The sequence below is a fragment of the Rhineura floridana genome, chromosome 6 (assembly GCF_030035675.1).
Source record: "Rhineura floridana isolate rRhiFlo1 chromosome 6, rRhiFlo1.hap2, whole genome shotgun sequence".
Taxonomy (NCBI): Eukaryota; Metazoa; Chordata; class Lepidosauria; order Squamata; family Rhineuridae; genus Rhineura; species Rhineura floridana.
Window position 1 is genome coordinate 115088818 of NC_084485.1, and position 101362 is coordinate 115190179.

At 41.3% G+C, this 101362-nt stretch overlaps 2 protein-coding genes across 8 annotated transcripts; one reads left to right on the plus strand and one right to left on the minus strand.

Moving 5' to 3' along the window:
• Nucleotides 1-335: 335 nt before the first annotated feature.
• Nucleotides 336-26876, minus strand: MCOLN3 (mucolipin TRP cation channel 3). 3 transcript variants are annotated; one of them, XM_061633518.1, is made up of 14 exons: nucleotides 26677-26876; nucleotides 21559-21788; nucleotides 19357-19524; nucleotides 15577-15730; nucleotides 13966-14050; nucleotides 13791-13887; nucleotides 12295-12394; nucleotides 9469-9581; nucleotides 9228-9377; nucleotides 8263-8364; nucleotides 8048-8170; nucleotides 7138-7344; nucleotides 4084-4214; nucleotides 336-2454 (listed from the first exon to the last, which is right to left on the minus strand). In XM_061633518.1, the coding sequence occupies exons 2-14, from the start codon at nucleotides 21784-21786 to the stop codon at nucleotides 2448-2450; spliced, it is 1665 nt and encodes a 554-aa protein (XP_061489502.1). In that variant the 5' UTR covers nucleotides 21787-21788; nucleotides 26677-26876; the 3' UTR covers nucleotides 336-2447. The 3 variants fall into 3 exon arrangements, with proteins under 3 accessions (XP_061489502.1, XP_061489503.1, XP_061489501.1); XM_061633519.1 differs by lacking the exon at nucleotides 26677-26876 and adding an exon at nucleotides 26504-26663; XM_061633517.1 differs by lacking the exon at nucleotides 26677-26876 and adding an exon at nucleotides 26368-26485.
• Nucleotides 26877-31025: 4149 nt separating this feature from the next.
• Nucleotides 31026-94783, plus strand: DNAI3 (dynein axonemal intermediate chain 3). 5 transcript variants are annotated; one of them, XM_061633520.1, is made up of 24 exons: nucleotides 31026-31138; nucleotides 43377-43503; nucleotides 48580-48764; nucleotides 50168-50209; nucleotides 55425-55606; nucleotides 57715-57819; nucleotides 57906-58052; nucleotides 59208-59410; nucleotides 60145-60261; nucleotides 68661-68851; nucleotides 69988-70112; nucleotides 70235-70324; nucleotides 72735-72824; nucleotides 77131-77259; nucleotides 77980-78053; nucleotides 79289-79436; nucleotides 81633-81720; nucleotides 82858-82988; nucleotides 85261-85324; nucleotides 86388-86518; nucleotides 88531-88735; nucleotides 89733-89824; nucleotides 90721-90843; nucleotides 94307-94783. In XM_061633520.1, the coding sequence occupies exons 2-24, from the start codon at nucleotides 43472-43474 to the stop codon at nucleotides 94451-94453; spliced, it is 2841 nt and encodes a 946-aa protein (XP_061489504.1). In that variant the 5' UTR covers nucleotides 31026-31138; nucleotides 43377-43471; the 3' UTR covers nucleotides 94454-94783. The 5 variants fall into 5 exon arrangements, with proteins under 5 accessions (XP_061489504.1, XP_061489509.1, XP_061489505.1 ...); XM_061633522.1 differs by lacking the exon at nucleotides 31026-31138 and adding an exon at nucleotides 44645-44685 and having other exon boundaries at nucleotides 43482-43503; XM_061633525.1 differs by lacking the exon at nucleotides 72735-72824.
• The last annotated feature ends 6579 nt before the right edge of the window (nucleotides 94784-101362 follow it).

Here is a 101362-nt window from a genome sequence, read left to right on the forward strand (position 1 = left end):
CGGTGTTTGAACTGGGAAGACACATAATTGTGACTACATAATTCACCAGAATTGTGTTTTGTGTTGTTTCTTGCCTGAACCATACATACCACATGGTCCATCTTGCTCATTGTCTACTTATGGTAGATTGTAATCTGGTTGATAGGCATAAAAGAGTTTAGTGTAAAGTGGAACAATACAGTATGTTCTTTGCAATCATACAACCCTGCAGTTTTATGATTCCGTTTTCTTTTAACTGGGTACCTTTCTCTATGTCTGAACAAATTCAGGTACATCCATTTCACCCAAACCACAATGTTAAATCCTTTCCAAAATATAAGACAGTAATGATAATGCACTGGTTAAACAAAATTTTATTCTTAATGTCAATATTAATTAACTTTCAAGTTAAATATTTAACTATAGCATCCTATAAAATGTGAACAAACAACACATAGTTAATGTTTTTCAAAGTTTGTACACAGTACATAAAAAGTCTTGCTGCTCATTCAAAATTCAGTCATGATCGTTGCTTTTACATCTGAAATATTTAAAAGTCTAAAAATAGATTTCCTTTATTTTTCACATCTCCTTCCCAAGTAAATACAATATACCTAATAAGGCATCTATAAAAGTCAGGTTCCACATAAGGGTTTTGGACAACTGGTTAGCAATTCTAAGATCTAACACAAGTTGCAGCATAGTTTAAGAGTTATATTTAGAGTAATTCTATGTGCTGTCCACTCCAGTGTTATTGCAGACAGTCTGTACTTGTTTAATATAAAGGCTTGAGTAATACACTGATTTGCACATAACATTAAATTTGCAATGAAATGTGTTAGTTGCAATGAAGTGTAAAGTGTGTGTTTATTAGTGTTCACATCTCTTTGCAACTCATTTAGTGTTGTGATAATGATGTGAAAGACCAGAATGTCTCACTCTCTTCCAGTGTGTCAATCCTGTCCTTTTTGTCCATTTAATCAGAAGAGTGGCAAACAACATCAACCACTAAGACTTTATTTGAAACACACTGAACATCTGTGTAGCAAATGTTAGATTTTTTATACAGTTTGATCAACTAACAACCAAACTCCATATTTCAAAAGCATGGAAAATCCCATTTTCCACCTGTTTGTGTGGACACAGTGTGGACTGTGTGTGGACATACAGTCTCTATGTGAATCTGGCACTCAGCAGCAGACCCTCCAGAAGGACCCTTCCCTCCCCCCCTTAGCCTATTTAATAAATAAAACAAAACAATGCAGTACCAAAACATTTTCAAGCTACTGTTCCTGCTAAGTGATATTAATTCATCTGAATGTTTGAGAGGAACTGCTTCCTTCCTGTGAGTGGATCCCCAAGTCACATTGACAGGTGGGGCATGTATTAGCTTAAAGAAGGGATATGAAACCTTTGGCCCTCCAAATGTTGGACTACAACTGAAGGGCCATAGGTTCACCAGCCCTAGCACAAAAGGATGATTTCTATATTTGCATGCTCTCTTATTGAGTGTTTAATCTTCTACCTTACTCGGCCAATTTGCCATTCCTCACTGCCATTCATTTAGTACTTTCTGCCCAGCCAATTACTAAAGTAGTTTTCAGTTGCATTAAAAGTTATTGAAGTTTCTGAAATGGGAGAGTTTTTTCTATGCAAGAGATAACTCTCTCTGGACTGGAGAGTACCCAGGTGGTTCATCATGGTGTGATTGTTCTGCTCTGCTGTCTGAAACAATACACTTGAGATACCATATTTACATATGTGTTAAACAAAGTACTACTTTTTGCAAAACAACTACATGAGGAACCCCTGGGTCAGTCATGGCAGGGAAAGCCAATATGGTGCCCTCCCTTCAGTCCCAGCTAATATAGCCAATTATCAAGGATTATGAAAGCTGCAGTTCAGATTGGCTCTCCTTGGCCTAGGGTCTTTACATTCAACCCACCAGGCTACTGCTTAGATAATGCACTAAGATGTTGAATTTATATTGTACATATATATTGGGTACTTTTCTAAGAAGTTTTTATTTGGTAATTCTAGGTACCTATTTAAATACCAGACAGGTGGCAGCCAATTAGGTTTTCACAAATTTGAGGGTCTCTGTACCCTCACTTTCGCCCTGACCCATCACAGTATTATCTGTGCCACTGTTTCTACAAGTTATGTAGATGTATACAGAGAACTAGAAAAAGCAAAGCACTTTTGGAAAAAGAGTGCTTAATCATGAAGTGGACAGTTATCCACTTTTATAAACCAATATTCAGTAATGCTTCTAATCCAGACAATTTTGCTTTGACTTTTGCTGCAGTTCTAAATACACTAGGAGGTAATTAAAGTTGGCTTGTCTTGCAAGAATTTGGATGTTTTGTGCCTTGTATATTGGAATTTTCTCTTTGACCACTCAGTTAAGGATCTGTGATGAGAGTGCAGTTTCCACATGAATTCAAAAGTTCTTGCCAATATTTTCATTAAGACCTTAAGGGGGAGAAAAGGGTAGGCATATTATTATAGGACTAAAGAAAAATCGAGATTGGTTCCTTTTAACACAACTAGTGGAACAACTAAATCTGCATTCTGAAGCATAGTTACTTGGAAGTAAAATATCAGTGAACTTAATGCTTATTTCTAAGTAAACCTGCTTTAAGACTGTACTGCACATCTGATAATTTTGTTTATTTTAGAAATAAGCAGTTGATCTTAATCTGTTCAAAACATAACATTTTTGTTTTGAAGAAATGGTGCTTTTTGATTTGATGTGAAAGACATTTTATGTACTGCATTCTGAGAAAAAGATCACATTTCTAGTTTGTGCCAATATATTGCTGTGGCACATTGCTATAGCCCCACATTAGAAACCCCCTACTGTAATGGTCTGCATTTTTCTTACTAACACATTATTCCTTTGAGCTCCTCATGAGCATGCCTGATATTTGGGATCACCAATGTGGTGCCCTCCACCACCACCCATCTTTGCTACCTGCCAAAGCCCCCTGCCTATCCCGATTTATGTGTGTCTTTTTAAAAAAAAACTACATTTCCCTTAGACTGCTCTTCCATTTGTTTCCTTAGAATGGCTCTTGGCCATCATGGGCCCAGAGATATTCAAAGGAAAGGAATAGGACAGGATGGTTTGCTTTCTAGCATGCTGGAAGCCCCAAATGCCTTTGAAATGGGGTGGGGAGCCTGTGGCTCTCCAGATGTTGTTGGACTACAACTCCCATCGTCCCTGAAGTATACACTGACCATGTCCAACAACATCCAGAGGGCCACAAGTTCCCCAACCCTGCTTTTAAAAAAGGAAAAGTTAGAATAAAAGCATGACAGAGACTGGGAGGATTTCCCCCACAATTTGCCAGAGATGGGGCACCAGATCTAGCACAATTAATAGTAATCAAAGAATGTCAGAAAGGCCTGATAAAAAGGCACAGTAGAGAAAGGATTGGGTTATGGGTACCATATGCATTACTTGGAACCAGAAATGAGAGTGTGAGGCTGAAGCTGGTTCCTAGTTCCCAATTCCTTGTTCAACATAAAGCTGCTTGAATAAAGTAAGTAAAGTTTATATGTGGCCACAATTCATGCACTCACTCAAGTGGGAGACTGTTGCCTTCCAGATGTCCAGTGCTTAGTTTTTACTCATTACTCTCAAATGTGCTGCTTCCGTGTAAATCTGTGTGAATGTACATATGAAACAACTGGAGGTACGAATCTCTAAATAAACTCTGTGCCATCTGGAGTAGCCCAAAGCTAATTTTTGAATGTTAAGTCTGTCTGGGGACATTACATTTTATAGCATGTTATGCAAATACAGCACTTTATATTCAAAGAGAATAACGGTGCATCTTGAAGGGGACAGTCTACAGGAGGTGTATAATACAGGGTAACTCAAAATTTATGTTGGAGCGCCGCAACAGAGTAATACAAACTCCAGTTCTGTAATTAGGCTATTCATGTAACTGTGTGTCAAATTAGGAACTGGGAACTAGCAGCCAGCTTCAGCTTTGTATAATCTGCTATATTAGGGGCAGGGTGCACAAGCTACTAGCTCTACTCTCTGGAACAGTTGATGCAACTATCAGTATGGGCTTGCACTTAATCACTAACCTTTTACAACAGCAGAAGATTGTTGTGGGACCTTCATCTTCTAATCTGTATCTTCCGGAGTTTGGTAGATCTTTGCACTGTGCTATGAATGCACGAAGTTCTGTCTCTGGAAAGCCTTCTAGCTGGTAATGCTAAAAAGTTTTTTGCCAATAGCTTCAATGCACAGAATCTCAAACAAATTACTGTATGCAAATTAATAGAGGATTTCAAAAGTGTTGGGGACCAGGGTACTGTGGGTGGGAGTGCTGGCTGGAAAAACTGGGCTAGGAAAGAAGAGCAGAGTTGTTTTTTATTTTGTTTTAAATGTTTTTATACTGCCTGTCATGTAAACATTTCCAGGCACTGTACAAATATACCGTTTCTGCATATTGCTGTGGGAGGGATCTTGAAGGTATGCAGAAAAATCATATTCTCAGAAGTGATTCCCCCTACCTTCCCACAAAACTCCCCAAACAGACTGGTGATTGGCGCAGCACATACACAGTGTCTTAATACTGTCTCAAATACTGACAGGAGAGACCGATCTGCTAGCACAAATTCTCAGCTGCGGATTTCACAGTGCCTTTATAGGAAGGTACTGTTGAATACAGATGGATGCTGGAGGTGTAATGCTGCAAGTGCCTCACTGAGGCATACATGACTAATTATATTTTCTTTTTGGTTTGAAGTTATTGTCCACATTAATTCTGCATTGGAGAAATCCTTGATATTTGCAGATCTCCAATGTACTTTTTACATTATGGCTGTGGGCACACAAATCGCTTTCAAAGCAGCGACAATAGTTTTTCTGGCTGTGTTTTGAAGTGACTTTGCCCTCGGCAGGACTTACCTCCCTTCCCCACTGCTGATTTCAGATCTTTCTGGACTGCCCACAGCACAGTGTTGGGCAAACCACTGTCTCTGCCTGAGCTTACAGCAAAGCATTTCCATTGGCCACACCTGGAGGGCAACAGGTCAGTCTACCAATCAATTGTGAAATCTGTCTGAAGTTTAATTTTTAAAAATGCACTTGAGCTGCTCTGACCAGATTTTAGAGTTAAAGGGGGTGGAGTTTGACTAGTGTAGTGTGCCCCTGTTTTCAGAAAACAAAGGTGAAGATGCACTGGAACCGTCACAACAGTAAGTATGTTATAACCCTATATCTCTGTGGTCTGTGGACTAATCGCAGGACAACAAAAGTAGATTTTGCAAGCCCTTATGGTACCAAGAAACATATACTTTGAGCTGGAAGGCAGGGGTGTAGCCTTCTGGGTTTATAGACCCGTCACTTTTTTGGGAGCAGGGTCCCAGCCAGGTCCCTATGTACGAGCTAATTAGCATGAAAAGGGAGCATGTTAGTCACTGAGAAGAGTGTTTGTCCTTTCATGCTGATTGGAGCCAATCAGAATGAAAGGAGGAGAGTCAGCCACACTGAGAAGACTCTTCTCAGTAGTTAACACACAGCCTCCCTTTTCATGCTGATTGGCTCCTAGGAATGTCTGTTGCAGTGGAAGTGGACTCTCAAGGTGACAGCAAGGGAGATGAGGGAAAGTAGAAAAGAGGGTGTGGCTGTGCCGGGGTGTGGTGTGACTATCACAGAGGGACACTGCACTTCTGAATTTGCCACTACACTACTGCTGGAAGGACAAACATCCACAATCTATAATGTACTGGTTTGAGGACCTTACTGCTTAAGAACGTATTAAGAGCCTGCTGGATCAGGCCAGTGGCCCATCTAGTCCAGCATCCTGTTCTCACAGTGGCCAACCAGATGCCCATGGGAAGCCCACAAGTAGGATCCGAGTGCAGGAGCACTCTCCCCTCCTGCGGCTACTGGCAACTGGTTTTCAGAAGCATATTGCGTCTGACTGTGGTGGCAGAGCACAGCCATCATGGCTAGTAGCCACTGATAGACTCATCCTCCTTGAATTTGTCTAATCCTCTTTTATAGCCATCCAAGTTGGTGGCCATCACTGCCTCTTGTGGGAGCAGGTGTGCTGCATGAAAAAGTATTTTCTTTTATCTGTCCTGAATCTTCCAGTATTTAGCTTCATTGAAAGTCCATGAGTTCTAGTGTTATGAGAGAAGAAAAATTTTTCTCTATCCTCCTTTTCTGTGCCATGCATAGTTTTATACTCTTCTATCATGTCACCTCTCACTTGCTTTTCTCTAAACAAAAAAGCCCCAAATGTTGCAACCTTTCCTGATAGGGGAGTCGCTTCATCCCCTTGATCATGTTGGTTGCCCTTTTCTGAACCTTCTCCAAGTGCACAATATCCTTTTTGAGGTGAGGTGACCAGAACTGTAAACTGTACACAGTATTCCAAATGCAACCACACTATAGATTTACACAATGGCATTACAATATCAACAGGTTTATTTTCAATACTTTTCCTAGTGAAAGGTTTGAACACATTCACATACGTTTATTCACACATTTGAACATATTTCTTATAAATGTCAAATTCCTTTGGATATCTCTCAGGATATTTGCATGGCATATACTGACATACGTTTAAACTGACATGGATATATGTTGATTGTCATATTATGAATATGACCTGATTTTTTCTGTTTGTCTTTTTTCTTTTCTTTTTTTAAAACTTGCTATAGAAAAGTAACAGTTCCTCAGCTGCTAGAGTTGGTCTGAAGTGAAGCAGGTAGCCTGCCATTTACTTCCCTTCAACCTAGGGCCTAAAGGGGAAAGAACTGGGCTCCAAGAATGCCTGCAGTCAAGTGTGCATTCTCCAAGCCAGCTTCCTTCTCCAAGGTCCCCCTCATATTTTACAGGACTGTCAGGATGGGTGAGGATGAATTGGCATCAAAGTACATATTATCAGGTGTGTGTCTCTTAGCCCAACCCCCCCCCCCCGCGCCATAGGATCCGCTGCAACCCTTCTGCTGAAGTGAGAGCTTTTGAGTCAAGCAACAGAGCTACAACAGTCATCCCTAGATCTGGCCCCCTCTGAAGTCTGGCACCCCAATCCAATTAAGGGGAAGTGTTGAAACTCACAACTGGATAGGTGGAAAAACATTTTTAACATCAGTTCCCTACAAAGAAAACTTCATACATACCTTAACTGTTTCATAGGTATCTGTAATAAGGGCAATGAAAAGACTCAGAACCATGTAGATAAATAGGCTAATAAAAGAGTAGAGGTAGATCCGACTGAATAACCAAACCAAATAGCTCTTCTGCTGCATTTTTGCAAAAGTAGCAAACATGTCATCTCCATTTATCAAAGAGAAGAGACACTCAGAAACCATGTTCAAGGAACGGAACTTGAAGAGAAGGAAACAAAACAAAAGGTTTGTTATTTCAACAGATGTGAAATAAGCTTCAAGGTACATCGTATGTATTTTATTGGGGGGCCATTATCACACATGGTACAAGATCTGAGTATTAGCCCATTCACACAGTAATTCTGGCCATGTACAGACCATACACACATGAATCCCAAATAATCCTGGGAGGTGTAGCTCTATAAGGGGTAAACTACTGTTCCCAGGATTCTTTGTGGGAATCACGGTGCTTTAAATGTACGGTGTATATACAGCCAGTCGGCATATACATGAGCAAACATACTAACAGGCAAACTGAAGTCCCACTAAGAGGTAAAGTGGATATCATGGGCAGAATCCAACACCGTACGAACTTCAACTCATGCATTGGGACTCCACTCCACTCCTCCAATGGGACTCCAAAATCTATTCCCCCAGAGCAGATTTTAAGGGTGCAGCAAGAGCTGAAGAGGAGAGGACAGGGACATCTTCCACAAGCAGAGCTCCATTCTGCTTGTGCACGGACAGCACCAGAAATAACTGTGTTTTTGGCAAGCTGCCCTAAATAAAATCTCTATTCATTTTAAGAGTAAGAAGAGAGACCAGCCCCCATAAACATGCTGGTGGCATGCTCATCTCCCTCAATAAGTATGTTTTTATAAGAGAGAGCTCAGAATACTTAGATGCAGCTAGATTACAATACCTTTACATGATATGGACCCAGCACAATCCAGCCACAGAAACAATATCCCAGATAAATCATAGCAGCACAACAACAAAATCGAATCACATTGGGCAATGCCGCACGTAATGTCAAAATAAGAAGCTGCAAAAGAAACAAAATGCCTTCAGTACAGCTAGATAGTAACAGAAAACAAAATAAAAACCAACGGCATGAAGATCCTAGGTAATCCTTACATTGTACTTCTGAAAGAAGCCTAGGTAGCGAATCACTCCAAGCCACACAAGCATGGTGGATGTTCCCAAGAGGATACTACAGACATCGTAGCTTGTTAGACTCTGTATGAAACATAGAATTATGTCAAGTTATCAGCTGCTTTGTATAACTTGGGTAGATTGTAATATGAACCTGCCAAAAGTGAAACTGCATTAAGGTGGTGGCTGGAAGGATGCTAGAAAAAGTGATCTGGGGCATAACCTCCCCCCGCCAAATGTTTTTGAAGATCTTATTAAATTGCTATCTTTGTCAGAGATTTGTGGTCTGCATTCTTGGCAAAGTGCCCTTTCTATTCACTAAGGCAGGAGGCACCCCAGATGTACCAGTCAACTACTTTCTAGGGTGGCATCACCTTTGCTGCAAAAGCAGACAGTTATGGCCATCCTTTTCCTGAGGGGTATCACTATGACCCAAGTGATGATGGGCAAAGAGACTCAAGCTACATATGAGAGATGGGTAGGGCTGCTACTAGATGGAATAATTGGGGGGAGGGCTGATCATTCATTTAAATACACAACCAAAGATGCCCTTACACCTACATAGAGGTGCTTCCCACTTCATAGCATCGCCACCATGAATAGAGAGATAGCAATATCTCTTCTACACAGCAATCAAGCCTACCCAGTTGAGCTTTCTCCTCAAACACAGACTCAGTATCAGCCAGTGGGAAGATATTAAAGCTTAAGAACTCAGGGTCTTGTGAAGATGCAATTTAAAAATATTTAGGCTACAATCCTATACCTACTTACTAGGGAGTATGCCCCATTGAATTTAATGGGAGTTATTTCTGCGTAAACATGTATAGGATTGCATTGCCTACCTAGGATGCCAAAATACTAAAGACCAGTACAATTAGGAGTGCCAGAGCCGATGAAGAGGCCAGATTTGAAAAATTGTTAGTCTATTCAACATGCAAGCATCTTACCTTAGCCTGTATTTCCATCTTTAGCGTAGATCCAATTATGGTTAGAACATCACTAACTATGATCATGATATACCATCCATTGACAAATTCCATCTGGTCTGTGAAAGATACTTCTTTCTTATAATGATGTTGGAAAAAGGATACAAATTCCTGAGGGGGAATGGCAGAGAAAAGGAGACAGATTGTCACTGAGAAGTTGCAATGACACGTTATTGGGAAACATCAATAAAGTTAAACTCACCCTTTGTAGACGGATCCCTTTGATCACTGATCGTGTGCAGAGAACCAGTGATGCTAGGCATGTCAATATGACAAAGGCATCAAAGATCATCATGTAGTGGGTATTCTTCTGTACTGGAATAGAATAATAGCTAATTTTTGTTTTGTTTTTTACATGCGTATAAGCAATATTCATTTCCTCCTCCACTCCAAACTCATTCACACCAGCTATTTAGGCAAAATGGTATTTGTAAAGTAGCCCTTAGCCATGGTGCTAAGTGGGAAGAAGAAGCTTTTTTCCTAATGGGAGACTCGTCCACAATGGAGATGATATTTATATTCTTTAGTAAGTGCAGTTTGGTATAGCAATTATACTAGTCAAAGCTTTCAGTGAACCTGAGAGAACATGCTCATGAATCCTAAAACATTGCTGAAACATTGCTACACTGTCAATGCTGATATAGTTGTCAGGGTCAGGCATGGACTTCATTTAGCAGACTGCTGAGCCCAGAACTTGGTATTCTGACAAATATGACTGCCATGGCTTATGATCCTGCCTCAACTGTGGTTTGTGGATGCAAGGATGAAAGGCATGATCTTTGTGGTGGGTCCTATGAAACTGTCTCTTATTGGAGATATGTTTGTCTCCCCTCATTACCAGCTTTCTGGCATCTACTGAAGACTTATCTTTTCCAGTAGGCCTTTGGGGATAGGCAAGCCTTGTGAGTTGTGTCTGCTGCAGGATTTTGTATTTTGTTGGAAATCTGGATATTTTAATGATTTTATGAAAATGTATTTTTTATATTATTTGTACATTGTCTTGGGATGTTTCAGTATGAAGAGTGAAATAAAAATTAATAAATTACTATAAAAATCCTCTTGTCTCACACATAATTTCAATAATATAAACCATGTCATATGAAAAGATTGGAAGCAGGGCTTGCACCGGGCATGACTGGGCTGTTGGGCACCAGCCTGCCCCAGGCCCACAACACCATAGCCCAACGCACACACCCCGATACAAGCAGCAAGGGGCTAATAAGCCGACCCAGATGCTCCTATCTCTTGCGTCAGTGTGCATGATGTGTGCATGTAGCTTGCACACCTGTCATCAACCAAGATGGGGGCAGGGGCATCAACCCCTTAGGAAGGTTCCTGCCACCACCTTGGGCAATGGCAGACATACACACATAGTGTACACGGTGTGTATTCTCACGGGAGAAGTAGATGGAGCATATGGGTGGGCTTATTGAAGTCCATGCTGCCTGAATGAGGGAGAATGCATGGGAGCTTCCACTCTGCAATCCACAACAGTGTCGGGTTGCAGAATCCAATGCTGACACGGATCATGGAACAAGTGCCACCCTAAGGAGGGACCCTAGGCCAAAGCCCAACCTGGCTGCCCTCTGGCGCTGGTCCTGATTGGAAGCACAGAAATCTCAACCTCACCATTGGCTGCCGCAATTGGGGCTCTAGAATGTGGGTGAAAACATACACATAGCAGTCTGCACACGAAGCCTTTCCATTGCAAACATCAGCAATTAACTCTTGGATATCAGGAGTGGGGCCAGCAGCTCCACATGATCTTGGGAGCAGGGCTAGAGACATGGCCTCACAACTCTATTCAACACATCATTCCCTTTCATATGATGCATTTCTGAAAGGAACTTTTAAAAATATAAATACAGATGTATTCTTATATATATATGAGTTTTACCTCATGTAAAAACAGCAGCTGTACAATGCACACAGATCTGTAGGGTGTGTCATCTAGTGTGCAAATACAGCAAAACTCCTGAACATTCAGTCTCATAAAATATAACAATCTTTTCGGATATGATACTCTCACACACCGCTATTGCCATAATTTCCTTTTGAAAGCAAGGCTATTTCTGGTTTTAATATGGGAAAGATCTTGAGTATCAATTTCACCTTAGAGTGGTTTCCTACATGGTAATTGCTCTCTAGAGTCTGTTCCATACATTACTCTGCAATAAATCTGTGGTCCTAAGTAAGGACCAGAATCAAATCCCAGTCTTTTTGAACAGGTTACCTGTATCATAAGAACATGTTTGTCATATACGTGCATTACATCATGTTTGAGGAACCTCTAACCCTTTAGATGTTGCTGAACTACAACTCCCATCATTTCTGACCATTGGCTATGCTGGCTAGGGCTAATGGGAGCTGGAGTCCAATAATATCTGGAGGGCACAGGTCCCCCAACCTTCATTATACATTCATACACTGTTGTCCAAGACAGAAGGCCTGCCACCAGAACTGCCATGCATCAAACCATTCTAAAGAGACAGTGACCTAGATGTTATGCCCAGGTCCTGGGACCCATACCTGTCAAGGTGAAAGAGACCTGTAAAAAGAGGTGACACATTTCTTTGAGTGCCCTTCCCAGGGCCAAACTACACATGATGCTTAAGTGTAGGTTTTTTTAAAATGCAGGTTGCATCTGCTGAGGGGCAGGGGCTGATCCCTAATGCGATCAAAGGAGGCATGTAGTCCTTTACCCCTGCAGCAGCATCCTGAGGAAAATCCTTCTGAAGCTGGTACTTGGCTTTCGGAAGAAATCTCCCATTTGTGCCAATTGGTGATTTCCTCCCAATGCAAATACTAGCTTCAGAAGAGAGAAGTTTGAGATTTATATTCCCCCTCCATAACTTCTCTGATCTTATTAAGGATCATCTATTCCCTCTGCCCCCAGCTGATGGAATTTGCATTTTTAAACACCTCATCAGATGCAAAGAGGTATTTAACATCACGTGTAGTCTGATGTTCAGTAAAAATACTGAGAAAATATCAACACAAATGTCTTAAAGATGAAATTATTACTTACTTGAACCAGAAACATGCCAGTCTTTACATTCCTTGATGGCAATATCATTATCCAGGCTTATTTTAATTCTTCCACTATGTGCTTTGTTATCAAAGACTATCTGTGGGGACAGGGAGAAAAAGTAGTTATCTACTTATAGAGAAAACTATGAAGCCATATTTTATACTGACACACTAATGGATTTGACAAATATTCCCCTAGTGAGACAAACTGGATTTAAAAGTCTTACGATCCCTAACCATTTGATCAAAAGCAGTTAAACGAAAGCAAATATAAAAAGTTAGAGTGTAAAACAACTTTAAAACAGAGGTGACACAAGTGATGCTTTACAATGTTTCCTGTCATATCCAACATGCATTTCATCTTTTATTTCAAGCAAGTGTCTGGGGTAGCTAGCGTGGTGCCTGCCTGACGTTGTTGCTCTACAACTCCCATCAGCCACAGCCAGCGCTGCTGATGGTCAGGAGTGGTGGGAGTTGGACAGCATCTAGAAAGCAGCACCTTCAATATTCCTGCTCTTGCTGTAACAGTTGCAGTGTAACAGCTGAAATTATAACCTTGAAAAACAGGCCTGGAGCTGGCACCTGGAATCCTTGGGCAGATACCAGGGCCCTGCAGGACCCACCACTGATGGCTGCCCTGAGATCCCCTTTAAACGTTTTCCTCCTTGGTGCTCTAAGCAGGTAGGGTTGGAAGCTACTGTTTCCTACATCACCCTGGCAAAACACTAGGCTAGAGGCATTGTGGGAAATTAAAATAGTGGCTCGCTGCCTATTATTATTTTATTATTATTATTTGTCGCTTTGCTTGTTATCCAAAGGTCTCCAAGCAACTTATAACACATTAGCACTGATTGGAGTGCTGCTGCCCACCACTGCCAAGTAAGCCTGAACCCCACACATAAGAGGTGGCCCATCGGAGGGCATTCTGGCAAGAATGAAATATCTGAAGTCAAAATGGGGGGATTTCCCGTAGTCATGGGAAACGGCTTCAGTATTCTGCACAGCTCCTTGACTGTTTCGTTGGTTATTGTTACTTCGCCTGTGCCTCTTCCTCCATATTGAAATTGATTGAAAACGGAGGTCATGGAAGAAGAAATATGAATTTAGACTTCAGAAACAGGATAGCCTCGGAGCACAACTTGGAATGCTTGGGGGGACATAGCTTTATCCACCTTTACCTACTATGTTCCATAAACCTTTTTACTGTTTAACAAGTATTTGCAAATGGTGAACTGAACTACTGATGTTAAAAAACAACAACAACAGAAAGTATCCCTAGCACAGGACTTAGCATCTGGTGCCTCTTCAGACAGATTTAGCCGCCACCACCACCATCCAGTTGCCATCACAGGTACAACAGAAGTTCACTTTAATGAGATTTGATGGGCTCCTGGGTCCACCACCACCCCTGCTCAAAATTGTCCTTCAGAAAAAATAGTTTTTGATTGGGGCTGTATAGTAGCTGGGAACCTTTTAACTCAACTTTCTACTTACTGTCAGAGTGAAATCATAGCAATCTGGGAGTTCATGATGACGAACCGTCTGGAGATTGATAGCCTTCAATTTGAATGTGAGCTGCACAGTCACAAGTCTAGAAGAGAGTTTGAAATTTTATTTCACCATTACCAACAACTTGCAAGTACATCAGCACCTGAAAACTCCACCTCACCTATGGAAGTCTAGAGTGAAATTGAAAACGTTCTTCCTTAATGTCCTGTTTTCGAAGGGCAGCATTGGCTCCACATAAAAACATTCTGCGAAGAAAAGATAGACAAATGTTATGGGCAGTATTGAGCATTTCACAAGGTAAAGAAGAGCCTAGATCAATGGTGGGCAAGATCTGATCCTCAGTCATCCTAACACATTTTAAGGTGCGCAAGGAAAAGCAACCATGTTTTTATGTATTTTGTAAAGAATAGTTGTAATGTATTGCTACCTCGTGGGCATTATAGACAGGTAAAGGAACTCTTGTCAATGTACCCCTTGAGAGAATCTGTTAAAAAGCAAATTTGTTCCTTAGTTCCTAAATCAAAGGTTAAATACCATACAAGTACATATTTATACCTTACCAGTGAAGCCCACACTGCAGGGGTCACCATCTCTGAGCACACATACCCCAGTCACCACCCCTTTGGTCATGAGGTGAGGGTAGTTACCTTTTTCTCCTTTGAAAAATACCCAGAGCTAAAGGAGGAAGTTGGGGAAATGACACACTCTCTCACCTCCTCTTTCAGTTCCTTCAGTTTCAAAGTTCATATCAATTCTGTTAGACCTGACCTTACCCAGATCTCTTGGAAAAGAACTTCCTCTCTTCCTGTCCCCCAGCAGGGGGAGGAGGTTGATACAGGAGAAGGGAGAAAAGTCACCAGACAGAGCAGCACCTATAGTGCCTGTTCAAAACTCTGTATGTGCCCATGGGCCTCAAAAGGTTGGTGGCCCCTGCCTTACTGATAGCTAATGTCACCATCTGTGAGGGTGCTGAATAACTCCAGATTCATACCCCTACCCCATGACTGTCAGGAGAATGGAACAGCCCTTCAGAATAAAGAAATTATCAATTTCTGATCTAGGTGAAACATAGCAGCACTAACCAGTAAATGCATAAATATATATATACCTTTCACATCAGCCACAAGGCTATTACAATTTCTTGTATGGGAAATCAATATATTTCTTGTTTGTATTCATATAATTGCACATATACACACTAACTAAAATCATAGATACTTTCCCTGTCAATATGCTTTATAACCATAATACACAAGCCTTTAAAAACAAGTCTGCAGTCTCCAAACCCAATATTAATTCATGGAAGTTATGACTATACTATGACAGTACTCAGATTCCAGACGTGCCAGATAATACCAAGAGTTGGAAGCCATCCTACAGTGTGGATCATCAACTCCAGTTCAGACTACAAAACAATATCTGCATTGGATAGCTGACAGGATACTCCTGCACAATGCCATCTCTCTTTCTAAAAGGAACATGTCACTTCCTGTTGTGATGAAGCAGCAGATTCTGTCTTGCCTGCAGGCACACCCTTGAGCTACATGGTCACACAAACAAAAGGATTCCATAGTGCATGTGCTTAAATTTCTCCTCTTATAGGAAAGTATCTCCCTGGGCATGGGGTGCTGGATGGCACCTTATGTCTTGTAGGTGTCTATGCTGATATAACTGATTAAGGGGAATGGTTGATGTTGCATATGAGTGATGAAAGTAAACTTAGCGTTGTCTTGCTCTCTCTCACACACACACCAATATTTAGAAATGTTACCAGTTTCAATTTCTGGGTCAATATCAAAAGTATCATTTCCAGGGCAGATAGTTCCTCGCTTGTAGAAGTACTGGCATATTGCCATAGGTGTCTCTTCCGCTCCTCTCTTTTCATATGCATGATTTCCAACAGATATGGTGCGTAGCTGTAAATACTAAGCCCAAAGTGACAAATAGTTAATGAACCCATATGAACTTGTCTGTCGGTTAAGATAAAGTTCAAAGGCCCTGCTCTCCATCCTGTTGATATGCAAGATCAAATGGGCAGGTACGAGAGGCAGGACCTTCTCAGTGGCAGTGCCAAACTGGTGGAATGCCTTCCTTTTGGAGGTCTTTCTGGTCTCTCATTCTCTCTTGGTTTTTAGGTGCATGTATCGCTGGACTCTAGTCCATGAAAACGTATGGCATAATAAAATGTGTAAATCATTGAGGTGCCACAAGACTCTTTATTGGTTTTGTTGCAACAGACTAGTACGACTACCCCTGTGGACACTTTTATTTAAAAGACCTCCTTGTTTCAACAGGGTTTTAATGTACAATTTTAAATGAACATATTGTATGCTATTATCTGTGTGAGACTTTTGTAATTTTTGTAATTTTATTTATTGTCTTGTCTCTGGTTTTTATTAATTTTTAAAATTATTTTGAATGACTCCCAGAAAGGCATCATCATCACATACTGTCTAGAGGGCATCTGAGGGCAGGCATTCAGATCAATGATTAAATCTACCTAGATAAATTGAGAGTAGATTTCTGAACTATGTTTGGATTCATTGGGTTCAGTTAAATTTGTATGGACAAAGTCTTCAGATAAGAACGTTTCTATTTGCTTATTTCCCATAAGAGGGGAAGAACGGGCCATTAGGACGAGAACAGGCAGTTTCTTTAGCTTGCTAGGGATTTTTCACTGGAAGCTTCACAATACAAACCCAAATAGCTGAAAGCTGGCAGGATGTTTTCACAAAGGCCACATTCACACCATACATTCATTCCACTATTATTCCACTTGAAACAGTCATGGCTTCCCCCAAAGAATCCTGGGAAGTGTAGTTTTTGAAGGGTGGTGAGAGTTGTTAGGAGACTCCTATTCCCCTCACAAAGCTACAATTCCCTGAGTGGTTTAACAATCCCTCTGCCCTTGGAACTCTGGGAATTGTAGCTTTGTGAGAGAAATAGGCATCTCCTCACACCCTTCACAAACTACACTTTCCAGAATTCTTTGGGGGAAGCCATGACTGTTTCAAGTGGAAAAATAGTGGAATAAATGTACAATGTGAATGCAACCATGGTTGTTCTGTGCAGGAAATAGGGGCCTCCTAACAACTCCCAGCACCCTTCACAAGCTATCCTTCCCAGGATTCTTTGGGGAAAGCCATTACTGTGTAAAGTGGAATAATTGTGGAATAAATGTCTGGTGTGAATGTGGCCGAAGTGACAGCAATTGTTTGTTTATTTATTTATTTATTATTTTATTTATATTCTGCCCTTCCTCCCAGCAGGAGCTCAGGGTGGCAAACAGAAGCACCAAAAACACTTTAAAACATCACAAAAGTAGACCTTAAAATACATTAAAACAAAACAACAACAAAAGCTTTAAAAACATCTTTTAAAAAAGGGTTTAAAACATTGTTTAAAAAAAATTAACAAACCTAACACAGACGCAGACTGGGATAGGTCTCAACTTAAAAGGCTTGTTGAAAGAGGAAAGTCTTCAAAAGGCACCGAAAAGATAGCAGAGATGGCGCCTGCCTAATATTCAAGGGGAGGGAATTCCACAGGGTAAGTGCTGCCACACTAAAGGTCCGCTTCCTGTATTGTGCAGAATGAACCTCCTGATAAGATGGTATCTGCAGGAGGCGCTCACCTGCAGAGCGCAGTGATTGACTGGGTATATAAGGGATAAGACGGTCTTTCAGGTATCCTGGTCCCGAGCTGTATAGGGCTTTGTACACCAAAACTAGAGCCTTGAATTGTTCTTTGCCCTCACAAAAAAACATACTAAAGCAGGAACCAATTTGGGTCATGTAACAGACTGTATCTACAGAATGTTGATCTGTGGTATTCACCTATGGGAAAGCCTTTCTAGTATTCTGATTTGGAAATGAGTTGGGCAGGTGTGGATAGTGTTACCTGTTTGCTGTTGCCATGCTCAGATACCAAGGACAAACAACAGGGGTTGACCTGTCTGTAACTCTGCAGAATTACTGCAGAGCCGGCCCTACCATTAGGCAGGATGCAGGGCTCACCTCAGGTAACTGTCTTCAGGTGTCATGGAAGGGCAGATTAAGTATTTAATTAATAATTGTTGCCAAGGAGAAGAAGAGGCACTTGTGGGTTTTCTGCCTCATGTGCCAAAATAACTTTGCAGGCTCACTGCAGTTACTACACAACTTGACTGGGGGATGGGGAGGGGTGGGGACACCATTTGCCACTCCAGCTCAGGCAGCACAATCTCTTGGACCACATGGAAACAAAATGGGATACAAGAGAATTCTTATGTTCACACCAGTGTATCCTTCCCAGGAAAATGGTATCTAGACCAGAACTGAAGCATGGTCCACATGAATGTCTACCACATCTCAGTTCCCAAATGATGTGGTGAGAAAATGGTTTTAAAGCTACTATCAAAAAGTACGTATCATAGATTTTTGCTCAAGTGGACTTCTAAGCCAGGGGTGGGGCACTGGATCCAGCCAATGGGCTGGATTCTTAGCTCAACACAGGCCAAGTTTGACAGGTGGGTAGAGTCACCCACCTGACAATCATTATGACAATATCATTACAACAATGTCAGGTGACATTTGAAATCAAACTACCCATGCAAAACATTCTGCAAAGTGCAATCAGCTGATTGACAGCGCTTGATAAGCCCTATGCAAGGTGCTTTGCACAGTGCTTTCAAGGCACCATCAATCAGCTGATGGGTGGTGCCTTCAAAGCCCCTTTTGTCCAAGCCCCAATATTATCTATCCCACACTTGACATCATATACCTGACCTAAGCATTCTCATCTGAAGAGTGAACATTGGTAGAGTGGATCCGTGGGGACCTTCTTTTAGCCCCTAGAGCCATGCAACTCCTCTGGCCCCCTGTGTATTTACAGTGAACTTCTGCAGTGGACAGCTTTGTGTATCCATTGAGGTAGATTAGAGTTTGTACTCACCTGAGGAACCTCTGTGGATGGGCAAGGCTCCCTGCTGCAGGTATTTGCTGTGAAAAAGCAAACAACTAGAGGAGTCACACAGCTCCAGGGGGCATAACTAAAAGCTTTTCCCAACAGCACCTAAAGAGAGCTTTAGTGTTGAATACTTTTATTCTATAATTCTGTACAGAAAGTCTGAAGTCAGTCGGATGTTAGACTAGGAAGGGAGAGGCATGGATTCAAATTGCCACTTAGCCATATAGCTCACTATGTGACCTTGGGCCAGACACTCTCAACCTAGCCTACCTCACAGGGTTGTTGTGAGAATACAGTGGGAAGGAGGAGAACCTCATCTTGAGCTCCTTCAAGGAAAAGGTGGGATATAAGGTAATAAACCAATAAAACACAGAAAACAGATTTGTCCTGTAACCCATTTCTGTTCAAATAACATTCATACATGACTTTTTGAAGTAATAGCTTGGTTTTTAGAGCTAGATTTAAATTCTGTGGAAAATTGCATCTTTGTAAGATTTCTCCAATTGCTTTATTGTATTGTAAATTGTTTTGATATGCCTCATGGGAAGTGATTCATAAATGAAATAAATAATATAATCACACAAAATATAGTAATAAAACTTACCTGGTTTATTGCAAAAGAAATCTGATCATAGACATCCATTTGCGTATATACTGCATAGGTATCATCCATTCTGTCTGTATAGCCTTTCAGGAAGAGATGTTTAAAAGCCACTGTGTTTTCCTCTTTAAATGCCACCACCATTTGATTGCTTAAACCAAAAACTACCAGCTGAAAGTAACCACACACACAAAAGGAAATAAAGGACGGAACCAACAGTGTTTTTGTTTTTTAAGATTCCTGAGAATTTTAGCAGTTTAACTAAGCAGTTGCACATTTCTACACAAGTAATTTACCCTGTATGGACAGCTATGGCTAAGACCATTAGACACAGAAGTTCTGCATTGATATGAACCAGGATCAGCAGCAAGGGAATCCCTGTGTACCTAAGCACAAGGTGAGATAGCTCCAGAGAAACTAATGTTATCGTAAACTCTGTTGTTAAAAACAGGAAACAGCGGGCTAATACAGGTCAGTACATTGGTGCCATGAGGTTTCCATGGGCAGCAGTGAAAGGACCATTTGAAGAAAGAACAGAAAAACTTCCCACCAGCTTCCCTTTTGCCTGCCGTACAATGGCTGCACCCAAACTTTCCTTGGTAACTACAGATCAAAATCCTAGTCTTTTCACCATTCAGATACCAGATTACTGCAATGCACTTTATGTGATGTTTCCTTTGCAATTGATCCAGAAACTGCAATTAGTGCAGAATGCTGCAACATGACTGCTCACAGGAATGTCATCTTGTCAGCATATTACACCTGTGTTCAAAGATCTGCACTGGCTGCCAGTTTGTTACTGGTACAAGTTCAGTGTTTTACTCTTGGTATATAAAGCCCTGAATGGGTTGGGACCAGTTTGAGGGATTGTCCTTTTCAACCGCTTCAGTCTTCAGAACTGGCATTTTTTAAAGTGCCACATAATGTTTGTTGCACATTTACAAGGAGTCCATCTTTCAGTGTGGCAGCACACATGTTCTGGAGTTCCCTGCCAATCAACATTAGGCAGGAACCCTCACTATATTGTTTCAGATGTCTGTTGACAACGTTTTATTTCAGCAAATCTACCCAGGCATAAAATTTAGTTATGTATTTTTTAAAAAACTTTGTTGATTTTATCTGTTTTATTTATAATTTTATTACATATACCTCTTACATAGCAGCAGGGCTATATTCCTCTTGTTCTTGGAGCAGGAAAGAGTCCTGAAACAAGTTTGTAGGAAAGGAAGGACTGGTGGTATCCCTCCTATTTTACAATGTTGTGGTCAAAATAATCTATATTCATTAGCATGCTGTTAGTTACAAATAGCTTAAGCCTTGTGTTTATCACAGTATTTTTGTGTCTGCAATTATAAATTTACAAGGGTAGAATTCTGTATAGCAACCATGCTATTCTGTTTGGTCTTTCATATGATTGGGTGAATATATGAGTATGTTCCAAATTTATAGGGCATTGTTCACACTATGCCACTCCCTCCTTCCTATTAGCTATTGGACCTAAATGCAGGCAGTGAATTTACTGCAATGTTAACCTTCGTATCTCTCACACTCTTATTTGCACATAGAGCTCATGTTCTCCATAACCTTATCTAGAATCCACAAAGGTGAAGACAGTGTAATGGCTGTAAAACTGGATCCAAATATACGTCTGTTCCAGGGTCAGCCCAAAACATTTTGCCACCTGAGGCAAAGGACAAGATGGCACCCCCCTCCCCATTCCATGTGCATAAGCTGATTGGACTGGTGACTGAATCTTACTTCAACACTGGTGACAATATATAGCATCACACCTGAGGCAGCAAGCCAGATTTGGGGGCCCAACACAGGTTGTGTGACAACAAAAGGAAATGGCTGAGGGACTTAGGAGGGACAGCCAGGTGCTGCTGCCCACCCCCCACAACTGCCACCTAAGGTGGTCACCTCACTTTACCTAATGGTAAAGTGTCAGCACCTAATATGAGAGAAAATTATTTTTCTCCCAAACTTTCATGGTGTAGAACACTGAAGCCATTTTCCCTTTATTTCAAGGTTTGCAATTTTCCATTAGTATTCAAAGTAGTTCTGGAAGTGTATTTCTCAAATGAGGATTAAATCAGTGGTTGCCAGTTCAGTATCAACAACGCCTCTTGGAGTTATGTCAAAGCAACAAAATATAGTTGTTGATTTTTTTTAAAAAAAGACAACTATAACTCTCCCCCAGCTCACCTGGATGGTAACCATTGCTATTTTCAGAAGTTGTATCCCGAGCTTCCAAGGCTTCCTCCCCCTGGCCCAGAATTTTTCACAGGGGTTCATGAAGAAAAATTTAAGTTTCCTTCTCAGCTGATCTTCTAGAAGCAATTCCTGACACACTGAAGGACGCCGCTTGTAGCTGTAAACATTTTCATCATCATGAGGACTGCAGCCGCTTACAACCCCTTCAGGATTTTCCATGGCTGGAATGTACAACCCATTGATTAATCCAGAGAAACATTAGCAACCTTGGAATGATTAACAGAAAATATTATACTTGTGGTTATGAGCTTCTCTATCATATGAGCTGGTCTGGTCTCCATGCGGGAGGAGTGCCAGATTTCAGCCCAGAAATGTGAAATGGTCAGAGAAACCAAATACACACCCATCCCAAGTACCAGTCAATCCAAAGGATCAAGCTGTTAGGTCATCAACTAAGCACAGCAGAGAAGGATAAATTTGTTAAAAAGTAGAGAAAAATTAATTCACACACCGTTCACAGGCTTCACTCAAAGAAAGCACTATTTTTAGAGCCAAACGAAGCATTTTCTCATAAACACAATATTTTGTATGCTGTGTTTCCTGTTTTCTTACTAGAGTTTGGATAGGATCGAAGAGACATTTCTTAACCCGGATTTTAGGGGGGGGGAAACTATTCACATACACATAGACTTGCCTTGCATAGAAATTCTTATTTGGATTTGTGTTTCTTGAAACACATGTCATCAGGTCAGAATGTGCCCTATTTCTTACCCACATCCAACCAAGATATGGATTGACATTACATTAAATCGGCGTGGGGAATCTGGCTTCCATATATTATTGCACTTCAACTTCCATCACCCCCAGTCAACATAGCCAATGATCAGGGATGATAGGAATGTAGTCCATCAACATCTGGAGGACCACAGGTTCCCCATCCTTGCATTAAATGCAAACCTATACTGAGATACGCATCTGTAGAATGCCAATTCTTTAAAAGTAGGAAAACAGCCCATTGGGCACCCATTCAGAGCCAGTAACTACCCAAAGCAGCTTTTGTAGTCTAGCAACATATATAGGGCTACAGATTCCCTAACCTTGCACTAAAGGGAAGGAAGGTACTTGGAACCCTTGGTACATGTGTGGTACTTCAGGATGTGGAGCTATTTAGTCCTGTTCTGTATTTGTGGTCCCCAGAAAGCAGAGTACATTTGAAAATATGTCCTGTTTGCTTGCAACACAAATCTTATAGAAGTGCTTAGTGCCTGACAACATTCCTTCCAGTTCTCTTGCTCCTATCCCTTGCACAGGGTGCGTTAATTATTTAGCATTTTGCCTGCAGCAGTGACCAAAATATGCCAAGAGTCTATATATAGGTGCAGTGCATTAATTTAACATCAGGTGTAGTCCAGGCCTAACCTTGTATGCTTAGAAATAAGTTCAGTGGTGCTTTTCATGAAGCAGACATTGGATTGCAGCTTTTGGTGAGTAAGTAATACCACTATGGGACTTACTTCCAAGTAAACATACATTATAATCATGATACTTCTCACAACACACTCTCCTGATGTCTTTGGGTCATTCAGGCTGCAATTCTAAGCACACTTACCTGAGAATATGGTCCATTAACGTCAATAGGACTTTCTGAGTAGACATGCATAGGTTTTACTGTAACTATCACTATGGAAAACAAAAAAGACTCAGGGTAGTAGTCAATCACACTCCTAAGAGTAGATCCACTGAACGTAATGGATATGACTAACTTAACTTCATTAATTTCAATTGGTCTACTCTGAGTAGGCATTAGTTGACTACAACCTTCAGTTTTGGGAAGAAAAATGCCACATAAGTGAGAAAGCAGCAGCTAATCTATAAAGTAGTAACATTCATATTTTGCTAAGGCAGGGTCTATATCTACAAACAAATACACCAAAAGTCTGCACTAGTCAGAGGTTCTCAGTTTATCTCTCTAAAAGTATGTTAATACACAATCTGTACTTGAATAAAACCACAAGACTGGTTGTGCATCTGAGCAGTACTAGCCTACGCCAACTCTCTTGCCACACACACACGCCAGCTGATGGAAACAAGGGCACTGCAAGAGTGCCACATGCTACAACGTTCACATTTAAACAGGAACTGATGTTCTGTTCACTTTCATGGCTGGGAGCATGACAATATGTGCAGCACAGACATGGACACCAAGCATGTTTTTGTTGGCTTCGTCTTCACAATCCCAGCCTCTCTTATGTGCAAGGAAAGCCCACATTTTCTATTAGAACCTTGGGAAGAATGGTGAAGACCAGCAGGAGCTCTAATGTACATCCCACTCCATAGTTCAAGGTAGAATGAACTATGCAAAACTGGGGCTATCCCACAGCAGTTGCACACAAGAGTTGCTGTCCACTTACGTTGCTGTCCCCAGTTCTGTTCCAATATCTTAATTTTAAAGTGATAAGGGTTGCAAGCCATTCCTAAGGCAAGGATGGGGAATCTGTGGCCCTCCTGATCTTGTTAGACTCCAATTCCCATCAGCCCCAGTTAGCATGTTCTAGGATGATGGGAGTTGTAGTCCAACAACATTTGGAAGGGCACAGCTTTCCCATTGTGGGGGCAGACATTTTGGATGGACCATTTTTTTTCTGGTTCAGTAAGAGCACCTCCTTATAACTTTCTCTTGGTATTTATTGATTTATTTATGAGTATTTATACTCTCTCTACTAACAAGTTCTCATGACAGCTTATAAATGTATTTAAAATACATTAAAATAGACAATGGTACAAAGGTTACTACCAGTTGCCGGAAACCATAGGACGAGAGAGTCCTGTTCCACTCAGGTCCTGCTTGCAGCCTTCCCACAGGAATCTGGTGGGCCACTGTGAGAACAGGATGCTGGACTACTGGCCCATATGTTCTTCTTATGATTACTACAGTGAGGCAAAGGTGTATAACCCCCCCATTGCCAGTTTTCCCATGTCCCAACTGCCTCTCTGCAACTGAATCTGCTGGCCTGGAACTGACTATGGAAGCAGCAGGTATTAGTTCCTCACAGCCCAGGGTTTCTTCGTTGGATGTTGCATCCTTTATTGCCTTCATATCCTAAGCTTCTTCCATGGAACTCAAAGTAGCCTCACAACAACCCTGCAAGGCAGGTTAGCTTAAGAACTTATGACTTGTCCAAGGCTACTTGGTGAGCACCACTAACGGGACCAGACCTGAACTCTTGAGGTACAAATAATAGACAATTAGGTTTTTATAGCTTTTATTTTATTACTTTAAATGTACAGCGTACTAATTTTAATTGTTATATGATTGGAACGTGCTGTGGGACCATTTGGTGAAAGGCAGGCTATAAGTACAAATAATAAATATATAAATAATACTTGGATTTCTCACACTTAGACCCAATACTCTAGCCACTACACCACAGCCCATTACCTAAAGCCACAGGAAGCAAGTGAACTAGTCCATAGTTTCAGGGTTTTTTTAAAAAAAGGCCAAAGAAATAAATAGAGGGCTCTCGAGTTAATCTTGGGTCCTTAAATTTAGTCAGAAGAAAGCTTGGCAAAACTCTTGCCCATTCAACAACATAGACAAGTATTCTGTCTTCTCTACACACAACAGGTAAGTGTATAACAACATTCCAAATGCATCTTCTCAGAGATGTTTTGCTGTCTCGGCAATAATACAGTATGATCATATTTCAATTAGAAGCTTGCTGGAATGATAGCAATCAGGAAGCATCAGCGCTACCAACAACATGCACTCATTCCTAAAAATGGCTTTAGAGAAAGGACACATGTAATTAGCGTCACCTTCTCACTGAAACAGGCATGAGAACCAGATCTAAAGGACCATTTTGCTCTGTATTCATATAAAGTTTGTTGAGAGTGGGAAGGGAAAGATCATAATTTGAAGCAAGACTCATGGCTACGTAGCTCCAGAAGTTATTTCCAGGGCTGTTGCTTAACTGAAAAAATCCAAAGCTGCAATCCTATGGCCGCTTATCTGGGAATAAGGCTTGCTGGACGTAAGGGACCTAGGCTGTAATCCCAACCATCTCTATTCAGAAGTAAATCCCATTGAACTCAATAGAGTTTACTCCCAGCATCCCAGGTAAGAAATGTAAGGATTGCAGCCTAACTTCCTAGTAAACGTGCACAGGACTACACTGATGAATCAATTTCATTTTAATCAAGTGATTAAATATGAAAAAGTTTGCATATGACTAAAGCAATAGTTTCGAAGGGAAAAAAACCGAAAAAAGGCTGGGTATAAATTACATGAGTAAAGCAAATAATTTTTTTAAATGGCCAGTTATTAGGGGCATCCTTTTAGTAGATTAAAAGATTTCTTAATCTAATAAACTAACTGCTTAATTGGTTAAAGGTTGTAGCCCTATCTATTTCCAGTACCAGCTCTCAGCTCTGAAACTATGACAAAGCAGGCAGTGCTTCTGAGCATGCACAGAGTGTATTTTCCTGTACCGATGAGTTTGCTCCAACCCATTTGAGAATAAAAGCAGGGATCCCCAAGGCATCTAAGTAACGCTCCATTTGGACAAGTCAAACTGCTTTTGAAAGAGGTTATGTTAAAAACAGCCTTGTGAGGGTCCATTTGTCTCTTGCCCAGTTCCATAATTCAGCCACCCTGAAGAACGCACAAAACATCAGACTCCACAAAGGACGAAAAAATCCCCCCTCCTTCCCCGATTTCCATGACCTACGCGGGATCTTCCATCAGGAGACTATTTCCCTGCCTCTGAGGGCAGGAGGAGCGCATGCAAAGCCCGGACTGACCTTTCGAAGGATAACGAGAGAAGCAGTGCATTTCGGAGTCGGAGCCTCTTACGCTCTTTCTTTCCGTGAGCTCCCTCCCTGACGGGTTTTCTCCCCCAGCACAGCATCAGTTAACAAGCTTACTCTGGTGACTTACTCACGGCAACAGCCCCGCGCACCCACAGATGCTGCCTTCGGAACAACGCCAAGCGCCAGGGAGAGCGAGCGAGCAAGAGCCGGCCAGGGATGCCTTCTTTAGCATCGCTGCGAGGCGCAAAGAGACACCTGATCCCCGGGGTGAGGGCGATTCTCCGCAGCCAGCCCACTCACCTGCAGCACCTGGGGCAAGGAGTGCACATTGCCGAGAGGTGGCCGCCTCAGTGGGAGTCCGGTTTCATTCCTGTGGGTCTCATCCGCCCGGCGCCGCGGTGGGAGCGGGACGTCGTCGGGGAGAGTCAAGATTGGAGCGGTGGAGCTGCCAATACGCAGCTACGGCAGCGGCTGAGGAAGCGCCACGTGACTCCGGCAGCCTCAGCCTCAGCCTCCCCCTCTGGCAGACAATGTGATCAGAAACTAGACCCGTATTCCATCCAACCTTGTCTGCCGCAGTTCCCCGCCGCCGCCGCCAGTCCGGCTTTCTTCCTTCATCATCGTACAGGACCTAAAGAGGGCCACTTTTCCTTGCCATGTACTGCCTTCAAGTCGATTCCGACTTATGTGTATTTTATTGTGCTGCATTTACTGCAACTGATTTGTACGTCGCCTAGAGTGGCCATTGGCCAGATAGGCGACACATAAATTAAATTATTATTATTATTTTATTATTATTATGGCGACCCTATGAATAGGGTTTTCATGAGGCTGGGAGGCAGTGACTGGCCCAAGGTCACCCAGTGAGCTTCATGGCTAGGTGGGAATTCAAACCCTTGTCTCCCAGGTCGTAGTCCAACACCTTAACCACTACGCCATACTGGCTCTCACTTTTCGTTATCTGGTAATAAGAATAGTGTAGAGTATATTGCTGCCAGCAACAAACCTGACAGGTTCTCTGCTTCCTGGGGTGATGATAGACAATCCACTCCAAAACCTGAGCGAGCTACATCGACCACTCTCTTCCATTTGTTTTTTTGTCTCATCAGTTCCATGTTCTAACATTCCAGGGAGTGGCCCTCTTAGTCTGTTAGAGCAAACACAGAGAAAGTCTGGGGGTACTTTCAAGAGGAACATTTTATGGTCAGCCCAGTGATCCCACCTATATTTTGCAGCGGGCACTCCTAACCTGGTCCCAATGCTTACAGTTTCCCCCTCTATACTATAGTGCATGTGTATGCATAATAAATAGTATAGAATCGACCAACTGAGGATTTTATTTATTTATTTATTTAATTATTTTATAAGCTGCTCTTCCTCCCAAAAGAGCCCAGGGTGGCAAACATTAACAAAACTATTTAATGGCTACAAAAAGAATCACCTTCTAAAAACAGTTAAAAGCATTCTAAAACCCAGTTTCAGTTTAAAAACATACTAAAATCCAGTTACAGTTTCAAACATATTATTCCATCCAGTGATATCCAGGTTGCCAGGAACAGTCCCCTTCAACCATCAAATGCCTGGGTAAACAGGAATGTTTTCAGCTTCTTCCTGAAAGTCAATAGTGATGGAGACAGCTGCACCTCACTAGGGAGGGCATTCCACAAACAAGGAGCCATCACTTAAAAGGCCCTGTTATGGGTCAGCACCAACCAGGCAACGCGGGTGGCAGCACCACCAGCAAGGCCTCACCTGCCAATCATAGGATCTGAGATGTTTGATACTGGGGGAGGCAGTCTTTTATACACTTGGGTCCCAAACCATGTATATGCTTATACTAATATTTTGAATGGGGCCCCATAGCTCACTGGTGGCCAGTGCAACACTTTTGGGACCAGTGACACACTGTCCCATCAGGCTGCTCCAATTAGCAGCCTACCAGCTGCATTCTCCATTAGTTGTAATCTCTGGACCATCTTCAATGGCAGCCCCACATATAGTGCATTACAGTAGTTCGGATGAAAAGTCACCAGAACATGGACAACTGGTACAAGGCTATACTGGTCCAGGTAAAGCCATAGCTGGCTAATTAGCCTAAGATGGGCATAAGCACTCCTAGCCACAGAATCCACTTGGACTTTACTGACAAGTTGGAATCCAAGAGTGCTCCCAGACTATGAACATGTTCCTTCAGAGTACAACTTCTCCCAGATCAGGTTGTACACCTAATTCCCAGACATGGAACCTCCCAAGCACCTCACTTCTGTCTTATTAGGATTTGGCCTCAGTTTATTGGGTTGCATCCAGCCCCTCACTGCCTCCAGTCACCAGGACCTCCAATTCCCACCTCCTTTAGTTGTTCCAGAAGGACACCATGGTGAATGGTGTCCAAAGCCAATGAATGGTCAAGAAGAACCAACAGAGGTGCATTGCCCTGTGTCTCTCCCGATAAAGGTCATCAATAAGGGCCATCAAGGCTGTTTTGGCACTGAAACCAGACTGGATAATGCATCATACTTCTAATACAATGGCTTCTAGCTGAGGGAAGTTTATAAATTTTATGCTTTACTATCTATATCTACTGAACATAAGAACAATTTGTAAAATGCCCTTAATGTTTCAGCTTGATGTACTGATCATAAGGACCCCCTCAATTGGTCTTAAAACTCATGATGGAAGAAAGAAGGCAACATCTGTGGTATATATAGTGCCTAATAGATCAAGAACTGTGCCCAGAGGATAATAGGTAGTCAGTACAGATGCTGGAACAATGGTATCGTGTTCTCTGTGACCCGCCTGTGTGAGGTGGCAGGCCACTACTTCCTATAGCTATTTAACCACCTGTACCACATAAAAGCAGTTTAGCCTCAGGTTTATGGCTACATAAATCCCAGTTTTTAGATTATGACTGGATGGCATTACAGAATCACACTTTTCTCGTAAGATTCAGGCTGTGGAAAGCATATGTGGCCACCACTGCCACCTGAGCTTCCTGGCATGTCTGAAGATCCAGAAGCACTCCAAAGCAGCAAACCTGAGAAACTTGAAGTGGCCAAATATTGGATCTTGATCTACACACAAACATATAAATCATAAGAACTGCTGCTATCATTACATCAGTATTCAGTTTTAGTTAGCTCTCCCACATGTGGTGTCCCACCTTGGGCAGACTTACAATAAACTTATTTTCCTCTCATAATTAAGTAAATCGATCAGGAGTTGAAGGGGCTAGGGCAAGAGTTCCCCAGGGCAGAAGGTATGATTCCAAGAGGACTGAAACCTCCACACTTTGTAGTTAGGAAATTAACCACAGGATGGATGGGTACCCAAAATGCCTTATAATTCTTGCTCCCTACTCAGGAACCGTGAATTTGGTTAGAGTTATTGAATAGTGAAGTAAAGGCACTCTGTACATTCTATACCAGCATTAGAATTACTTTGTAATTAACCTATTTTTTCACTAATACTCAAAAAAAACCTTGCGGTTTAAGAAGATACCTATAGCCCACAGATATTTCTATCAAACTTTAAAAAGCAGGAAATTGGGCAGCTATAATGAATGCACCAGAGGAGCAGGAGACCTGACCTCCTCTCTGAGATATTGTACTGCCCTACAAATTTGTCAAAATGCAAACACGATTTGGGTTGGTCTTTCACAGTCTAATCCACTTCCTGGGTAGCTTGGAAGAATTTGGTATCATGTGCCTCTGAGCATGTGGTGAGTGGTGGCAACACCTGCCATCTCCAAAAATGGAAAATTATATTTTTGTATGTTTGTTGGTGTAGGCTCCTCTATCTCAAATATAAAAGCCTCAGGGAGGAGTAGTTCAGTTCTGTAGAGGATAAAAGGAGCGGCAAGTTGAAAAGCGACAATTGTATCCCTTGTGCTTCGTCCTCCCTCTCCCCCCCTCCCCCGTTCCAGGTGCAGGAAAGAGTGAATACTGCGTGCATGACATTTCCGAATCTTTAATGAAATATTTTCAAGTCACAAAGTTACAATTATAAGAAGCAATCTCTTGGTATGTGGAGTGGAGGGGAAGATACTAGTCTGAATAGTTTCCTTTGACTGCATCTCCACAGAATCAGATGCAGTCCAAATAACGCTCAAGTATAATTAAGCTATTAAAGTAATTAGACGGGCTTAAAAGAAACAGTCTTGCGGCTGCATAGTCAGCCATAGACGCAAAAGCAGAAGTTTTGATTCTGCTGCAAAAGAGGGAGACCTGGTGAGGGGTGAATAGTGGTGATCCAGCTAGCGTCCGAACTTTTTCCAAGGTTCAGCCACAGACGGCATCTTTTGTCTTTCAAAAGTAGTTAGGAAGAAAATATAAAAGCCTCAGGGAGGAGGAGTTCAGTTCTGTAGAGGATAAAAGGAGCGGCAAGTTGAAAAGCGACGTTTATTGCTTTCAATGCCCGCCTGAAATGGGCTCAAAGGAAACGAACCCCAAAGCCTGTACAAAAGGAAGACGACAATCCCCAAGATGCACTGCGCGCCCCTTTTCACCGACGGCTATGAGAGGGCTAGCGCAGTGCATCTTGGGACTTATAGTCCATTCGATGCTGTTTGTAGTACTTTTATCCAGAAGCGTCCAATGGCTCTTCTTTTCAGAAGGGGCGGGTTAAACCCACAGAATGCTCATTAGCTCTTGCAACTGCCAGTCTTCAATAGCTGTTGACCATAGCAACTGAACGACGCCTGCTTTAGAAAGACAGCATTCGAAAGCAGAGAGAGAAAGGGAGAGAGGGATACACTTCCAGGCAGGTAAGTAGCGGAGAGGGAGGGAAATAGTGCAACTGCGTGGGAGCCTAGTTGCGTTGGGGCGTCCTATGGAGTCAGTAACTAACTAGCTGGCTGGAAGCTTGCAGCCAGCGTGTCACCATGTCCGAATTATTTATCAGTGGTTTCCTCCCAAAGTCTTTCATTGCCAGTCCCCCCCCCCCGTGCCTTAAAAAGACATTTTAACTGTGCTGTCCATTCCTACATACAAATCTAGGGCTCATCCAAACGGAGCGGGATAATCCACGTTTTCCATATCCAGTTCGTCATCTGACAGTCCTCACTTTGCCTGTTTGTTCGCTCTTTCCCAATAAAAAAACCTACTTTTTTTGCACCCACACACGCAGCGAGAGGACCCGTACTTCTCGCTTTTCCCCAGCTCCGCCCATAACACTCCCCCATCAGCCAATTGGTCCACAAAAATATGACATATGCTCCTCTCCCCCTTTGCAACAAAGCACAACAAGGCGCATGCACTTGAACATACGAGCGCGAAAGTTTGAATTTCCTGATGGTTTGGTAGTAGTGGCTGTAATGGAGTTCCTTGTCGCTCACCACTCTGGAGCACTGCTGGCCAGGGTGTGTGTGTCTCCAGGTGCCCCTGACCATCCAGGGGGATTGTGGGCAGTGCAAGGGATCAGCGCTTGTAATGGCATGGCGAATCTCACCGTAACCCTTGGGCTCATTCACTGCAGGGTTCAGCCCCGGACCGTTCTGCGGCTGGGCAGCAGGAATGCTGCCCCTGAAGGAAGCAAACAGCCCCCCATGGGTGGCCACTCTTGGCTCGGGCAGGGAATGCTGGCAAACAGCCCCCCGTGCTGCTGTGTCAATCTGCGCTGAAGCGACCAGCACAGGCTTTGTGGTGTTCCCTCTGATAAAAGAAACATGCAAACCACTTATATGCCTATAATTCCTGTATTTTTGTTTGTTTGCATTTGCGATATTTCGCAAAACTAACTGTATGCTTTTCTACCTTTACGCATATTAATGTTTCTGGAGATACACATGATTGCAATTCCACTTATTCCTCCAGAACAGCAAGTAATGATGTGTCATGTCTAGGAAGGTAGACCACCAGTCTCTATGGTTGCAGGTGGCTGAGATGCTCTAGCAAACCACTTATATGCCAATAATTCCTTTGGGTTTTTTGCTTGTATTTGTGATATTTCGCAAAAGCGACTGTATGCTTTTCAGCTCAGCTGGGCTGCAGAGAACCTGCAGGCTGTGGTTGAAATCGACAAGACTCAAAGAGAGTAGCCTTGCAGGCAGGAAAGCGAAATTGACGAAGGGTGCATGAGTGTCTGTAATCCAAGAGGAAAGCCTCTATTTCTCTTCTTCCCCCCTCTCCCTCGACTCTGGATGCCTGGAAGCAAAGACCAATACCTACAAGAAGGGCATTTGATGCGGGGTGTGTGTGTGTGTGTGTGAGGGGTGGGAGGTGGAGGTTAGGCAAAGATAAATATTTTCTCCCTTGAAAAAGTTTGCAAACAACCACAATTGCAGATCTTACCCTGATCGGCTGCCCAGTTTGCAGGCTGGCTAAAAATTAACCGCTGTTGCTGCTTCTGTGCAAATGTGCTTTTTTGCATCTGTGCAGTAGAAGTTGCAGCCCCCCCCCATACCACACCATTGCTCTGATAGGTTCCTTTTTCCTGGGCTTTCCCCAGACATTTGCGCACATGAGCAACAGTGGAAATATGTGATTGGCTGAAAATGAGGGAAGGGATATGGGGAACCGCCCAAGAACCGCCCATCAAATGCCCACAGCTGTAAAGTCCTCGGTATTGCATCCGAGTGCCTGAAGGTACAGTGGATGATTCCCGGTTTAAAAAAGCAAATCACATGATTTGCGGTATTGCAGGAGCGGATTTAACAGCGCGAAAATGTGCAAAAGCACGCGGCGTCATATGGACGACTGAAAAATAATGAACACACAAAGCGATAATGTCACACATTTTACAGTCGTCTGGATGAGCCCCTAGACACTATTGCACCCATTTCATAGAAAGAGAACTAATGACTTCCATCTTGTCTGATGTTGAACAAGAGATTTGATATTGTAGAGTTGGAAAAGGTTCAGAAAAGAGTGACCAAAATTATCAAGGGGATGGAGCAATTTCCCTGTGGAGAAAGGGGGTGTTTTAGGGGCTTTTTAGTTTAGAGAAAAGGCAAGTTAGAGGTGACATGACATAAGTGCATGGCATGGAGATAGTGGATAGAGAAAAGTTTTTCTCCGTCTCTCATACTACTAGAACCCAGTAGGAACATCCAGTGAATCTGAACATTGGAAGATTCACGCAGTGCATAGTTAAATTATGGAATTCACTCCCATAAGAGACAGTGATGGCCACCAACTTGGATAGATTCAAAAGAGGATTAAACAAATTAATGGAGCATAGGTGTGGTGTAGTGGTTAGAGTGTTGGACTAGGACCTGGGAGACCAGGGTTCAAATCCCCACAGAGCCATGAAGCTCACTGGGTGACCTCGGGCCAGTCATGGCCTCTCAGCCTCAGAGGGGGCAATGGTAAACCCCCTCTGAATACCGCTTACCATGAAAACCCTTTTCATATGGTTACCATAAGTTGGGATCGACTTGAAGGCAGTCCATTTTCATTTTTTTTCAAGGCTATCAGTGGCTACTAGCCATGATGGTGGTGGTCTGAAGGAATACCAGTTTTTGGAAACTGCAGGAGGGGAGAGTGCTCTCATGCTCAGATCCTGTTCATGGGCTTCCTATAGGCATCTGGTTGGCCACTGTGAGAACAGGATGCTGGACTTCATGGGTCATTGGCCTGATCCAGCAGGCTGTTCATATGTGAGCACTCAACTAGCCCATAATGATTCTTATGGATTGGATTGGCATCTGTTTATGCGAACTCAGGGCTGACCTACACAATGCTGCTTCACTCTGGCTCAAGGAGGAAAAACATAGAATCATAGAACCATAGAATTGTAGAGTTGGAAGGGGCCTATAAGGCCATCGAGTCAACTCCTTGCTCAATACAGGAATCCAGCTTAAAGCATACCTGACAGGTGCCTGTTCAGCTGTCTCTTGAATGCCTCCAGTGTTGGGAAGCCCACCACCTCCCTAGATAATTGGTTCCATTGTCGTACCGCTCTAACAGTTAGGAAGTTTTTCCTGATGTTCAATTGAAATCTGGTTTCCTGCAGCTTGAGCCCATTATTCCATGTCCTGTACTCTGGGACGATTGAGAAGAGATCCTGACCCTCCTCTGTGTGACAACCTTTCATGTACTTGAAGAGTGCTATCATATCTCCCCTCAGTCTTCTCTTCTCAAGGCTAAACATACCCAGCTTTTCCAGTCTGTCCTCATAGGACTTTGTTTCCAGTCCCCTGATCATCCTTGTTGCCCTTCTTGGAACCTGTTCCAGTTTGTCTGTGTCCTTCTTAAAATATGGTGTCCAGAACTGGATGCAGTACTCAAGATGAGGCCTAATGAGTGCCGAATACAGGAGAACCAATACTTCACCCGATTGGGAAGGAGTTTCTTTATGTAGTATCAGAGACTAGTCATCCATCTAGCCAAGTCTTCTCCAGAGCTACTATCAAGAATGCTTTGTCTGGGAGAGGCTACTGCTCAGGGCTGGCTCTGGGGCCTTATTGGTGACAATGGCAGCATAGCCGCACAGGGAGTTTACCAGTATAAGACTAATTAATTCAGCATGTCTGCATCTGCAAGCCAAGTGACAATTTTCAGCACATGCGGCAGGGTAGGGGAATTACAGGGTCAGTGAGGTGATCTGCATGAGTAAGGTAGAGAATCTGTAGCCCCCCAGGAGTTGCTGGCCTATACCTTCCACTATCCCTGACCATTGTTCATGCTGCCTGGGGCTGATGGGAACTGGAGTCCAACAACATCTGGAGGGCACCAGGTTCCCCACCTGTTCCTCACATTCCCTGGGCAATGTTACTCAAAACAGCGCTCAATGTGTTTCTTCTCCCTACAGGATTTGCTTGGCAATGCGTGAAGATGCCATGCAGTCCTAAAGAAAACAGAAAACAGAAAAGAAAAAGAAAATAAATAAATTGCATGTTGTGGCTGCTGGATTGTTAATAGGCCAGAGGGCAGCTTGACAATTGTCCAAAATAATTGGTCGGTGTTTTCTCAGACAGAGCTAACGATTGGGAGATATCTGGAGATTTATCAAGTATTTGTTATGCATGTTACATATGCATATCGTGTGGAGATAAGAGACAGAGGACAAAGTTTTTAAAAAGATAGAACTAGAGAAACCAGAAAGGAAGAATATATGGGAAAAAAATCTGATATGCAGTTAAAAAAATAATATTATGTACCCCATACAGCATCTATAAAACATATCTCTTTAGTGTAGGCCACTTAAATTTATTGCTGGAGAAATCTGACAAAATGTACAAGCAGATTACTTCCACATGTGCAGTGGTAGTGGTCTGTTGCAGCAAAAACAACAAAGAAACTTGTGGCACCTTAATATGGACACATTGTGACAAAAACGTATGTGGATCACAGTCCATTTCATCAGACGCATCTTCCTGTCTGGTAGTAATATTCTACCAGTTTTAATACTGTAAATTGTTTAATTTGATTTTAATCTAGACTTTTGTATGTTTTTAATTATATGTGTGCTTTTATCTGGAAGCCGCTGTGAGTTCCAGTTTTGGAAAAAGGGTGGGGTAAAAATAATGATAATAAATAAATAAATAAATAAATAATATTCTCAGCTTGTTTTATGTTGCAAACACACAAAATAACACAGCAATCCAATACACTCTGGCCCCAGGGACATGGTAGAACCATCTGAGGCCCGCTGTAATGAATTTGCTAGGCACTTCTAGGATAAAATCTTTAGCATCCGCCAGGACTTAGACTCCAGTGTTATAGCAGGTGAATCAAACGAGGTATCCAGAGCACAGCCTTGTCCCAATTTCTTGGATGAATTTCAGTTGGTACAGCTTGAGCATGTTGACAAGGTACTTGGACAGGTTCATGCAACCACTTCTGTGCTGGATCCTTGCCCTTCTTGGCTAATAAAAGCTAGCAGGGATGGAACAGCCGGCTGGGCCAGGGAAGTGATTAATGCCTCTCTGCGAGAGGGGGTGGTCCCTGGCTGCCTGAAAGAGGCAGTAGTGAGACCACTCCTGAAGAGGTCCTCCCTGTACCCAGAAAATCTTAATAACTATAGGCTGGTAGCAAATGTTCCATTCCTGTGCAGGGTCCTGGAACGAGTGGTTGCAGGCCAGCTCCAGACACTCTTGGATGAGACCAATTATCTGGATCCATTTCAGTCGAGTTTCAGGCCTGGTTTTGGCATGGAAACAGCCTTGGTCGCCCTGTATGATGACCTTTGTCGGGAGAGAGACAGGGGGAGTGTGACTCTGTTGATTCTCCTTGATCTCTCACCAGCTTTCGATACCATCGACCATGGTATCCTCCTGGGGAGACTAGCTGAGTTGGGAGTGGGAGGTACTGCATTGCAGTGATTCCACTACTACTTGGCAGGTCGCCTCCAGAAGGTGGTGCTTGGGGAACATTACTCAGCACCCTGGACTCTCCAGTATGGGGTTCTGAGGGATCAGTTCTGTCCCCCATGCTGTTCAACATCTACATGAAACCATTGGGTGCGGTCATCCGGAGCTTTGGAGTGTGTTGCCATCAGTATGCTGATGACACACAGCTCTATTTCTCCTTTTCATCTTCTTCAGGTGAGGCTGTCAATGTGCTGAACCAGTGCCTGGCTGCGACAACGGACTGGATGAGGGCTAATAAACTGAGGTGGGTGGGTGGTTCTTCTGACCAGATGGTGGATGTCCAACCTGTCCTGGATGGGGTTGCACTCCCCCTGAAGGAGCAGGTTTGTACCTTGGGGGTACATCTCTGTTACTTGAGGCTCAAGTAGCCTCGGTGGCACGGAGTGCCTTCTACCAACTTCGGTTGGTGGCCCAACTACGTCCCTATCGGGACAGGGATAACTTGGCTTCAGTTGTCCATGCTCTGGTAACCTCCAAATTAGATTACTGCAATGCACTATATGTGGGGCTGCCTTTGAAGATGGTTCGGAAACTGCAGCTTGTGCAAAATGCAGTGGCCAGATTGGTAACAGGGACCAGATGGTGCAAACATATAAAACTGATTCTGGCCCGCTTGCATTGGCTGCCCGTATGTTTCCGAGCTCAATTCAAGGTGCTGGCTTTGACATATAAAGCCTTACATGGCTTGGGATGACAATACCTGATGGAACATCTCTCCCGATATGAACCCACCCGTACACTACGTTCAAGATCAATGGCCCTCTTCCGGGTGCCTACTCCAAGGGAAGCTCGGAGGGTGGCAACAAGGGAGAGGGCCTTCTCAGTGGTGGCCCCCAAATTATGGAATGATACCTTTGATGAGGTGCGTCTGGCGCCAACACTGTTATCTTTTTGGCACCAGGTCAAGACTTTCCTCTTCTCCCAGGCATTTTAGCATGTGTTTTAAATTGTTTTTATATTGTTTTAAATTTTAAAATTGTGTTTTAAATTGTTTTTATATTGTTTTAAATTTTAAAATTGTGTTTTAAATTGTTTTTAAAATATGTATTTTAAATTGTATATTTATTTTAATGTTTTTGATTACTGTAAACCGCCCAGAGAGCTTCGGCTATGGGGCAGTATACAAGTGCAAACAAAAAACAAACAAACAAACAGACAGACAGACAGACAGATAGATAGCCAAGGCCTGTAATCAGAGTGCTGCATCCTCTGGAGTTTAGTAGAGAGTTCTCTCTTTACTATAGACCATGGTTAGGGATCCTAGCTTTGCTTTTCAAATCATACAGGAATCCAGTCCATATGTTGCAAAATCTTGAATAAGAGTACTTATAAACAGCTAGCATCTGCTAAGGCAGCTGCACAAGAAGTTGTCTTTCCAGGGAGCTAGAGCCAACTGAAGCCTTATGCCAGCTAGCCAGACCTGAAGTACAGTAGGCTTTGCCTCCTTGGAGGAGCTGGCTGGTTGATGAAAGGGCCTTTGCATTACCTTGTAGTCTTTAGCTTTTGTGAGGCTACCTCACCTGCCTCAGCCTCTGAGTCAGAGGATGGTGCTCTCCTCCAGCCAGGAACATCCTGAATAAGTTACTGGTGATTCTACCCCTGAACTGGCAGTAATTCTGCCTTCAGGGGTAGGGAGAAGCAGGGGGGTGGGGGAATTGTGATTCTATTAGCTTGAACCTAATCCTTGGCTGCATGCTGCAAGGTCCCCAGATCAATAGTCATGGCACCCTAGAATCATAGAATAGTAAAGTTGGAAGGGGCCTATAAGGCCATCAAGTCAAACCCCCTGCTCAGTGCAGGAACCCAGCTTAAAGCATACCCAACAGGTGGCTGTCCAGCTCCTCTTGAATGCCTTTAGTGTTGGAGAGCCTACTACCTCCCTAGGTAATTGGTTCCATTGCTCTATCAGATAGGAAGTTTTTCCTGATGTTCAGCTGAAATCTGGTTTCCTGTAACTTGAGCCATTATCCTGTGTCCTGCACTCTGGAATGATGAAGAAGATATCCTGGCCCTCCTCTGTGTGACAACCTTTCAAGTACTTGAAGAGTGCTATCATATCTCCCCTCAGTCTTCTCTTCTTAAGGCTAAACATGCCTAGTTCTTTCAGCCTATCCTCATAGAGCTTTGTTTCCAGTCCCCTGATCATCCTTGTTGCCCTCCCCTGAACCTGTTCCAGTTTATCTGCATCCTTCTTAAAGTGCAGTGTCCAGAACTGGATGCAGTACTCAAGATGAGGCCTAATCAGTACCAAATAGAGGGGAACTAATATTTCACACGATTTGGAAACAATGCTTCTGTTAATGCAGCCTAATAGCATTTGCCTTTTTTGCAGCCACATTGCACTGTTGGCTTATATTCAGCTTGTGACCACAACAATTCCAAGATCCTTCTTGCATGTAGTATTGCTGAGCCAAGTATCTCCCATCTTATAACTGTGCATTTGGTTTATTTTTCTTAGGTGTAGAAGTTTGCACTTATCCTTGTTAATTTTCATTGTGTTGTTTTCAGCCCAGTGCTCCAGCCCATCAAGATCCCTTTGAATTTTGATTCTGTCTTACGAGGTATTGTCTATCTCTCCCAATTTTATATCATCTGCACATTTGATAACCATTTCCTTCACCTCTTCATCCAAGCCATTAATAAAAATGTTGAAGAGCACTGGGCCCGGATTGAGCCTTGCAGTACCCCGCTCGTTACCTCCCCCCAGTTTGAGAAGGATCCTTTGATAACCACCCTTTGAGTATGATTCTATAGCCCACTGTGGATCCACTTGATAGTTGTTCCATCCAGCCCACATTTGCTTAGCTTGCTAATCAGAATATCATGTGGCACTTTGTCAAAAGCTTTGCTGAAGTCAAGATATATTATGTTCACAGCATCCCCACAGTCTACCAGGGAGGTTACCCAATCAAAAAATGAGATAAGATGAGTCTGGCAGGATATGTTCTTCATAAATCCATGTTGGCTTCTAGTAATCACTGGTTTGTTTTCAAGGAACTTACAGATTGACCGTTTTATCAACTGCTCCAGAATTTTCCCAGGGATTAATGTCAGGCTGACTGGTCTGTAGTTCTCAGGTTCCTCCTTTTCGCCCTTTATGAAGATAGGGGTAACATTAGTCCTCCTCCAGTTATCTGGCACTTCACCCATCCTCCACAATTTTGCAAATAAAACAGACAGTGGTTCCGAGAGTTCTTCAGCCAGTTCATTCAATACTCTAGGATGCCGTTCATCGGGCTCTAGAGATTTGAACTCATTCAAAGAAATTAGGTATTCCTTGACCATATGTCTATCAATCTCAACCTGTAATCCTGCCCTTTCACGTTTCTCAGGAGGGTCTTTTGGGAGAAGACTGAGCCAAAGTAGCTGTATCACCATTGAGTAGCTGTATCACCATTTATTTTCTATATCTTTTACTTTGGATGTTCTTGAAGAAAGCTTTTTTGTTACTTTTAGCATCTCTTGCTAACCTCAGCTCATTCTCAGCTGTACCCTTCCTGACGCCATTCCGACAATTAGGTGAAACCTGTCTGTACTCTTCCTTTGTGGCCTGGTCTTCCTTCTACTTCCACATACAGGAAGATGACCTTTGTCTTTTGGACATCTCTAAGCTTTTTGTGAAGCCACATTGGCTTCTACTGCTGTCTTCCACCTTTTTTTCTTGTTGGAATTGTTTGCCATTGTGCTTTTAGAATTTCCTTTTTTAGAAACTCCGTTTTCTCACAAGTACTCAAATGTTAGATCATTTTAAAATTTGTTTTCTGAAAGAAGCATAGATCTTCAAGGATTGAGGTGTCATTTTTTAAATATAAAACCTTTATGTTTTACCTGTGTGTATTCTGATGATTCAGTTCTTTCGTACTGGAATAATTTACTTTCTTTAATGGGTACTGCACATAAACATGACATCTAAATAGTTCAATCTGGTCACCAATTAATCATCCTTTCTTCTTGGTGTAGACAGCATTCATGCCTTTGCTGATAACTAATTAACTTTTCTTCCCTTGAGCACCTAGCAACATGGTAGTTTAGTTTCATAACACTAAATATTTCAGTCCATTAGATAATCAGAAGAACATACTTCCCTGTTTTGTTGCTTTCTTGTCTTAGTTAATATAAAATACTGCACTTAAATACAGAGTTAACAGTCATCTGAAGTTTTGCTAATGCACTGTCAGTTTTAAACATTATTTTATGACTCTAGAATTATAGGTTAGCCATATACCCAACTACAGACAACCCACCTAAAACAGCAACAGCTAGCTATCTTTTGCTCCAATGAAAGTTTAATTGAAAGTATTTTAATTAACCCAAAAAGGTACTGGAAAAGACTGGGCAAGATAGAATTAATTTTTTGTCCCTAAAGACCAAACATTTACATAGGCATATAGGAAGCTACCTTATATGGAATCAAACTATTGGTCCATCTAGCTCAGTATTATCTACACTAACTGATAGCAACTCTGAAGACTTTCGGGCAGGGGGCTGTCTGTATGCAAGGCAGATGTTCTGCCACTGAGCTATGGCCCTTCCCCTAACTGTTGTCTACCTAAAGGTTGGAGGAGAAAACAACTGACCATTAGGAGGCTTGGACACAACCCACCAGGAATTTCTCCATCCTAAGTGTATTACATGACATTCTGTTGTGTTCTTCCACAACTCTTGTTTCAAAGAGTGCAGGAGAAATGGAAATGAAAGTGCTGTACCCCATTGTTGATGTAGAATAAAAAGAGAGTAGCAGGACCTTTTCAGAAACTGCAGCCTCTGATCTTGATGTCTTTCTCTAATCCTAGTTGTGTCATGTCTGTGGTTACTAAGTGAGGTAAATGATGTTCTTTTTATGCACAGAGGTGTTAAAATTACTTCACATCTTACAGAACTAACACTTAAAACAGGTTCTGATGACCTGAGGCTCACATATAGTCCTGGAGAAACTCGGTTTTGTGACCTCCACCAGGAGACAAAATGACTATGTCTGTATTTGGCAGTTTGGGGTGTAATTTGTACTATTATGCAGTTTTGTTCAGATGACACGTCCTGATTTGTGCTCCACTTCCAAGTCTGGCTTCTCAAAATTTAGAATCCCAAATAATATGCACCAAATTGACCAATTGAGCTTATTGGCAGGAGATTCAAGGCAGACAAAATGAAGAAATATTTGATAATGCATATAATTCATTTATGGCAAGGGTGGGGAACCTCAGCCTTGGGGTGGGGGGATGTGGCCCTATGGGCATTTCTATATTGCTCGTGGATCTCTCCCCAGGTTACACTCCCTCTCCCAAGGCCGCAACCAGTCAGTAGTTGTTGTCACTCAATCCCTCACTGGCTTTCAGTACTAATGGCCATGATATCCTCTGTGGGATGGGACCTGGGAGTTGGTAGCACTGTACTCCAGTGGTTCTGCTCCTACTTGAAGGACTTCACAGAGAATGGCTTTGAGTGACTTGTCTGCCAGCCACCTGGCATTTGTGCTGCGAGCTCCCTAGGAGTGCCATCTTGTCCATAATGTGTTTTAACATCTACTTGAAGTCATTGGGAGTATACATTAGGAGATTTGGAGCAAGATGACACCAGTGTGCTGATGACACTTAGCTCTGCCTCTCTTTAACATCTGAATAAAGTGAGGTTTAACAATCATTTCCTCTTGCTGAAGAACTTTGGGAATTAGAGCTCTGTGTAGGGAATAGGGGTTTCCCAACAACTCTTAGCACCATTAACAAACTACAGCTGTCAGGATTTTGGGGGGGAAGCCATGACTGTCTGAAGTGGTATGATACTGCTTTAAATATATCGTGCAGATGGGGCACAATCACAAGATAAGACAGTTTAAAAAGAAATATATATATTTTAGGGTTGCCAGGTCAGAAGCATCCCAAAACCTGAGATTTTAGGGGCGGGCCCAAGTGATGTCATGGAGCGGGCCTGAGTGATGTCACGGGGCGGGCCCAAATGATGACATTAAGCATGATACATTAAGCATCAACCACAGTTGCTTGGAGCGTACAATTAAAACAAAATCTGACTGGAAATTAAGCTAGACATCTTAGCTAAAAGATGGAGCCTGGGTAGGGAACATTTAATCTCGCCTACTTGCTTTCGGCAAGAAGGGTTTAAGTGCCTTCAGGCCAGGCCAGTCACCAGAAGGTCACTGTATGAAGAAAGGAGCCTAGTGTTGTGGAAATGTTAGATGGGAGCATTCAGGAGTAAAGATGGATGCCCCTGAAGGCTGCAATTCTAAACACACGTACTAAGGGACTAAGCCCCCATAGAACTCAACAGGACTTACTTCTGAGTAGATATAGCTGGGATTGTGCTGTTGGTAAAGCTTGACTTGGGATCCTCTGCAAAGACATCCATATCCAAGCAGGGTTGGCAATGCCCTGCCCTTATCTTTTAATGTGGCTTCTCCAAACTTCTTTACAGATTTGACCCTTCACTTCAGAAAGAGGTCTGAGAAATGAGTAAGAGTAAGAAGATTCTCTACCCTTTCTGTCTGCATAGATGCCCTCATCCTTCCCCTGCGCCCAGCAGAAGCTCTGGGCCAGGCAGGACGCAGTGGCATCTCATAGAGGACACCCTCCCCTTTCATGGGGTGTATGATTTGTCCTGGCCCAGAGCAGATGTTGCGGTGAGCACCCCCAATTACTTATTTTTCCTGTATGTCTTTTTCTGCTTTGATTTTGTATAGATGCTCCTTTCTGTGCCCTGCGCCCAGCAGAAGCTCTGGGCCAGGCGGGACGCAGTGGCATCTCGTAGAGGACACCCTCCCCTTTCCTGGGGTATATGATTTGTGCTGTCCCAGAGCAGAGTTCGGGGTGGGTACCCCCAGTTACTTATTTTTTTCTATGTGTTCTTGTCCATTTTGATTTTGCATAATGCACCCGTGCGTGCCCGGTGCCCAGCAGAAGCTTTGGGCCAGACGGGATGCACTGGCATCTCGTAGAGGACACCCTCCCCTTTCCTGGGGAATGTGATTTGTCCTGTCCCAGAGCAGAGTTTGTGGTGGGCACCCCCAGTTACTTATTTTTTATGATTTTATGACATCATTATGTATTTATGATAATATCAGAAGCCTGATTATTTTGATTGCATAAATGTATTGTTATTCTTGGCGGGGAGAGTCCCCCGATCACAGTGATATATCATACAGGGTACCCCAACATATATTTTGGGGTTCAGAGACATGTTAAGTTTGGTTTGAAGTTGCTGTAGTTGTCAACTCTTCTTTTTTAGTGTTTTGAACTTTCAAGCAAATAAGGAACTGGGAACTAGGAACCAACTTCAGCGTCGTATCAGTTAAATAGATTAAACAGTCGCGGGGGGCGGCTGACGTTTTGGTGTATATCTCGGGAACCAGACCACCTAGAAACTTATTTTTTTAAAAAAATTGAAGCAGAGAGTCTGGAGATTAAGGGGTGCTAGCCAGAGAGCCAGAAGGGCCCCCCAAAAACCGGAGACTCCAGCCAAAAACCAGAGACCTGGTAACTCTAATATATTTCCATCTTTCTGAAGATCTGGTTTATGGAAATTTATCTGACTTTAAACTTTATTTATTTGTTTGTTACAAAATCCCTACACCCTGCTGTTCCTCCAGACTGGAGCTCAGGGCATCTAAAGCTAGCCTGCCCAGGGTGGACTGATAAAGTGCTGTTGATACACCTGAAGAGTGGCCCACGTGGCAGTTAGTAATGTGATTTGCAATGTCCCACCTTTCTGCCTTTTTTGCCCTGTATTTCCTTGTTTCACTGTTATTACAAGTCCTGCTAAGCCAGAGCCAGGAAATCTTTTTCATCCCAGAGGCAGCATTCCCTTCTGGGCAACCTTCTGCGGGCCACAGGCCAGTGGTGGCCAGGGTCAGAGGCAAAAGTGGATGGAACAACTAATGTAACTGTTAACCCTTGTACGGTAGGCTAGTTTCTACACACACTCACACACCCCTCTCTGTCTTCCATTCAGACAAGCAAGAGGCATTATTAGAGCTCAAGGACACATTCCAGGTAAGCAAAAACACCTGGGGTGCAAAGCAGGGCCTGTGAAGAGTCAGACCTGTGGAGAGTTCCCCCACCTTGTGCTGAACAGTTCTCATAGCCAGAACATTGCTGTTTTTATTAATCTCTTATCTTAAAGTGTGTGTGTATTTATTGATAGAACTCTTTTGATCTAATAAAATTAATGAACGAATGATCCAATGTTAGGATGGCTCTGCAAAGAGCAAATGAGTAATTGAAACGCTAGTGGTAGGCAAGGAACAGGAAATGACCACCCAAGCAAGAGACTTTCTGTGTAGAATTATATGGGGCTTATTTCTGAATAAACAGATTTAGAATCTTGCCTGTGGGGCACTGAAACGTTTTATGGGGAATGTAGTATTATATTACTTAAATGTGGAGCCACAGTTTTAATTCTACTTCCATCAAGTTATGAAAGAGCAACACCTTACCAGCACTTTAACAGTGTCTTTCGTCCCTTTTCATTTCATACACTCCAGCATTATTAGTGGACTGTAGCAATCTGCCTATATTAATCAACTTCCCTCACTCATTCTTGATATCAAGCATTCTCTCCCAAGTTTTCAAAATTTTACAAGAACTCAAAAAGGAGGAATGAAGTTACATACAATAAATAAATAAATAAAAGCTTAGAGTGATCAGTTCGATAAGTAGCTGTTTTCAGGAACTTTCTGCCTTGGTTTGTAAATTGCTTTCCTAAAATTAGCTCTGTGATTAATTTCAGAAACGCCAGTGTTGACTCTCTTCATGTGACTCAAATGTTTGGATGACTTGGTTGAAAGAAATCATATGTTCCAATCTGTGGTTATTTCAGTTCCTTATGAAGAAGCGATTGCCAGTGTTCTCATAACCACCCTGATGTTCAGTTCAGGGCCACTGTGCATCCTTTGTGATTCTTTCAGACTCTGAAACTTGGGAAAGAAGTAAGCATATGCTTAAATCTCTCCCTGTGAGGTAAAGTTTAACACTTAACTTTGGTTGGATCATATCCCATAGTCTCCATCTCTTTTTTCATCCACTTGTTAAGATTCAGTTTCTTGAATTGCATTCGGATATTCACTGTGACAAATTAAAAAGAAAAAGAAAATGGTGACTCACTCGAATTATGAAGTCGCTATTTTGTTTCCTGTTATGTGGATCATTTCCACATGATGGTGCTGAAGTTATTTTTCCCCCTTTATCTTTTCCCCCTCATCTTGCCTTCAGATTCAGCTCCTTTAACAGAGCTGTGATTTTTGTCACTGGAGTTGTTTTATAGTGTTACGCGTGCCTCAGTACTCTGAGTGGTGAGTAGTTCCAGGGTGCTACAGGTTTGATTCCCTTTGAAAGAAAATCACAGGAGACTTATGGCATTTTATAATGTTTGTGTCTATTTACAATATTCAGGTTGTACACTGCTAAATGTAAACCTTAAACCAGGGGTAGCACTTATGGTGCCCTCCAGATGGTTTGCACTACAACTTCTATCAGTGCTAGACAGCATGGCCAGTGGTAAGGGATGATGGGAATTATAGTCCAAAACATCTGGAGGGTACCACACTGGCTATATCTTCCTTAAACTCTCCAAGAGATACCCAGAGTTTACTGCTCTAACATCAGATCTTTGAAGGAAACAGCTAGCACCCCAAAATGCATTTACAGAGCCCAAACTTAGCTCTTTGTTTCTTTCTGAATCTGCTTCAAAGCTTCCAGTCTGTTCTGTACACATACAACGATCTTAGCTGGAAGAGATCTCCCTCCTAATTCAAAACGTTCTCCAAAGGAGCCTGTATCAATAATAGGGATGGAAGGATCTGTCCATTTTGGTTCTCCCAGTTTCTCATTTTTCCAGTCTTGACTTCAATCTTAAACTTGATTCTCCACATTTCTGTAACAATTTGCTATATTTTTTTAAATCCTCATGAAAATTCTTCAACATTTTGGTGCAAGTTTCTTCTAACACACACTTTTTTGTATGCAGTTTTGATTAATATACATATTTTGCAAGCAATTTTTCCTGAGATAATGCATTTGTGTATGTTATTTTCACCTATCTATTTATTTTTATGCACACTTTCCTCTAATATATGAATTTTTGTGAACATACTTTGGTTGGAAAACTCCCATTGCAAAATTTGGATAAGTGCAAAATTTGAAGGATGACTATTTCAGTTCTCATATTGTTTGTGTGAACTTGATACATTTGGCTTTAAATGCGAACTGAATTGAATTTCTCCTTCGTCCCTAATCAAGAAGCAACCAGCCAACCCTTCAGTGCCCATGGTCGTATGTTGCCAATAGTTAACTTAGCAATAAGAAGATACTTGGCAAGCCTGACCAGGGCAAATCTCCTGCCCAACCAGTTTGACCAATTTAGCAGACCCTTGTCAAGGTCCCAATCTTACAATCACAAAATCTCTGAGTTGGAAGGGACCGTGGAGTCATCTAGTCCAACTTGGCTGCCTGTACAATTAGGGATGGGACATTTTTAGGAGTGCCAATGAAACAACATGTACCCTAATATATTTGCCCCAAGATCCCTTGCAAAGTCACAGAGGGACACTCAAATAATGCATAGCTATGCTCAGTCCAAGGAGCTGAGTATCTCAGCATTCTCTGTATGTTTGCAAGGACTTTAGGGATACAGGATCATGGATTGCACTGTGAAACTGCTTGGAGCAGCAAAATGACTTGGGCCCAACTGCAGCAAGTATCATTCTGCCCCAGGAGCACATAAGGCAGTCTTTGCCAACCTGGTACCCTTCAGCTGTTTCAAACTACAACCAATAGTACAGTGGCAAAGTCAGAAGTGCAGGGTCCCTACATGATAATCACACCATGCCCACACACAGCCACACCCATTTCTAGGATTATTCAATTTCTATTATTATACAATAAAATGAGCTATCAGTCTCTTACTTTGTTTGGAGTACTTTCCCTTAGTGATGCATTATAATGATTGATGCAGTTCTCCATGTGTTGCCTTTCAGCTAGATCTACTATTTTCTGTGCATGCACATGGGCAAATTTACTATGGTACTGTAAGGTATGGAACTTCGTTTGCTGATGTTCCCTTCTAGGCTGCCGTACCAAGACTCAGTGTAACTGCATTTGGGCAGAGCTTATGAGTTTCACTAGGAAACTTAAGCATGGAATGCCCTGATTCTAACCACACACACGCATGCATATTCATTTGCATTTCACCTTACCATGTACAACACACACATATACAGTATATGCATAATTAAAAGCTGAAACACTATCACACACACACACACTTTCTCTCCCCCTCCCCCAAACTTATTTTTTCTTTCTTTCCTCCTTCCCTACTATTCCTGGCTTTTGGCTGGAACAAAACCACACATCTTCCCCCTTCCCCCCTTTTTTTTGCTGCTGGGTTGAGAGTAAGATCCTTATAAACAAACTAACTGGCAGCCATGCAGCAGAGACAGAGAGAGAGAGAACCCCCTTCATCCTTTTTCACTTTTCCTCACTTGCTGTCTGTCATCATCTCCATACTCCTCAGTCCTTCCCATGTGCACCTTCTCCCACCACTACAGATATCCATAGGACCCAATGAGCATTAAAGGGAAGTGTGTTAGCTAGTGAGAAGAGTCTTCTCAGTGTCTGACTCACCTCTTTTCACTTTGATTGGCTCCAATCAGCAGGAAACTATGCTGGAGACATAGGGACCCTGCTGGAACCCCCCCCCCCAAAAACAAGAAGTCTAAGACCCCCTGGGATCCTGGATGACTACACACCTGACTACAACTTCAATTAGTGCCTATCAGCACAGGAGTGCCTGTCATGGATTATAACAAATTGGACTTAACTATCATGACATGAACGCATTTAAAAGCTATCTCTTGAATTCTCCCTCATTAACTGTCACCTTTTTTCCAGACAACAATCTTTTAAAATGGCTGAAAGCCCAGCATCCCCTGAATCCCCTTTATCTGGTGGCGGTTCAGCAAAGAAACCTAAAGCTAAAAGGTCACCAAAACCCAAAGGCTCACCCAAAGGCTCACCCAAAGGCTCACCCAAATCAACACCCAAATCAACACCCAAAGGGAAGCAAAAACCTGCTGGTGAGTACTGTATAATACCACAGAACTAAAGGAAGTAATTCCTCTTGAGTTTAGATGCCGAACAATAATATGTGTGAGTGACAGTACACCAACAATGTTTCTCTATGATGTTTTTATGTAATTAATCATTTTAAGATTTTCAGTAATTCTCTATAGCTCCCTACCCCCTTCTAAATCATGTTAAGACAGAATGCTGAAAAGATAGATCACTCATTGAAAAAAATGAATTCAACATGTAGTAGAATGAAATTGGCAAATTCAGTGGGTTAGATCCTGAAAATAATTAGCTGAAGGAATCTCACATGGAAGGAGATTTTTCCAAAACCACCAAAACCTCCTCCACCATCACCACCCAGTCCCCTGTACTTCCTGAAAAAGTTGGAGGATTGGACAAAATTGGGTGGAGGCACTTTGAGTTGGCCTGTGACTTTAGACAGTTCTTCTGCTGCACACACACAGTCCACCACGTTCCACCCCAAACCATTCCAGAGGTGCAGTGTTTTTTTGTAGGCACTGGAGGCTACAGTAGAGCAACAAGGGAAGTGACAAAAAAGTTCTCTTCCCCAAGCTTTATTCTGCTTGTGGTTCTCAGGATGCAATACCTTGTTGGGCATTATTAGGAAGAGGACTGCTGGTATTATGCTTTTATATAAATTGGCAGTTTGGCCCCATGAGGAATCATGTGTGAGCAATTCTTACTGGCCCGTTTGGAAAAAAAATATTGTCATAGCACTGGCTCTGGAAAGAGCAACCAAAATTATCAAAGTACAAATAACGAAAGGCTGAAGTGTTGGGGCTTTTTAATATGACTTTGGGGGACGCATGAGAGAGATTTGAAAAATTATGTTACCCCATCCCACTGTACTACAACTCACCCACTGAAATTGACTGATTGATGGAAGTAGTATTTCACATTTAATTTAGCAGTTATATTATGAAATTTGAGGCTGTGGGGTGTGGTGATGGCCTTTACTTTAGATGGCTTTAAAATGGGATTCAACAAATTCATGAACTTGAAGTATAATTCTTATCAGTGGCTACTAGTCCTGATAGTTACATGGAACCTCCAGGTTGAGTTGTTCTTCTTGTTCTTACACCTAAAATGTACTGCACACAGATTAAAAACAATCTACAAGTTTACAATCTAAAAGACATGATGCAAGAGGAAAAGGGGATGGGAAGGAAAAGGAAAACAAGCAAATTCAGATTGTATAATTCAGTATAACGTCTGAATACTAGATGCCAGAGCAAATAATGGCAGATAATGGTTAGTTATTTCATGCTTGGGCTGCAAAAGTGCCTGGCTGGGCACTGTTGAGCATGGTGGCTAAGATGGACCTTAGGTCTGATTCAGTGGTGCTCTTTTTATGTTCTTATGCTAAGACTACTTTATCTCATTTCAGCTAAAAAAGATGAGGAGCTTGATTTATCTATGGCAAGCATGGGTAAGTTCTACCTAGAAATTTTTTTTGAAGAATATACAGTATGCAGAATCATTAAGGCCATGAGGATAGCTGTGAAAGAAAAAAGACAAATTTCTGTTCGGTAGCTGCAATTTCTATTATTTAACTATGGGGCAAGTAAAACAAAATAGGCATGCATTCTGGAAGTTATAGAAAAGGGGAGCAGATGAATTACCTGGGATTCATAAATACTAAGTTATGGGATGGGGAAGAGAGAATACAGGGAATCTCATAAGTCATTTAGTATTCTGTATGCATGGTGTGGTGGTTAGAGTGTTGGACTAGGACCCATGAGACCCAGGTTCAAATCTTCACTTGGTTATGAAGCTCACTGGGTGACTTGGGCTAGTCACTGTATCTCAGCCTAACCTACCTCACAGGATTGTTGTGAGGATAAAATGGGGGGAGGGGAGAACCATATGTACCACCTTGCACTCCTTGGAGGTATGGTGGAGTATAAATGCAATAATAAATAAATATTTTGGCTTAATCCTTAAACTGGCCACATTAGCAGAAAATCAGAATTTGTGGGGAAGGGCCATAGCTCGTTGGTAGAACATCTGGTTTACATGTAGAAGGTCCCAGGTTCAATCCTTGGCAGAAACTTGTCTGAAAGCCAGGAGAGCTCCTGCCCAGGGCCAGCGCCAAAGCATCCACAGCACCCGCCCGCTCCACCTACTTCTCCTTCCTTTCTGTGAATGCCCTGTGCACTGTGCGTGCAGCTGCCATCAACCAAGATGGCAGCAGAGGCTTCTCTAAGGGGCTGATGCCCCTACCACCATCTTGATTGATGGCAGGCATGTGCATGCACACAGTGTAGTGCACATAAGTGTCATCCACTAAGATGGCAGTGGGGGTATCAGCCCCTTAGAGAAGCCTCCACTGCCATCTTGGTTGATGGCAGCAACCTGTGCACCCAGCACGCAGGGCATTCACAAACAGAGAGAAGAGGTAGGTGGAGTGGTCCTGCATAGTCGGGGGGGGCGGCTGGGAGCAGGGGACCCAGAGCAGGCTGGCGTCCAAGGGCCCAGTCATGCCTGGCACTGGCCCTGCTGCTGCCTATCAGTGTGGACAATACTAAGCTAGATGGACCAATGGTCTGGCTAACTATAAGGCAGTTTCCTATGTTCCTATGAGTAGCTGGCAATAGGTTTGTAGGTATGTTCTGCCTCAACCAAAAATATTTTCAAGTTACTTTCTCTTCATCTCTGGGAGTCCTGTTGCCAAAGTGCCATGCCAGGCATCTCTCATCCTTTTGTAGATGTTAATGAATAGCTGTAGTTGAGCAGGTGCAGTGAAGGACCAGAAATGACAGCGCTCAAGGGATAAATGTAGGATTTATTAAATGTAACATATTAAGTGAGAGACATTTGCTGAGGGATTTAGATTTCTGGATGAGAGGGATTTAAATAGGATTTATCATTTTCTCAGTTCTAAAAAAGAATTAAGCGAGTGAAGACTTTCCCAAAGCATGTGTACCTAAAGCTGACCAATATTCTCACATTTAGATTTCATTCAGCTTTATAAAAGCCGTAACTGCCCTTGTCATCTTTGCTAACATAAATGTCTGCCACCAATTTACAAAAAAGACAAGTTTGGTAACATATTAATCAACATATATTAACATATATTAATCAACAAGAGCATGGTCATGATCCCCCATCTAAATATGCCCAAATATGGAATGCATAAGGAAACTTTTAAATTGCTTTCAAAATTAATTCTGACTTTCATGTGATCCAATGCAGTAACTGGATTATCAGGATTTATATTTATTTGAAGTTGTCCTCTGTATTTTTGTCATTTCCTCTTATATATATATAGTTTCTTCCTGTTCTTTCCATGGAAGGGGAAGATGTGGAGGTTGTTTAATTTATAATTGTCCTGTCCATTTGATTTGCTGGGCCAGAAAATTGTTTTAAGATGCCTCTGAAATGTATAAATGTATTTTTCTCTTTCCTCTGTTATGAAGGCAGATGACAACAAAACCCTATTTCTGTTGTTATAAAAATGTAATAAAAATCATTTTTAAAAAGTCTGCCACCCTGAGCCATTGAACTTTTTCATCCATAATTTATCCACAATGAATGACCCATTCACTGCATTAGAGGAAGCCAATCTCATATTTGTTTTGCATATGATGAAAGCGGAAACCAGCATGCACAGGAGCTCTATGATGAACATTTAGTGCATGCATGATACTAGACTGGAGTGCTTGGCAATTTTAGAACCAATGTAACAGAGCAACATGTTCTACAGAACATCCCTCTAGCTGGAATCTTTCCCAAGTAAAATGTTACTTCTGCCTTGGACATTACATGTAAACAGTAAAAGAGGAAGCAACTCATGCCATGAGACATTTTGACATGCTTCTAGACCGTATGAATAAGGAGGATACGCCATGTGTGCATCTCACATATTTATCCCCACATCAAGAGTTCTCGTAAATTTTCTATATACTCTTCTGCATACATATGGAAAACCACTTTCAGTTTGCCATGGATCCCCTGATAATGGGCACAATCTCTCAAAAGGTTCTCCTACAAAATATCTACTAAAATGAATAGACATTTCACAGAGCTTAACAGAATAAACGGGGGCTGATTCTGAATTTGTTGTTATGTGCCTTCAAGTCGATCATGACTCATGGCGACCCTATGAATCAGTGACCTCCAATAGCATCTGTCACGAACCACCCTGTTCAGATCTTGTAAGTTCAGGTCTGTGGCTTCCTGTATGGAATCAGTCCATCTCTTGTTTGGCCTTCCTCTTTTTCTACTCCCTGCTGTTTTTCCCAGCATTATTGTCTTTTCTAGTGAATCATGTCTTCTCATTATGTGTCCAAAGTATGATAACCTCAGTTTCATCATTTTAGCTTCTAGTGACAGTTCTGGTTTAATTTGTTCTGACACCCAATTATTTGTCTTTTTCACAGTCCATGGTATGCGCAAAGCTCTCCTCCAGCACCACATTTCAAATGTTGATTTTTCTCTTATCCGCCTTTTTCACTGTCCAACTTTCACATCCACACATAGAGATCGGGAATACCATGGTCTGAATGGTCTTGACTTTGGTGTTCAGTGATACATCATTGCATTTGAGGACCTTTTCTAGTTCTCTCACAGCTGCCCTCCCAGTCCTAGCCTTCTTCTGATTTCTTGACTATTGTCTCCATTTTGGTTAATGAGTGTGCCGAGGTATTGATAATCCTTGACAAGTTCAATGTCCTCATTGTCAACTGTAAAGTTACATAAATCTTCTGTTACCATTACTTTAGTCTTTTTGACGTTCAGCTGTAGTCCTGCTTTTGTGCTTTCCTCTTTAACTTTCATCAGCATTCATTTCAAATAATTACTGGTTTCTGCTAAGAGTATGGTATCGTCTGCATATCTTAAATTATTGTTGTTTCTCCCTCCAATTTTCACACTTCATTCATCTTGGTCCAATCCTGCTTTCCATATGATATGTTCTGCGTACAGATTAAACAAACAGAGTGATAAAATACACCTCTGTGTCACACCCTTTCCGATGGGGAACCAATCGGTTTCTCCATATTCTGTCCTTACAGTAGCCTCTTGGCCAGAGTATAGGTTGCGCATCAGGAAAATCAGATGCTGTGCCACCCCCATTTCTTTTAAAGCATTCCATAGTTTTTCATGATCTACACAGTCAAAGGCTTTGTTGTAGTCTATAAAGCACAGGGTGATTTCTTCTGAAATTCCTCGCTCCGTTCCATTATCCAACGTATGTTTGCGATATGATCTCTGGTGCCTCTTCCCTTTCTAAATCCAGCTTGGACGTTTGGCATTTTTCGCTCCATATATGATAAGAGCCTCTGTTGTAGAATCTTGAGCATTACTTTACTTGCATGGGATATTAAGGCAATAGTTCGATAATTACTGCATTCCCTGGGATCCCCCTTTTATCAAGCAGCTCACAATAATAGAACAAATAATAATAATATAAACTCCGTCTAACAGCTTAGATCAGCAGCAGAAAAAACAGTGTGCAGGACCAAACCTCAAAATCAATAGCAAAAGTTAACATCACCTTGTGTATGAACCACAATGAAACAGTACTATTTTAACCAGGCAGTAGAGATGGGGCCAAATGCACACAGAGTAAGGAGTTATGCAAACTGGGCACCAGAATTGTGAAAGTCCCATCCCACATACCCAGCAACTATAGCTTTGACTGTGATGGTACAAATATAGGATTGGATCCAAAGTTTTCCATTAACAGGATGAACTTCTTTTCCATTAAACAGAGTGAATTTTTTTTTATCCAGTCTATAGTTTGAAAACTTAATTGTTGCCACTACTTGCCAGATTTCAGGTTGGGCCACATATATCCTTGGCTACCCATACCAGTTTACCACAAACTCCAGGAATTGTCATAAAAGAATTGTAGTTCAATCCCACTGAAGTCCATAATCTCTTTGCCTGACATATAGCTATCTGTCAAATAATTCCATCAGAACTAGGGGTGGGGTGGGGATTTAATTCAGTTCAATTCATATTTTCCAAAACAATTTATGAACTGAAACACAGCCATCCTTCCAAATTTACCCATTTCAGAAAAATGCATATGCTAGGGTAAAATGTGCATAAAATGCATATATTTGTGAAAGTAAAATACAAAAATGTGTTATATTCAAAAGGTGTATATTGGGCAAAATTGCATACAGAAATGTTTATATTGGGAGAAATTTACTAATGAATGGTCATGAAGACTTTTTTAAAAAATAAATTGCAAACTGATCTGAAAATGTGGAGACATGAACAAACTGGAAAAATGAGAAACAGAAACCAAAACTGACAAGATTCTAATCAGAGTATAGAGTTTTTCTGTTGCATGTGGCAAGAAGTGTTTCTTTTGATCGAGCCTTATTGAATCGCTTGTTATTCTTACTTTGCATTCTCAGTAGACTGGTTGTGACTTCGCTCTTGCTACCACTTGAAAGGGGTTTAATTTTAGGCAGCATACATCAAATATTGAAAGAGTATACGGCAAGAGAAGTAATGAGGTAATACTGTGGAAAAATATCTTGTTACTTAATTTTAGTAATAGGTGTAAGGATACTGAAAGACTCCAGTTACATCTGTTCAGAAAGGCACTGCAACATTTCAGACTGTGTGTGACAATTTGTACTTGAAATACTATGAGTCTTTTTTTTAATCGTTTTTTATTTTTTCAGGCCACCCAGAAATCTTTCCCTTGGTCCTCACTGAAAAAACTCAGGAAATATTTAATTGCCGCACTGATATAGATGTCACAGTTGAAAATCCTTACAAACTTGTGAACAAAGAGGACATCATTAATGATATGAAGACAAGAGCTGCAATTTCTGACTTCCACCCAATCAAAAAAATTGTCATAGTGAGTTGAGTTGCCCTTTTAGGGCATGTTGTGTACAGGGCTTGTGTTAGAACGTGGTGCACTGATCACTTAACTTTATTTCACTTGGGTTGCATGATATCAGGCTTTTAGTGGCATTTGAAGCCTTTCTGTTAAAAGTGCTGACAAGGATGAGGTATTTTATGTACTGCTGATGAGACAGTCTATCTCAATTACATGTGGGGAATTTTTTTCTGAGAGGAAAATGTTAGATTTTTTCTAAAATGGAAGCCATTGATTATAGATTATACTCTTCAAATTTCAAAGGCTAATTCATTCATTTATTTACAAAGGGCAACGTCTGAACATATTGTGCAAAATGTTTCCATCAGCTGGCCTGCATGTATCTTTATGGATATATTTGATCATAATTTTATTGATACAACTGTATGTGACATTTACTATCTAGCTTATGCATCCCTAATACCTCAGGGTCTTTGATTTGTTTTAATGTCTATTAATCATATTCTTATATCTAATTGTTGTTTTCCATTGATATGATAAGACCAGGTATTGTTGGTGTTTTTTGCAACAGTACTTACTGTCACCTCTTTTTTTGCTCCCTATGGCAACCATTTTGTGCTGGCACCCATGGCACTTTTATGTCATTTTTTCACCAAAACACTGGATAAGACTATGCACTTCTGTGCCTTCTTTGCTTTCCAGACAATTAAAAAAAAAATCAAAATCTTCTGTAGAGTTTTCCAAAGTAGGGCATTAGAGGCAGGGGGTCAGTGGGGTTTGGTGGTGAGGACAATCTGGGGAAAACTTCAGCTGCATGCCTGCCTTTCTGAAGTATCCCAACTCTGGTTGACAGTACACAGCAGGAGTTGCCAATGTGGTGCCTGCAGGCGCACATGTGCCAGGACTTTCCTGGTGCCAAGATCCTCTCCCCCACCTTTTCCTTCACTGAAATTACGCTAGAAAGAAGGATCCTTTTGTAGCCAAGAGAATATATTGTGGTGTGTGCTTGGTTTCAGGGTGTGTGTGGTGCCCACAACAGCTTCTCTGGTTTGCAAATGTGCCCAGGCCCCAAAAGCTTGGCCAGCCCCGTTATATGGTGTGGGATAAGCAGTTGTGTGACCTAAGGCAGTTCCAGATGACCTGTTTATTTAGTATGCATCCTGATTTGTTTGGAGAGAAGCTAGACAACATTGGTTAGTTAGCAAGCATTCATCCTGATTTGTTTGTGGGGAAGTTACAGGATGGTGTGTCAAGAAAGTATCAACCCACACTTTCCAGTGCAATTTTCCCATCACTTTCCAAATCACAAAAAGTCTCATCTTTGTGGGAAGCAGATGAATCAACTGTAATTGTGCAAGCTGAATCTGCCAGTTCATGACTGAATCCACCTCAGAAACAGGGACATGGTTGAATCCCCCTAAAAAATAGGAACAGTCTGGAAGTACCCCTAGAAAAAAGTCAGTTGGCCCTGGCATTTGGGGGAAGGGGGCAGAGAGTATTACAAGAAGAAGCTTAAGGGAGGTTGCTCCTCTGAAGCAGCCAGTGCTAGACAGAAAAACTGGACATCTGCACCGGTTGCCCATTCACTACCAAACTAAGTTCAAGGTCCTTATATTAATTTAAAAAGCCCTAAACAATTTAGGTCCAGGGTATCTTAGGGCTGCCTGTACTCTTATATCCCAGCTGGATCACTGAGATCATCTGCAGGAGCGGCTTTGATCGTCCCCCGAGTTGGCAAGGCAATTTTTCATCCACACAAAATCAAGTCTCAGTGTCGTCAGCCCAGTTCCCTGGAATGCTCTGCCAACAGAGATTCAGCAGGTGTCTTCTGTTTTAACTTTTAAGCACAGCTGAAAACCTTTCTCTTCTGCCATGCTTATACAGGCAATTAAAAAGATGTCTTTTTGTAATAGTTGATCTTTGTTTTTACTGTATTTTAATGGTTTTTACGGAATTTTTTTTTACTTGTAAATGTTTTTAAATAAAATAGTGGTATATAAATATAGTTATAAATAAATAAATAAAATGTAGGGGACAAATCCCTGGAAACATCCATATAAAAGAGATGTCAATTACAGCTGGATGCAGTTCTGCTTAAAACGACTCAATTGTTGGTATTCATACAGGATTATCCTGGGGAAGAACTTCTGATAGTGTTTGACAGAGAATTAAAATACGGGCAGATCTTTTATCTTATTGCGACTGAAGAGGCCAAGGAAAGCATTTTAAATGTAAGTCATTTTTCTGAATATTGCATTTACCTTTATTTGCATTGTATTTATTATATGTTCACCTTTACAAATATTTCCCCTGATAGCCTCCAGAGCCAGAGGAAGAGGAAGGGGAGGTTAAAGAGGGCGTCCAAGAAGAATATGTTTATAAGCCCCCTGTACGTAAACCTTGGGTCTCACTTGGAAGTGAAAAGGAAATTGAAGAAGAATCAGTTAAGGAATCAACAAGGAAGGTCAGAACTCCTTGGCATATAATTCAGTCCTGCTAACAGCATCTTATATGTCTACATTAAATATCAATATTGAAGATAATTATGTTTTTGAAGTAATAAAATGTGGGATCCTAGGTGAATTTCCTTTGGTTGCCCAGTCTTTGGCTGCAAATCTTTCAGATTTCAAAAGCTGGATAAGGAGTGGAATTAGAAAGCATCTAGCAAAATGAGCCCAATCCTTATAAAGTTTCTGATAGCCTTTGCCAAAGGGTGGGTTTTCATCAGAGAAAAATGAGGTGGTAACCCATGAAATGTTCCACAGAAGAGAGACTCCAGATATGTATGTTTGGTCAGAATACTGAAGACCCACCAACAAACTGGCCTCATAACAAACACATTCCAAGATAACTGAAATCAACCTATGTCCATTCCCATCCACCCTAGGCTCATCCATATTTATTTATTCATTTCCAACCCCATTCATCCCCCTTCTCCTTACTGATAATTTTAAACTTAATTTTAAACTGACTTTTTGAGTCAGCCTACATACCATTATGGGATGGATGTTTGTTTAAAATACAAAACCAATAAAGTACCACATTCAGTCGTTTGCACAGTTACCTGGGAGTATGCAGTATTAAATACAATGGGACTTAACTTCTGAGTATATGTGCATGGGATTGCTCTGTTACTTAAGCAAGTCAATGTCATGGTGGGAGGACTAGAAATACAATGCAGGAGATAGTTTTTCCCTCTTTTGCAGTTAAATTTATACATACTGCAAAAGTAAATGCATATTACAGAAGTGTGCAGATCACATCAAAAACAAACATTCCAAGATCCCTTGTTGGTATAAGGCTCATTTATCACATCACATATGATCTAAGAGTTCAATTGTTCTTGGAAAATGATGAGTATTTTTAAGTGAACTAGATTACATACAGGTGCCATTAGAGACCTTAAAGATCTATAATTATTTATTTTAAAAAATTTCCGGGTTGCCCTTGTTCCATAAACTCAAGACAATGCACTGTCAAAAATATACAATTAGATTATTTAAAAATAAATAAATAAAAATAAATAACCTAAAAGTACAGGTCACAACTATAATCAAGCCATATCACCTGGAACTGACCCTGTTCCAAGAAACTCTTCTATTTTTGGCTGAAATTGCAGATTAAATATAAGATTTCTCGGCAACACAAAGAATTTGGGGCTCGGATAAAATTTCACAACAGAAATGCTACGACTGATGCTAAGCATGGCTATGTGGAATGTACGACTTATCATGACAAGAACTTTACCATTCGGCAGCTTGAGAAAAATGTTGGTACACAGGTTGTTCCAATAGAAAATGAGACAGGAACTCAGACAAAATGGTAAGACTATAAAAATCAATTTTAAACAATTAAAAAAAGAAATTATGTTCCCATTAATTTAGGGCCGAATTATTTTCTGTCAATTGATTTGGGGGTAACCTGGAACCATGCACTTTCCACCATTTTAAATTTACTTTCAAAGCAGACCAGTGTGATACGCCTTTCTTCCCTGATGGGCCTCAAGGCAATGTATATAGGTGGCCTCTCTTCCAGTGACTGACCAGACTTAGACCTGCTTAGCTTTAGCAAGGTTGCCATATCATGCAACTTCAGACAATGCCCTGGGTTCATGCCCAGGCATGTCCATCATGTGTCTTCTGACTCTGTCCTGGAATGATGTACATCATACACTCCTTCCTAACAAAGTTAGACTTAAACCAACTTATTAGCAAATAACATTTTGTTTTGGGAAGCACCTAGAGACAATACTGGTGCTAAAAATGAGTTCTCCTCCCCTCCCCATACTGTTTAGTCCATCGGTGGTCCACCAAGCCTGATCCTTTTCTCTGCCACCACCTACAGATGTAGTCAGACTTACCTGTGTGTTTTCTCACCCCCACCAGTATCAGGTAATGTTGTGGAGTGGGAATATAGAAATGCTGGGGAATGACACACACAGATCTTACTACAGGAGGAACCACCATCTCATGTTTCACTAGCTGTGCCTCAGTGTTATGAATTCACTTCCTTTTTCCTCCCAAATATTTCTGAACAGTGTATTTCACTTGCCTTAGGACCTACCCCAAAAATGCAACGACACAATATTATCCACGAGAATTTTCAGATGAAGAAAGACAGAAATATTTGTCATCAGAAGATCTGAAAAACTTTATTGTCTCTGTGGCTATAAGGTGAAGTATCAAGCTCCATTAAAAGTTCTATATTGAGATGTAGGCAAGATTTTGTACAGTGATAAAATAGGATAAGATGTCTTAAGGCATATTCCAGGGGTTTCCAAAATGTGGTCCATGAGCTTCATTCAGGTAGTCCATGGTGTGTCTGTGTATTTGTGGTTGACGATGGGAGACAGCACATCCATCACATTGAATATTCATATTGATTTTTAATTGTATTTTTATTGCTTCTTTTATTTCTTATATTGTATGTTATTGTATTACAGTTTGAATTCTATATAAGAGTAAAATAAAATTCACTAATAGGCAAAAACCCTTGGGGTTTAAGAACGTAGCCAACAAATATTTCTATCAAACTTTAAAAAGTAGGGAAATTGGGCAGCTATAGTGAATGAACCAGGGGAGCAGGAGACCTGGCCTCCTCTCTGAGATATTGTACTGCCCTACAAATTTGTAAAAATGCAAACACGATTTGGGTTGGTCTTTCACAGTCCAATCCACTTCCTGGGTAGCTTGGAAGAATTTGGTGACATGTGCCTCTGAGCATATGGTGAGTGGTGGCAACACCTGCCATCTCCAAAGATGGAGAATTATATTTTTGTATGTTTCTTGGTGTTCTTCTTACTTTGCTTTTTTTCTGTTACTGTTCTTTCTACAGAGAATCTAACCTAGGAAATTATATTTATGTCATTATTAATCCTAGAAATCTGTGTCAAATTTATTTTTATTAATTTCAAAGTCTTTTTATTGGTCAATGTCATATGATGGTGAAGACAGCCTTTTGTGTTTCAAATTATAAGTTATGCTCTATTTCTATTTTGGGCGCATTAACATTTGAATCTGAAACTGCAGTTTGATGTAAAATCAGACTGATTACGGTATGTTGCTACTTAAGCAATGACTCTACCTGTTGGAAAAAACAAACTTGGCCTACACAAGGTACATGTTTTCAGCCTACTATGCTTAAACTACTCCACTTAAGGAAAGGTGGGCATGGTTAATGGAGTACACCTAGAATTTTCCTAGAATATATTTCACCTCCCACTGTTTTATCTTGTGCAAACTGAGACACTCCTCATGTCCATTGGAAACTATTCTGCAGAAAGGTCAGTGCCATTATTCCACAATGGTTTTTGGTGCATTTTTTTAGTGTTGCAAAGTGTTGCTGTACTTCACATATTCACAGTAACAGAAGCAAAAGAAAATGATTTACTATAGGAAACTTCACTAAAATTGCAAAGTAAATCAAACATATTTAAAGTGACTATCTGAACTATATCAACTATCTTTTTTAGGGTTTCACCTACATTTTTATTCTATAGCAGGCACATGTAGCTTCCCACCAGAATTTAAACCAAAGCTGTCCCTGGCCACATCCACACCAGATGTTTATTTCACTTTACACAATCATAGTTTCTCCCAAAGAATCCTGGAAAATGTAGTTAGTGAAGGATGCTGAGAGTTACTAGGAGATACTCTATTCCCCTCACAGAGCTACAATCAGAGCAGCTGACTGTTAAATCACTCTGGCCACTGGAGCTCTTAAGAGTCTCCTCTCAGCACCCTTCACAAACTACACTTCCCAGGATTCTTTGGGGGAAGCCATGACTGTCTAAAGTGAAATAAAGGTCTGGTGTGGGTGTGGCCCCCTGATTAGGCAAGCCCAGCAGCTGTGAGTCTGGCTTTTAGAATACTGACAGTTGGTTCTTACTGAGCATGTCTGACACTATCATTCAGTTCAATGCTAAATTTCTTAAATTAATTATAGATCAGCCAAGCATTTTTTTTAACTTTTAAACTGCAGAAGGTGAAGGTCAGAGTATGGGGCAAGGTCTGTAATAGGATTACAGGTACTCAGTGAAGTGGCTGATTTTTAATGAATTTCAACAAATTAGGAGAAGTCTGGCAGAAAAAAGTTCAAAAGGGGTCTGTTTTTACCCCTCTCTCTTGTTACATTTTGAATTCTCGATTCTCTCTTACTGTTTTGTGTATCACCATGAAAATTGAGAGGGTTGTTAAAACAAGCATTTCTGAGTTCAGGACTATAAGTTTTGTAAGGTTTTGTTTTGAAATGAGCTTATGGGAAGCATCAGAATTGCATGGGAGTATTTTCAATGTGACATTGCAGAAGGCGAAAAATCCATGTTGACTATAGTATACAGCCACTTTTGTGGCTGTATAACAGTACAGTACATAAAATACAATAAAAAATACCATTAAAATCATACAGCATCTAGCACAGCCCAATGCAATCACAACAGGCAGAAAAATCATGAAGTGATCCACCAAGACCCGCAGCAATTTTCAGGTGGTCCCTGGGGGGGGAAATGTGGGAAACACTGCTCAACTCAAGACAATGTAACTCTTCATGCATCTAGTTCACAAAAGCTTATGCCAAAATACATCTGTGTTAGTCTTTAAGGCCACATGACTCTCTGATACTTAGCTTGCAATTTTTTTAAAATGGTGTGGGTTGTTTAACAACACACACATACTAAAAACGGGTTTGAGATTTCTAGGACATTTTCTTCAGCTATATTTAAAGGTTGTAATAGCCTAATCCTGAAATTTGCTGACTCAGCAAGTGTGTGCTTAGATTTAGAACGTAAGAATCTGCTTTATACTGAGTCAGGCCATAGATCCAATAGCTCAGTCGAAGGCTCTTCGGGGTTTCAGACCTGCTCCCTTAAGATGCCAAGGATTTGCATGCATACACTGAGCTAACATCCTTTCCCCAAGTTGAGCTACCACTGAGCAACAGATGCTCCTCTAAAGATAAGATATACCAAAAGCCACTCCAGCATTAAATTATAGAACAAATTTTTGAACAAAATCTCCAACATTTGCATGAATGTTACAGGCAGATATGTTAGTGCAGCATTCTGGGGTGTTCTGTTATAAGTTTTGGGTTATATTTAAATCAAAAATCTCATTTGTCTTTTTTCTGATTGTCTTAAAATACAGATAGGTGACTAAAGGCTCAAGGGCCAAATTCCTGAAGATGTCCTTTTTCTCTCATCCTAAGCATGCACAGTCACACACAAACAAAGCTATGTGAACCACAGCTACTGTCTCCCAACCTGAGACACAGGCAAAGGGTCCTTTTAAAATTATCTTAGTGTGAACAACAACAGATGGCCTTGGCAGAGTTCTCCTTTTATGTACCTGTCCTGCTAATTTCCATGCATGAGCCAGGACACAGACATATGACATGCCTGGAGCAGCCCTGTAGGCAGCCTTCTTTGTTAGGTGGGGCTGCCACATTTCTAGTTGAGGCATTTGGGGAGGGGGAGGCATATAGTGGTGATCCTCCCCCACATTTCTCCTCCATGCAGAGACTGTGTTAACTTGCATGAGTGACGTTTAATCTGTTGAATTGTCTCACCCTTTTATGGTACGTCGCCCAGAGTGGCTGGACAACCAGCCAGATGGGCGACTAATAAATCTAATAAATAAATAAAATAAATAAATGAATAAAGAGATCCCAAAGAATGGCATACTCAAGAACTTGACTTTGCCTATAGCTACAGTCCTCTGTGGTCTGTCCCTGTGTTCTGATTCTTCATAAACTGAACTACTTTGGTAATGACAGTAAGCTCCTATGCTTGGCTTTGATGATGGATTAGGCATTTCCATTTTAGGTTCCACCCAAAAAACAAGCGTGTTTATTTTATTTCTGTCCTTCCCTAAAGTTGTAGTCTAAGTTTAGGGAAGGACAGAAATAAAATAAATACTTCAGAGTGTGTTTGTTAACTTCTCCTTGAGGGCTCCTCCTCCTAGTCTTGTTTCTGACCTTTAGATTTTCCTTTCTGTTGAACAATCAAGGGAAAACTTTTTAACTGGTTGCTATATAAAGCGATGGGAAATTAGTAGTGGAAAGCAACTGGATCTTTTTTTACTGGTTGCTAGGTTGATTTTACAGCCCAGAAATATTGAAAAGGCCTCATGCTGAGCTGCACTTAATAGGAAAATCAGAAATTAGGCCTGAGTTACAGTCTAGGTGGCCAGCCAGCCAGCTAGCTAACTGTAGTGTGCACAGCAGTGTTTCTATTCCTCTAGGGTTGTTTTCATCCTTTGCCATCAAGTACTCAAGAAAAAGAAGAAAAAATAGCCGCTATGATTGTGAGTATAGTGAGTGCTTTAAAAGAGTACAGGGTAACTTAGGGTAGATATTTTTTCAGATCACTTTAAATTGTCTCTTTAGTTCACCCTTTAGCAATAAGCATCCTGCTTCACTCATCAAAATAACTGCAGAATAAACAAACTCTTATTTCTTGCTGTAGATAAACATGTTTCTTTATTGTTGGCTGGGTAGAGAACACAAGTGAAACAGTAAGCGGAGCAAAGGAAAGTCCAAGGGGTGGAGTCTAACTCTAGTCCATAATACAAAGTTCTAATATTTAACTCTTCCAAGAGTCATGGGCTATATAGGCTGATTTCTCCCCAAGATCACTTAAGTAATTATAGGGTGATTGTTATGAAAAATCCACCCTCAGTCAGGGAAAGTCTTGAGTGAGCAGACTTTTGGGGGGCTTGGGGGACAGTGCACCCATTTGCCCCATCCTGGCTACAGCACTGGCCTAAAGGAAGGGCTCTGCTCAAGTTTCTGTTACTGTTCAGTGGGACAGAAGGGGCTAACAGTGCAATCCTATACTATACCCGAGGAGGTGCGCTTGGCGCCGACATTGTTATCCTTTCGGCGCCAAGTTAAAACCTTCCTCTTTTCCAAAGCATATTAATTTAAGTTAACTTAATTTTAAAATCTGCTGTGATTGATTTTAGATTGTTTTATTTTTATATGTTTTTGTTGTATTATACTATGTGATTTTATTTTTTTTTTACAATAATTTTTATTCAAATTTTCATAAAACATACAAAACAAAATCATAAAACATTCAAAGACAAAAAACAAAACAAAACAAAAATGATTAAACAAAAAAATAAAATGTTGACTTCCCATTTGTCGCAGATCAAATCAGTTATAGGTCTACAATATATAACAATCCTGTCTCTTAAATTATATTATAAAATCACTTTCCTCCAGTAGTTATCTTAATTAATCATCAAATCTCATAAACATTACTTTATTCTTTCCACAAAAAGTCAGAGAGGTTTCAATTCTTTAAGAAATATATCTATCAATTTTTCTCCAAATAAACATGTCGATTAATCCATCTCGTTAATAATAATAATCATCTTATTGTCATAACCATAGTCCAAATAAACATATCGATTAATCCATCTCATCAAAATCTGTTAGGTCCAATAATTTCAATAGCCATTATTCCATTATCCATATTAATTCCATCTTCCATCTTCAATAGTCCTGTTAAGTCCAGTAATTTCAGTGTCCAATCTTCCATTATCAGTATTCCATAATAATCTTGCTGTCATAGCCATAGTCATATAATAAGAGTCTGATGGGAATTTCCTCTATCCCAAATATTTTCTTGCCATCAATTCTGAATAAGTTGCTGAAATATTGTTGTAAAGTCATATCTGTGTTCTTCTTTTTTACAAAATGCACTGGCTCATCTCTTGAGAGTTTTTCCATTGTCACATGGCTGCAGTTAATTCCATAGATTTTCTCTATATCAAGCTCCATCACGTCATTCCAGTCCAGAAGATTATCCAAGCCATTGATAACTTTATCTCTAATATCTTCATTAATTTCTTCAGAGATAACATTAAATTCCAAACAGTAGATTTTATTTCTAATATCCATAAACTCCAGATCTTTTTCCAATTCCACATTTGTTCCAATCTCCAGGGCTTGTATCTTCCCTTTATTTTTTCTTTTCTCATCTCTGATCTCATTCTCCTCTCTCACAGGATCCCCTGTTTCTTTAAGCTCCTGCGTCATTTTGCTCAGTTCAATTTTCAGCTCCTTACTGCCCTGTCGCAGGGTTTGTTTCGTTATCTCAATCTCATCCATTATTTTCTGAAACATAATTACTTCCAGATTCTCAGCCACTTTCTTGATTGCCATTTTTAAAACCACGAAAACAAAACAAAACAAAAATAAAGAAGAACCACTTCTTATTTCAGCAACAATTGGGTTAATATTCCAGGCTTGATGACATCACAGTATAAACAGAGCAGCCTGCCTTATCTCTCTATGTTCAAGAATACAAAACAAATTTAGTTCCCAGCATCAAAACAGTTAGTGGCGTCGTGAAGAAGCAGATTCGTCAAATAAAATAGACCAAAAAGAGAATAGTCCCAGACAATATAATGTTCCTCGGAATAGAAATCCCTCTTCTGTTTATATCTTTAGAATGCACTTCCAGGACAGCTTTTTGCAATAGAAACAGAGATAAGCTGTTAATTTCGTGAATAACAGAGAAGAGTTATAGCTCACCCAGAAGTTCTTTAAAGCTGATTCATTTGACAAATCTCTTTTTGCTGCAACAATTTAAACCAAGTAAAAAAAATAATAGAAAGAAGGGTGCTTGCCTGTTAGTCCGTTTTCTCTTTGAAGAAAAGATAAACGTATCGCATTAATCAGATAGAGCTTGTTCGGAAGTCCGTCCGGCATTGCTGGCTGGACCTTTTCTCATAAATTAATGAAATCCAGTCCTCCTAACAAAAACAGGCTTTTGAGGTTGATCTCTACGTTTCTCCCTGCCCGGGAGAAATTTCATCAGTCAAAAAAAAAATGTTCTGACTGATTTATATCTGGATAAGCTTCTTCTGAGGCGGGAGCCCGTCTCAAAAGCAGGCAGAAGCGAAGTCACCCTTCCCGGAAGTCTATACTATGTGATTTTATTGTATTTCTTGTGTTCACCGCCCAGAGAGCTATTGCTAGTCGGGCGGTATAACAGTCTAATAAATAATTAAATAAAATAAAATTGTCTAGTCAGAAGTAAGTCTCATTGAGTTCAACGGAGCTCACTTCCAGGCAAATGAGTATAATGTTGTAGTCTCAAGAGCCTTTTGCTGGCAAGGGGGTGAATATGAGGACAGTCCCAATGTTGCTGACCCTCTACCCCTGTCCCAACTTAAATAAGGCCACAGTTAGTTGCTAACAAGAATTTTACAGCCCAGTCCTAAACCTATTGGAGTTAGAAGTATGTCTCACTGGGTTCAGTGGGACTTATTTCCTAGTGAATGGGAGCTGTGATGTGCTATTGTTTGTCAGCTGTTGAAACCTTTACCTGTGGGGGAGACGGGAAAGCTGTCAGTAATAGTCAAGATTCACTCAAGCCACATTAAATATATTAGGCCGTATCTAAGAAAAACATTTCAGAAACATTTGAACCATGCCACCTTAGACTCCTCCTGGGAGGAAGAGTAGGATATAAATTTAATAAATAAATAATATAAATAAATAAATAAACCAAGGTTTGCCAGTACTCAACCCTGTTTTCAGTGGCAAGCCTAGACTCTCAAACGTGAAGTATTAATGCAAAAGAGTGCCTGTGTGCCTGTGTAGAGTGTCATTCCTTCATTTCTGGATAATCAGACCCAGATCCCTCATTTGGGATAAGGAACATATGAAGCTGTCAGTGTATGACATTGGCCCATCTATCTCAATGTTGTCTACGCTAACTGGGAGTGTTTCTCCTGGGTTCCAGACTGGGTTCTCTGCCAGTCCTACCTGGAGATACAGGGGATTGAACCTGGGACCTTCTGCATGTAAAGCAGATGCTCTATCACTGAGCTAAGGCCCTTCCAGAGCTGAGGAAGTCTTAAGTCTCAGCGCCTTTTTTTTTAATTAGCAAGATTATGATAAGGCAGTAAGGTGAGCACTTACACATTGCACAAAAAGAGGACAAACGAGGATATTATTTATTTGTTTGTTTATTTATTTATTTAATTTATATCCCACCCTTTCTCCCAGTAGGAGGCCAGGGCAGCAAACAGGATGGAGAGCTGCATAAAATTTGCACATATATATATGCTAATGTATGAAGAATTGCTGTAATTTAAATAATGTCTCTTGCCACAGCAGGGAAGACTGACCAGCTGATCTATGTCCCTGCTCAGTCAGTTGTCCAGGTGCTAACTGTTGATGGGCAACTTGAGTCCCCTGCTCTCCATTTAGGGTTCTTTATCTTTAAACAGACTTGGACTGGACAGACCTACAAATACAGGATTGTCCTCAGTAAAGTAGGACACATGGCCACTCCATAAAGTGGTTCTCCATATTTTTAATCTCCATAATCTTAAACAGGACTGGGTATCATGTAGAAAACCCATTCTTCCCAAATGTATGCCTAAGATCTATGTAACAGATCTTGACTGAGTATCAAAAACAAAAGCCACAGCACATACTGATTTAGTGGTATGGCTTTTAAAATGAAAGGTGCATCCATTTAGAAATAATGTATTTATAGTACACTATGATTTAAGAAGCAGCATCTTTTTTTCAAAAAAAAATCTCCCATTCACAGAGTTGAACTAGCGCTGCAGCAAAATGAAATCATGAATGCCTTTTTTGACGACTGGAAAGCCCTTGCAGAAGATGAAGGTGGCTTTGCGGGCAAGTCAGATGTTTCCCTTAAGGAGTACCAGTCATTTACAGACCTGCATTATCTCAAGGACAGAACTGTTAGCTGCATTTGCTGGCACCCAACCATTTATGGTAAAGTTTACAGAATGTTCAAGTTTAAGGGTAGAGAAGTTTTGAGGGATGTCCTGAAACCTTTAAAGATTAGCCACGATGCCAATTCACTGGCCTTTCTCTTGAAAACCTATGTGTCATGAAAGGAAAATGTGATGACCAACATTTTTGTAATACTCTAGCTCAGGAGTAGCTGATGTGATGTCCGCCAGCTGCTGTTGGACTCCAATTGCCATCAGCCCCAGCCAGCATAGCCAATGTTCAGGGAAGATGGGTCCAACAACAGCTGGAGAGCACCACATTGACAATCCCTGTTCTAGCAGATTATATTAAATGGCCTGGATTACCTCACTCCTAGGCAAGTTGTAACAGAAATGAAAGTGAAATATGAGTGTTACTATTGCAGGGTCCTTCTGCTTCATTTCCATTATCTCTAAGGGACAAGCTACACCTTACGCTGCAAGCTACATTGCAGCAGCTATGTGTAACAAAGCTGTGATGGCTCATTCTGCCTTGATGGACCACTTTCCCTGTGAAGAAAGGCTAAAACATTTGGTGCTTTCAGATTAGAGAAAAGACAACTAAGTGGCAATATATGATAGAGGTTTATAAAATCATCTCACCCTCTAATAGCGAACTCATAAGTGCCTACATGATTTAGCCAAAACTGGCCCACCGAGAAATGAGGAAGATATCACCATCCTTGGAGAAATCCCCAAGGTTTGAAGAAGTACAAACACTCTTTGGGAAAACCAACCTAAGGGAACAAAGCAAAACAAAAAACCAGCCCAAACAGCTCACTGAGCATGCTCAGTGGACATAGAATGTGTTGTATTGTGGGGGGCGTGAACCTGGGAGGGGAAATGGGATGTAATATTCTGGAAGAGGGCAAGGATGCCTGGCTGGAACACACTGAGCTGGAGCACTCCACTCTTCAACATTTTGTTTCTGGTCCCACTTGGGGTCCCTCCAGGCATCCTTTTTATTGCACATTCACGATGATTTGTGTTCATTATGTTCTTGGGGTGGCCACATGCAATCCTACCTTCAATATTGTTTGTGCCTGCTAAAGTTTTGGGGTGGTCATACTGCTTCATTTCCGATCAGTGCATATCTTTCCCATTGTAAATAATGAAATGGCATTTGTCTTCAATCAGGGATTATTGCAGTGGCAGTAACAGAGCGACTCTCTTATGAGGACCGAGTGCAACAATCTGGTCGATTACTCTTGTGGAAAGCACCAATTCTATTTTGGAGTTTTGCAGACCCTATTCATCCCCAGGTAGCTAAAAGAGGACTTGGATGTTTCTGAGATGTTTAAAGAACAAAAGGAATCATTTCAGCATAAGACTATTCAGATCTGATATGTTCCTCTCTCCCCATCTGGATAATTATATTTTCTAGCTGATGCTGGAGTGCCCTGAAGACATCTACTGCTTTCAGTTCTCTCCAAGCAATCCCAACATCATTGCAGGAGGCTGTATGAATGGACAGGTTAGGATCTGCATATTCCTTTTTTTTAAAGAGCCAACATTCAGCTATGTGTTTACATTCACAACATACCTTTTTTATATCTACATTGTAGAATAAATTGTCTCCAGCAATTCTGTAGATGTTCAGGGGACCAGCAAGGGCTAAGGCCTAGGAACATATTCACTACAAGGTCTGGCCATTCTGTAGTCCACCTGAACCTTGAAATCAGGGGTCACCAACCTTTTGGGCCTGTGGGCACCTTTGCAAACTGGAGAAACTGTTGTGTCTGTTTTTACACGGACGCACACTCCAACCTGCTCTTTTGGCTACAATAGAATGCTTCTTTCAAGCATAATTTCAGCAGGGGAAGGGGATCCTGTGGGCACCAGGAAAGACCCCTGTGGGCATGTATGTCTCTGGGTGCCATGTTGGCACCTCCTGCTCAAAATAATAACTCTGGTAAATATAGCCTACATGAGTGCCTGGAGCCTCACCTAGGTGACTGCTGTGATCAGGTAGAATTACAGGACTCTCCCCAGAAGTGGCTAAAACAGCACCTATAGCAGCAGTATGTGACTTCTATGGAGGGTGAGCTAACTAATATTAAGCCTGACATTGGCTCCTTCTGTTGGATGCTCAGCCACAATGTCTCACCCTGTCTTAAGCTCTGCAAAGAGGCCTTGCTGCTTGTTGGCTCAGAAAAGGTTGGCCAGGCTTAGAAGGCCGTGGAGCCCAAGCCTCTCTGTGCCTCACTGATTAGGCTGGGTTCCGACTGGTTTCAGTTGCCACAGTCCTTCAGAACTTGAGCTCTCTATGGGTCTTGAGTTGATGACCTGAAGAGTAGCAGGCAATATTCAGACTGTCCACTGGCACCCATCTCTATTTAGATCCTAAACCTATGGACAGGGTGTGTTCTTAACTAATCACGAGTTTTGGAGCATAAATAGAAGTATTGGCTTCTCTAACCCATTGGTGCAAGGAGGCTTCCTTGACTAATATATGTTTTCACACAATATATATATTATCGTTAGACCCCTCACACCAGCCATGTAAGCCTCCTTGCACCAATGTGCCAGAGAAGGCAATACTTATTTGCTAGCTGGAGCGATGAGGAGGCTTGCCCTTATTAACCACAGGCTGCCCTGCCCTGCCCTGCCCACAAACTGACAGATTCTAGCATTCTCCTCCTCCTCCTTTTTGAAGATAGGGTGGGGTTGATCTGAGACATTCCTCGCATCCCTCTGAGCCTAGATGGGATACTTTATGCTTAGTCTAATACTTGTTCACTCCCATCATTTTCTTCCTCCCCAGTTGGGACAAAATGCTTGGCTCAATGACAGTAACAGTCCAAAGAAATGGAGCTACAATAGTTCATTTTGATTACTGCTATTTATACAGATGCTTCACAGCAGCCTTCCACAACCTAGCACCCCCCAGATGTTTTATTTATTTCTGTTTAACCAGGGTTCGAATCCCCACATAGCCATGAAGCCCACTGGGTGACCTTGGGCCAGTCACTGCCTCTCAGCCTCATGAAAACCCTATTCATAGGGTCGCCATAAGTCGGAATCGACTTGAAGGCAGTGCATTTACATTTTTATGAAAAGTATTTCTGTACCACCGTATCAAAAATATCAGGGCAGTGTATAACACCAAAACATAACACACCATTAAAAACAATACAACAATGCAACTTTGAATTTCAGCTCCCCTCAGCCCTAGATGGAATGGGTGTGCTGGCTGGGACTTATAGACATTTGAATCAGAAACATCTGGAGAGCACCAGGTTGGGAAGCCTGGTTTGTTGAGTTTCATAAGCAAAATAAGACTGGCTCCTGTTCCCAGGGAGCTTATAATCTAAATTTTGACAGTGGGGAAGAAAACATAAGAAGGGGCATTCCCTTGCCCCATGCTGGCACAGGTTAATTTGGTGATGCCTGTAGAATACATGTGAGGAACATCTGGCATTCCAGATGGTGCTGAACTACACTACAACTCCCATCATCCCTGGCCATTGCCTATGCTTCTTGGGGCTGATAGGAGTTGTAGTTCAGCAACATCTGGAGGGCTAAATGTTCTCCACACCTGCTCTAGAACCTCCAAACAGGTTGCTTCAGGGAGCACCGCCACCACTCATACAATCTTCAACTGTTACGTCACACCCTTGTTTGGGTAATTAAGGATTGGTTTTAAGAAATGTAAAGTACACCAGGAGCCCCAGGCTTTCATGTGGACTCCTCAGTACTGGAGACATATAAAAAATCCTTCCCTTTCTATTACAAGAAAACAGATTCCTCAACTGTGGCCTCAGCTAGCCCTCGTATATTCTGTACAAACTTATTTCACTCTCTGTCATGTGGTACATTAACACCTCAGTTAAAAAAGAATGATTTACCTCATAATGTGTTGGTTCCCCACCCCCTCATCCTAGGTTGTTCTGTGGGACATTTCAGAGTATGAAGAGAGGTTACAAAATGCAAAGTCAGGTACAGGAGGAAGCAAAAATACCACAGTTAATATGGTTAGTACTTTTTAAGATTCTACTTTAACATGTCCATGCAATGAAGTTTTCAGTATACTACTGCCAACTTAGAACTGCTTCACAGAAGACATTTTCTTCTACACATGAATGAAGCTGCAGTCTTTCCCCTCCCTTTTCTCTTCTATTAAGCAACAGTTACCCACCTGCCAGGAAGGTGTGTTATGGCTCTGCCTCACCTAGCAAGCCACCTCTGCAAAGCATGCAAAGCTATAGCCATCAGCGATGGCCAGTTTTGTGACAGCTAGAAAAAGTGATTGCCCATTTCATACATTACATTTGTTTTATGCATGCACTTCCTGGTGTAACTGAGTAAGTACTTCTCTGCCATGTGGAACAAAATAACTAGTGCAAATAGGCCCTGAGAATATACATATTACACATATATAGTTTTATGCAGAAATACTCAAAATCTGTCATGATTCTTTCAAGGGATCTAAAAGGGACCATTTCAGATTTAAAAAGAAACATGGTTTTGTGCTTCCCTGAACGACCCTGGATGAGCATGGGAGGAGATCAGAAGCTTCCACTTCCACTTTTCAAACCATTTAGACTGTGGCTTTGAAACAAGCTAGAATCTGAAACCACTGTTTCATCCTTGCTTATACTAATCAATGAAAGTTTTAAGAAACCACAGGTCCCCAAGTTAATGTGTAATAGGGAACTGTGGTATGTTCAAAAGGCCTGGTTTGCACATCACACTAAGCCAAGCCATGGCTTAGAACACACAAGCATGTGAGCTCCCAGAGAGGAGTTTGCAGACATGTTACTCCTCCTTGGTCCTTTTTGTTGCTGCACCATGCTAAGCCATGGTTTGGGTCTGTGTGTCATCTGAATCTAGGCTCATGGTTAAATTCTTTCCACACTCACCACAAGCTGTAACTTCTTGGTTACAGTTCATGGCTAGCTTAACTTTGAGCCCAGGTTCTGTTGACATTCTAACCCAAACTTTGGCTTAGCTCCATGCAGTGCAGCAGCAAAAAGGTTTGGCTTATCATGAGCAATAAGGCCAAAGTGAAAATTTCCAATCCCACAATCTCCGCATAAGAGAAAAGGAGGGAAGATGTGAACCAAAGGTTTGTGTAGGCTCGTTCACATAATGGGAAACCATGGTTTCCTGTTATGCCAAATTGGCTGAAGGATTCTTTCGAGGCAATACATTTTCAGTGCTAGCTGAACATTTTAATTCTCCTGGGCTTTTAATATCCAAAGAGTTTTTATAATGCAATTTTACTGCTGCTTTTATCTTGCTGTGTTTATGATTTTGCTGATGTATCTTCTTGCTTTTCGATGTTCTTTTAATTTTTGTAAATCACCCTGATAATTGTATATGTAAAGCACAAAAGTTAGCAAAACATGATAAACAAATGAATAATGAAAGGTAGTCTAACTATAGATAATTATTGGCTGACACTGAGAAACAAAGGGAGACCCAGACATTCACCAACACAACAGGTACAAGTCAGAGGGAACTGACTTTTTATTGACTATTTTATTAGATTGTGTTCAAGAATATGGGCTAGCTAGATAGGTCTGGTTGTACTACTGAATTTTTGGCAATTATTGACTTCCGGGAAGGGTGACTTAGCCTGTGCCTGCTTTTGAGACGGGCTCCTGCCTCAAAAGAAGCTTATTCAGATATATCAGTCAGTTTTTTCTTTTTTTTTTGACTGATTAAACTTCTCCCGGGTAGGGAGAAACGAAGAGATTAACCTCAAAGCCTATTTTTGTTGGGACGACCAGATCTCATTAATTTATGGGACGAGGTCCAGCCGACGAAGGTGGGACGGATTTTCAACAGCAAGCTCTATCTGTTAAAGCGAACGTTCATCTTATCTTCTAAGAGAGAACGCACTAACAGGCAAGCACCCTTCTTTCTATATTTTTCTTTTACTTGACTTAAATTGTTGCTGTTTAAAAGAGATTTGCCAGATTGATCGGTTTTTGACATCTCACTGGGGAGCCGTAACTTCTCTCTGCTACGCACTAATTAATAGCTTATCTCTGTTTTTGTTGCAAAAAGCTGTCCTGGATTTGCATTCTAAAGATACACACAGAAGAGGGATTTCTATTCCAGATTTTTATTTTGAAAAATATTATACTGTTTTGAGACTACTCTCTTTTTGGTCTATTTTATTTTGACGAATCTGTTTCTTGACGATTGCCATTAATTGTTTCGATCCTGGGAACTGCATTTTGTTTACTTAACTATTGGAGAGATAAGGCTGTCTGCTCTGTTTATACTGTGATGTCACCAAGTTTGGAGTATTAACCCAATTGTTGCTGAAATAAGAAGTGGTTTTCCTATATTTTTCTTTTAAAATGGCAATTAAGAAAGTGGCTGAGAATCTGGAAATAACTATGTTTCAGAAAATAATGGATGAGATTGAGATAACGAAAATTGAATTGAGTAAAATGAAGCAGGAGATTAAAGATATAAGGGTCCCTGTGAGAGAGGTGACCCTGGAAGGGGTCCCTGTGAGAGAGGAGACCCCGGAGATTGGAACAGGGGTCCCTGTGAGAGAGGAGACCCTGGAGACTGGAATAGGGGTCCCTGTGAGAGAGGAGATCCCGGAGATTGGAACAAACGTGGAACAGGAACAAGATTTGGAGTCTATGGACTTTAGAAATAAAATCTATTGTTTGGAACTCAATGTTATCTCTGAAGAAATTAATGAAGATTCTAGAGATAAAGTTATCAATGGCATGGATTATCTTCTGGACTGGAATGATGTGATGGAGCCCAATATAGAGAAAATCTATGGAATTAACTGCAGCCATGTGACAATGGAAAAACTTTTAAGAGATGACTCAGTGTATTTTGAAAAAAAGAACAGAGATATGATTTTACAGCAGTATTTCAGCAACTTATTCAGAATGGATGGCAAGAAAATATTTGGGATAGAGGTAATTCCCATCAGACTCTTACTATATGACTATGGCTTTGACAGCAAGATTATTATGGAATACTGATAATGGAAGATTGGATATTGAAATTACTGGACTTAACAAGACTACTGAAGATGGAAGATGGAAAATGGAACTAATAGAGATAATAGAACAATGGCTACTGAAATTACTGAACCTAACAGATTCTGATGTGATGGATTAATTGAAATGTTTATTTTGACTATGGTTATGACAATAAGATTATCATAATTAGTAATGAGATGGATTAATCGATATGCTTATCTGGAAAAAAAAAATTGATAGATATATTTCTTAAAGAATTGAAACCTCTCTTTGACTTTTTGTGGAAAGAATAAAGTAATGTTTATGAGATTTGATGATTAAGTAAGATAACTACTGGAGGAAAGTGATTTTATAATATGACTTAAGAGACAGGATTGCTATATATTATAGACTTATAACTGATTTGATCTTTGACAAATGGGAAGTCAATATTTTACTCTTTATTTTTTATTTTTGTTTTTTTTTCTTTTTTTCTTTTTGTTTAACTATTTTTGATTTTGTTTTTTGTCTTTGAATGTTTTATGATTTTGTCTTGTATGTTTTATGAAAATCTGAATAAAAATTATTGAAAAAAAAAAATTTTTGGCAATTATTTTGTCCTGGATGTGCCCAGAGAGATTCACTATAAAATGGAAAGTGGGTACCAAAAGCATCCGCCATAAGGAAAACATTAAAAAAAACAGAAAGATCTGGGTCTGGTAAAAGTTGCAAATGAAGGGAAATATATGGAAATTAGTTGGTACTTATTTATATGTGTTCCTGTAAAGCAGACATGGGACACCTTTGGCCCTCTGGATGCTGCTGAACTACAGCTCTCATAATCCCTGGCCCTTGGCCATGCTTGCTGAGGCGGATGGGAGTTGTAGTTCAGCAATATCTGAAGGGCCAAAGGTTCCCACACCTGCTGTAAAGTGTAAGAGCTGTACTTGCCTTTTTTTTTACTGTGCACATACACCAGACTTCTTTGGTCTTTGTGAGCTTCAGGAAAGTTTAGTTTAGTGTAGTTTATAGTTTATTTATATACCACTTTTTGGCCAAAAGGCCCCCAAAGTGGTGAACAACATATTAAAATATATTACAAAAAAAGAGAAAGAAATTACATAAGAAATAACCAGTAAAAAATATACAGAAAAAATACAAGCAACAAGAACAATGCAACAAGAACAACAACAAGAACATTCAACAAAAACAATGTTTTCTTTGTAATTTGTAAATATAGAAAGGGCTCTACATTTACAAAATAGAGTGTACTGCTGATTTTTCAAAGTGATAACTACTTTGTTCTTAAAGACTAAAGGATCATGTTCAATTTTAGCCAAGTTTTATGCTGGAGCAACAAATTGGGAAGGAGCCACACTTGGTGAGATATTGTGCAGTCTCTTCCATTGAATATGGCCATAAATCGGTAATAACAGATATACAGTGGTTGCCAGAGCTTTTGGAGGTAAGAGTCAATTATTAGTATTTCATATTTGTACACAAGTGCAAAAAATATAAATAATGTCTTACCTGTTACATGTGTTTTACTATCTGAGGCCAATACAGGAACAATGATCTGCACCACACTAAACAAACAATGCATATTAAGCTGAATCTTAATTATCCATGTGATTTTAGATGGCCACTTCACATGAGACTTAATTCTGAGTAGACCTGGTTAGAATTGTGTTGTTAACATGTTACATGCTCCTTTTTTCTCCCTAGCAGTGCAAGCCTATACGTGCTGTGGCTACTCAGAAGTAAGTCCCATTACATTAAGTGGGCGTACTCCCAGGTAGGCAGCATAAAACTCCTTAGCTAGAAAGAATTCATCACTGAAGTTTTGCAAGCAAAATCAAAAGAAACTTTGCTTGAAATCTCCCATTGTACCCCACAAAACATGAGGGGTCAGGCGTGGTCTTTGCATTAACAGGACATTGTAGGTGCAGACACTGTGGAACATGTGGTACTCTAAATGTTGTTGTACCCTTAATTCCTGTCAGCCACAGCCAGCATGTCCCCATGGTCAGGTACAATGGGAGTTGTAGTCCAACATCTGGAGAACCACACATTCCCCATCCCTGCTGTAGAGCATGCCTACATCAGAGTGCTTCTCTATTTGTAAGTGTTGCATTTTATGTTCTTGCTCCTAACACTAAATGTTGTTTCATTTGCTCTTTCTAAGGTCAACAGAATGGGCACTGTTTTTGAAAACAGAGCTGGAGTTTGTGTACAGCTTGTCACCTGCTCACCAGACTGGTAGTATTTTTTAAAAGGTTATTGTGCAAAGCCCAGTTTAGATGTCACAATCTCTTGATTCTTAAACCATGGTTTATCAGGCCAGGAATGAGCTGTGTGCCTGCATGCTCTCCATGCCCCTCCCTTTCATTCCTTCCCTTATGTGCCTTGCTTTGGCAATAATATCCTGATTTCCTAAATCACAGTTTTCTGTGATGTCATAACCAGGAAACTGTGGTTCAAGAGCTCCTTTCAAATAGAGTGTGACATCTCCAAAAGGACTGTGACATCTGAACCACAATTACAGTCTTCACTGTTTCTTCAGGGTTCCTCCATTCTTTTTCTTTCTATTGTTTCATGTACTAACTACTTATTCAAATCCAAATGGGGTGAGAGATGGTTATCCTGATGCCCTGAGCTACCAATTAAGCTGTTCAAAAATGCTACCTTGCAAGGTGAGCTATATGGAGCCTTGCACCACCTTTTAAAAATAAGTAGCTTATTTTAGCCTGAGCATTTGCACATAAATATTCTCCAACAACTCCACTGCAAGTCAGTTCACACATTCCCTGGAATGTCTGGATGTGAGTCGTCTTATTCAGAATTTTGGCAAGGGAGACGATAGCAGGGAAGCTTCTCCCTTCCACCAGCATTTAGAACAGACAACTAAACAGAAAAGGTTTCAGAAACAGACTGACATCACCTTGTCCCGCATGCTCAAGATTAGAATTTGAGACGCACACATAGCCCCAAGACAACCAAAGCCTGCCTTTCATGTATAGCATACCATCGGGCTGGATAGACCTTCTGTTTTTACTGCCTGCCTGAAACTGCTGAAACAAGAGGATTATCCAGTACCTCACAGGCTGTATTTGGCTTGAAGAATGGATCACAAGTTGTTCAGGGCTTGATGAGAGTAAGAGTTGATTCCCCACACCCCTTACAGTAGATTTAGGATTTTTCCTTGTTTTCTTCTTTGAGGAATAAATGGCACAGTTCACATACACCATGACTGTGTTTTATGAAACATGTTTCTTACAGACATCCTATAGGCCCATCTTTATTCCCCAGGCTCTTTATTTGTAGCGTTTTTTAATTGATATGACCGTAGGACACCATGAGGGACGGATTATATTTTCCTGTTGCATCTTCTCATCTTATTAGGAATGTTTAGACACAGCCAAATCTATCTTGCTGAAGGGGGTTGTAGCAGGCTAGCCATAGAACCTAACTATTCTATCATTGTTCCTCCATAGCACAATTTATTTTTGGGATCTTCGAGCCCACAGGCCTACTATCCAGCCTTCGAATGAGAAAAAAAAGGAGGAAAAGATTGTTGCAGTTCCACCTGATGTGCCTGTTACCTTCAAACACCTGGATCTCTCCTGGAGGCCTCTCATTAAGGTATGGTACTGTGAATTTAGGAGAGCCATCAAGTGTATTGATGATGATGATGACATTACTACAGCATAATTCTTAGTTTTATTTTTAATATCGCCAATGTACCTTTCATTTCCTCAAGGCAGTGAGGCTTCTCTCTGAATTATCAGTATTTCAGAAAAGAATGAATTAAAATTGTGTGTATAAATTATTCCACTCAAAAGAACCAGGAACGGAGCTCAAAGCTGAGCCCCAGCTGTCACATGTGCTGGAGACCCTGCTTGCACCTAAGAAATTACTGCCATCAACTCCAACAGCAGTGCCTATTTTGGCACTTGTCTCCCTTATCCTGAGGTTTTGGCATTGAAATGCCAGCCTGTATTTTTTCGCCATTTAATCTGAATTTACTCATTCTGGGCAAAATTCAGTAAGTCAAAAAAGGAAAAAACCTGTTACCAATGACCTGTTTGCAATATGACCCTCCACCCACCCAAAAATCTTTGTTCATCTTCTTATCACTGCCACTTGAGAGATAACCTTTCCCTTCAGTCTGACACACAGTTATGTACAACTGCAGCTGTTTCATTAACAGAATAAAGATCTACTTGGCCATCTGTTTTATTATCCAAGATCAACACCACAAATAGTGTCACTGTACAGAAGGGATGGGGCCAGTAACATATGCCTCTTCTTTCTGCCACTCTGCTGAAAGACCTTGATCTCTCTTTGCTGACCATATAGTTTTCAGGTGTTCAGGTGTTCCTGAGATGAAGATATAGGAACAGCAATGCTGCTAAATGTATTAGCCACTGCTGCCATCTTTTGGAAATGAGACAACAAAAATAGGAGTATTGATGGTGATGTATTTCCAGAACTTTTTAGTATCTAAAGTATCCTACATAAACAACCTTGTGAGACAGATAATTATTCTTTCTATTGTTACCACCTTGGAACTGAAGCTGTTAGAGGGACAAGGGCTTCTCTTGGTATTAAACTGAAGCTGAGCATGGAGCCACTTGTCCTGTCCATCTTTTCCAACGGTGGCAAGAATGGGAAAGCAATGTGGGCTTCCTCTTACCTATGGATCGTATCCAGTGTTAGTCTTACTGAGAGCAGACCTATTGAAATCACACATTTAATTGGGTCTACTCTGAGTAAAATTTAGTTGGATACAACTTAGAACAATATTAGCCTATTTCATGCAGAATTAAAAGAATAAGTCACTGTGAAGCATACCACCACTAATCTTAGATAATCCAGTAGCATCTACTGGAGGAGCAGAGAGTTTTTGTCTTCACGTTATTTTAAAACATATCTTAACAAGTAAGTAATTAAGAATAAATCAAATATGGGCACTAAAACAACAGCAGCAGCAATAGTCAAGTGAATATTATGGACATGATCTATCCAAAGGCAAGCACCTTTAATTTTAGTGGGAGATTTAATTAAGCACATGCACATGCTTCCAGCTGAAATGCACAAGGTTTAAAAGCATACAGCTTCAGCTCGATTCAGCTTCAGCTGCATGGCATCCTCTATTTGCAATCCAAATAATGGTCACATTGGTATGTAATGCCAAGCTATGGCTCATAGCACCATGTGGCAGAGCCAGGACAAACCCAAACAAAGCATTGATCTTGCATCTTCTTCCTCTGTCTTCCTCCACATGTGGCTGCAAGCAGGACTTTGGCAAAGTTAGCTTCACTTTTACTGATTCCCAAAATTAGGGGTTACTGATACCAGGGATCCTTGTTTAAAACAAAGCCTTGATTATGTTTGTAACATTAACACAGGATTCAGTAAAAGTGAAACTAAACTCTGCTGAAATCCTCCTCTCAGCCATGTAAGCAGAGGAGAGGGGAAGGTGAACCAGACACTTCGCTCAAGCTCAATCAGGTTTGTTCATATAGCACCAAACCATGCAAATGCAGCCAACATATTTTTAGGAGGTCTGAGTCACACAGACTCCACCAACTGGTGCTGTCCAGACATTTTGGTCTATAACTTTCACAGCCCCACAGGACTGATGGGAGCTGTAGTCCGAATCATCTGGAGGCACCAGGTTGGTGAAGGCTGGTGTAGCATAAATAACACTTCTGGCCTCATGTTTCAATACCATGAAATGTGTAAACTGCCTGTCTGGTCACACCTGAAAGTGATGTCACCACATAGTCCAAGTTTTTCATGAATTATATGGCCAAATGTTCTTTGTTTAAACAGGTAAACCTGCCCAAGACAGATACAGGTGCAGAGTACAGTCCAACAAAACTTAGCTTCAGAGAAGAGCATTATCATACCAAAATTCAAGGTAATAATATTTTTTACATAATATAAGATGGCACCTCCCCTTCCTGGTATGACACAGTCCACACTGTTCAGTGCTACCTCCAATCCTCTGGAGATGGGGGTTGGGGGTGTACAGTGGGTTGCCTGGGGACAGGCATTCTACTTGCATACCCCTGGATACAACCTTAAATCTATATAAATGTGTGTGCTCACTCATTAAGCCTACTCTCAGAGGGGAGAGAGCACATTCATTAAATGCCCTACAAGCTTCCTGTGGGGCACATCTACACACTATAACCCAAACTGGTGTAATTGCCATGGACTTCTTTCATGTGAAATGCTGGAAAAGATAATAATTGAAAGAGCTAGGAGTTTCTAATAGAGAATTGTCAGCAGGCTCACTATGCTCCTTGTATCTAATTAGTAAATTGCAGGACAATTAAAATTCTGGAATGAGGATTTTCCATAGGTTGCCATGAGGCTTTCACCTCTCCCGGCCCCATGTAAGCTTAAAGATAGTGGATGAAAGTCATTCATTAATGAGAACAATTGCTGTACTTGGGAGACTTTGGATGCAAAATACATGCTAAATGGTAGTAGAGTGAGTAGCAGGAATGTGGACGCTTCCTGTTTGCACAGCACAGGACAAAATGGAAAGTTGATTAGCCAAAAAACAGAGGAGGGGAGACCCCATATATAACTAACAAAAATATGAAGTTGCAGGAACTCAGGTGACAATGAAATGATATAAAATATTATTATTTGAGCATAAACAAGTTTGTAAAGCTATGCAAATATATATGTGCAGAATACAAATTGATCCAATTTAATTTTGAAAAAGCATGAAACGAGATATAATCCTGGAGATCTCATCAATTATTATCTGAATTATTTGGAGAAGTTATTTGTTTCTTATATATTATGTATTCTACACTTATGTACTCACACATCTGTACATGTATAGTTGCTTAAGTTCAAATTGTCACTGTTCAAAGTTCATGTTGTCACTGAATTTATTAAAGGCCAACACATACAATTAAAAAAGGTCTTTTCCCATCCCCACTTGTTAAACTACTTTAATGTTTAAGCAAAGATACTTAGTTTATATAGGTTCTGTGTGTACTATTTGTATAGTAATTGTATCCAAATCCTTTTAAAGACAAAACACAACCCCAAATCAAACCAGAGGCACCTATAGAAAAGCTGCCATATAGCCAGATACAGAGCACGTCAATGAAACCTCTTAAGCTGCTAGAAAATATCACCACCAACTTTTTTGTTGGGACTGAAGTAAGTGTACAATTTTTGAGTGTACAATTATATTTTACAACAGGAGCAATAAGAGATAGTAAATATATGTGAACTTATACTTGCAAATTGAGAAACTGTCAGTCTGATGTCTGAATGCTGCCACTGCATGTGTGAAATGTCATATCATGTCTCTTCTCTATGCCAGTAATGTTACTTGAGCATCTAAGGTGATCGGGGTTGTTTTGAGCTTATACAATGACACCAGGTTAGAGCATTCAAATCCCAAAATGTAGGTAAGCACAGAGAAAAGGCATAACAAATACAGACAATTTAGCAAAGACACCAAAAAGTAACAATAATTCTAACTTCTCTAATTGGGTCTGCAATGTTGGAAGTTTGTTGAGCTAGATGGACCTTTGAAAATTACTATAAATCGACATCCACTTACATCTGGATCATAACTATAATAGACAGAAGTCCCCCATGTCTCTCTGTCTCATATACACACACACACACACACACACACATGCAGAGATACACACACAGAGAGACACAGACACACACACAGAGGGAAGCATAACTTTTCAAAAAGGACACTTTTGTAAGCAGAATTTTGTTTTGGTAATCAGCCAGTAAGATCTGGGTCCTAGAGTCGCTTACAGATTTGGGAGCCTATGTAGATGTTAGTGTTAAAGTCAGCTCTTCAGGTGTTTTGCTAAAGGTAAATGAGGTAGGAAAATAATAAAATATCAGGACAGATATTTTTCTTTTAGCTGTCACTTGGATGGGCACTTAATCGGTGACTTCATCAGGACTGTGCTGTGTTGGAAAAGACAAGAGGTGTCAGATTGCCCCTTGGGGGCACTTTTTCTTTTTTCTGGGATCTGACAAATGTAGCATGTTGTCACAGCAAACTTGGGGTCAATTTATAAATTATAGATATTATATATCACGACGATACCAGCAGGAGTTTCTCCGTCACATGAACACTTGGACTCTAAATTATAAACTAACCAAACCTAACTGGGGCACCAGTTGCACAGTAGAAATCATAGTGCACATTCTTTATGTGAGCTTTCACATTTAAAGCCCTTCTGTTTTTCCACATCAGCATCCCATCCTCCAGGTTCAAAGGCCCTTCTAACAATAAAATTGCCTAGCAGAAACGTGTCTAAGCTAGGGCAGTCCCTATACTCTCATGATCGTAATACAAAGAATTAGTATGGAATAATATGTACACATTAACAAATGGATGTGTCAGCTCTTTCTCTCTCTCTCTCTGTCTCTCTCTCCTTCCCTTCAAAACCCACCTCTTCCACAAATCTTTTGGCCCTGTGCATGCTTAACTGAAAGTAAGCCTCATTGAGCTCAATGGATCAAACTTCCAAGTAAATATGCCTAGGATTGTGCTGTAAGTGAAGCTAAAGTTTAGGTAATGTCAGTTGCATTCATCCCTCACTACCCTTTTCTCTACCTCCCCACTGCAGTTAGACTCTGGATTTAATGGTCTTATGCAGGCTTCTATCTTTAGATGTATTCCTTCAAAATGTGGTAGGTGAGCCCTGTTGCATTTGGGGGCCTTCCAGCCTATTCTGCTGAGTGGGACCCTAGACTTCTGCCCCAAAAGCCTGCCCTGATGGCTGTATAGACCACTCCCCAGCCTATGTTTAGAGTAGACTGTAAGCATTTGGGGACTGGACCTCTTTGCTCATGTTGCTTTAGATGTGCTCATGTAAAGCACTATAAACAGTAAAATGATGCAAAAGTAAGGTTTAGAGAATTTGACTTTGCAAAAGCAGAATTAAAAAAGCCATCGGTTTAAAAAGTCTATGAGTTGTTGAGGATCTATATCCCAAGTGAAAAGACATTTGTAACTGGAGTGGGAAGGTAGAGTTTCATTCGGTCTACAAAACAAAGCTGATGGTTTTATGCCTTATTCTGAATTGGCAGTTCTGCTCAGTATCGCCTTTCCCCTATTTTGAAACAGAACAGAGGAATATATAAACACTTTCTTCGTCTAGCTTTGTCTCTCAGTCCATAACATAGTGTCTGTGCCAAACATTCATTGGCTAAACTTTTTAAAAAATCAGATCATAAAATATATTTTTAAAAGTGCCTTTTAAACCATTCATTCTTTTTCTGCAATGTTGTAGCTTACAGCCCAAGTGGATCTAAATATGGACATAATGCTGGAAAATACTTACATTTTGCAAGCACTTTTATACATTTCAAAAGAAATCAAAGCTCAGCTAAAAAACCTGTGACTGATATTTCACCTAATCTCCTGCTGTTCATTTTTATGGCATTATAGGATGGCGAAGTTCTTTATACAGACTGGAAGATGGAAAGAGATGGTGACTCAGGAAGACTGCTTAGTATGTTTTAATTTTATGTGCATGGACAGGAATTGCTGTGAGCCTTGGGTAGAGTTTTTTTTAATACCCAAAGAGAAACACAGTTCAGTAAAAACACAACAGGTTCTTGAACCAGTGTTAAATATTACTTGACTGAACTGAGCTTACAAAGATAGCAAGTATGGAGTTAGAGATGTGTGAGTGATGAAGAAAGGAAGAAAGAGAGATGAATAATGCCTGGAACACTATTAGCAATTAAACAGTGTTAAAATCCTTATGACCCCCACTGAAAGTTACGAAGAGCTGGTGAAAAATATGGGCAAATAGGGATTCAGTAGCATAAGCCTGGTTTGCACAACATGGTAAGACAAACTGTGGCTTACCAGGACTGTGTGAATGTGCAGGCTCCCAAACCAAAGCTCACAGGGAATTTGCTCCCTCTGTCTTTTTTACTCCCTTACTACATTGAGCTAAGCCAGGGTTTGGCTTAGCATGTTGTCCAAACCTGGGGTCATGGTTAAGCCCTCTCCTCCTCACCAACTAGAAGCTGTAGTCAAAGGTTATTACTCTAAATGCATGCTCAGTTGTATTCTGATTGTCCTGTGGGGCTCAGACTAGAACGGATTAGTAATGCATCTTTCAACAATTAGATATAGGTAAATATTAAAATGAACTAGAGGTATACTAGATTCAGTGGCATTCTGAGGGGGTAGCCAAGGGGGTCTGAGTCCTGGACCTTTTGTGCTGGCAGGACCCAGATTTTCTGCCTCTCCCCCCCTTTTAAATAACTTTTTAAAAAACTTTGCTAAATGTAGTGCTGGCAAGACCCCAGCCACCCACCACCTTAATTTGCTCACATTTATAAATCCATAATTTATGCAAATCTGATTACCTACGAGTTCCCCTGACTAGTCTGTTCTTTCCCTTTTCTGGGTGAGAGGGAAGGGCTTGTCTTCATCCTGAACCTCTCTAAAAGCCTTGGAGTAGGAACTTACCGACTAGTTGAATGTCTTGCAAGAACCAGATAAAATATGAAAGACAAATGTATGCACATACAAAACAGAGTACCTCTCTTTCTCATAAGGTCAGAAGCCATCCGACACATATACCATCCACGATGGACTTGTCCATACCGTACAGAGGTCTCCATTTTTCAAAGACATAATTCTCACAGTTGGAGGCTGGAATTTTGCAATATGGAAAGAAGGTGTCATGGTATGTTCCTCTGGAATTGGAAGTCCTAAGGAAAGAAGTCACAAATACATTCCAAATAAAGCACAAGATTATTCAAAGAGGTGTAAGGAACAGGTAGGAACATGTTTTCAGCTGCAAGAACAGCTCTTCATTAGGGGACCACTGATGTGTTTAACTATTTCTCTTCATATTCTTCAATAGAAGCTTCCTCCAGAAATTTATATGGCTCCTTTGAGTGAATATAATGGAAGATTTTTAAACAAGTCAGCATTCTCTGATCAAGACCTGTTATAGCTTGATACATTTTGGATATTTTTGCAGCAAAACCTTTTTTCTTGCACCTGTTTGAATCATGTTGTCTTCCTATGATACAAGGCATGCTAAAGGAAATAAGAGAGTTGATGCAATATATGGTACCTAAAGGGAGCATAAAGGGGGATAATCTGCTGCTGTTTAAATGATCTGAGTTTTTAAAAGAATTGTTTCCCTGCCACAGCTAATTTTTTTGTGAATAGTGTTTTACTGAGATTTCTAGTAATTGTAACAACAAACCAGTAAAACAACAAAGTACAATAAACATGTCACTCTGTATAAAATAGAGAAAGAATACATTCAGCAACAGAAGCTTTATAGCCATGGCTAAAAAAATTTAAATCGATCATGATGTTTAGGAGAAAGTTGAATAGCAATTTTGTCAACAATGTGACTTCTCCCTGAGCTAAACTGGTTAGCTTATTGTTCTCCCTCTACTGTCATAGGCAGTATGCACTGTTGCACTGAAGTCCTTGTGGGCTTTTCATAGGCATGGGATTGGCCATGGTTTGAACAGGAAGTTTGACTAGATCCGTCTTTGGCCTGATCCAGCAGTGCTTTTCTTATGCTTATTCTGGGAAAACTGGAGAAGGGGAACTAGAATGAGTTCTGCAAAGCTATCTCTAACTAACCTTTTAGAGGTCTTTGAGAGTGTCAGGTATGTGGATAGGGATGATCCAGTGCAAACTTGGCCTCTCAAAAAGCTTTTGATGCAGTCCCTCCTCAAAGACTCTTGAGTACACTTGGCAGTCAATGGGATGAGGGGACAGATCCTCATATGGACTAGTAAGTGGTTAAAGAAAAAGAGGGCTTCCAGATGATTTTGATTGTGGGATGGATGTTCCTCCTGCAAGCAAGTTTTTCATAGCCCACATGAGATTATTAGCATCAAAATGGCCAGGTCTAATTCCCCTCCCCCATTTAATCTGAATGTATCGTTTCTGTGGGAAATCGAAGAAGTAAAACAGCAACAACCTGGATTCCACTGTAAGTTTCTGTTAAATCTTCCTAAATTCTACAATGGAGGTAAGGTACTCAGATACTGCAAAATTCTAAAAATTACTCAGAGCAGAATTGTAACTGGTTGCTCAATGTAAGTTGTTTCAACATAATGATTAAAACGTAATTTTGTCAGTGTAATGATTAGAAGTCAATTGAGGGAGCAATCCAAATCCAAGATCCGCTGACATGAGGAGGGCTTGGAATAGGTGGATCTCAGGCTGAGCCCGCTGAAGTCCCCCATATCCCATTCAGCCAGAAATACACCAATATAAAGCCCTCCATCCCAGCTTAGCTGAGGCCAGGGTAAGTCTTGAAAAAAGGGCAAGGGTGACAGGGCAAGGGCGACGTACCCCTATTCCAAACTCCTTTCACCTCAGGCACCAGAGCTAGAAACCCAGCAGAAGTTACACTGGCAAAAAGGCTTGTTTTCCCTCTGCCAGGCTTGGCCAGCGCAGCCAGCAGTAGCCCTCTCCTGAAAGGAGTTTGGAATAGGTGTAACTTACTTTGGCTTAATTTAGGCCATCATAAAATATGCTGCCTTCCTCTTTTTTAGATTGCCCTATAAAGGTTTAATGTAAAAAAGTTTTCCTCCATTTTAGTGAGATGGGAAAATGGCAAGAGTTCTCAACAGACAGGAAGATGGGTGTTAAATTAAGAATTTTCTTTTGATATTTATTGATGCATCTATTTCACTTTTGGCTTTTGTGTTTTCAATGAAGAGTGGACCACTCCTTGAGTCAAGCTGTGCAGCAAAGAGATATACTGTTGGACACTGGTCCTTATCAAGACCAGGTGTTTTCTTCATTGGAAGAGAAGATGGGAATATTGATATTTGGGACCTATTGGAGAAAACACATGAAGCGTCTCAGACCCAAAATGTCTGTATTGCACTGATTACTTGCATCAAACCCTGGATTTACTCTTGTATGTCAGTGTACTGTATTCTTATTTTCTTTCTTTGAATGTAACTTTGCAATGAGTCCACCAGGTTGCAAGACAATGTAAAAAAAAGATCAAGGCAACTCAGATAAAAATATCAACGTGTGTGAAATGTATAGATAGTTATAAGATGGGAAGGGAAGGGAAAGTGGCAGCCAGCAGCCAAATTTAGCACAAAACTCAAGTCTCCTGGTCTAAGCATTGCTCTCTTTCTTCAACACCTAAAAGTGGTATAGATATTTCAAAATAGGTCTTGAGCTAACAACACATTACTCACAGATACATGCAACAGAGCCCTGACTGATGCCATAAAATAATAAATAAATGAAAGGCTGCTTCAGGAGCCATTCCAAGCAGGTGTTCTAGGACACATCCTTTCCTGAAACCCCATGGTGGGGAGTGGGGAAAAGAAGACGTGTGAGAGCAATTTAGAGTGGCAAAGTGGCAGGCATAGAAAGGGAGGAGCACTGCCCCTCCCCCATTTATTAGCCCTCAATTCCTCCCTCCTCAAGTGGATTTCTACTTTTTAAAAGAGGGCTCAGTTGCACAGATTTATATGGCATGTAAGTAGCTCTACGGTCACATGTTTACGAGTTAGCCCTCCTGATATTAGATATAACTCATTCAGACATAACCTTTTATTATAATATTTACTTACAATCTGTATGCACAATGAATATTTGCTCTTGCCTTGGTTGTCTAGTGCCTAACAGAACAAATAGGCTAATGGTATTTGGGATTCCAGTTTAATAAGTTTTGGGAAGGAGCAAAACAGGACACACAGAACGACAGCAATAGAGAAAATGCTACTCCATGGGTTTACCTGGTTTTTGTAACTGGCAGGTTTTTGGTACCACAAGACTGAGAAGAACATGCAAGAATGAGCCCCCAAATTTGTGGCCCATTTGCTGTCTGCCACAAATACCGAACCCAAAAATTCTGTTTTTACTATTCCTTCTGCATATTCTACCTTCTCTTACAGCAAAGCAACACTTCTTAGCAGTATCTGATGACTTTGGCACTCTGCATGTTTTAGAAGTTTCATGGACATTAAGCCACCCTTCCAGCAATGAGGTTCGTAACCTGTACCAGAAGCCGGGGAAATGGGGGAGGCATGAAGAGGGTTTTCCATAGGGTTGTAATAACAGAGTGACAGGTTGTAGTTGGTTTGGCCATCTGGTGGCATCCTGTTGTCTGGCAAATAACGGTGGATGCAGCATTGATTTAGACAAGGGACACCAGATAGGATTGCCACATATTAGTGCAAACACAGTTGTGCATTTGGGTAGCAACCATATCGGACAATCAGCAATTGCACAGACCATCTCTTGGGCAGTGAGGCTGAAATGAATGCAGGACCAAACTGGAATACAGGCAATTACACCAGTCACTTGTTTTAGTGGGAAGGAAGATCTGATTGCAGACCACATCCATACCATACATTTAAATCAGTATCATATAACTTTAAATAGTCATGGCTTCCCCAAAAGGATCCTGGGAACTGTCATTGTTATGGGTCCTGAAGGTTGTTAAGAGACCCCTATTCCTCTCTCAAAGCTACAATTCCCAGAGTTTCCTAGGAAGAGGGATTTGTTGTTAAACCACTCTGGAAACTGTAGCTGTATGAGGAGAATAGGGATCTCCTAACAACTCTCAGGAACCTTAACGAATGACAGTTTCCAGGATTCTTTGGGTGAAGCCACCACTGTTTAAAGTGGTATTATAACACTTAAGATGTATAGTGTGGATGTAGCCACAGTCTACCTCTTGAACAACTGATAGTGATGCTATCACTAAATTTGTGGCAGCTGGATTTGGGGAAGAACTACATTTAGCAAGAGATGTTTAGCTCAGACTGGGAGGTGTGCATGGTTCTCTCTCCCTCATCTGTCTCACAGTTGGAATGGGGCAACTGTGTTTTTGTTAATGGATATTTAAAATACCTGTCATAACTTAAAAATGAATATCAGCGTTCTAGTGTTCTTCATTACTTTGAGCGAGAAGTCAAACACCTGGAGTTTTCTGAGCAGCGGCGAGAATTCAGAGATCAAGAAAGAATGGCATTGGAGCAGGAAAAACTGATGAAGAAAACAGTAAGATCCTCTCAAATGACAAAAAAACCAGGACTGCTACAGTTTTGAAAAATGTGCCTATTGGTCAAATATACTTTTTAATTTCCATTCTTTTAATTTACAAACGTAGGGCAGCAAAGTTTAATCATTATATTTTATGGAAGGCTAGGTCTCCCCCTTTTTTCCTGTGCTTGCTATGCTTTCCTATCCAGATGTGTTCAGATGTTACACAATACCATGATTTGTGCTAACCACAGTTAAGAGCCCATACTATGGTTGGAGCATCTAGATCACCTTCTCCAACTTTGGGTCCCCAGATGTTGTTAGACTACAACTGCCATCACCCTTGACCATTGTCTATGCTTGCTGGGAATGATGGGGATTGTAGCCCAACAACATTTGGGGACTGCGGTTGAGGAAAGCTAATCTAAATGCACTAGATTTGTCTGCTTTCCCATTCAGCTGCTCAGGACTCAGCTTCATAAGCTCACACCCAGTTCCATGGTTCAGCCCATTCTTGAGGTGAAACAGTTGCCCTAACTGTGGTTTATCAATGGCATGTGAATTCAGGCATAACAGCAAACCATAGTTGGCTTGAACTGTGCTTTACAAGCCAGCTTCAGATAATAGTTAGCCATCCCCACAAAACATGGTTTCAGTACTAAAACAAACAATGGCTTTGCATTGTGTCTGAATCTTTTTTAAAATATTTCTATCCCGCCCTTCCACCCTATAACAGAGCGCTCAGGGTGGCTTACAATAAAATTGAGTCCGTACATAATAAAATTCTACACAATAAAAATCACAAAAACGTTAAAATAAATTAAAATACATAATATATATACATATATACACACATATACGCATATATGCATATATAGGGAGTGGTACTGAAGGGACTATTGAGGTAAAAAGTAGATACAAGGCATAAAATCAGTGTCAGGCTCTACCTTCAGTCCCTCCCAAAGGCTCTCCAGAACAAGATTGTTTTCAGAAGTCTCCAGAAAACCATCAGGGAGGGAGCAGAGCGGACTTCTTGGGGTAGGGTATTCGAAAGCTTGGGAGCCACTGCTGAAAAGGCTCTCTCCCATGTGCCTGTCAGCCTAACATATTTTATTTCAGGCACGCAGAGGAAACCAGAGGCAGGTGATCTTAAATCCCAGGCAGGTACATATAGGTGTAAGTGGTCCCTCAGGTACATTGGTCCAAGGCTATTTAGGACTTTAAAGGTCAGAACCAGCACTTTGAATTGGGCCCGGAAACACATTGGGAGCCAGTGGAGTCGATAAAGCACAGGGGTGATATGCTCCCTGCACCGTGCTCAAGTTAACATTCTGGCTGCTGCATTTTCAACCAACTGTAGTTTCTGAACCTTTTTCAAAGGCAGCCCCACATAGAGTGCATTACAGTAATCAAGCCTCGATGTCACCAATGCATGTGTCACTGTGGCCAAGTCAACTGCCTCCAGGAATGGACTCAGCTGGTAGACCAGTTTGAGTTGGCCAAAAGCACTCCTGGCTATCACAGCCACCTGATATTCCAGCAGCAGGGCAGGATCCAGGAAGACTCCCAAACTGCAGACCTGCTCCTTCAAAGGGAGTGCACCCCATCCAGAATAGGTTGCAACCCTATCCCTGGCACAGTTTTCCTCTTGACCAGCAACACTTCCCTCTTGTCTGGATTAAGTTTCAGTTTGTTAGCCCACATCCAGCCCTTCACAGCCTCCAGGCCCCGGTTTAGGATGAGCACTCCCTCCCTGCAGTCAGGTGGTAGGGAGAGATAGAGCTGAGTGTCATCAGCATATTGATGACATTGTACTCCAAGTCTCCAGATGACCTCTCCCAGCGGTTTCATATAAATGTTAAAGAGCATGGGAGGCAGAATTGAACCCTGTAGTACCTCATAGGCCAATGGCCAGGTGGACAAGCAGTAGTCTCCCAGCACCACTTTCTGGGTCCTGTCCATCAGGTAGGACTGGAGCCACCATAAAACAGTGCCTCCGAATCCCATCCCAGCTAGACGGTCCAGAAGAATACCATGGTCGATCGTATCGAAGGCAGCTGAGAGGTCCAGCAGCACCAACAGGGATGCACTCCCCCTGTCTGATGCCCGGCGTAGGTCATCAAGCAAGGTGACCAAGGCAGTCTCTGTCCCATGACCAGGCCTGAAGCCTGATTGAAAAGTGTCTAGATATTCCGATTCATCCAGGAAAACTTAGAGCTGAGCAGCCACTACTCTCTCAATCACTTTGCCCAGAAAAGGGAGATTAGAGACTGGGCAGAAGTTGTTAAGATCTGCAGGGTCTAATGAAGGCTTTTTTTAAACAAAGGTCTTATCACAGCCTCCTTCAACAATGTTGGCATAGAACTTTCCCTTAGGGAGGTGTTAATTAAATATGCCTACCAGTCAACCACTCCCCCTCTGGCAGATTTGATAAACCAGGATGGGCAAGGGTCAAGAGAACAAGTAGTGGCCCTTGATTCTCCTAGAATCCTGCCCACATCCTCAGGCTTTACAAGCTGAAATGTATCCATAGAAAAATGACCAGAGGAAGCCTCAGGGACATCTGGCACAACTGTAGTTAGTGAGGAGTCCAAGTCAGTCCGAATACTAGCAATTTTGTCTGCAAAGTGCCTCGCAAACATGTCACCATGAGCAACTGAGGGCTTAGAGTCTAATGTAGGGTCAGTGCATTCATCCAGGATTAAATCCTGAATTAAAGTGGTTTTATTAGTCACTGACCTTGCATTCATCAGCAGAACAGTAAGATCCAGGGAGTTCCCAGCATAGCTACCAGTGTCCCAAGGGTTGGAACGGGGGCCAGAAGGGATGCAAGCACGAAGATGTCTTGTATTCCTTCCCCTGTGATGGCCACTCTGCCTCTCACTGCTATTACTTCCCCTGCCCAGTATTACCTCAATGGCAGGCCCCCAGCTACTCCTACCCCGACACATATTGAAAGGAGCCTGACGCTGAAAAATTAAAAAAAAGTTAAACAAATGAATAAAACCCTCTTATGTCGTTACCAATAGCAAACCAAATCCCCACCTCCCCTCTCTCTCCTGCCCCCAGCAATTTATGTAACTACACTTGCAGAACACAGGGACTAAGGAAGAGGAAGGTGCCTCAGGCAGTGTTGCCACCTGGACTGGTTGTAAGAAGGCAGGCAGGTGGAGGCTGGCTGAGGCCAGCCTGAAGGTTAGTGAGGCAGTGCCCCATTTGACGTAATGGACCAGTCTTTACTGGTGCCATATCTGAGTTAGCAAACTCAGTGAAGGATAGCATGTACACTAGAGTATGCTTGAGTACTAAGCTGCTTTGGTGGTAAAGTGTTGTGGATGTTTTAGAAGCACAGTTCTCTTCCAGAATATGAACACTTAAGTAAAGAACGTACATAGGACATTGTGTTTCAAGACTTTGAGCATTAATTTTTTTTCTCTGACTTAAAAAATATGTTTATGATTTTTTTCCTCCTTCCTTGCAGAAAGTGGTTGGTGGCCAGCGGTCAAGAGAAATTATAGAAGAACAGACAAATCAAGATTATGTAGAGTTTTTGGACCTAGAGAAGACCGTTCTGACTAGACTGGGACTGCTGAAGGTACCAGATAGATTTGCCTCAAGAACTAACTAGCCATGTGACCAACCATTGTTCTATTCAGGAGAGCATAAATTATTGTGAACAACTTATTTTATAATGACTGTGATCCGAAGACAGAGGAGTGCTTGAGGAGACCCTCGTGTGAAACTGTGGTTTTGACATTTGCAATTCAAGCAGTCCCCACTGCCAGAGAGGCACACTGTTTTTCTGTTTATTTCACACCTTGTCTTTTTTGGCAGTAGGAATGTCCCGCCCCCGCCCGCCCCCAAAAAGGCTGTGTGTGCTGTTCTTCCATATCCCTGCATTATGCATAATAAATAAAGAATAAATATACATGTAGGAAACATTTTCACATATTGTTAAGGTGTGTATTCACAATAAAAATAATTGGTTTTGTACTGTGATTAATTATAGTCTATAGTTTATAGGCACATAATGCAAATATGAAAAAACCTATCTCTGTAATTAGGCATGCCCATTAAGTGCCCTTGCATATAGCATAATATGAAAACAGCAGCTGATCAAGGATACATCTCATGTAAACAGACATCTGGAGGTACAAACACACATCTAGCTTTTTTCCAGATCTACATATGCAGCCATTATCACATAACATCTTTATGGAATGTGGATCTCTATGTGTAAAATTGGCATGTTAGGAGCAGCCTGCAGTAATACTTCATTCTTCAAAGAGTCTAAGTCTGAGGGCACACTAGTCACTTCAAAAGCAGCCTGTGGTGGGAGGTGACGGGAATGCTGCCTTTTACTCTTAAAGAGCATAGAATAATAGAACAGTAGAGTTGGAAGGGGCCTATAAGGCCATCCAAGCAGAGAGATGTTATATCTGCTTTTAACGCTGTGGTGCTTAGCGCTAAGATTGGAGATAAAAGATGCCTCTGCCTGCTCTTTGGAGATCATATCTAAAGCGCAGACAGAGTACTTTATCTCCCGATCACATGGGGAGATAAAGCTGCTGGGGGGGGGCACTTCCTATAGTTTAGTGGGCTGGATCTGGCCTGTGGGCCACAGATTACCTACCCCTGCTTTAAGACAGGTGGCAGGCTTTTTTCAATGAAATAAGACAGGTAATAGCAAAGAGGCCACTCTAGAGGACCATGGACCATGTGAACTGAGATGAACATGTAGAAACAAATATACATAAGCTGGGGTCATAGGTAGCAAGATCAAAATTTGAAGCACTGAAGCCGAACATTTTTACTGAGTTCTGCAAACAAAGTCTAACTTTGTGATTTACAACAAGAGCTTGCCAAGAGGGAGGAAATTGCTCAAAAACATTTTCTGTCAAAAATAATTAACACATTTCTAGCCAGAAGATAACTTTCCATAGCTAATTTGGGATATAAATTTGACCACCTAGGATTACTTTAGACATAGTTTAATACCTGTATTTATTCACTGAACTGATTCCTGTACTGTCTAAGATATTTAGCTTCCTAAGAATTTAGGTAAGCGATGCAATTTAGTTTTCAGATTTTCATAAATGCATCTTGATTTAAATGAAAAGGCATATCCCATCCCAGGGCCCTTAGCTGTTATAGGGAAAACAAACTATGAAGCTAAATATAGATCCTTTCAAAACTGCAACCAGTTCTGGAAAACTAGTGCTCTGACTCCATGCTGTGTGTCCATTTTGTAATTTTCCCTCTCTTCTCCCATCTCTTAAGCTTCCAATTACAGATGTTTGTGGAAAATGTCAGTCTTTTGCTGATCTAGCTCATCTGTGGTCAGTGTGCCATCATTTTATTTATCAAATTATCAAATGGTTCAGTCTAATACATTCTCGACATATCAAAGTGAGGATACATAAACCATTCCACAATGAAAATCAGATTGCACTGGAGAGAGAGAGAGAGAGAGAGCACCTTTTACTTGGCACACAAAAAAGCCTTTTTTGGCTATTTGCATTGCAACAGGAGAGCTGTTCTTCTCAGGAAAAGTTTCCCACAGCTGCAGTATTTACCTGCATAAATGAACAGCAGCTCATTAATATTAATATCATTCTCTTATTGGTTGGGGTGACACTGTTCATAGTGCAGCATTCTACCTGTTCCTACATTTCCAGAGCTGGGTCAGATACCATGTAAGTGAGCAGAGCCCATTACACGGAAATGAAAGGTATCAGAGAAGGGCAGATTAAAGTCTATGAAGGGGAATTCTCACTTTATGTGACTTGCTGTGCCAGCATGCCAGCAGAGACTTCGATCAGACAAGTGTCCATATGGTCGGGGCAGAAATCAGAATGCAAAGAAAGAAAGAAAGAAAGAAAGAAAGAAAGAAAGAAAGAAAGAAAGAAAGAAAGAAAGACATATGGGGGCGCTTTCAAAGTGACTATTGTCGATCCACAATATTTGATGCTCCTGTCTGGCTTTGATCAGTGAGCCAACAATTATTGTAGTAGTTCAACCTCCATGATCGATGCTAACCTCCTTGATTACTGGAAGGTGATGATTAGAACTGAGCTGGGAGGAAAACATTTTTAAAACATTAATGCAAGGACTAAGAACATGCAGAAAGACTGCACCAATGAGGGTCTTTTAATCACCTACTCTTAGATCTTCTTTTACACGCACGCACGCACGCACGCGCGGGATGGGTGAGACATTCCATTCGGTTCACATTTCTCGCCAAATCTATCAAATTCACACTTTATCAAACAATATGAGAACCAAAACAAAAGCCATCCTTCACAATTCACACACTAGAATTTTGCAATGCAGTTTGCCAATGTTTACAAAACTGCAAATGTTAGGGGGAAGTGTCCATAAAAACAAATATAGGAGTAAAAATAACATACAAAAATGCATTATATTATGGCAATTGCTTGTAAAAATGTATACACAAGTCAAAACTTCCTACAAAACTGTGTTTATTAGGAGAAATCAGCACTAAAATGCTGGAGAATTTTCATGAGGATTTTTTTTTAAGAAACTTGCTGCAGAAATGTGGAGAACTGAATGTAAAGTTGGAAAAATGAGAGAAGCGGAATTGAGAGATCAGTCCATCACACACACACACACACTCACTCACTCACACACACACACACATTCACTCTCACTCTCACTCTCATTCTCTATGACAGGATGTCACACAAGATTCTGGAAAGCACATTCCGATCTTAGGATACATACAACCATTTAAAAATATGAATTAGGAACCCCTTAAAACAATATTTAGCCATCCTTCTGTTATACACAGCCAGGGAGATTAAAGGTCAGGGAATGTGGATACCCCCCGCTACCTTGTCAATGTACTGTTATGGCTTAAGTATTAGGGAACAGACCCCAAACCCTTTTTTAAAATACACTGGTGTGATCAGTATGCTCCAAATATTGCATATGTGTATTGTGTACTAGGCTGCCCCCCTAAATATGGAAGGTTTGTGGCGGAACTACCAGATGTGTCCCAAGTTTATCAGATTTAGAGATTTATGCTGTAAAAATCCTGAGGATGTACTTTGACATGAGGCATTACCAGCTATTTTTGGCATACTAATGTAGCTTTTTTTAAAAGAACCAGATGGAGTTTCTCAGTGTCTTTTGCAAAATAAACTACCAGAGGTGTAGTCATCCAGGATCTCAGGGGGTCTTAGACCCCTTACTTTTTTGGCAGCCAGGGTCCAGCAGAGTCCCTGTGTCCAGCATTGTATGAGCCAATCAACATGAAAGGAATGTTTCATGTTGGCCACTGAAAACAGTCTTCTAATATGTTTCTTTCCTGCTGATTGGAGCCAATCAGAGTGAAGGGGGATGAGTCAGCCACTGAGAAGACTCTTTTCAGTAGATAACACCTTACCCTTTCATGCTGATTAGCTTTTAGGAACATCTGTTGTTGTGGGAGAAGGTATTATCAAGGATGGAGAAGCAGAAAGCAATATTCAAACCTGGCCAGATTATTCTACAATTTTAGGAGCTTTTTAATCTTAGAAATGGTGTGGCTGGGACTATCATGAAGGGACCCTGCACTTCTGAATTTGCCACTACACTACTGTGAACTATCAAGGCACTCAAAGAATGAACTCAAAGGTTCCACCTAGATTAACAAATATGGGGCCTCCATCTGAACCATATGGTGGGTGCGGGTTAGATCAATAAATAAACCTGTACTTGACAATGTTCCATCTGTCCGTATTTAAATATAACAGGTGGACACAGACAAATGGAGGCAGATACAGAGGACACAATTCAGTCATCATTGTCAACTGCTTCGCTCTTTTTCCTTTATTTACCAATAAGGACCATGGGACAGCAGCTCTAAAGCACTGAAGTATGAAACTGCTGCAAACAATAACATAAATTCACTAATAGGCAAAACATCCCTTGCAGGTCAGGAACATACCTATAGCCAACAGATATTTCTATCAAACTTTAAAAAGCAGGGGAATTGGGCAGGTAGAGTGAATGCACCAGGGGAGCAGGAGACCTGATCGCCTCTCTGAGATGTTGTACTGCCCTACACATTTGTCAAAATGCAAACACAATTTGAGTTGGTCTTTCACAGTCCAATCCACTGTAGCTTGGAAGAATTTGGTAACGTGCCTCTATTACAGGAGTGGGATGGGAGAAGGCAGGAGGGGGATGGGAGGAGGAGGGCAGGTTTGATGATTTGCATGCTTATTGAGTTCAGTGGGATTTACTCCTGTGCAATCATGCTTAGGATAGGTAAAACTGACCAGGGAGGAGGAGGAAGGGGAGGGGAGGGGAGAGAAGAGGGAAAGAGAAAGGGAGGGGGAAAGGGAGCAGAAGGAGGGGGAGGGAAAAGGAGGGGATTGGAAAGGGAGGAGGAGGAAAGGGACAAAAGGAAGGTGATGGGAGGGAGGAGGAGGGGAGGGCAGGGCAGGTTTGATCATTTGCATGCTTATTGATTATTCAATGATATTTACTCCCATGCAATCATGCTAAATATAGATAAAACTGACCTGGGGGAGGAGGAGGGGAGAGGAAGGAGGAGGAGTGGGAAGGAGGAGGAGGGGAAAGGAGGGGATTGGAAGGTGAGGGGGAGGGAAGGGGTTAGTAGGAGGGGCTAGGAGGGAGGAGGGGAGAGCAGGTTTGATCATTTGCATGCTTTTCGAGTTCAGTGGGCTTTACTCCTGTCTAATCATGCTTAGGATAGATAAAACAGATGGGGAAAGAGCAAGGAGGGGAGGGGGAGGGAGGAGATTGGGTGGGTGGGTACTGGGCAGAGGGGAAGCCCCTTTCCTTTCCAAAAGGAAAACATGAGCAGTATCATTGTTTTTCAGCGTTTCCCCCACACTTTTATTCCACAGCAGGCACATGTAGCCTCCCACCCAAATTTAAACCAAAGCTATCCCTGGCCACATCCAGACCAGACCTTAATTTCACTTTAGACAGTCATGGCTTCTCCCAAAGAATCCTGGGAAGTGTAGTTAGTGAAGAGTGCTGAGAAGATGGAGATGCCCTATTCCCTTCACAGAGCTTCAATCAGTGTGGCTGACTGTTAAACCACTCTGGTCACGGGAGCTGTCAGGAGAATAGGAGTCTCTTCTCAGCACCCTTCACAAACGACACTTCCCGGGATTCTTTGGGAGAAGCCATGACTGTTTCAAGTGGAATAAAGGTTTGCCCTGAGTGTGGCCCCATGATTAGCCAAGCAACTGTGAGTCTGGCTTTTAGGACACTGACAGTTGGTTCTTACTGAGCATGGCCAGGTTTATCATTTACTTCAATGCTAAATTTCTTAAATTAATTAAAAATCAGCCAGGCATTTTTTAAACCTTTAAACTGCAGAAGTTGAAGGCCAGAGTACGGGGCAAGATCAGTAACAGGATTACAGGTACTCTGTGAACATGGTTGATTTTTAATTAATTTCAACAAATTATGAGAACACTGACAAAAAAAGTCTAATGGATCTGGATTTTTTCTTTCTCTTTTTACACTTTGAACTCTCAATTCTCTTTGGTGTTTAGAGGGTTGTTAAGCAAGTGTTTCTGAGTTCAGGACTGTAAGTTTTGTAAGGTTTTGTTTTGAATAAGCTTACGGGAAGCAGCAGAATGGTATGGGGGCATTTTCAATTTAACGTTGCGGAATGTGAAAAATCCATGCTGGCTATAGTATATAGCCACTCTTGTGGCTGTATAATACTGTTGAAATAATTGGATGGATAAAAGAAATAGCCACTCTGCGAAAAGCTTCAAATGTATTTTTTAAAGTATTTTGAAAAGAAAGACCCTTCTATTGCAATTCTAAGCCCACAAGAAGTTCCGCTGAAATAAAAATAAGATTTACTCACAAGAATTGATGCTTTGTGTTAATGAGGGACGTTAGAGATGTGGCTGTCTTTCACACATGAAAATAACTATATAATTCTATAAAGAAGATTCTGAGATGACAACGGCATGATAGAAGAGTAAAAAGAGATCTAAGAAAAGGATGCAAGAGGGAAAAGGGGGTGAGATACGCTGGAGGGTTTTTTTCCCACCAGGTCGCCAATACCCCCTTTTTAGGGATGGTGAGTGAGAGGGTTGTGGTGCAGCAATTGCAAGTACTCTTGGATGAAACAGATTATCTTGACCCATTCCAGGCTGGGTTCAGGCCTGGTTATGGGACTGAATCAGTCCTTATGGCTGACCTTTATCAGAAGGAGAGAGGGAGTGTGACCCTGTTATTCATACTTTATATCTTAGCAGCTTTTCATACCATTGACCACAGTATCCTTCTGAGCTGACTTGTTGAGATGGGTATTGGAGGCACTGTTTTACAGTGTTTCCAATCATACTTCCAGGCTCATTTTCAGAGTATAGCATTGGGCGATTTGTCTTTCAGCACCCCTGGCAGCTGTGCTTTGGGAAGCCACAGGGTACCATCTTGCCCCTAATGCTGTTTAACATCTATATGAAACCCTTGGGAGTGGTCATCAGGAGATTTAGGGCGAGGTATCAGCAGTACTCTAATGATACCCAGCTTT

Excerpts from the sequence above, each read along its gene's own strand:
- MCOLN3 (XM_061633517.1), bottom strand. The coding sequence starts at position 26,398 with ATGCACTGCTTCTCTCGTTATCCTTCGAAAG. Across the intron at positions 14,051-15,576 it reads TGACCCAGAAATTGAAACTG|AATGTTTTTATGTGGAGCCA; the intron begins GTAACATTTCTA and ends TTTTCTTCGCAG. Across the intron at positions 4,215-7,137 it reads ATACCTATGAAACAGTTAAG|CATTACCAGCTAGAAGGCTT; the intron begins GTATGTATGAAG and ends AAAACTTTTTAG.
- DNAI3 (XM_061633520.1), top strand. The coding sequence starts at position 43,472 with ATGATTTGTGCTGTCCCAGAGCAGAGTTCGGG. Across the intron at positions 77,260-77,979 it reads GGTTGCCAGAGCTTTTGGAG|GTCAACAGAATGGGCACTGT; the intron begins GTAAGAGTCAAT and ends GCTCTTTCTAAG. Across the intron at positions 85,325-86,387 it reads TGACTCAGGAAGACTGCTTA|GTCAGAAGCCATCCGACACA; the intron begins GTATGTTTTAAT and ends CTTTCTCATAAG.